Source organism: Aplidium turbinatum, chromosome 2 (assembly GCF_918807975.1).
Source record: "Aplidium turbinatum chromosome 2, kaAplTurb1.1, whole genome shotgun sequence".
NCBI classification, from domain to species: Eukaryota; Metazoa; Chordata; class Ascidiacea; order Aplousobranchia; family Polyclinidae; genus Aplidium; species Aplidium turbinatum.
The window spans coordinates 10,506,842-10,651,020 of record NC_137473.1 but is presented as its reverse complement, the minus strand read 5'-3'; the positions used below and the strand labels follow the sequence as shown (position 1 = coordinate 10,651,020).

At 37.2% G+C, this 144,179-nt stretch overlaps 8 protein-coding genes across 12 annotated transcripts; 7 read left to right on the top strand and 1 right to left on the bottom strand.

Annotated features, from left to right (window-relative positions):
- Nucleotides 1-1,160: 1,160 nt before the first annotated feature.
- Nucleotides 1,161-4,613, top strand: LOC145787225 (homologous-pairing protein 2 homolog). The gene has a single exon (XM_082598949.1). It carries the CDS (start codon nt 1,291-1,293, stop codon nt 1,915-1,917), a length of 627 nt encoding a protein of 208 aa, XP_082455075.1. The 5' UTR covers nt 1,161-1,290; the 3' UTR covers nt 1,918-4,613.
- A 9-nt stretch (nt 4,614-4,622) lies between these two features.
- On the top strand, nt 4,623-13,843 carry LOC145787205 (thymidylate kinase-like). Of its 3 annotated transcripts, XR_014291378.1 has the most exons (5): nt 4,623-4,776; nt 5,792-5,991; nt 6,761-6,949; nt 9,704-9,932; nt 13,425-13,843. XR_014291378.1 is itself a non-coding variant. In XM_082598931.1 (4 exons), exons 1-4 carry the CDS (start codon nt 4,650-4,652, stop codon nt 9,830-9,832), a joined length of 645 nt encoding a protein of 214 aa, XP_082455057.1. In that variant the 5' UTR covers nt 4,623-4,649; the 3' UTR covers nt 9,833-13,840. The 3 variants fall into 3 exon arrangements, 2 of the variants coding, with proteins under 2 accessions (XP_082455057.1, XP_082455067.1); XM_082598931.1 differs by having other exon boundaries at nt 9,704-13,840; XM_082598941.1 differs by lacking the exons at nt 9,704-9,932; nt 13,425-13,843 and adding an exon at nt 8,698-8,796.
- A 2,025-nt stretch (nt 13,844-15,868) lies between these two features.
- LOC145764778 (stress-associated endoplasmic reticulum protein 2-like) lies at nt 15,869-18,584 on the bottom strand. Its single transcript, XM_082576452.1, has 3 exons — nt 18,349-18,584; nt 17,631-17,703; nt 15,869-17,091 (listed from the first exon to the last, which is right to left on the bottom strand). Exons 1-3 carry the CDS (start codon nt 18,430-18,432, stop codon nt 17,051-17,053), a joined length of 198 nt encoding a protein of 65 aa, XP_082432578.1. The 5' UTR covers nt 18,433-18,584; the 3' UTR covers nt 15,869-17,050.
- An 8,274-nt stretch (nt 18,585-26,858) lies between these two features.
- Nucleotides 26,859-41,894, top strand: LOC145764940 (cysteine protease ATG4A-like). Its single transcript, XM_082576647.1, has 10 exons — nt 26,859-27,314; nt 31,300-31,467; nt 34,331-34,454; nt 35,287-35,429; nt 35,721-35,898; nt 36,516-36,595; nt 37,134-37,351; nt 38,276-38,410; nt 39,410-39,562; nt 40,083-41,894. Exons 2-10 carry the CDS (start codon nt 31,404-31,406, stop codon nt 40,323-40,325), a joined length of 1,338 nt encoding a protein of 445 aa, XP_082432773.1. The 5' UTR covers nt 26,859-27,314; nt 31,300-31,403; the 3' UTR covers nt 40,326-41,894.
- Nucleotides 41,895-51,333: 9,439 nt separating this feature from the next.
- On the top strand, nt 51,334-83,318 carry LOC145765125 (rho family-interacting cell polarization regulator 2-like). Of its 3 annotated transcripts, none has more exons than XM_082576879.1 (26): nt 51,334-51,519; nt 52,513-52,573; nt 59,815-60,071; nt 61,280-61,436; nt 61,945-62,082; nt 62,905-63,063; nt 63,345-63,420; nt 63,898-63,921; nt 64,590-64,692; nt 65,126-65,220; nt 70,675-70,738; nt 71,190-71,359; nt 72,620-72,706; nt 73,396-73,457; nt 74,353-74,526; nt 75,928-76,072; nt 76,421-76,552; nt 76,898-77,053; nt 77,503-77,576; nt 78,042-78,150; nt 78,669-78,795; nt 79,418-79,579; nt 80,300-80,458; nt 81,382-81,581; nt 82,371-82,548; nt 82,986-83,318. In XM_082576879.1, exons 3-26 carry the CDS (start codon nt 59,831-59,833, stop codon nt 83,093-83,095), a joined length of 3,102 nt encoding a protein of 1,033 aa, XP_082433005.1. In that variant the 5' UTR covers nt 51,334-51,519; nt 52,513-52,573; nt 59,815-59,830; the 3' UTR covers nt 83,096-83,318. The 3 variants fall into 3 exon arrangements, with proteins under 3 accessions (XP_082433005.1, XP_082433003.1, XP_082433004.1); XM_082576877.1 differs by having other exon boundaries at nt 76,895-77,053; XM_082576878.1 differs by lacking the exon at nt 52,513-52,573 and having other exon boundaries at nt 76,895-77,053.
- On the top strand, nt 53,513-54,667 carry LOC145788317 (uncharacterized). Its single transcript, XM_082600096.1, has one exon. The coding sequence runs from the start codon at nt 53,513-53,515 to the stop codon at nt 54,665-54,667; it is 1,155 nt and encodes a 384-aa protein (XP_082456222.1).
- Nucleotides 83,319-87,329: 4,011 nt separating the features above from the next.
- LOC145765524 (uncharacterized) lies at nt 87,330-88,666 on the top strand. Its single transcript, XM_082577357.1, has one exon. It carries the CDS (start codon nt 87,363-87,365, stop codon nt 88,005-88,007), a length of 645 nt encoding a protein of 214 aa, XP_082433483.1. The 5' UTR covers nt 87,330-87,362; the 3' UTR covers nt 88,008-88,666.
- Nucleotides 88,667-120,749: 32,083 nt separating this feature from the next.
- LOC145765549 (uncharacterized) lies at nt 120,750-134,105 on the top strand. Its single transcript, XM_082577385.1, has 14 exons — nt 120,750-120,856; nt 122,124-122,288; nt 122,626-122,820; nt 123,664-123,852; nt 124,814-124,966; nt 125,840-126,010; nt 126,608-126,793; nt 127,740-127,904; nt 129,272-129,421; nt 129,966-130,133; nt 130,406-130,579; nt 131,507-131,653; nt 132,803-132,967; nt 133,919-134,105. The coding sequence occupies exons 1-14, from the start codon at nt 120,784-120,786 to the stop codon at nt 133,924-133,926; spliced, it is 2,109 nt and encodes a 702-aa protein (XP_082433511.1). The 5' UTR covers nt 120,750-120,783; the 3' UTR covers nt 133,927-134,105.
- Nucleotides 134,106-144,179: the final 10,074 nt, after the last annotated feature.

The window sequence follows — 144,179 nt, the reverse complement described above, 5'->3', positions numbered from 1 at the left end:
AAGTCAATTTATTTTGTTTTAACAGCGCCATATGTTTCTGCGTTGTCGCTGAAGTCAAAGTTCGGTGGGACACTATTTGGTTGTGCACTTTTTATATGTGTATGTTTAATGAATACTGATTGGCTTTTTCTTGGCTGTTTCAGCTATTTTATACTGGCTTTTTCAGCTATTTTCTTCTGGCTTTTTTTAGGCTTTTTTTGTGACTAGGTCTGGCTTTTTTTGGTGAAGACAGGTTGGCAACCTTGCCAAGCGGTAATAACAAACAAAACAGAGCTGAGCTGAGCTCTGTTTCAGGGCAAGTGTTGTGAGGAATTAGCTCTTTTGTAAATTGTTCTTTTTAATTTTTGCTACGGTCAGTGGCGTAGCCAAAGGGGGGAGGTTGGGGGTTACAACCCCCCCCTTTGGCACGCATGTGACGTCACAATATTGAGAATGATGCTTTCAGTCTAAAAAAAATTGCCTACTTTTTAACAAAATTGCATTAAAAAAGCGAGTTTTGCCAATACCAAACATCACAGCCAGGAACTAGCAACAAGAAAACATAGAGACTTAGCTTTATTACCGAAAGAAACATGATCTTATCCTTTTGCTATGCCACCGGACAGCACCATTTTACAGGAATATTTGTACCCACATTTTTGTTAAAAATGCTCTCAGAATGCACTAAATTCAAAGTAAATTTTCTGGGGGAGGCCCCCCAGACCCCCGCCGCTGGCTGGTCAGAACCCCCTTTCCAAATTCCTGGCTACGCTACAGTATACTGCATTATCATTTTTATGCACAGTTCTTTTGTTTAGTTTTGAATTGTTTGCTTTTATTGTTTCTGACTAGTTAATAATTTGGGTTGGTTCATTGAGCTGTTTGTCATTTTTAATTTTGTATATTGTATGTTTTTTGTGTTGTTACTATTGCACTACTTTTTTAGGTTTCTTTGTATTTTTTTTTAATTTGTGTAAACGACAGGATTTAACCTGAGTATCGCCACAACAAAAAATTCTCATTTCTTTAATGTTTATTAAACATCAGTCTATCTTCATTTTAAATGTAATTTAAGTTGCGCTTGCAGTATTGATTTTTTCTATTTTATGTTGGAGATGTGAAGAGGAAGACTTTGCTTTTGACATAGACAGGGCACACTCTCAACATGGGGAATAGGGATGAATTGGTAACTTTTATTATAATCAAAATGGGATGATGATGATTTTATCAATAAATTATGATATCATACCGGTATAGACTACCCTTGGATAGTTTAGAGATAACTTGTATAAATTAACATTGTGTTGTAATATGGTAAACGATATTGAATCTGCTGTGTTTGATTATATGAAATCACAAAACAGGCCATACAGTGCTTTGGATATATTTAATAACCTTCACAAAAAGTATGGGAAAACAGCTATTGTCAAAGCTCTTGAAGTTTTAAGTGAACAAAAGAAATTGTTGGAAAAGAGTTACGGAAAATCAAAAATATATGTTGTTGATCAATCACAATTTTCTGAAGTTGACAATAATATTTTGCAAGGATTGGATGAGAAAATCTCCTCATTTACAAATGAATTAAAAGATTCAGAAGGAAAGCTTTCAACTTCATTGACACAACTAAAATCTTTAAATTCATCATTAACAACAAAAGATGCCATATCGTTACTCAAAACTCTCAAATCGGAAACAAGTGAACTGCAAAATCGCGTTGACGACTTAAAAAAGCAAGCACCTATTGTCAATCCACTGCAAAAGAAAAAAGTTTTTGAACAACGCAAACTTAATGTTACTCATTGGAAAAAGAGAAAGCGAATGACTACAGATTTAATGAATGCTGTGTTGGAAGGTTATCCAAAAAGTAAAAAGCAATTTTTAGATGATGTTGGCTTAGAAACGGATGAAGCTTGTTCAGTGACAATTCCACAAGTGTAAGACATTGTAGTGTTATTTAATCTGTCTGACATTGTAGCAAACTCATGCATGCATCAACTAGGAAGTTTTTAACAGTTTTAATAGCTAAAAACTTAATTGCTGATTTACAGGGATCATGACATTCAATCACTGCTTACTTGATGTGAGAGAATTGACAGCAGCTGACCTGTCACAGGGACATCTTATTGCGAGACTATTTGATGCAAGATTTTTTTACCACTTTTGAATTCCCATTACAGTTTATTTAGATGGAAACTTGTTGTGACAAAAAAATTATAGATTTTTTATCAACAAGGCGATACAAGCCACCAACAAACACAAAAACAGAATGTATTGATGATGTGACTTATTGTGTGACGTGTAGGTTAGCTTGTGTTTTTTGTTTCAAATATATGTAATGTCACAGCAAATGTCTAGTGATATGCAACCTGTTGTTTTATTCACTAAGTTTGTTTGGTTGTAGGCTACTTTTGATCAGCATGTTGGAAGAGTTGAGACATTTTCTGTTGATGTTTTTTCATGCATTGATGTGACAAACTTCCATTAAGATCAAAAATTGTAATTATAGCTAACTGTAAAATTTACATGCTGATTCTTCTCAGTCCAGAAGGTGTTTACCAGTGCCTCCTGCACCGTACTTACTGTATCATGCGGCATATGATATGTATGTATTGTATCTGTATGTATATTATATATATATATTTATTTGGTCTGCTACTATTCAGAGAAACCAATTTGAATTTTGAAGAAGCTATTTCGGAGAAAGCTTTTTCAGAGATTTGTAAAATCTCATAGAGGTTAATCGCAGCAAATTATAGTTTCCTCATTAAAATGTGAATTTTTGCAGAGTAGTGTTTATGCTTACAAACTTGAAAAGTTTGGATAAAAACTTCGACGGAGGGCACATGCCAATTTTATCTGATCAACTATTTAATTTAATAGTTGTCAGAATGCGGAAAAAAACAATATTGTGGAAATAAAATATATACTTAACAAAACCAACCAAAAGGAAAAAATAGCAAAACCGTAATGGTTAAGACACGCATGTAAACTGTATACATATATAGTAAAGATCTGATTCCAAATTGCCCATCCAAAATTGTTATGCATGAATCATCATTATATACCTAGGTGACACATAAGTGGCAAATCTGGCAATTGTTTTCTTAAAACATAATACCGTATACAGGCCTCGAAACAACTTTTTTTTTCCGGCAGCCAAACGTGTCCGACTGAAGCAAGCTGTTCGGCGGCCAATCACAAGCACATGGCGGCCATCGGAACTTCGACACGCATCAACGTACAGTCTTCAAAATTAGCACATTTTTACTTTGGCAGAAATGTTGCCGAGGCCAAACGACAAAAGTTGAAATTGCCTCGGCAATTGCTGTAAACGTTTATTACGAAACAATTGTACTAAAACATGTAAAACGAGAAGCAAAAAATATACTAGAGTAGTCCATCACTACCGCACTGTTTGATTTGTTGTGATGTAATAATACCAAAAGTAGCAATAAAGCGAGCAACAAGATACGCACGTCACACGTAATTCACCTTAAATAAATCACGGGAAGAAAAGTAAGTTAATTTTAGGTTGATTCAACGTTCGAGTCAGCACAAATCGATTTAATTTTTCGGCGTGTTATATTGCGTAACAACAATGCCCAATAAGATATTTACGTTCGTTTTACATTAATTTGACATCTAACAACGTTGAATGATCCATTCACGCATTGCCGACGCTAATTTTGAAGACTGAATATATCGCATCAATAAAGTATATTGTGATGTCAGTTGCATCCTGCTTATGTCAGACATCACCGACTCACCGTCCTGCTGGGTCAATCAATAATAACAATTCAAGCATAGACAGTGTGTATTGTGATTTATTGGGTGCTTTGGTTGCTTTCTAATCCTTTGTGATTATAAGTGGCAAAGTACTTTATTCACAAGGCCGTTTGCGTAATTTTTTTTCGGAACTTCATGGCGGACAAATGCGGCCGACGGAAGGGCGAGACCCGGCGGACAAAATGTTGGTTTTTATAGGTTAATCGCGGCGATGACCGCCTTCAGTTTCGAGGCCTGCATATATATATATTTGAAATGCTATCACATATCAATATGTTTTGCATAGTGCACAGTTCATTTTGCTGCTTATTTTTTGTCATTTGTTGCAAAACTTTATTTCATTATTGCTTAAGTTATTTGATACATTTTTTTCTATCGTCTAAAGCCTTTGCTTTATCTTCAAATGGCATACAGACTTATATACCGTACTTCACAAGGTTGTAACACATAAAAACCCACATTAGTTTATTTTGAAGTGAATGAAACAATGAATGTTGAAACTTCTCAATATTCTATTCTGGATTTTTAAGAATGTGTCTATATTAAAATGTAAACATTTGCATATGCAATGTAAAATCTAACATGTTCAACTACTAACGTAGAGTGTGGTCTCATTCTAATGAAAAGGCAATGAACAAGTCTGCAATGTGCACATAAAATCGTTTTTGTTTCCCTGTAATGGTTAAATCTTTCCAGAACAACCTAGATTACCAGACTGGCAAGAAAAATTCCTAAAAAAGTATGATTATTTCAAGTTATGCAATTAGAAAAGAAGTGTTGAAAATTATCTGTCGCTACCCAGTTTTGATTCAGATCTCTTATTAATGAATTTTGTTTCCTTTGGCAATAGACAAAATTTAGTAACTTTAGAATTGGTTTAAAATATGTCAAGTCGTGGTGCACTTATAGTTGTGGAAGGAATTGATCGAAGTGGCAAGTCAACACAATGCCAGAAACTTGTCAATTCATTGAAGGGATTAGGCCATAAAGTAAAACTCATGAAATTCCCAGGTAACTTGCATCTATGCATTTTTCTTAATCCAAAACCGTTTGCACAATATTTGAGGATTACATCTGTTTTAAAACTGTTTGTGGCATGTTGTAACATTATTTTTTCATAGTCGTATCAAGTCATATACCTGGCTACCGGAGGGAAGATTTTAATAAAGTGGATTGTTTTTGTTTGTTTGTCGTATCCGGGCTTACACCTGGTGGTTGAAGATTTAGTTTAAGTGGACGGGAAGGCAAGGAAACCAATCTCCATGTCCACCTTCGGGCATGCTTTTAAGTGTCCTGCCAAAGACACAGCTGCATGCTCATGAGCGGTGTCGAACCGGCGCCCTTTCGATTGCCGTTCCAGCGCTCTCACCACTTGGCTTGGCTTAATTAAGTGGATAATATGGTCGAAGCCAGTGTTCTTGTTTACATGCGACTTGCTGACAGAGAGAAACCTTTTATTTTGTTTGCTGCGAAATAGTATACGGTACAAATATATTCAACAACAGACAGGAAGCATATACCATCTCTTTTCTGCAGAAGGTTTCGAACCGTTGCTCCTTTGACTGTTGGCCATGTAGTTGGTTGTGTTTTATTAATAAGTGCTTGTAGCACAGGATACCTATCTGATTAGACATACTTGGGCTTCTTTTATGGCATATATGCATTTTGCCCCTATAGCTCAGTTGGATCAACACGGAAAGAGCAAGCAATCCTGATCAAAGCACTTCCATGAGAGCTCTCCATTCAGTGGCACATAGTTGGTGGAATAATTTGCAGGCATCACCTTTCAACAATAAACAGAAACTTCACTCTGCTAACCTTGATGACCATGTGTTTGGTAGCGTTTCAAATCCTCTACAAATATGCGAAACTGTCAGGAATATGCTTTCAAAGATACTATGTCGGACTATAAAAATACCACAACCAATCAAACCCATAACCTTTTATGCCATAGGCCTATGCTCAATTATGTTGCTAACTGTAGGTATGAACAGTCAAAGAAACATCCATATTTCTCATTTCTCAGATCGCACAACCGAAACTGGTAAAATGATCAACAGCTACTTGCAGTGCAGCAAAGATTTAAATGATCATGCTGTTCACTTGCTGTTTTCTTGCAACCGTTGGGAACAGTCCGATAAAATGCTTGATAACTTAAATAATGGAATTACTCTGATTGTTGACAGATATGCATACTCTGGAGTTGCATTTACTGGTGCCAAAAAGGTGAGTTGTGTTTGCTATAAGAAAATGTTCTCGATCAGCAGTGTGTTACATTGTTGTTATTATTGTAACATTCATTGTGTTATTTTGTATGGTTGGTTTTGAATCTCTATCCTCGTACTGGGAGAGCCTCTGATAGATTATTCCTGGAAGTTTTGCATACTCTTATACTTACAGAGACTTGATCCACTGACGCCAGCCCTGGTGCCAGGATTAACAGAATGAAGGTTCCGGTTGTCAAAGTGTTGTTGTCTGAGAATTATTCCATCCATTAAGTGCCACTGAATGGAAAGCAGTCCTTGGAGTGCGTTGCTCAAGCGCACACTTTGAGAGCCGGACCAGCACCGCTTGATCTTGGGGTCTGCTACTATTCGGTGAGTCCGATTCGGTGAGTTCCTAACCTCTATCCCTTAACCCTAACCCCAAACCCTAAAACAGCAATGATAATTAGGCTACGGTACCCAATAATTTAAAAAAAAATTAAAAAAATCCCCCTTTAAGGGATCGGACTCACCGAAACGGGCCATTCCGTGATCTTGAGGTTTTATTGCGTAGAAAGTGAGGCGCTTAACCAACTAAGCTATCAGGGTAGACTAAATTGTTAATTGAAGTAATGGCTGGCGAAATAACTGATCTTATGACAGGATATATTTGGATGAGGTTAATTTTTGCGTTTGCAGTTATACATTTAGATTATAAACTTCTTACATTTTCTAAATTTGCTTCAGTTTGAAGTGTGAAAAGAAAAATCATTAACACAGCTTTGGTCCAGGGATTTTCGCTGAACTGGTGCAAACAACCAGACAGAGGATTGCCTAATCCAGATGTAGTACTCTTTTTAAACTTGAGTGTCACTGACGCTGGGAAGCGTGGCGGTTATGGAGAAGAACGTTACGAAAAAGTTGAATTTCAAAAACGTGTTCAGGAGAATTTTATGAAATTAAAGTCTAAAGAATGGAAGGTAATTTAATCGGATCCACATCTTTTAGGCGCCGGTCAAATAGGCGCGCACACTGTGGCGTCTGGATATTTAGGTGCGGAGCACTGTGGCGCAGGGTTGATCTCTAAGTGGTCAAAACTGATTTTGACCACTAAGCGGTTTTAACCGGTGAACACTAGGTTTAAACCGGTCAAAACCCAGAAAAATATTTTTATGTAGTGAATGGTCGGCTACCTGGGCTATTTAGGAAATATAAAAGCAGTTGTGAGTTGTGACCATTTTAATATGCAGGCCTCGAAATAGGGACAGTAGATTACCGGGACGCGCAACTCTGTTTGTTCCGCCAACATTAGAAGGGTAAATTGCCAATTTATCTTGGATTTATCTTGGATATTTATCTTGGATTTTTCTCTTGTTTCAGCGCCGCCAAAAACAAGACATCAAACAGCGATAAGACTTAAGACTACTACCTTAATTACATGTCGTGCTACGTCTTATGTGCTACGCAACGGGAGGGCAAATGTTGCGCAAATTTTATGGCAAAATTGATGGCAAATGTTTTTCATAAAAAAAAAAATTGTTGGAATAAATTCTTATACTTCAGTTGGCTGTGCAAATGGTTCATCGTTCTACCAAGCATTTTTTGGTTCATCAGAAACTTATTTTTAGAATTTGAATTTTCTCAATAATTAAAATAACCAACTGATTGAAATTTGAAAAATAAACAGAGAAATTGAATATTTTTTGTTCCAAATTCAGCATTTAGGTTATTGTTGATCAAAACTAAATATAGTTGAACATCATTACTAAACATGGAGGGTAATATTTTTAATTCAATTGAAAAGTAACTTGATTCATACACTAAAGGGGTTTTGACCAGTAATAGGTGGTCAAAACTGCCTGGTTTAACCAGGTTTTAACCGGTTTTAACTGGGCGGTTAAAAACCGATCAACCCTGCTGTGGCGTCCGTTCATTTAGGTGCTATTCCTAATAAAATCTGCAGATTGTATCAGCTCAGCTTTGGCAAAACCTAATCGGGGTTTTGACAGAAAACTAAGTTACTCTTCACTCAAGCCTACCACCTGCTTGTATAATGGCTATGGTATCTTTTTACTGATGTTTAGTGTAGTTATTATTTGACTTATATAACTAAAAGTGAACTCTGTCATGTTCGGAAACTTGAATAATTTATGGATAACGCTTTCGCCGACGCAAACTTGGACTAACAACAAATAAATGCCGAACACGCGCATTAAAAAAACAATATGTTTTTCTGTTCAATATAACATTTTGTGTGAAAACTGAAAAGCATTGCCCTACCTGCCAAGCTGATACAATCTGCAGACTTTACAAGGAATAGCACCTAAAATATCCTAACGCCACAGTGTGCGGGCCTATTTGACTTATTTGACCAAAAGACTTGCTCCCTTTGTTTTAGACTGGAAAATTGAAAAAGTTTTATATGTAAGCTTTATATTTAGTTTGTTGTTGATCTTATTGTTTTAATAAAAAAAAATTATAACGGAGTCAACCACGACTGCTTAATCACCATATTTGATCTCTTTTATAAGAATTTGTTCCATGAAGTTGATGCAAAAGTATGTTACAAGATACAACCAAAGAATGGGTTCTGAGCGTGGAAAGTTTGTCCCTCTGCTCCTCCACCAATTTTCCCAGAAGGTCTACAACACTGCACCATTAGATCCTTCGGTCACAGTAAAAATAACGTGTCCCATTGATGCAAATCATTGCTGTTGTCCCATTGTAGGTTGCTGTCCTTAACTGCAACAAGTCGATTATTTTTCCGAGGCTGCTTTACTGACAATAACGTTTTGTCCTGAAAACTGTCCAACATATTAGACTTTGCTACCATGCTTTTTCAGCCAGTTTCATCAAGCATGGGAAAAAATATCTTCAAGATAAGTGATCTATTTTTTTTTTTTACTTTGAGTACCAACAAACATACTTTCCGTCACAAATCAGCTATGCGTGTAAGTTAAAAGATCCCACGTCCAGTATAAGCTACGTTGTATCACCTGCGTTGTGCTCGCTTGATCAACCAAGCGTGCAAGACCAAGTGTCCCATTGTAAGATCGTCCCAATGATGGAGGTTCTCCATACAGGGGTTCTTAACCAGAGAAGTTGCTTGTTTTACTATCTTTACCCTGCATTGCGGGAAAGCGGACTTGAGCGCTATGCATCGGTGTACGCCTTCCGACGTACACCTGACCCACGCTGCAGCCGACTGCAATGTCTGTTTCCGGTTGTCTACTCTACTTATGACGTAAATTTGGTACTACCCATTACTCGAAATCGATCACTGGAGAGGCAATTATTGTCAAGTTTCTTGCCCAGAGAAACAACAGCAAGTGCGGGTGGCTGGAGTCGAATATGCAGGCTCTCGACTGCGAGCCCAACGTGCTAACCACTCGGCCACTGCTGCCACCCCTAAAGGGTGCGAAGACTGTTCCAAGGACGTGTGTGGATGCTAAATCGTTAGGATTAGATAATAATAAAATGACGTGAGAAATCACGCTTGTTTTTTACTTGGCTTTTATCCAATATTCTGAATTTTAGGTGACAATTAATTTTTGGCCATTCTAGGAGGGATGTGAGAACTAGTTGGTAATTTTAAGGTGCTGGTGCCACCAAGGAAAAAGGTTAAGAACCACCGGTTTATTGCAATGTGTGGTATATCTGACGGTGCACGCTGGTCCTATTATAGATAACCACGGCTTCATCATACTTTGACAAAAATCTATGTATTTTCACAGATGATTGATGCCAGTCAGTCTATGGAAGATGTACACAACCAAATGCTTAGTATTGCTAAAGACGTCATCAATAATATCGGATACGAGCCCATCGGGAAGCTATGGATGGATTCCAATAAAGTGGATTGATCAATTACTTTGTATTTCAATAGTTTCGTCATCATCTAAAGTCGGTTTGTCCCTACTAGTGGGGTGGCCGATTTTTTCCTTGCAGCGATTGCCTTCACTCCTATTCTAGTCCAGTCGTTGAAGGGTTTTACCTTGACTTAATTGGTGTAAAGCTGAAATTTTGCACATTGGTTCTGTTCATTATGTACAATGACCAAAAAAAAATCCCCGTCAAAATTTTTTGGTGAAAAAAAGTTATCCGCTATTTTCGAAATTCCGCCATTTTTTTCAAAATGGCGGATATACAATTACTGAATTATTCAATTTTTATGAAATTATAGTTAGTGTTGGTGCTCATTTAAAAGTAAATTTTATACTGCAATTATTTCACACTGGCAAAGTTTTGGTCCACCGTGATTGCCGGAGGAAGTTTACGGATACACGGAAAAAGAGTTCAGAAAAAGTGCCTGCAAAGAAATTACCGTCTGTGACAAGGAAATTCAAGCTTCTGGAGCCTCCAGTAGGCTATACTGCGTCAAAAAGGTGCTGATAGGATTAATGCTGCTAGTACTAATAGAGGGGACAATACTGTTGCGACAGCTGGTCGAAAAGTACACATAGACTGTCGTAAACGTTATACCAACCCAATCGATATACACTGCAGCTTAAGACGAACAGAGAGGAAAGTGGGTCCTGCCTCACGGGGAAACAAAGTGTTCGAATTTTTGATGGCAATTTCCACAGTAAGACTCATTGTTTGTTTTGTGGGACTGGAGTTCTCACGGACAGACCTGGCTTTAGTTTTGTTAAAACAGATGTTTTTGCAAGGACTATATTAGAGTGTTGTGAGAGACGTTCTGACAATTGGTCATGCGCCATGAAAGGTCGTATTGAATATTACGGTAGCGATTTGCATGCTGCAGACTGTTTATACCATCATTCTTGTAGTGTTAATTTTATATGTGGATTTAACGTACCCTTGCAATGCGGCAGAGTACCTGAGGCAAAACGTCTAAAATCTGGGCGACCTAAGGATGAGGAACAGGACCAGGCATTTCTAAAGATGTGTTCCCATCTTGAACGGAATGATGAAGAACAGTTAACGATATCAGACCTCAGATCTAAAATGAAGGAGTTTTTAGCAAATGATGATTGCCTTCCTTAAGGATCAAAATATCTGAAGACCCAATTATAGAAACAGTGTGGTGAATCTATTTATATAGCTGAAGGTCAGGGCCTTCATTGCATTGTCACTATGAGAGAGAAGACATCCGAAATCCTCCGATCTCATTACCTAAAAACAAGACATGAGGATGATGAAAAGTCACAAAAGAGAGAAATAGTTAAAACTGCGGCAAGGCTCATCAATAATGGTGTTCCAACTGTTAATGATCACTATCCAAGCACAGACGCACTCCTAAATAATAATAATAATCGTGTTTCATTTGCGCCCAAGGCGATACATAACATACAATGACACTGCGATCACAGATGTGATAGCCTACAACAGACGACAGGAGGCAGCGAAGTGACATATAGGCTTAGTCTTCGAGTCAGCTTCTCTCCTTATTTTGGGTTGCCATTAAGTGTCTGTGTCTAGACACAGTCGCGTGCTCTGGAGCGGTGTCGAACCCACATCCTTTCGAACGTCGCGCAGACGTTCTCACCACTTCGCTACGCAACCGACACTCAATCTCGGTCCTGAAGACGCAGAATACATCACTGGCTGGTTATGTACCTTTTTCTCAGGATCAAACCCTGAGGAATATTGTGAATGGTGTTGTGGCCGAGAATGACGTTAATGTAGGCATAAACAAACGAAAAATGATCGACTTGATCAGTAAAACACTTCGGGGTAGTCAAAAGGCTGCAAAGTGATCAATGTCCCAGGGGATGCTGATGTTCCGATTGTGAAGGCTACTGTTGTTAATGTAATGTCATACTCGACAACGTTGATTGAAGAAGACACAGATCTGTTGGTCCTGCTTCTTCATTATGCGCAACAAGCAAACAAAGATCTATATTTCCGTTCCGACAAGGAAAATGCTGACAAAGTGTATCAAATAAACGAACTGAAAATGGTGATGGGTGAAGAATTATGTTCCCAATTACTTTTTCTACATGCCTACACTGGATGTGACACAGCATCAAGAATCTTTGGTGTTGATAAGCAATTTGTCTTTCACAAGCTGGTAAAGGGTGCTGCTACTCTGAAAGACTGTGCCAATTACTTCCTTCTTCCAAAGCAGACAGCAGCATCCATTGTGAACAAAGATTGTCAAGCAATGGTTGTGATTTTTGGGGGCACGCGGACGGATTCCCTCTCGTCATTGCTACAGATTACTAATAAAAAAGTAGTCTCTTCCCAATCATTTGTGACGCCTACCAGAACGCCCAGAACGCCTACCACCTACTGAGTCATCGACAAAATTTCACTGTCTAAGGGTTTACTACCAAATAATGGTCTGGCTAGGACAGGAGGTGATATGGAAACTTACGGGTGGGGTTGGAAACTGGAAGGCAGTCAGTTTGTGACAACAGAGTCGGACATGGATGCTGACCCAGATTCCCTCTTATAGAACCTACAGCAACTGTACAACTGGCTGTAGCACTGCCAGGTGGAGCTGTAGGCAGAATAATCTACCCTGTACCGCATCATGTGGACAGTGCAACTTGATGCCTGTAACAATACGTACAATCAGTCATTACTGGATGAAGATGATGACCAGGACTAATTGATGGAGGTTTTTACGTAATTTAACGTGGAAAGTAACCGCTCACACATCATTGGCCAGTTGTTCAATTTTAAGTTATCTGTTATTTTTTCTTGCCTTCAACCGCACTACAGTATATAACCTTGTGAAGTTTTATTTTGAATGTTATTCGCTCTGAGGATGCGCGTTCTCATGGTGCGCGAAACGTCAGTAAAGCAATAAACCATCCTGTTTGTTGTAGCTTTTACTTTCAATTTCATCAGATGAACGTTGCAACTAGTACTAGAAGCGATAATTGTCCTAATGAACACCCAAACTTTTCAGTATTCAACTGAATGTAAATAACTTAATAAGTGGTCTGCCATTCCTGTACAGCCAATGTTTCACGTTATTGGTTTTGTTTCATATAAGTCTTTCCATTAAACTAATGAGTTAATTTCATTTTCAATTGTTTTAATGAATTCTTTACCACCTTAAGCTTAGGGATAGACGCCAGAATTAAAGCTCTAGCATGAATATTAAGTGAATTATTGTCATTACACTGTTTTGTCGGCCATCTTGAAAATGACAACTTTCCGGTGCTCTGATTCTCCTAGATTTTTAATATATTATTCTTGATGATAGCCTAAATAGGCCTACTAGAAAAAACCTTTTGGAAAACCTTTTGTAGAAAATTTTTTTTGTTTTTAAATTTTTGTTTGAAAAGTTTGTTTATCCGCCAGTTTGAGAAAAAAATTGGCGGATTTTCAAAAAAAGCGGATAACTTTTTTTCACCAAAAGATTTTCACGGGGATTTTTTTTTGGTCAATGTACATAATCAACAGAAGCAATGTGCAAAGTTTCAGCTTTACACCAATTAAGTCAAGGTTCGACCCTTTTTTTCGCTTCAACGACTGGACTATTCCCCATCTCGTTCTGTCCATCGCATGCATCGTCTTCCTTTAGTCCGAGTTTTTCTGCCTATTCTTCACTTGTTCTTTTTGGACGTCCCTGTTTCCTCTTCCTATCCATCTTCCAAAGTCAGTGCCTTTCGAACGGGGAAGAAAACTTCCTCCCTCCTTAGTAGGGGAAGGTGGAGCAAATCGGACATAACTTCAAAGTGCTCTATTTGAGCAAACAAATCAGATATCCTGGACCTATTACGTTTTTTTGAATTAAGATGTCACTTAACAACAACTGCCCAGTGTATGAAACTTGCAGTGGCCGAGTGGTTAGCGCGTTGGGCTCGCAGTCGTGAGCCTGCATGTTCGACTCCAGCCACCCGCACTTGCTGTTGTTTCTCTGGGCAAGAAACTTTACGATAATTGCCTCTGGCTCTACCCAGTAAGGGAACGTTCAAATATTACGTAACGCTTTTTTTTCCGAATTTTTGACCCCCCCCTCCCCCATGTAACGCTTTTTTCAATCCCCCCCTCCCCCATGTAACGCTTTTTCACTACGAATTCAGCACAAAAAACTACCATTCCGTACTCGACAGCGTTACGTAACGTTTTGCTTGAACCCCCTCCCCCCCGATGTGACGCTGACGTAACGCTTTGCATAACCCCCCCTCCCCCTCGAAGGCGTTACGTAATATTTGAACGTTCCCTAATCGAATTCGAGTAATGGGTAGTACCAAATTTAAGTCATAAGTAGAGTAGACAACCGGAAACAGACATTGCCGTCGGCTGCAGCGTGGGTCAGGTGTATGTCGGAAGGCGTACACCGATGCATAGCGCTCAAGTCCGCTTTCCCGCAATGTAGGATAAAGATAAACAAACAAACTTAATGTGTTTTTCTTTTAAATTTATTTACAAAAAAGTGGTTTTTATTCTAGATGTCCGTTTTGCTCTTGGCATGGGGCAAAACGGACACAGTATATTATGACTGCTTTACCCAGAAGTTTGTTCTGTTAATTATTTGTCAAGATCAAGCGATTTCTTGCAAACTTGTTAGAATACCTATGAATAAAAACAGTCAGGTTTGGTGATCAATAAAGTTATTTTAATGAAACTTTTCGTTGCCATAAAGCCAACTTCTTCAGTAGTCTTATTTAAACAGAATGAAACTAACTGTTTGTCAAACAGTGTTTAACAAATGCATCTTTGCTATTTCAGGTCTCCAAAACAAACTAGCTGTTTGAAAACAATTTTCAAGCCAAACAAACTACTAATTCTTTTAGGCTGTGTTGCAAGTGATATCCATTCCATATGTCCGTTTTGCCCCAACGAAGCTACCGTGCATAAAGGGATCTATAATTACCGGTATAAGAAAAACTAAAATATGTAGAAAGCTTCTTTTTGGAAAATAGTGATCCAATGTTCAAAACTAAAAGAGAAGCAGAAATTTTCAAAAAACATCTAAATATCATCACATTTCAGCAGAAGTTTTTTATAACAAAGGTACTGAGAAAGCTATTTCGACCTCTTTGCCACCGAGGATGGTACAAAAGTTTCAATTTTTTTATGTGTGTGGAATATTCATTCAAGTAGTTTTAGAAGAGCGAGAAAAAAAATTGTGATATGTGTTTATATGTCCGTTTTGCCCCGCCTTCCCCTACAGGTCCATAAACTTTTATGATGCTAATTTGATTATGGCAAGTGTAATAGCCTATATAGTATCAATGTTATACTACTGGTGCTTATAAACATAACTATATTTTGTAAGCAAATTTTTAGCCGATTTCGCGTGCTTGTGAGGAAATTAAAAATTAAGTTGTGGAAGCACTGCCTACAGGTCCATACCAGCTTACCCCGTTTGCCCTCGCAAGTTGTCATATGTGTGAAACTGCCATGCTTTGTAACGTGAACACCCTGTACTATCTTTGCCTAGACTTGTGTAGATTTTATCGTGATATTTCTTTATACCGTAGTGAAACTATTCACGTTGTTTATCGCGATTAAGTAAGAATCATCCCTGTTTATAGATTATGTTTACAAGTTAGTTTTGAGTTTTTTTGGTGCTGCAACGAAAGATCTTTTTGATAGGCGTATCTGGGCTGGAAAACTGCAACTTTGTCCGGTGCCACCTGTTTTGTTTTTTTCCAATTTTTCGACTTGTATTTGAAAAACAAATAAAGGTTCTTTAATGATATGAATTTAAGGGTGCTTGAAATAGATCTTGATGCCGTAGCAATAAGAATGTGAACACGGGTTACATGCAAAGAGTGAAAGTCTTCACCATCTTTGCATTTTACACTGCAAACAACCTTCGGTGGTTATGTTGACAACGCTGTATTTCCACACTATCTGTTTATCCTGCACAATTTTCCCCTTCACCTGTTAGACCGGTACTCTTGTAACTAAGACATTGCGCTACATTTTTCCTCTGCTGCTTTGATTATCAAAGACAAAACCACACAATATTACGAAAAGAAGTTAATTTTGAACACCAATGAACCAGCAGGACATCGGAAGAAGCAAAAAGGAATTCAGCTTCCAATAACACACCACCCAATACTTTAATCAACATTTTTGCAGCTTATGTCATGTCTATTTAACGAAAAAACAGTCGCAATTGGAATAGAATGTACATAGTTGAAAAGCCGTTGCATTTCAGAAAACACCTAGCGAAATCGGTCGGGTCGATGTTTAAACAACATATGGCTATTGCACCAGCCATCGACCAAACAATGACCAATTTAAAAACCTCCGCGCAAACTTTTACAGAAAGTATAACCAAAAATGGTTCCGATTGTTCAATATAAAGATAAGTCAAATCAAAATCGGTAGCCTCTATTGGAGATGTCAAAAATTAACTCCACTTTAATATACTGAGGCTGCAAACAACAATAGCAAAGGAGAAGACTACTTTTAGGTCAACTACTACCCAGGTCACAAAATAATTAAAAAAAAAAGATTTAATTTGGCAAAATCACCGTTTTCGAAACCTTTGTACAGAAACATGGTTCTTTGACTGGTCAATGGCCATCAAGCTACACAATTTTGCATTTACTCAAAACTCTCAAATTGTGACATGAGTAATTATTAAATTACAAAAGAGCATTGAAAACACATCGAGTAATTTCTCTAAATGTGGACGTTTGCAGCCGTAATCTTGTGTTTTCTGTGGCCTTTAACTTGACACACACAGCTAGGGAGACCATTCCCTTACATATATGCGAAACAAATTGATTGAACAGAACATTTCAGTACAAATGCAAAAATACAAGTAACGCACGATGGGCTTGATGCTGGCGGCTGCTGAAAACCTGTCAAAGAGAGATAAGGACCAAGCGAAAGCAACCACAGTTTATAAAACGACGTCTACATTGGCCGTTTAAAGTTATTCTAAACAAGTTATAAAGCAAATAGTGGCAGAGTTTTTACAAAATTGGCCAAAATTAAAAATTCAGGTTTGTAATATATCATACCAATTACATTACCCTGAAATATGCCCAGTCACAAGGAATAAACTTTAAAATAACCTTTATTCAGAAATTCACTATTTTTCTGTTGATTTTGAATGTCAACAAAACAATAGTACAATTAGTTGGCATGAAAGAAGACTTATGTACAAACAAAAGAAGCAGTGGTAACCATCGTATTCATCCAAATATTCGGACATGTTGAATAATCTCAAACAATGCTGTAAAAATAATATTATGTTACCAGAATCGCCTCAGCACTCTATGAACTCTGCACAACATGATTTAAAAGCAACAAGATTTATTTTAAAAACTAGCATATATCACATCTACCTTAAATAGCAATGCATTAGCATGTAATGTATTTTTTTGAATAAAGATGAAGTGGCTGTTCAAATCATATGCCTATTCAACAGCATTGACAGGCACCATAAGTGATTTGAACAGGTCCCAAATAAGATGACTTTAAAGCTAAAGTGAACACTTAGACATATGTGAAAACTACTGTCGTACATAAACATTGCATATGCCTTGATTATTTAAATCCATAGAACAAACTAAAGCACCAATCTCTACATCAATAACAAACATTTTATTTTTCGTCATTAATGCGTCTGTAAAAGATACTACTAGCTACAATTTAGTTGAAATACCAACACATTAATGAACTGGAAAAGGTGGCAAAACCTTGAAAGGTTTAAGTCTTTAAGACGTCATATATACCTGAATAGTAGTTTAAATAATAACTAAGAGTAATCACCTGATCCTAATACAACAAAAAGAAATAATGCCAACAACCATGGACCGACAGGGGAGCTTTCCTCTTTGGGATTCTGTAACAACAGATATAATATGTACTAAATCACACAGAACTATATATTTTTGCATGCACAACACTGTGTCTACAACTCTACATACCTACCAACAACTCCCTTATTGGTTGGTTTTGAATCTTTATCCCGGGACTGACAGAGCCTCGATAGATTTATTCCTGGTAGTTTCGCACACTTGTAGAGACTTTTGACACAGGGTTGGTGAAGTTTCCGATTGTTAAAATGTTGTTGCTGAAGAATTATTCTATCCATTAGGTGCCGCTTAGAGCAGTCCTTAGAATGCTGCTTGATCTTGAAGCTTCTTCCTTTACGAAGTCACGCATTGCATGCTAACCAACTGAGCTATCGGGGCGGACTAGGGCTACATTGTTAAGTACAATAGCTTTCTTTAATGAATATTAAAATATATTTAGACAATTTAATATAGTTATAAACCACCTAAAAACATTGACAACCTGTTAGTGTTTAAGTACAGTTCAGTTTATTTTTGTTGGCGAAAAAGAAAAGAACAAAAATATACAAAAACACAATAAACACAAATAATTCGCACAAGGATGGCAGCGAAAGATTTTAAATTACTGTAAAGTACTACACATGATCAATTGATCATGCATGCAATTCAATAAACATAACTCTTTTACTTACCAGACTTTTTGCCACACTTCCTCGTTTGGTTATGTTCTTGCTATGAGCATCATTAGCAAGGCGCATTCGTTGTTTCGGTGCCATGTTAAATTTTGTGATTAAGTCAACACTCTGATAATGCACTGTTAAACCCAGTAGTTCAATGACTGTGTTCTGTTACAAGTAAAAAATATATATGTAAGCTATGCAATATCACTTGGTACAAAACTTATCACTTCTTGAAAAAACAAGAAAAAATATCTAAAAACAAAAAAATAGACTGTCGAAAACATCAAAGTATGAATATTAATTATATCCTTTTCAAAATCATAACAAAGCAGAACTTCACAATAGGTTAATAAAAACACAGATAATTCAAAAGGACACACAATGCTCAAATTTCCTCAGCCAAAGTTTGAAGAGAAAAATAAGTTTTGCAGAATAAAATCCATGAAAAGTATTTCTATCTCCAGACAAATTTTATATTATATATCATACATCACTCATTATAATTTTATTTTTCGTCATTAACGCGTCTGGGACGAAAAAGATACTAACTACAAAAATCGATATAGACCTACCAGCACGTTAATGAACGGGAAAAGGTGGCAAAACCTTGAAAGGTTTAAAACGTGCCTGATTGAAAAATTATGTAGTAGGCTATATATCAGTACCGTAGTTAGCACGGCCACAAAATCCAAACAAAAACGGGTCTGCTACTATTCGGTGAGTCCGATTCGGTGAGTTCCTAACTCCTAACCCTAACCTCTAACCCTAAAATGTCAATGATAATTAGGCTACGGTACCCGATAATTTCAAAAAATCACCGAATAGGGAATCGGACTCACCAAAACGGGCCATTCCGAACAAACATCTTTCAAATTAGTATGGTTCTTTGTGCCAAAACTGGATTGCGGACTTTTGGTCAAATAATATTTTTTTATAAATTACTAACTATTAGTGCAATAGATTGAGCCTCGCCTTTAGCAGCATAATCAGTGCTTACATGACAAATGTAGATAGAAACAATCTGTTTTAGCCTGATGCTGCAAGTTCATTGTGGTAGTAATGATTTACACAAGCTTTCGGAGCACAGTTCCTTAGTTATGTGCTGACTAGGAAACTGTGTTCCAAACAAGGTTGCCAGATCTTTTCAAAATTTCCAGCCCAAAAGCAATTTTAAACTAGCCCAGTATTGTTGCTTGTACAAACTAGCCCAAAATTAGAAGAATTCGTTCACAAAATCAGTCCAAATTGACGAAACACAATCAATCATCAAAGATCTTATTTGTTACGGCACACTGTAAAAAAACACATACCTAAACAGTAAGGCACAGTCCTAAATGATGAATAATAATGCAAGACACAATAAGGATTTAAAATTAATTAAATCAAGAAACAACAAAAACATTGCCCACAAAAAACAATGATAAAGGGAACATTGAAACTATTTTTTCATTCTGTTTACTTCTGCCTAATTGCTTGTACCACTAAATGATTGTTCAACAAATTAGTTGCTGAAATATTATGTTGTTTGATGCTACCTTCGAGTCTTCGACCTTCATATCAAATATATACTGTAAAAGTACACATAAATGCAATGATTTACACTCAAACTTACACATTAAATTGTAACACTTTGGAAATCACATCAGCAGTTCAAAAACAGTGTCTGCATTAGTTTCTACATCACTAGTGTTAGCTTGGGAGGCGCTTTCAACAGTGTACATATCCGAGGTAAACAAAGAATACATGGCTTGTATTGGTTGAAATCGGTTGCAACAAACACCAGAACGAGCCATGTAACCCCGAATACGTAGTATGTTATTCAGAAGTTGCTGTTGCATTCGATTTCTTTATTTATTTTTAACAATGTTCATTACTGAAAAAGCTCGTTCCACTGCTGCATTGCTGAAGGGTAATGAAAGCAGGGAGAGAACAAATTGTGCAAGTTCAACAAAGTCGTTTTCTCCAGGTGCATCCTGGTGATTTAACACTTCAGAAAATTTAACAGAAAAAAGTTCACCTAAAATTTATTCTGATTTATTCACTGTAAAGCGAAATTTATAGAATTTCAGTGAAAACTGTTCTGATTTTTTGCTATTTTCTGCTTAATATTGCTCCAAAAACAAGCCTGAAAACCCGCAGTAAAAAACAAAAACAAGCCCAAAAACCCACAACTGCTCAATTTTTCCTGCAACTCTTCAACCAAATTAGCCCAATTCCGCGGACCTGGCAACCTTGGTTCCAAAAGCTAATGCAAACTGCTACGGTACTACCACAGCAAACTCGCAGCATCAGGCTAAAACAGGTCGTTTGTGTCTACATTTGTGAAGTTAAGTATTAGTGGGCAGACTGCGGCAATCAAAAAAAAAAATTGATAAAATGAATATATAAATATTTTTAAACAAAATCCATTTGATTTCAAGTTTAACATAACTTCTTTGGTGAAGCATGTCGCTTTTTAGTGTAAAATAAGGAAAATTCTTTTTAACCTCTCCTCAAAAGAGTTCTTTTTAACCTCTCCTTAATTGTTAAAGGAAAGCCCAATCAAACAAGCTAAGATGGGTCATATAAATTTCACTAGGTACGGTAGGCTACATTTTCTAAATGTGTTGCTTGACAGGTTTTCTCATAGGCATGACTTAAACTAAAGAACATCTACGGTAAGTTTCTTCATGAAGTGGATCAAGAAAAAGCTTTTTCGCCTGAGAATGCTGGCAAAGTGATGCACCATATAAACTATAGCCTAATAGGATAAACAAATTGAAAAAATAAAATGAAGCCACAGGATTGAAAAGAAAAATGGCTATCAAAAGTACTCTACTGCCTGCAGAACATGAAACTAATGTAATAAAGGCAAATATTTATGAATTAGATTTCTCAACTTTGCCAATGCTAGAAACCTTCTGAATACGTGAAACATTCACCACTAATAAACCTTTGTTGCTCGTACTTTACGTGTCACCCGCGGGCGCCACGTCTACAAATTGAAAAAATTCGACCAGAATTGAACAAATGCGTCATTTGCGCAATGCCATATCTCGCTACAGCGAAAGTTTAAGAAAGTAATGCTTCAGCAAAATCAGCTAATGCTAATGCTTCAACAAAAAATATTGTAAAAATGGGGTCTGCAATTTAACGTGTTGGAGAACAACTACACGCCCAGTCAAGCGGGTTCAAGAGAGAAGCCCAATTACGGATCCAAACAATGCGATTCCTAGAAATTCAATGTTTAAAGAAAATGGACTTTGCCATACAGTTTCTTTGAACAAAAAATATTGTATTTATGGTTTCAGTTCAGTTTCAATTTGTTTTTACTTCTGACCATCACAACGAAAAACGATATATGACAAACATAGCAGAGATCTAGAAAAAGGTAGAAGCGACAAAACACGGACGTTATATCGTGCATTATTCCAAAGCAGGACAATCAGTTTAAAATATTGCACGGTCACAACACCTTATTAAATTTTTTGTAAATTTACAAGAAAAACGAAAAAGAAAAGGGCAAGTGAAATTTTTTTAATAATTTACATGAGTAGGAATAAAAAAAACAAGACAAAAAAACAGTTGTTGTGTTAATCGAACTTGATGCGTTATCAAAAGTGCTGATGGTTTTGAGGGGAACACTTTTGATGTGTTAGCTCATCATAAAGAGCAAGGTAAGCAAAAGAAAACCCCTGAAAGAAATTCTACCACGGGCAAAAACCATTTCAGAACGCAACGCACCAGACCTTGCAAGACTAGCCTATATAAACAGTTCGTTAAACACTTTTTTAAGTTACGGTGTGGTATTATTTTTATTATAAGTTATGTGTATAAGGAATGTTAAGAATGTGTATAGTCCTGTTGCTCAACACAACAAACAGTGTACCAGCCTCATTTTTTTAATCAAAAATCGATTTCGCTTTTAAAGCATCTTCAGTTTGATATTGTCAAGAGAAAAATAATAATAAAAAATTCTTCAAAGGTTAAAAGTTTAGATATTATGACGTAACAATGCATGTTGCGCCACCATGGAAACAATGAAACAAATTATATGATCTATTACTACGTAATTACTAATGAAGAAAACGTAACAAGTAAAATTAAATAGCATGAAAACCAAAAGAGTCTACAAGTTTTATCAAATGAAGTAAAAGATAATTAATAAGTTTCTACACTGTCGATTCGATAATCAAGAAATTGACAAAATTAATGGATGTTCTAAAACAATTACGCAGGCAAATAACAATAAAACAATTAACTAATCAATGAAATCAAAAGTAATGACTGTCTATGCATAGTGATATTATTGAGATTTTGCTAAAAAACTTAACCAGAGCAATTGCATGAAGTGCACAGCAAACAAATGTGCTATAGTAGGCCCACAAGTGTTTTTCATTTAAATTTAGGCAAAAACATTTTTTGAACATTTATTTATGAAAAAAAAAAAAATGTTTTTGCCTAAATTTAAATGAAAAACACTTGTGGGCCTACTATAGCACATTTGTTTGCTGTGCACTTCATGCAATTGCTCTGGTTAAGTTTTTTAGCAAAATCTCAATAATATCACTATGCATAGACAGTCATTACTTTTGATTTCATTGATTAGTTAATTGTTTTATTGTTATTTGCCTGCGTAATTGTTTTAGAACATCCATTAATTTTGTCAATTTCTTGATTATCGAATCGACAGTGTAGAAACTTATTAATTATCTTTTACTTCATTTGATAAAACTTGTAGACTCTTTTGGTTTTCATGCTATTTAATTTTACTTGTTACGTTTTCTTCATTAGTAATTACGTAGTAATAGATCATATAATTTGTTTCATTGTTTCCATGGTGGCGCAACATGCATTGTTACGTCATAATATCTAAACTTTTAACCTTTGAAGAATTTTTTATTATTATTTTTCTCTTGACAATATCAAACTGAAGATGCTTTAAAAGCGAAATCGATTTTTGATTAAAAAAATGAGGCTGGTACACTGTTTGTTGTGTTGAGCAACAGGACTATAGACTAAAGATAAGAGACAGTCAACCGCTTCAAGTGGACAGTTTGCTGGGTGGTTCACTAAAAACAGATAAGTTTTATTAGTCAATGTTAAGAATGTGGTTATCTTTATATTTAAGTATAAGAATGGTTTTATTGAGATTTTATATGTTATTTGGCTGTCTAATGTTTTTCTGTATGTCTAATGGATATTCTAACTAATTTGACTATCTGACTCCATTAACTATTTTCACACAATTATCAGCTCTGCAATTATTACTCGAATTATAATGTTAAGTTATCAGAAGGTGTGATTGTAGGTCTATAACACAAATTGAATTTAAACATTACAGAATAGTGAAACTACAGGAGAGTGAAACATTAATCACGAATTATTATATTTCAGCAGTCGTCCAAATTGTTACGTAAATCTACACAATCAATTTAATGTTTTCTCAGCAAAGCTGGTCTGACTGTGTTCAAAAGGCGAATGTAAACAGTTTTATTTTCTGTTCTCTTTTTTCTATTTAAAGTAAGTTAGCTTAGATGGTAAAATACAAAATCTTTGGAAGATGACATGCGGGTTAAAATGGTTCACTTGTTAGAAAGGAAAACTTATATGACGCAATAATGGATCGCTACAACGATAGCCTACTTAGATTCTTGTTCATCAAAAAAATACATATGTTCAGTGGTTACGCGCCCGCCTTAAGATCAAGCGGCCCTGATTCGGCACTCGGGGTGTGCGCTTAATTGAGCAGCGCATTTCAAGACTGTTCTCCATTCAGCAGCAGCACTTAGGCTAGTGGATGAAATAACTTCCCTGGCAACAGCGCCTCAACACTTGAAAACTTTACACTGTCAATCCCAAACTGCCAGGAATAACCTATTAAAGTCTTTACCATCAGTCCAAGGATAAAGATTCAAAACTAAACCAATCTCGAAGAAAATCGAACAAAGAAATTTTTCTCATTGATGCATAAACTATAAAATAAGGTTATTTATGCATACAACAGTTCGACAGATCTAAAATGTTAAAACATTAAAAATAATCAATCAATCAATCAATCAATGTTTTATTTGTCAGGAACATAGGTACATGTTTGAAATATGCAATATACACAGTACAAAAGTTACACAAGTTCCCATACCGACAGGGAGACAACAAGACGACCATACGGTCTACTAGTCAATTGCCATCCTACGGAAATTACGATTTTGCCATTTAAAATAAGCTTACAAGAGAAAAATAATAATTGAAACGTTCCCGCGCTTCAACAACAGCATACGCACAAAAAAAAAAACATATTGATGATAACGTAGGCCAAAACACAAAATTCCATGAAGCAAGCAGAGAATAATAAAGTTTCCGAAGCAACTGACAAGTTGGTTTCCATAACATATCACTTACGATGCACTGTAGCTTTGTAAAATTAACGTTTTGATCTCTTTTTTGAAACAATGAAATGATAAGTTTTTTAGCCTACTTGGAACCTCTGACCAGAGCATTGGTCCCAATACCTGCATGGACTTCTTGTCAAATTCTGTGTTTGATCTGTTTATAAAATAATTGTTGCCTGTTTGACATCTTGTGTTATGCTGATGAATAGATGAAGCATTTGTAAATAAATCACAATACGTACGTAGACGGATACTCATTCATATGAACTTTGTACATATGTTTTTTTATTTCAATGTTATGTATGTCTTTTAGTTTCAAGATGTTCATTTTGAAAAATAAAAAATTAGTGTGAGCATAGTAATTTTGTTTCGTAATTATTCTTATAACCTTTTTTTGTAATTTTATTAATGGATCCAGTGCACTGTCACAGGCCTTTCCCCAGCTTGAAATACAATATTGCAAATGACAGTAAATCAAAGCGTGATACACATCTTTTAAAGTGTCTGTGTTGACATAATTTCTGAGTTTAAGCAACGCCCATGAACCTTTTGCTACTTTTCCGCAAATTCTATCTATGATATTTCCATGTTAATTTGTTATCTATGTAAACGCCAAGGTATTTTATTTGATCTTTTTGTTGAATGCTTGTGTTACCAATGTTAATGTTAAAATTTTTTATGTGTTTTTTATTTGTTATTAGCATGTATTCAGTTTTTGAGAAATTTAATGATAATCTATTAAGCTTCAACCAGTTGTAAACTTTTTGCATTTCGGCATTCACATTGTTCTGCAAATTTATTTCACATTTGTCGCTCATTGTAAGATTGGTGTCGTCAGCATATAGTTTAACATTCATGTTTGTTGAATTTGGTAAGTCATTTATATAGAGTAAGAAAAGAAGGGGTCCCAATGTCGATCCTTGGGGCACACCGCAGGTAACCTGTCTTGAGTTTGAAGAGCTTCCATTGACGACCGTGTGCTGTAGACGATTGCTGATATAGCTTTTTAACAATTGTAATGGAAGGCCCTGAAAACCGTATGTTTGCAGTTTCTGTATGAGAATAGTGTGATCAACTGTGTCGAAGGCTTTAGCTAAATCAAGAAATACAGAGCAAGTTGTATCTTTATTATCTAGGTTAGTTAAGATGTTATCACAAACGTTTGACACAGCTAACGAAGTGGAATATTGTGGTCTAAATCCATACTGATGTGGTGTGATCAGGTCTTTTTTTGTTAGATAATTGTACATTTGTTCATACAGGCATTTTTCGAATATTTTGGTGAAGGGGGACAATAGTGATATGGGCCTATAGTTGGAACAATTTTTCCTGGAGCCACTTTTGAAGATTGGGGTAACTTGAGCGACCTTTAGTACATCAGGATATACACCTTTATCGATACACTCATTGAATAAGTTGGTGAGGAAAGGGGCGATTATTGGTGAGGATAGTTTGACAAATCTTATAGGTATTCCATCATGTCCTGTACTTTTAGAGACAGAAAGATTATTAAGATGTTTTAATACTTCTTCTTGATTGACAGGTTTTAGGAAAAAGGAGAATGGGACACTTTGCAATTTCAATAATGAGCCAGGAGACGGTAGAGGGATTTTAGATGCCATAGAAGGACCAATTTCTGTGAAATAATCATTCAAACAGTTACTTAATTGTGCAGGGTCAGATATTTTTTCATTGTCAGTGCTAATTATTTCTTCTGGTATGTGAGCTGTGTGCTTATGTTTGTACTTGATGATGTCATTTATGGTTTTCCATATTTTTCCAGTGTTGTGCTTGCTTTGCGTAATAAGAAAACTGTAATGCATTTTTTTTGCTTGTTCTTTGGTATGAGTAAGTAGGCTACATTTCTGTACTGTTTGTATGTTGCTTGTGCAGAAGTGTTTGTTGGGTCTTTTATTTTTAAGTGATATAGTCTGTTTTTAGTTTTGATGGAGTTCAAAATTCCTTTTGTTAGCCATGGTTTGGTCTTGAGTTTTCTTTCTCTTCGAGACAACAATCGTAAAGGTGCATGCTTGTTTAAAGTGTCATTAAAAGTGTCGATGAAATGATTAAATTTGCTATGAACTGAATCATTCCTTTCTGTGTATTGGTTGGTCAAGCTTTTTTCCAGATCACAAACGAATTCATCAGCAACAAAGTTTTTCATGTTCCTTACTTTTTGTGTATATTTTTCTTGTTTTGGTTTTACAGAGTTTATCACAACTACAATAGGAAAGTGGTCAGAAACATCGTGAATAAGAACATGGCATTGAATTTTATTTGATTGGTCGTTGCTGTATACATGATCGATTAAAGTTGAACTTGTGGAAGTTACACGGGTTGGGGATTGTACTAATTGATTGCAGCCTAATGAGAGAAACGCATCACAGTAATTTTTTACAGCAGAATTTTTTGTCTTTGCTAACATATCAATATTAAAATCACCACAAATGTAATATTGTTTTTTGAAATTATTTAACGAATCAATGCACTCACAGAATTTGGTTTGAAACTCAATTAACTTATTTTTGGGATGCCTGTATACTACACCAACTGTGCACTGTCTATTGTTTGATAAAGTAATATCCACCCAGAGATCTTCACATTCCTGTAAGTTTAGACTTAAATTATTAATTTGATTATACTTTATTGAACTGCTTACGTATAGCCCGACACCACCTGCTTGTATTTTAGCATCAGTTTGTTTGTTATTAAAGTGGACAAAATTATAGCCTTGCAAGCTAACAAAATGCAATCGATTTTCATTCAGCCAGGTTTCTGACACAGCAATAAGGTCCGGTGCTTCTTGCATTTCGACAAGCAGTGATTCTAATTTTTCAAAGTTGCCAACTAGGCTTCTCATGTTTACATGTAAAATCGATAGCTGGTTCCTATTAATATTGTTAGTTAAAGAGAAGGAGTTTTTTGAATAAAAATTTTTACAATCCGCAGACATTGCCACAAACAAAGTATGACCAACAGATGAATACAAAACCAATAACGCAGGACACGAAAGATTACAAAATGACTTTGCAACAAAACAGATTAAAAGCAAAATCACCAACACCTGCATTTATAACTTGTAGTCAAGATAATCAAAGAATTCACTTATGTGTGACGAAATAGGACGGTGACCAACAAGCACCGAAAAAGAACAAATAACAAGTCTGGTTTAAGTGGTGTAAGAAACACTTTAGAAAATAAACAAAACACTATTATTGCGTTATGAAATATTTAATTTAGCAAGGATTTTGGAAATTGACTAAGTAATAATTTTAATTTGAAACTAAGAACTAAATTAAATTACGGTACTTTAGTTGATGAGAGGTAACTCAGGGCAAAATTCCGTCAAACAGTGATATAGAATCAAATGAATTGTGTTAAAATGACCTGATTAAAATATGCAGCTTAAAAAGAGAATTAAGACTGGCGAGGATAATGGATATACTTACGTAGACGTAGCCTAAGTTAGTCGGTTTATGATATCGATCAATGTCGGAATACGAATTGTAAAATACAATACAAGAAAAAAAAAAAATACGAGTTCGGAAGGTGAAGATTTCAAAAATATTATTATTACGTCACAAAGGATGAAACTTAGGGGAAAAATATTAGTCAGTCTTGACCTAGCTGAATCTGATTACTGTACTTCAAAATTGTGTAGAACTACAAATTAATAGAATAACAAACTAAAATTAAACAAAAAATGAAGTGGTAGCGTACAATAAACTGTCCAGATTTGATCTTTTTTTCTTCTGAAATTTGATTTGTTTCCAATAAATTAACCTTTTTGGTGTTGATGGTTGAGCTTGTGCTGAAATTGGTCTTGGTTGGGTTGAAGGTTATTTTATTAGTAACGGTTGGGTGAAAAATAATGGCTGGGTTTAGAAAATGTAAGAAAGTCAAAAATGAGTCCTTTTAACTTACTTTGTCTTCTAAACTTGAGGATTTTATTGGCAGCTGTGATTATCTTCGTAAATGCAAAAAAACAAACAAACAATGACTGCTGACTTGTTAGCTAGCCTAACTGAAGGTCTTTTCAAGTTTAATTATCTCTGCAACTTCCTGGTTGATTTTGATAGTTTTGGTGTTGATATGACTACAATCAAATTTTCTTCTTGGTTTTTCTAGAATTAGCTTTTCTCCAGGCCTTAATTATTTTTATGAGTCCATTTTTTGATTTGGGCCTGGAGAGAAAAATGTTTGCTGCTTGCTTTGAAAAGCGCGGGAACTTTTTTGTGTAGAACTACCAAAAATAAGAGTCGTCCAAAACCAGAACTCTCTGGGGCTCCCCATGCTATTCTTTTTTAATACCCTACTTTACTATTACTTTTTTGATTTGTACTTCCAAAGCAATGGTTAGTTATGCATTAAATAAATTAGCCAATCTGTGCACTTTTTATGTCAGCTGAAAGCTTGCATTTAGTCGTTATGGGTAACCTAACTGTTGCTGAACGGGTTGAACCAGTTGAACCATACAATCTAGTCAAAACTAGCATGAAATAATATTCGTCGTAACTTGGTTAGCAAATTAATCAACGCGAGTTAAATTTAAAATATTTCACCTCCTACAGAAATGAATTTACGTGCATTGTTTGTGTGAAATTTTTAAACCTTTTTGAATTGTAAAAATAGTTTTACTAAAAAAGAATTTGTCAAAATAATGAAGTTTTTAAAACCTTGAAGGCTTTATCACAGGGCCGGATTAAGGTTTTATGGGGCCCTGGGCTGAGCTGAAAGTGGGGGCCCTTATCAAGTGACATTTTTCGCTAAAAATTAATGGTGGAGTGGGGCTACGACACGGGCCCAGTTGCATGTATCGGTGGCACCGAGTCCCAAACAGCGGACCAGTGGCGTAGCCAGAGAAAAATTTTGGAGGGGCGAAATATTTGATGAATTGAAAAGAGAACAACAAAGTGTTTGATTTAAAGCCATCGCCACTTGATGTGCAGTGGCGTATCCTGGTGGGTTGAAGCAATAAAACTGGTAGGGGAGTTAGAGCGTGCCGAAGGCACGCGTATTCTAGGGGGGTCCGGGGGCATGCCCCCCCGGAAAAATTTTGAAAAATTACACTCAAATAATGGATTATAGCGCTTTCTGAAAACACTTTTAGGGTAATATTTGTATGAAATTTATTAGCAGATAAACAGCTATTAACTTATTAGATAGCTCTTACACACGAACTGGCAAAAACTGCGGCTAAATTAGAGAACACCAAAAATTTAGCTACACAAAAACTCAATAACTACACAAAAACCCAACAGAGTAAGCCATTCTGAAATTGCTTCCACAAATTAGTTCAAAGAATCGTAAATCGCGTAAATTTTGGGAGATTTACGATTTGCAAAATTTATTGGTGTCTTTCTGTACTGTGTCTAAAACAAGTCCTTGGGGGTGTTAAAAGCCAGATGTCTTGGAAAACGATATAAATTTCTACAAACTTTATTATATTTTCAACAAAGGGCTCAACTTCGGAATCCAAACTTGGAAAATTTGGGGGGGGGCATGGCCTCTTTCGCCCCCTGGCTACGCCTATGCAGCGGATCACCTTCTTGTTTGCCCTCGACTTGCCACCCGGTGCAGTAGGTGGGACCTGTCGGTGTATAACTCCGTTGCGGAAGAATGTGTCAATCTGTGGTGTATCAACAAACTTTAGAAGGCTCGATAGAAGAAGAACTGCATCATATCTAACTGTAACTGACCATCTTGTATCAGATAATGTCTTCAAAACAGGCAAACCATCTAGGAATTTTGGATGGACTTGCCAACGATGAGTAGACGAGACGAGCCATGAATAAAGGCTTTGCAACAATTCAAAAAGCTCAGCGGCAGAACGGCATGTTTCTACAGGACATTTAGGCTACCGATTAAACTAAGTGAATGTGCTGTGCAAGGGACATAATGAGCTACACTACATTTCTCGCGCAGAAGAGCTTGAAGACCGTTATACTTGCCACTCAAATTGGCAGCATTATCATAACTTTGACCCGTAATCCGTACCATTTTCGGATATGAAAGTATCAAATAAATATGTTTTTTGTTAAAAAAACGAAGAAAAATTGAATAACTGGGGCTGGGCAGGGGTGCTGCAGCACCGCAGCACATATGGGTGAGCCGCCCTTGCTTGTTTGAGATACGAATTAAAGCAGTAATCTCCAGCTGTGCAACTAAAAAAATTAGTAGATTTTTTTCTTTGAGGTGGGGGCCCCCAAAAGTGGGGGCCATGGGCTTCAGCCCAGTCCGCCCCCCCCTTAATCCGGCACTGCTTTATCATCTCTGCTATGGTCACTTTCAAGCTTTTTGTGTAAATGTTTGTGTGGTGTTGTTCGAACTTTGATCGGTGGCTCTGCTTTGATCATAAAAAATAAAATCTATTTATGAATCTCACACACGTGATCAAGATCCAATTGATGCGTGTCCGTGACGTTATTCTCAGCTGATCTTACAACTCAACTCAACACACAAGGGAAGGACGCTTTGTTTTGTTGGATTTCGAGTTCGACTGCTGGTTTTCCAATTCTAAACATATTTTTTATCGGAAATTAATAGTTTAACATAAATGTATCAAATTCTTGTTGTTTTTTGATAATTGCAGACCTTGTCGCAAATATTTAGTGATCTTGCTCTGAATTGATTTGGAAATGTAAAGAAAACAAATTTGGTTACTTTGAGCTATCGCCTTGAACATCTCACCAACCAATGGCTTTTGCCTTCGGATACATTAATGTTTCAACAACTGGCTTGGAAGGATTATCGAATACATGTGAGTATTTGTAAATTTGTTATTTTTACCAAGTCAAAAAAGTAAGTTGGGTTACTTTGAAGTTGTTTTTGTGACAGAATTCTGTTGACTTACCGTACCCTACCTTAGTTTCCTCAAATAAATTGCTGTTATAAATGTTCAACACAAAAGATAAGTAATTAAACTGCAATTTCTAAAGTTTTTAATCCAATAAGATGTGGAATGCTTTGTAGGCTGGTACCGGTACCATATTTACATGGAAGAGGCTATATTTACATCACAGTGTTGCCAGATAAAGAATTTTGCTTCAGTTTCAGAAAATATTAGAGTTAGTCAGCAAAAAAACTCCTGATTTGGAAATTTTTATAAATTTTGGTCAGAGAACTAAACTCTCATCTTAACCTTAACCTTGGCAACACTTGCTACAAAGCAATATATACCTTTAGATTGCAACCAGTGGCGAATATTGCTACTTCATGTTTGAAAGAGTAATTGCTAGTAGGTATGGTTTATAACCTTGATCTTGTATAATTTTAAATCCTGTATAGCTCACTATTTTTGTCATTTTTGTTTTTGTTGTTCATATATACAGTCGCGCTCAAAAGTTTAAGACCACTTGTCAAAATTTAGAATTTTTACAATATGTTAGAAAAATTATTCCAAATGCTATGTCACATATCATTTTATGGTGTAACTATACTCTTATATAACAGATGCTTCTGTGCAAACCGTTATAAGTGAGTTGTTTCTTGTGGAAACAAAAAAAATTAACTTTTTTAAATATTTGTTGCCGAAAAATACGGCAAAAAAAAGGAGCTTATCAGCTGTTGAAAGGTCGAAAAATTGTGCTGTTGCTCAAAGAAGGGTACTCAAAAAGAAAAAAATGTGAGAGTTAAAATGTTGCACAGTTGAATCATCAGTAAATATATAATTTATAGTAGCTTAGTACTTTCTAGTCCCTTCCACTTTTCAGCTGTTCAATCGAGGTAAGATTTTGTAAATGTACATTTTTTAGGCTTCATGGAAGGTAAATGCAATATTTTTGGCTGCTTTATAGGTTTTAGGTCAAATTTATTGCTAATACGACATTGTATGTTTGAAATAGCCTACTTGCATTTGTGTCTATATAATCCACAACAATCTTTGTACAATCTAGTCTTTTGGTGTAACCAATGGGTGAGTGCACTCTCATCTTCCTCATCATCTGTTGGGGTGGTAACCCTGGGTCTACCAGCCCTTTTCAACTTTACTAAACTTTCAAATTTTATAAATCAGATGATTGTCTGATGGATTGCTGTCTTGCTGAAATTTACATTTTCAGATATAGTTTTTTCTGAGTACCCTCCTTTGTGCAATATCACAATTTTTTGACCTTTTAACAGCTGATAAGCCCCTTTTCTACCGTATTTTTCAGCAAAAAATTAATATTTAAAAAAGTTAATTTTTTTTTGTTTCCACAAGAAACAGCTCACTTATAGCAGTTTACACAGAAGCATCTGTAACATAATAGTATGGTTACACCATAAACGATATGTGACATAGCATTTGGGATAATTTTTCTAGCATATTGTAAAAATTCTAAATTTTGACAAGTGGTCTTAAACTTTTGAGCGCGACTGTATATATGCTTGGCTATTTGACCGGCTCCGGTCTTTTAATCTAAAACACTATTTGACCGGTCACATGACGTATTCTTTTTTCTCTTTCAAAGCAAAAGACGAGAGAAGAAAAAAGTGCCTATATAACTTCTAAATTCAATTGTTTTATTCAACTGAGTCGGTGGCGCATGCGTTCTTTCTCGGGCTGGTGTTCCTGAGGGAGTGAGTTCGATACTACCCGGAATTTTTAGCTAAATTTTGACCCGAAGTGACTCAATCGTTAGGATGCTGCATTTTTGTGGTCAATTTTTAATTCGAGTAGCTTTTTTATGTCTTTTCAAATATAAGTAATAAAGTTAGAGTATTTTTATTTTTGTTTTTTTAGCAGGCAATTCCGCTGACTCAGTTGAATAAAACAATTGAATTTAGAAGTTATATAGGCAATAGCGGCGCGTGCGATGTTTTTCGGGCTGGTATCCCCAAGGGTATGAGTTTGATACTAACCAGAAGCGTTTCATTTTAAACTAAAATTGCCTGCTAAAGAACACTGCCTAAAAGTTAACTGAACATTGATGAAACCATTTTTTTTTAAAGAAGTACCGGTATTGTAACTTTTTACAGCCACCAAACTGAACGCATTGAGATGTTGTTTTTTTTTCAATTCGAGAGCTGGGATCGTAAAATAATCATGTAAAGTTATGTGTTTGGGTGTTCACTTTTTTGCCAAGCTGCAAACTAAGTATGATGCTTGCTCAACTTTGAACTCCAAAAATAGTTACTGATAGTGATATATGTCACTGGCTGTAATAATATATTTCTATATATACTTTAATACCATGATTTAGTAAGTTTGTTTTGGACTTTTTGAATTTTGTCAACATCAGTTTTTAAAACAGAGCTCCATATTTTCACAAAATTTTCAAGCTTTAATTGAAAGTGTTTTCAAGGAGAATAGAAATTACTACAGTATTGATGTAAAAAATTACCGGTAAGTGTAAAAAGTCTCAAATGGCATGAACAGAAGAAATGTAGGCTATGTCATGCACATTTATGTAAGCTTCAGCCGTAGGCTACACTTGAAATTATCAATTATGTAATGCCACTTACATAGCCTAATTGATTTTTTTATATAGTATTGATATAAAAGAATTTATTTATTGTTTTTTTGTATTTGATATAGATATTACATTGTAGATTATGCAATTGTAATTTTCTCTATAATTAAACATAATTGATCATTGTGAACTAAACCTGTGAAGTCCATAATCCTTTTCATGCATTTGCAGCATGCATGACATATGAAAATGTAGTATCACAAGAAGAGCTTTGGACAAAACGTGAAACAGTGTGTGTATTGGGAAGAAAGTTCATTTTGCCACAACAAAGAAAAAAGTTTTTAAAGTTTGTAAAGTATGTTTAAGTTCTACCATGCATTTTACTAGCCAATAATAGCATCTGTGTTTTATATGCTTTGACCTCAGTACAGTTAACTTGGACAAAATCAACCCTAACAACAACAGAGACGCATGGCAAAATAAATGCAAAAACTAGCTAGCAGGGACAAACGCCATGTCTCATCTACCGAAGATGGGACAAACGGATGATGATTTGTTTGGAACTTTCTGACAGTTTATCCCACTGACATTGAGACCTTTAGCATATTTGTTAAATAAGAGGTATCACATCTATACTTATAGGCCAGTGGTTCCCAACCTTTTTTCGAAGCAACCCTAAGTAAAGTTTGTAAACAATTAAGTTTAAAAATTTTGCAATGTAAGGATAACCTGATATCTTACTTTGAAGCATCCAGAAAAAAATATGCTGGCAACATTACATGCTGATAGCATTTTAGGTTGGCCAAAAGCAACATGAAGTAAGAATGAAGTAGGTACCGGTACTTGCAAAGTGAGAACAATTGATCAAGCTTCACTTGTAGGATTTTGTTTTATTACAATACAAACAGCTACTTTATACTAATTATAAATATACTAAACATTTTTCTTGTTTAAAGAAAAAAAAAAAAAAAACCCAGAAAATTTTTCTGGCAACCCAAATTTGGGTCATAACTGATAGATTAAGGGTCCACAACCATGTCTTTTAGGTGCAGACAGTTGGGTGCCTACCAAATAGGTGCGCTCTCTGTGGCGTCAGGATATTTAGATGTGGTGCACTGTGGCGCCTGGTTATTTAAATGCTATTGAAAATAAATGTTAAACTAAAAACTAAATTTTGCTTTAACTAGATCCAAATTTTGGTTTACCTATCGAAAAGGATTCAGTGCCATAGGAGGCACAGGACCTACTTCTGACACTGGGTGGGGATGCATGCTAAGATGCGGGCAGATGATGCTAGCACAAGCTTTGTCTGTGCTAACTCTCAATGATGGTATGTTTGCTAGGAATTACGCAATACACATATATTAGATATGTCACCAAGACAACTAAATTACTTGGTTCAGTTGGTTCAACAAATTTTCAGATAATTTTTTTGCCTCATAATTTGGCTTTTAAAGTGGTTTTATTTGTGTTTTATTCAATAATGTTAGTTAATTTTTTTTTTGCAGTTAGATCTACAAAATCCGTGTATAGATTGCTAAGCAAACGAGGACCTATGTCTTGTCCAAGATCTCATGCAAAAACATAACCTGTTAAATTAATTTTAAAGTTTGTATTTCAGAGTGGGATGGGGAGAACAGCGGTGGGACACAGTCCTTAGCTTACAGAAGAATCCTTAAGCAGTTGTCTGATCAACGAAGCAGCTGTTACTCCATTCATCAAATAGCTCAAACGGGTGTTCGTGAAGGGAAAGCTGTTGGGCAATGGTTTGGCCCAAACACAGTGGCTCAAGTTCTCAAGTAAGTCTAGTTTAGAAATTCTCTATTTTTACGTCATATGGTAGTAAGCTTTAAAGTCGGTTGAATGTTGTAGCGTGCAAACTGATATTGAATGCAGGCTATATTATAAAGGTTATCTGAAATTGTTTGCAATTAGCAGGACAAAAAAATGAGTTTCATCCATTTACATGTATTGTTTCCTCCATGTAGTTAGATAAGCTCATAGATGTTTAGTCAAGTCTAAACAGTATTGGATCTAAAAAAAATTACAAGGAAAATTTCAACCTCAATGGCATAAGAGAAAGTTTTCTTAGAATTTACGGGATTTAAGGATTTTTTACTATGAAATTCCTTCTCTTAGGTTACAAAGTCTAGATATTATTGATCAGACCAATTCTTAACACTTTTTTAACTTTTGGGATCTGCAATAGTTAGGATAAGATTAGGATTAAGAAGAACATGAACACTGATCGCGTGTAGAGGAATCTTTATCTTCGGACTGAGAAAGCTTCTTCATTGAAATATTTGTTATCTTTTCGAGTGCAGCACGCATAGTATGTCTGTGCTCTGAGTAGAAGGAAAGTGTGCTAAACTCGCTCAGTATTGTGATATACAATTCTATGTAAGATCTTTTTCAGGAAATTGTTGCAATTTGACAAAGAAAATGTCATGGCACTTCATGTGGCAATGGACAACACTGTGTGCGTGGACGATATAGGTAACTTGTGTTTGAGATATGAAGCACTGTAAGTGTTTCTATTTTCGTTGGCAACTGAATAGGCTAGCAATTTTCTTGATTTTATATATATTTTTTTAATCCAATTCCCCAAGTAGTACTACTGGTACGTAATACGCATTCATGACGTCAGTTTTCGATTGGCAATCACTCTTTATTTATCTTGATATCACATCGTCTGAAATGTATCACTTGGAGATCCACCCACGCCAAAACACACACATTGAATCGAAACTGGTGTGGAAAAGAAGCTAATTTCAGTGTTTATCTTCAAGCATGTGATGAAGTGTCGAAGAAAGAGCCAGGTGCTTACGCTAGGTTTCGAACCGAGGGCCTTTCGATCGCGTACGAAAGCTCTTAGTTCGACGCCTGTTGTGAGCATGCGTTTGTTTCTTTGGCGAAACCGGGTGGCCACGAAGATCAACTTCTTTGTTTTCCTTTTCACTAAGTCTGATTGTAAAACTGCATCCACTTGATTACGACAGAAAAAAAAACAACACTGATTTTACTTTCGATTTAGAAAAGCTTTGTTTGTCGCAATCAAAGTCTACTGAAGAAGCAGAACCACCGCTTCATTCGGCAGACAACACTCACAGTTCGAACAGGCAGTATTCAAGTTCATCAATCAATCCCTCTACACATGAAAGAATCGAACACTTTTGGAAACCGCTGTTTTTAATCATACCTCTTCGTTTGGGACTTTCTAATATAAATCCTGTTTATTTTGATCACTTAAAGGTAATTAGATAACTTAGCAATTGTTATAACGTATGGTTTATAACTTTAAAAGCATGCATTTGTGTTATTGCTAAGTGATTACAACTGGCGAAAAGATGGACTCAGGGCAACGGGTTACTCGTGACGTCAGTCGTTTCGAGATTGATTCTCCTAGTTAGGTCTATGCTACTTTAAATATACAAAGATTTACTTCATGATATTCACTGAATGATTTAGTTCAAAGCAGCTCTGGATATTGTCCAAGAGCTGACCACTCAAATTGGTGTCTAAATTGTTGGGTGTACCAACCTTTAAAAGCGTTCGTTGAGCTAATTATCTGTATACATTTATTGAGTTCCATTAAGGATAGGGGATCTCCTGACTAAGAAGCAGCAGGCCAGTGATTCTCCATCAAGTATCAATTCAGTATTTTTTTATTATTAAAACTGCATGGAGAATCAGCAGAGCCCTATTTATGGCATATATTTCGCTCTAGTGCCTAAAAAGCAAACATACAAAAATAATCATCTGTATTCAAGTATCATTTAGCTCGAAGTTAATTGGTGGATCGGTAATCAGCGGATTACGTTTGATGCACAGGGGAAAAATGTTTGCAAATCAATCTGTTTAATCGGCCGATTAGTGCAATCAATGGCCCACTTTTGATGTATCAGAAAAATCAATGTAGATGTCGTGAAAAGTATTTCTCAGTAAGAGTGTAACAGATTGAGCTTTGCTTTTAACAGCATGATTGTAACTTAAATTCCGCAATCTCTACACTCGTGGAATAAGTTAGTAAGAGTTGTTCCAAGGCTGGGACACATCAACAGTGAATCATTAATCGATTTTGAAAATCGGTCAAGATCATTAATGCACAATGTAGTAACAAATGTGTCTTGATTGATTTTTATGCGTCATAGTAAAATATTTTTAATGGCATTGCAGGAAATTTTTCAATGGGAAGAATCCGTGGGAATAATTGGGGGAAAACCCAACCATGCTTACTATTTTCTTGGATGCAGTGACAAGTCATTGATCTTCCTAGACCCTCACACTACCCAGCCGTGCGTTCAGTTTCCTGTATGATCTTGCATTTTTTCGATTACTTTGTTCTTGTTTCAAATTTAAGAAATAAGTCTAAATTTTCTACATCTTCAATGCATATTCCAGAGAGCAAAATCCGTCATTTTTACATTGATTCAACGCCTGCAAACGTTGAGTCAATGTAAAAATAAGGAATTCTGCTATCTAAGATATAATGGATTATGTATTACTGTATTCCTGTCGATGATTATGAAGTTTTTCTTTCGTAGCTGTAATGTACTTACATGGGGACGGTTATGCGTTCCTAGTTCGACACTTGGCTTGCTTGGATGTAGAAAAAACATCAATCACTTCTACCCAGAGTGCAATACTGTAATTTTAGTAGACAACTCGACGTACTTGCTGTAGAAAATAAATGGTAGGTTTGTTTTTCTATACCTCTGTTATCTACGCAGACATGCGTTGTTCCCAACGCTTTACAAGGTAGACAATTTTATTGCATCTTTGTAGAAGCGGGGCCGGATGCAAAATTTGAAAAGGTCCCATTAAAAAATCCCCTTCGATGTTTGTTTGGTAATTACGCAAGAAAAAAAAGCATAACAGTAGTGGGAATCAAACCCACGTCAATGTAATGACTACCACCGCTCTAACCCTCTGCGCCAAGTCAGGCAGTGGCAATCCGACGAGTTGATTTAGCTATTATTTGCCTTTTTCCTTTGTTGCTCAAAGGGGATTTTTTAATGGTACCTTTTAGAAAGTTGCGGGCCGGATTGGCCTACATTGTTATTGTAAATCCATTCAACCCTAAGTCTCAAGCAAGTGATATGTTGTAGGTTATATTGGACTTTTGATATAACCCTAAGCAGGATCGAACTCACGTCTTCTGGCTTCTAGGCGAGGACTCTATACCCTAGACCACTAAGGTCGTGAGAATTAACCATTAATTAACCATTAACCATTAATTAACCTCTTCAATTCTACACCTTAGACTTTTTACCGATTTGTACGTAGAATATGACAAGATATTTTTATTAGGATTTGGAATCTGGTAAAAAGTTTGATGATATGACCTACCACTGTGACTGCCCAAGTAGAATGCAAATGTCTCAACTCGATCCTTCACTGGCGCTTGGCTTCATGTGCTTAACGAAGTCTCACTTTGATAACTTCTGCAGCAAAGTGAAATCGGTAAGAGGGAGAAAAATAACTTCACAAAAATAACTTTATTTGCCAACCAGATTCTATAATAGTACACAACAAGCTTACATCACAATAGCATACAATTTACAAACAGAGAAACGCTTAAGTACGCTCAGTGTTGACCAATTCACTTTGAAGCCAGGAGCAGCAAAAGGACCATTTGATCATCCAGTCAGCTGCTCTCAGATGTAGTGGTGCTTCTGCAAAACACAGATTTTAAATCTCAACGGATTGATAGTGTGGGCAAACAAAACCTGTCCTTTTTATATTGATTCTACGTCTGCAGACGTTGAATCAATGTAAAGAGGATAGACTTTGCCGGCTGGGTGTAGAACAAGAGCCATAAATCAGACTACAACGCGTGTGCTTTTTTCGTACAAGTTACTTACTGAACATCGGCTTAATGTCAGTTCAAACCTTGCCAAAATGTCTTATCAATAGTTGGCAAGTTGTAAAGAGTTTACGCACAAAGTTTCCTTATTTTTTCCAATTTCATTATGTTTTTTAGTTCAAAAGGAAAGAGAATTCCTTCCCACTGTTCGAAGTTGTCAGCTCATATCCGTCATGCGGCATGAAAGATTCAAAAATTCTCACTATTCGATCCCACAGGAGACGGAGACAAAAAGGCGTAGATGATGAACTTGACGCTTCAGATGGTGACGTTTGCCTCACTTTGGACTCAGATGAAAGCCTTGAATCCGATGAAGAATTTGAAGTTCTAGAATGCGATAAGCCGGACTTTATTAACTGAAGTTTTCCCATTCTTGCTTAAACAAACTTGTGTGCTGCAAATGTTTTTTTTTTAATTATTGTTTTTTTTTTCTCTATGTACACAGTTTGCAAATCATTTGTTTTGTTTAAATCTCGTGCGACTGATCGGTACTTGATACCAGTTAATTTTGGCATCTATCTCATGTAAAAAAAAGTTCATGAACAAATTCAAATCTAATCAAAAAATAAAGAGCCTAAAATGTAGATACAAAACTCATGTTCTGCAAACGTTTCGAAAACTGAACTGTTCATCTTCAGTACAGACAGTACTATTATTTGGGTTTATTTGTTTTTTGATTAGATTAACCAGGTTTTCCAGCCATTTTGTTCCTAAATTCAAATTTCCATTTTAAAAGCAAGCTGTTTAAAACTTGTAACCTTGTTGAAGCAAAATCTCTTCTATGAGTGATGATGAAAAACTTGCATGTTTTTACTGTCATCTTACTAAGTTTTTGTCATGGCTACCTAAAGATACTGCCTGATTTGTCACATTTTGCAAAAAATTCCAGGTTTTGGTAACTTTGGGCGAATGTTTAAATGAATTTTTCTACTTTTTTAAATTATATTTTTACGCTTTCTTTACTGTTTTCCTCAGATGACACCACAGGTTTTAACATCCTCAGATGTTGAAAAACAAAGACAATTTGATTTCGAAGATTTTAGTCAGACTGTTAATTTTTCAATAACAGTCTGATTGAGCGTTTTTCGACTCATTTTTTCTCATTTGCTACTGCTTCCCCAAGGCAAAAAAAAGATTTTATATCATCAAAAGACAGCAAAAAGTAAAAAAATCTCAAAAAATGTCAGTCAAACACTAGCAGTAGCGGTAATCAAAATCTGCAAAATGTGACAAATCAGGCCGTATCTTATCTATCGTATCAAAGCTTCGCTTTTGCATGATTGTATTGTATAAAGCTTTGAAGTAAACTGTACAGTGTACACGAAATTTGGTTATGAATTTGAGCAATCCCTGAATTTAGTAACGGAGCTCAACAGAATTTTGTTTATAATGACTTCAAGTTTGCCTCCGTACATCGTACTGAAATATGACTACAATTTTATCAAAGGTGTGTGTTTTTGCATAAAATGTGATGTTTATTCAATGTTATCTAATGTGTTTTTAACTATTATAAACGAGAACTAGTCACCTTACGTTCAAATGCCAAAAAGCTGTTGGGAAACCATCGCCTTCTGAGTTTCAATACGTATTATTCTTCCACTGTTGGAAAATTATGTTCAGATTTTATCCAAAATGACAATGAAGTATTGCTGCTGATTTTCACAAAACTACAGTAGAACGATTGCTAGGTTAATGTGTGTGTTTGCGTTTCACTTTCCATAGCTCGGTTTTTCGCTTTTCTTGTTTGCGGTCTCGTTCTTTCATGTATATCGTCACATATGATTTCACTTTGTTCTACAAGATACCTACCCTTCAAATCTTGCAATCTTTATTTCTCCTTTGAAAGAACGTTGTGTTTTCTTTATCCGAGTTGACTTCGTTATCCAGCCATGTTCCATTGTAAACTTAATGAAGAAAGCTTTATTCTTGCGTTGCAGTCAATCAGTGATTCTAAGTGGTCTCTAGGCTACTGATTTTGTTAAGTTAACCTAGAAAAGTTGGCTGGCTACTTTTGTCGCATTCATACCTACGCATGAGGTTGATGATCTGGATTAAGTGGACGGAAAGGCAAGGAAGCCAATCTTCGTGTCCACCTTCAGCCGTACCCTTAAGTGTCCTGCCAAAGGCATAATTACATGGTCTTGAACGGTGTCGAACTGGCAGTAGCGGTACAATTTACCACAAAAAAGTTCTTCTTCATCCGTTCAGTCGTTTACGACTCTCGGTCACTTTATACGTCATCTTTCTCCACATATCTCGATCCCACACAGCCTCCTTCAATTCATGCACTCCCATACCACTGTCATTTACAATTGTGTCAGGCCATCTTGTTTTTGGGCGCCCCCTTCCTCCGCTGACCAAACCAAGCATGATGTCTTTTCCCATTGATTTGCTTCTCATTGTGTGGCCAAAATATGAAAGTTTCTGCCTGACGACTGACGAGTTCCAATTTTGTATGGTTTAGTGAAGCGTAGAGTGGTAATTTCACTGCAAGCCGTTTCAGCAATTAGGGGTCCAAAAGGCTTTGCCCTATTCACGTCATTACTACTTGAGATTTGACCTTCTCTTTGCTCTTCTCCAGTAGCTTGATTGGTGGTCCAGCGTGGAAGATCAACTTGCTGGTACCATTTCGTCTGCACCTAAAAGTAGCCTAACTTTATTGATGGTGTATTTGCAAGGTGGGATGTAGACCTAAACGTCATTGTATTTTGTTGAAATCCCCCAAGGCTACTATCTGGTTCCGCTCCTGGGAACCGGTACCTTTTTGCATAACCGTACAAGACCAAACATTTTAGGGGACACAAAAAGAAATTGCCCAGATATAGCATATGTTGACTGAGCCTAAGAACATTACAATTGCAAATAGGGCCACTAAACACCACAGTATCGCTTAAGAATACAGTAGTACAATCCAGCCACAAGAAACCAATATTGCAGGCTAACAAAGAACCAACCCAGTCTGGTTGTAATTGCAGGGTAAATTGTGATTGCCCTTTCAATAGGCAATGCTTGCAAAAGATCCTGAACTATATTGGTTGTTGAAATGCGACTTAAAACCCGTTTTTACCGTCATAAGATTCCTTCACATGTTGTTCTTAATATATTGCAGAGTTAAAACTATCTAAGAGTTAAGACAGTTTAGGACCTTAAAGACAAGAGTGTTGACCATAAAATATCACGGTCATCCACTGGTATGCTCGTTCTTATAGAGAAAGTGACCGCAATAATTGCAGTCTTTGTGAAAAGGTTCAGCTTCGTTTGTTTTTATTTCTGACCGTCACAACCAGGGCCTCCGAGAGAAGTCAGCACTGGTCGGGAAACAATACGAAAAATGGGCCCCATAATATTTTTTAGCAAATATACAACTAATTTGTATCTTGCGTTGCATGTTCGTGTTAAGCTGAAATTAGCCTACTTTCCTCAGCATGAAAAAAACTTCGTTCAATGTAAAAATTATCAATAATCACTAGATTACACTTGCAGCAAAAATGCCATTGAGGCAAACTATTTTGTCTAGAAAGCTTTGTAAACACACAATAGGCCTACAGGCAACAAAAATAGTTCAACCAAGCATTTAACTCAGGAGTGTCCAAACTTTTTCCCACACGAACCAGATTTGATAAGTGTTCGCGGGCCAACAACCACAATAATTTTTCTGAAAACTGCAAGTTGAATTTATATGATTTTTGTGTGTTTGCAGGCCAAAAATAACACATTGTACAACAACAGGCGCGGGCCATACAAAAACTTTCGTGGGCCGGAGTTGGCCCGCGGGCCGGACTTTGGACATTCCTGATTTAATTCAACCTTTTCTGGACTTTTTGCAATGCAAAATTACGGATCACTGCATCAAATGATAAAATTTTGCGATGTCTGAATTGATGCACATTGCACAACATGTGTAGTTAGGCTTTTCAATCGGTTTTAAGTCATAGGCCTACTGGAGCGCAAACAATTCTTTACAAATTTCAGTAATTGTTAAAACCACATTCTCAAAGCGCAACCGTTGGAGGCAGGCGCGGATCTAGGAGATTTTTTTGGGGGAGCCAGAAAATTTGAAAATGAATTAAAAAGGAAGAAAAAGATAAAACAGATATAAACAATCAGTGGCGTAGGCAGGAATTTGGGGGGTTTTGACGGCGTGTTCGCCAAAGGCGACACTCAGCGGCGGGGGTCTGGGGGGCCTGCCCCAGAAATTTTTGAAAAATTACTTTGAATTTGGTGCATTCTGATAACATTTTCAACAAAAATATGGGTATTCCTGTAAAATGGTGCTGTCTGGTGGCACAGCAAAAGGATAAGATCATGATTTTTTCGGTAGTAAAGCTAAGCATCTATGTTTTCTTGTTGCTAATTCCTGGCTGAGATGTTTGGTATTGGCAAAACTCGCTCTTTTAATGCAGTTTCGCTTAAAATTAGGCAAACTTTGTTTTACAGACATAGAGACTGAAAGCATCATTCTCAATATCGCGACGTCACACGCGTTCCAAAGGGGGGGTTGTAACCCCCAACCACTGTGAACAATGATACTACGACATATACGATATGCTATAAAATAGACATTAAAACAGCCATGTTCATCAATAAATTTTGCTGGAATAAAAATTGCTAAGAATGCAAACTTGCAAAGTAAACTTGAAATCTGGTTTAAAACCATGTATGCACTGCAGTGTCCATGACCAATTGGATATTTGTATGTTTGCAGACATATAGCCTACGGTAATTGATTGAAATTATGATGAAAACTATAAAACAATTCAGGTTTCAGATTGTTTCAACTGACGTCATTTGGCTCAGCGATGGTTTCAGCTGAGCCAGCTCCAACAAGTGTTGCTATTAAAATGTATAATCGAGAGATAATTTCAACCTTAATAATCACAAAAGATAATTCCCCCCCCCCCCGGATAAGTTAAGTCCACTAAGGGACTAATATCAGCTGTTTAGAAGCATATCAAACCATTCAACAATTTCTCACAAAATTTCAGGGGGGACCCGGGTAGAGATGTAAAAAAACGTTTTTTTTTGTTTTTAAAAAAAACGAGCTTGTTTTTTTTGTTTTTTATCGTTTTTTTGTTTTTTATTCGTTTTTTTTGTTTTTTTTACCTATTTTGACATTAAATGTCACAATATGCAGCAATTAGGGTAAACTAATTGCAATAGCGTCTCTTTCAACAAAGAAACAGTCTCATAACTCGTATAACTTACTTTAAATCAGACTATATGTCTGGTATAGGCCTATTTTTTCATTGCAATTTTGTAGATCCCAAGTCTCAACACACGAGCCATAAAGATTTCTCACTGTCTCAAATAGTAGTAACAGTGTCCTATGGTTGGCACATCTCAAGTATTGTCTGTAATTTGGTCCAGCCAGTTGTTAAATGCAGTACCACACTCGTGTACAGTTTCGAAGCCACCTGGGATTTTGGTTAATGGGCATGTTAGGACCGGGTGGTCAGTGTCCTGTTTTTCTACTTAACAAAGGCACTTTTGACCAGCACTCCACACCTTTTCCAGTACAACGCCAAGAGGTTGTTCCAGTTGATGTGCATTTGGTACAAACTTGATGAAAATCACACAAGCGGTTCTCGAGTTATAAGTGAAGTAACCTTAGCCACTAGGTGGCTTCATAGATAAGGAGCAATAGAAAAATGGCAATATCTCAAGAACCGCTCAACATATTTGGATAATTTTTACCTCCACCCCATGTTTTCTGGGGTGGGCTATCTGTTTATGAACATTAAAACAAGTTTTGGCGACTACTTTTTCAGATAAAAAGAAATTAACCTCTTGTCGTTACGCACCAATAAAACCATGATGCGTAACATAAAAAAAAAAAAATTTTTTAATCGGGTAGAGGAAAGATTGATGAAAAGTTTGGCAAAAGCAGTGTAGTGCTAAAGCCCCAACTTTTAGCCCAAATCACATTTAAATGTAGTGAAAGATGGAAACATTTTGATGCTTTTTATTTTCCCTGAAGAGGTTCAATACTCTTTTGTGATGTCATAGTCATGTTTGTTTGCTCTTAATCACACCATTGTGCTGTCATAGACATTTTTAAAAGAAGTATGGTTGCACTTATCCATCCAAATTGAACTACTGTAGTTTTCAGGACTTTGAGACTTTAGCACTTTTCTGTTTTTGCCAAACTTTTGCCAAACTTTTCATCAATCTTTCCTCTACCCAATAAAAAAAAAAAAATTAAAGTTACGCATCATGGTTTTATTGGTGCGTAACGACAAGAGGTCAATTCTCACTCTTTCTTACTCCAGCGTAGTTCCCAAATAAAATAAGTTTTCATCTTTGATGTTTGTTTTGTATCTTTATCGTGCATTGCGGTAGCCTAATATGGGTAAAACTTTATTCTTGTCAGGAAAAGTATTATGAAGCATTTATTCACTATGTGAACACTGAGCAGTGCTGAAAAACTCCACTTTAAAGGGAAATTTTCTTCATTGATGGTTTTAGTTACTAGCAATAGTTAACATGGGTGGTGGGCATTTGAAAGGAACATTTAACCTAAACCTTTTCTGACAAATTCGCTTACTTTTGACAGCTAAAAATATCAGTGATAAGATCTCTTGCATTATGTCACAAACAGGGCCGTAGCCAGACCGCAGAGCAAGGGGGGGGCCAACTTTTCGTTAGGGGGGGCCGAAAAAGTTTGAATGATTTTGGCATTTTAACCTCTTAAACACCGGTATCCACAAAAATTGCAATATGTCAGTTTAGTGTTAAGACCAGCAGCGTAGCCAGGAATTTTGAAAGGAGAGGTTTTGACGACCGGCGGGCGAAGCCCGCCGGCGTGTTCGCCTAAGACGACACCCAGCGACGGGGGGTCTGGGGGGCCTCCCCCAGAAAATTTTGAAAAATTACTTTGAATTTGGTGCATTCTGAGAGCATTTTCAACAAAAATGTGGGTATGAATATTCCTGTAAAATGGTGCTGTCAGGTGGCATAGCAAAAGAATAAGATCATGTTTTTTTCAGCATTTTTCGGAAATAAATATAAGTCGCTATGTTTTCTTGTTGCTAATTCCTGGCTGAGATGTTTGAATGTTAGGTATTGGCACAACTCGCTCTTTTAATGCAGTTTTGTTTAAAATTAGGCAAATTTTTTTAGACTGAAAGCATCATGCTCAAGCATAAAGAGACTGAAAGCATCATTCTCAATATCGTGACGTCACACGCGTGCCAAAGGGTGGGGGGTTGTAACCCCCCCCCTTTGGCTACGCCACTGGTTAAGACCAGCACTGGTCTCTTATCACGGCAACCATATTACAATGACCAACATAACAAAGCAATTGTTAACTTGTTGTATAAATAGCGGTACTTGTTACGAGCAAAAACTTTAACTGGCTCGAAGAAGCTAGTGCCGAGGATTTTGATATATATGATTACATTCCGCCTATACAACCGTGAGTTAGTCTATTGCAATTGCAGTCGTGGATGTTTGGATGCAAGCCGTCTCACAACAAACAAGTCTAAATCGATAGATTTCGATACAGAATGTTCAAAGGCCATAAGCACTAAGTTTGCCTGTCTTGGTTGTAACATGCTCCGTCTAGTGGGAGCGTCAACCCTTCTTAACACTGAGAATCCACACTCACAAACGGCAGTGCTAGATTCAAATGTAGCAATATCTGCTGCAAGGTTGAACACTTCACAGATCAGAAAACTAGAAACAAAATTTATTTACACTGATTGGATTGAAGAAAAAAAATAAACACTGCTTAACTGCACAAATTTGGTTTATCACTGCACAGATTGGTTATCACTGACCCTTAGAATTAAGTATGGTAAGTAATGGGTATGAATTAAGTATGGTAAGTATTTAAGAATGGTAAGAATTAAGTATAGCCTAATTTGTACCGGTTTGTAGGCCTGCTGGAAATCCATTCCCTCTTTGTTAGGTTATCATTCTTTCCCAAAACATTTTTATTTTACACAGTTTCTGACAATTTTTTTACCAACCTAACACGTGTTGGCCTTGGTTGAATTGAACATGTTGAGGTTGCCAAAGGAGGAGTTAGGGGGGGGGCGAAATTGTTCAATCAAAATAGCTGTTAACTAAGCAAAACAATTGTAGTTAATTGGGCCAGTTGGAGCTGTGCAACAGGAAAATGGGCAAAATCATTATAATTGCAGCTGTTGCTCAAGAATGTTGGGATTTTGCCAGGGGGGGCGAGGCCCCCCCTGGCCCCCGGCTGGCTACGGGCCTGGTCACAAATGATCTGCAGGAAGCATCAATGACAAAGTGTCTAAGACCTTACAACACACGAAAAGAATACTTCTGTTTCAACATTTATAAAGCATATACAATTTATACATCGTTGTTAAGTTATCAGTTAAAAAACATGTTTAAACAAGCTATTGGCAATAGCTTGCATTAGTAAATTACCACAAACAAGGTAATGTGTGTTCTGAATACTGCCATCTTGTTTTTGCCAAAATTTCGTCAATCCATTGAGTGTGTACAAGAATAACCAGTAGGCCTACCGGTATACTAGCATCGTAGGCTACCTTCCATAAAGGGCACTTCCATAAAAGAAATTAACTCATCTACATTATGTCATGTATCAAATTGCATTAATTAAATGTTTGTCAGGTCTACTGCCACAAACATGACTGAGAATGAAAAAGAAAGTGAAACAACGTAGGCTATAGGGCTATGCAAAAAACATATGCTGCTGCCAAGCACACACACTTTTGAATTTCAGCACACCAATAAAACCAATTTTACTAGTTCAATGTTTTTCAAGAGCACTATAATGAAACTAAGCTGCAAATTGCAAAAAATTTGCAACTTTTCCAGAAAAATATGAAAAAAAAACAAAAAAAACAAAAAAAACGCGTGTTTTTTTGGCCCAAGTTTTTTTTGCATTTACAACTCTAGGCCCGGGCCCCTTGGCCCCCCCATAGATCCGCGCCTGGTTGGAGGTAGCTACCGGAACACAAAAAAAATCATAACAAAACTATTTGGAAAAACCTTTCGAAAGTTGCAATCAATGATTCGTTGTGTAGAGATTACGGGGTGGTTCGTTCTGGTTTGCAGCTGAAGTTTGCTGTGTGGCTTTCTGTCAAAAGTACCAACTCATCCAAAATGTCATTGTTGTAGCCTACAAATGGTTTAAATTTGTCCACATGCCTGCAACTGCACAACAGACATACGGTGAAATTTTCATGGAACTTCAAACTCATCGACGATATGTTTGAGTTTGTTGTTACATTTGTCAATTCCAACAACTATCGAGTCCCCTTTGCAACGTAGCCTACGGTAGAATACATTTCCTTCGAATGATTCAGCTAGTTAAGTGGAGTTATAGAAGCGTTCTGTCCTCAGGAAAAGAAAATCATTTTCTTTTAAATTTATAACTGCCACTGCAACTTTAGCTTGCGAATAGTAGCCTACTCTTCTCAGCTTTCTCTTACTTAGATTACATCTTCCTTTAATTTCATTAAATTCATCAGTGAATCTTGTTTAGGACCGTAATCCACATAATGCAAAGCATTCACAAATTTAAAACTGCTAGTTGTAGGCTACTTCAGCATTGACTCAGTTTCCGATCAAGCTCTTGTTGGTTCCAACTTGATGCATTTGAAACGTCTTTAGAGCTTCAATTTCAAAAGGGTAATGTAAAGCATTGGGTTTGACTGCACCACGCCTTGATTACCCTCTCGAAGTCAATTTTCTTTGCAAGATGATAGGACATTTTTCTTTATATTTTTGAGAATTTTTTCTCTGACTTGGCTTTAAAGATGCCACAAGCTTACAGATAATCAATTACTCCAAAAATGATAAGACATTTGAACAACGCTGTCTGTAGGCAACATTATGAATTCCAACTAGATTTAGCCTAAGCAACAACATCCATAATCAAAAAACTCAAATAAAGAAAAAAACTCACTACCTTCCAAAATCACATCATGAGAAGCATGACCATTGACCAACAAAAGGCTACTTGACCACACAAAAACAGAAGATCTTTTAACTATGACAAAATTACATCCAATTGCAGCAATAATAAAATCAAAAGTTTTAAAACTGTTCGGCCACACTAAAAGATCACAATTCGGAATCAGCAAAGTTTGCACAGAAAGAAAAAGAAAACGTGGCAGACAACCAAAACGATGGCAAGACAGCATCCAATCATGGACCGGACTCAACTTGGCGACACTGGGCGAGCTGGCTCAAAATCGCCACTCTAGGAAGCAAATAACTCATGTTGATGCGCAATCTGCTGCAGGCGGAGATGATGACTGATGATGATGATCATCCATAAACAAAAAATATACAGGATTTACTTTCTTTAATCGTGCTTGGACTGATACCTTTAACTTTCCCAGATAACTTATGTTGGATACAACATCCTATGCCTGGCCAACGCAAATTTTGAAGTTAAAGTTCAGTTGTCAAGCAAAACTAGTTCCCGCTTAGCTAAAACAGCATCAGTTTTCAAGTTGAAACTATCAATACAATCGAAACCGTTCAGTGATACAGAAATCATTTCAGCTTCAGATTTTACGTCTTGAAGCTGTTCAACATCGCCTACCTTAACACGAAAAGGATTTGTTCTTGATGAGAAGCATCGAGAGTGACATTTACAATGATTGAGAAATACTTATTGGAACTACGTACTTCATTTAAGAATTTGTTGATTATTTAGTTGGTACATTTTTACTTTAGTAGCCTACTAAAAATGGGCCCCCCTCAAAAGTGCAAAAACAAAAAAGCTACTCGTTTTTCCTTTACAATGTTTTGCTAGGGGGAAAACTGGCCCGACTTCCCCCCTTTCGGAGCCACTGGTCACAACGAAAAATAAGCTTATTATATGCCAAACATAGCAGAGGTCTACAAGAGAAGTAGAAGGTGGCCAGACTGAAAGTCGATTGTAGCCACCTTCTGAAACAGCGTTTTAAATTGGTGAGTAAATGCGTCATTGGACTAAATTTAAACTGAAATACTTAAAAACGAATAAACTTTGGAGCAGAATAGTTGGAACGCCAAGTTAATCTGATAAAAAAATACACAGTCCAAAATGTAGATACGCCTTAAACGCTTTGAAAACTGTAATTCTACGGTACCTGTCTTTATGTCCAGTGTTACAAACGCAGAAACGCTAACTGCATTCATAGCACTGAAGACAGTAGTGAGTAGGCCTATAGATTTCGATAGGTTTGCTAAACATAAGTTTAATGTTTAGATTTTGGGTTCTTCATTTTTTGATAGAATTTACTTTGTTTTTTTTCAGGATCCATTGGTGGTGCAGTACATTTTGTTTCTCTATGGCGTCACAAATGTTGTTAGGCCTATTTCAGGTAGTTTTTTAGTTTAGTTTTTAGAGAGACGTCTTAGTTGAGGCTGATGCGGCACCCCCTGGTCTTCTTCGTATGAACCTTTATCTTCTTCGCCTTCAAGGATCAAGGGGCTTTAATCACTTTTGAGCAGCGCCGGCGACTCATGTTTGAGCAGCCACTGAATTGATTCGTCATCCAGTTTCTCAGACCAAGCACACCATTTGAAGTAGAAGAACAGTCACGTCCAAGCGGTCTCTCCTGTAAGTAGCATATTAAAATGCGAAACGAAGATTGTCGACACCAGATTTCGACCTGGAACGTTCAAGAAACTGATATTTTACAACGCGGCTGTTCCACTGTCGACAACTAACGTTGTCACACCATCCTTGAATTAAATACAAAGGGCATCACATCCGCTGGCGGGAGCTCTTGTAATATTATTTTCTGCAGACAGTACAAAGGTTTTAATATCCAATACTTTTTTAAGTATTACCGATTTGTTGTTTAGCATGATTTTCAGAAGCTTCTGATGATCCCAATCAGGGTAAAACAGCCTGTTTAGGTTTTTAATAAACTGTAGCCAATTGTCTTTGATATAATTTACTCCATGCTTGGAGCACTCCGAGCATTTTTGTAGTAGCCTATTAACAGTAGGCCTATTTATTTATTTTTGCCTAAACTCTTACGAATTTCTGTAGCATTTCAATAATTTTCTTAAGAATGTCGGCTACGAAGTCAAACTACCAATCTTAACAATCACGACTGGTCAGTTGGCATCGGAAACGCAAGAATTTACTAAGACAATGTGAACAACTTCTCACAGCAGATTACACGAAAAAATATGATTCTGTGAGAGCTTCAGCTGTTATTGCTTTCTTGAAAATAGTTTTGCTTTTTAGGTGAATCTGTTCATCGCTGATTGAGAGGAAAAGATGATTTTTTTAAATTGAGATTTAGCCACATTTATTTGCTTTACGATCATCCAAGCGAATATCTGGTCTATGTTAGTTTTTGACGTAGCAATTAGATTAACCGAAAATTCACTGTAACCAATAACCGAAAATTAGCATAGATTAACCGAAAATTGGCCTGCTGTACCAATTGAAGCTTTTCCAAATTTGTATCTACTGTATTCGTAGAATGTCGACTAAAACGAAAAAGTGAGTTTTAAAGAGCACCACATGAGCCATGTTATTTATTGGAAAGTGTTTCAAAAGCGTCAAACAGGGTTTAAAAACGAGAACATTTTCTAGAGACAGCTAACACACCGAACTTAACCCAATTTGAAAGTGCCAAAAGCGAAAATAATGTAAAGTAAGTCAGCTGCGTACTCCTTAAAAGCAAATGAAAGTGCGTAATTAGAACAATAAGTGCAGACAGAGCCTCTATAAAATAACCTATCTAAGTCTCATTAATACATTGATGAAATTTTATCAAATGATTGACCCAAAATTTATTGCCGTCGTCTTGCCACAGTTCATTATATCAATCGTTTTCTCTTGACCATCTTTTCAATTGATCGAAAGCAGCTTACAGATATCAAACTGAAGCAAGAAAACTAAATACGAATTGCAGCTTGTCCCAAATTACCTTTTTTATTTGGCTTCTGGGAATTTTAAATCAGCACTGGAGTGCAATGATTACAATTTGGGGTGTCAGAGCTTATCTTCAGTTAATCTTTTTGCCTTTTTTGTTCTTGCGAAGTTTCTCAGACACCTCTTGCGAAACAAAAGTTGGTTCAGCCTTCACTTTGCTGAGTTTGTTGCGTTCTGCACTTTGAGCTTGAAGCAATATACTGGAAATGCTGATTTAGGGATCAGTTTACTGAGGATTGACAGAAATAAACCTTCCAGACAAATCAGGTCTTTGATATATAGATTCAACATCTACAACCGGTAACTTTGAATCGATGTATGAAAGGCCAACGAAACTTGCTGATTGGGAATGAGTTTAGATAAGTGAAGAACTGTAGCCTGACGTGGTGAGATTTGAGAATCATGCAACAGAAGCTCTAAACAAGAACGTCTAGAGTTTTCAAGCTAGAGGAAGGTTGTGAGATTTCCTCTAGTAAGCTTAGCCGATTTTTTGGTTGCAAGTTGCCCAGAGAAGCAAGTGTTTTGCGCGGTGCAAAACAAGAAGGAAAGTGCAGTCTGAAATACAAATTTGAGCTTTCAATTTTAAATCAACTCAACCAAACTGGAGACAGACGACCCAGAAAACAAGAAGGAGACGCCGTCTCTAAAAAGAAAACGAATGCATTCCGAAGAGGAATACCAAACGGAATACAACCCAGACGAAAATGGCAACAATACTACTACAGTCATATTGAAATTGAACCAGCCGGGAGAGCAAAAAAAAACATTAAAAATGTACTCGCCGATACTGATCGACCGATGTCTGCAATATCTAATAGGCGAATACAAATCCTGCTCAGCAAGACAAGATGGAGGACTTCAGATAAATGCAAACCCAAGCCAGATAGAGGTTATCCTCAAAACCAAGACACTGACAGATGGAAACACCATCAACATTCCGATCACCGCCTACGCCAAAAGACCACCTGGAGCAAGTGGAGTAATATATAATGTTCCTCTCGGCATGGAGGATGGAGATATTCTTGCGGCGCTGAAGGATGCGAACATAAGGTCGGTTAAAAGGTTTAATAAAAGAAATTCTGACTCGTCTGAACTAATTGCATCTACCACTGTATTATTAATCTTCAATAGCAAATCACTACCAGACTCAATAAAAATAGGTTACCAACGTTTTAGAGTCTCGCAATACATTCCAAAACCCTTAAGATGTTACAACTGCAATCGATTTGGACACATAGCAAAATTGTGCAGATCTAAAACCAAATGTCTCCGATGCGGTGAACAACACAGGCATGATGAATGCCCAAGTATAGCAGTAAAATGCTCAAATTGTGGTGGAAATCACGTCGCTATTTCTAAAAACTGCCCCAAGTACTTGAAAGAAAAAGCCATTCAGAAAATGAAAACTACTAAGAACCTAACATACGCTGAAGCCTGCAAGCAGCAAAGAACTGTAAATACAGAAATGCCAAGTTATGATCTGGACTTCCCTCCTCTTGTAGCAAGCACAACTCAAACAAACCAATTGAATAAAAATCTATCCTCTAACCAAACTAATGACGGTATAAATATAACTCCAGTCACAATGGAAAAACCCGGACCCTCTAAACCAACCAATGTAGGAGACGAGGGCGGCCACTTTATAAATAACCCAATCTTATTTCTTGCCTTTTTAGCAGAAGTGATTACCAAGACAACGTACGCTCAAAGCCAAAATAAAGAAATTGACATTTTTCAAATTATCGCCGATGCAGCAGGTTCTAGAATGGGATTTCTAACAAACTCGGACATGTTAAAATCACTAATAATTTAATGTTTCTCAAAGTGTGGCAGTGGAACTGTCGGTCAATTTATAGGAAAATCCCGGAATTGAATCAACTAATAGCAAGCTCACAAACCCCACCGGATATCATTTGCTTACAAGAAACACACCTAACTCCTAAATACTCCCCTAATATTATTGGATATCATCTCTACAGAAAAGACAGACCTGCTTACTTGGGAAAAGGAGGTGGTGTCGGAATCTGCATTAAAAGAAATATCTCCTTTACAGAGCTACCCATCCCGGATGCAGACCCACGGCTGGAAATTATTGCAATTAAAATCGAACACCTAACTGTATGCAGTATATATAACCCACCCACCAACGCATTTGCAGGTGACCAAATAAACTGTATTTTCAATAACCATAATAAATTATTAATTTGCGGTGATTTCAATGCCCACCATGTCATGTGGGGGTGCAACAACAATAATAATAGAGGGTATGCTCTACTTGAACAAATTGAAAATCATGATGCAGTAATCCTCAACACCACTGTTCCCACCCACATGTCTTTAAATAAGCCGGAAATCCGATGGAACACTCTAGACCTCACTATTGTTTCTACTTCCCTTGGGCACAAATGCATCACCGATGTCACCAATGAATTTTTGGGTAGTGACCACTGCATAGTCGCTACTACAGTCAATGTTTCTTCCCCAGATAATGCAGAGTTTGTACCATCATGGGCATTTCAAAGAGCTGATTGGGCAAAGTATTCCAAATTATGCCATGAAAATCTAAATTCTTCTGTTGTCTCAAATGATATAAATACATTTAACCAAAACCTCTCCGAAACTATCCAACTCTGCGCGTCTATAGCAATTCCTAAAACCAAACCATTCAAATTAAATGGCGTTCCATGGTGGAATGACGATTGTAAACGAGCAGTAAGGAACAAAAAAATAGCACTACAACGTCTTCATCGTACCAGACACCCAACAGACATCCAAGCCTTTAAACGCCTACGAGCAATTGCCAGAAAAACCATCATCCAAGCAAAAAAAGAAAGCTGGAACAGTTTCTGCTGTTCCCTCGATAGTAAAACAAAGCTTGACAAAGTGTGGAAAATTATTAAAAAATTTTCAGGCATAAAGGAAACCAAAAGAATTCCCACTCTTGCCACTAAAGCAGAAAATGATACCAACAAAGCCAACATCCTTGCAGATCAATTTCTCTCAGTTAGCAGCTCAACCAACTATTCAAAAACATTCCGTGAAAATTCCAGTCTTTCAATTTCGAACAATCTACAATCAAAACTGGCAACCCATTTCTACAATAAATCTTACAATTCACCCCTGCAAATGAACGAGTTGAAGACAGTCCTAAAAGGTAATAAAAACACTGCCGCAGGAGTGGACGGCATTTATTATCAAATGTTATGTCATCTACCCCCTTGCAGTTTGAATATCCTCCTCGACTTCTTTAACTACGTCTGGTCAACAGGTACACTGCCACTCAAATGGAAACATTCAATCATCATCCCAATTCATAAGCCAAACAAACCAACGGGTATACCCTCCTCCTACAGACCAATTTCTTTAACCAGCACCCTTTGCAAAACTATGGAGAAAATAGTAACTAATCGCCTCAGATGGTATCTAGAACAAAACAATCTACTTCATCTTCAACAGTCTGGATTCAGAAAAAGACGTCGAACGACAGATCATATTATCAGACTCCACGACACCATCCAAAAATCCTTATCTTGCGGTGAATCAGTACAAACAGTATTTCTAGACCTTGAGAAAGCTTATGATATGGTCTATCACGACGCAGTCCTCCTAAAACTATATGACTTAGGGATTAAAGGAGCCATGCTATCTTGGATCAAATCTTTCCTGTCAAATCGTACCTTTCAAGTCAAGGTTGTCAAAGCTTTATCTACCACAAGAAAACTAGAAAACGGAATTCCTCAAGGCAGCGTTATTAGTCCATTACTATTCAACGTAGCGATCAACGATTTACCAAACTTAATTACCTCTTCTACAGCACTTTTTGCAGATGACTTCTGTTTTTGGAAAACAGGTGAAGACATCTCAACTCTGTCTAATATAATCAAATCTGACTTTTCAAAAACCAAAGACTGGTGTGATAAATGGGGCTTCAAGATCTCCGCAAACAAATCAGCGGTTGTGCTGTTTACAAACAAACGTAAATATGATCCGTGTACACTCGAAATAAAAAAATCGTTAATCCCCATCAAAAAAGACTACAAATACCTTGGAATCACTTTTCAGTCAAATGGAAAGTATAGCATCCATGCTAAACATGTTGCAGAAAAATCCAAATCAAGACTAAATGTTCTTCGTGTACTGAAGGGCACAAACTGGGGAGCAGGAAAATCAGCAATGCTTGGCATCTACAGAGCCATAATACGATCGGTTATTGAATATGGTATGGAAGCATATTTTGCCACAAACAAAACCACACTCCAACCAATTCTGACATTACAAAATGAAGCTCTAAGAATATGCTCCAGAGCAATGAAAAGTACCCCAATTTCAAACCTACAACACTACTGCAATGAATTACCCTTGTCACTTAGATACGAGCAACTTTGTCTAAACTACAAAGCCCACATTCTGACATTTTTACGCCACCCAGCACATGACATCCTCGAGGAAAGTTTGCCAAGAAATTTGATCAACACAAGTAACTACCAACCATTCCATTCCCTCACCGAGACAATAGACACGAATATTACCGTAAACCTCATCCAAGAACCATCTATCCCACCCTGGGAAGTCTATATACCCACAACTGACTACACCCTTGTAACTGAAACCTCCCAGCTTGACCATCCAAATGCCATCTCTGGAATAGTCGCTGAGCACCTCACAAAAAATTACTCAGAATTTCTCAACATATATACAGACGGATCCAAGACCAACACGAAAACCGGATCTTCCTTTTTTGTAAACCGCCATGGAATAAAACGCTGTTTCACAATTAATAGATCCGCATCTGTGTTCAGTGCCGAACTGTTTGCAATAAAGGCTGCACTTATATGGATAAAAGAGACCAAACAAAGTAAGTCGGTCATCATTAGCGACTGCTTAAGTGCACTACGGACGATTTCAAATCCAACTTGGACAAAACACAGCTTAATCAATGACATACTTCTGCTTCACTCCAGCATTATATCAAATACAACAAAAGTAAAGTTTTTATGGGTTCCTAGTCATGTAGGCATTCCTGGAAACGAAACTGCTGATTTCTTAGCAAAACTTGCTTCAGGAGCCATACCAGCAATACCAACATCAGCCATTACCCCCATCTCCGCAAACACAAAACTCAGCCTAAGCGAAGTCAAAAACCTCACCAAAGATCTAGCTCTGCAAAAATGGAATAATCATTATATAAACAGTACCACAGGCCAACTCTACAAATCTATATATCCTGACACCAAAAGTGCAGGAACAAACAAAGTGCCTGACCATCCAACCGTTTTTAGACTCATCACCGGTCACTGCCGTTTAAACCAACACCTCTTCAAGATCGGATGCCACACTTCTGGACTATGCGACGCATGTATGACCCCTGAGACTGTGAATCATTTTCTATTTCATTGCAGTAAATATGCAACTCAAAGGAAGTGTCTTGAACAAAATCTGAGCAAGCATGGAATAAACATATCGGTGAAAAATTTTGCTGAAAATCGTCCGACTACTACACATCTGCTGGCTTTTATAAACTCCTGCAATAAGCTCATTTGAATTATTGTTTTAATCACTGTAATCATCCACGTTATACTGTAGTGCACCCGTGTCGTGTCTGCTCCCAGCCAGAGATCGATCGCTTTTTACATTGATTCAGCGTCTTCGGACATTGAGTCGGTGTGGAAGGCGATTGATTTGCTGGCTGGGCTTTCCTTATTTTGTTTCAGTTTGTAACACCAAGCGTGCAATTCCAAAGAAGTACCTGACTTTCGTGGGCCTAACCTCCTACAAGAATTTCTTTTCCACTAATGATGTGTTTAAACTACTGTATCGTATTATGTTGTGTTGTGTCGTATTGCACCCTTCACTATGCCCTGTTGTGTTCTAACTGTGCTAAATAGCTATTATAATAATGACTGTCGCTAAAAGACCATAGATGTTGTAAAGCGACATAAAACAAACCATAACAATCAAAAAGCTCTAAACAAAAACAGAAGAAGTGCGGGTTTCAAATGTAGAGGTTTTGCAAGTTTAGACTGAGCTTTATCATTAATGGAACTGGTTATTGTATCAATCAACCCCAGAGTCAGCTTTACGGTAGAATTTGTAGAATATCATATTTACAATTTTCTTAATATTTTGACTAGAACTTTAAGCTATGCTTGCACCACTCTGCTGTGCTGTATAATAATTTACTTTGTCTAATTTCATTTAACAACTAGGTTACTCTAAATTGTTTATGCTAAATTGCATCCCACGCAAGCCTTCTATTTGTTCGTTGGATGACAAATGAGTGCATTTGTTTGCACAGCAGCAGTCGTCTGTAATCAGAGCAGTGGGACAATCTGATAGTGATATGGCTGCTTAAAACATTTTGTTTTGATTCCTAGCCTAATTCTTTGTTTTGGTCGGTCATATTGTTGAATCCACGAAAAACCATATCCATTTATTCGGACTAGAGAGTGTTTAGCAGAGACATGTTTCAAAATTTAGAAGTGGCCGACTTTGTTTCGACATAAAATTCTTTGCATGGGTTTCGTTTTAAATTTGGCACCTTTTTCACAAGCGTGATGACGAGGAATTGATTGCTGATCATATTATCAACGATCGTGCCATTTTTCGTACAGAACATGAAGCAAAAGTAGGTTTACGTGTCTTGCATGTTGAGCCCAAGGACACGCTGCTCTCAAGTTGTCTTTCATTGTAATCTTTCAAAGCATCGCCATTCTTGAGTGATAACGCTTAAACGAAAAAGGAAAGGTTCGAATTAAACTGATTCTGAATAATTTCGTTTTATTTCCAACAGCCCTACTACTGAGGCTCATGTTTACCACGCTAATTTGTGCCACCTGGTTTTGCCTACTCAGTTTCTTTTTATTCCAGGTCAAGCGACAATAATTTTTAAGCGGTATGCTCTCATTGAATGGTGAATCCACTAAAAAGTAAGCAGAGAAATTACCTTTGTTTTTTTCATAGACCTTGTGTAATAGACATGCCTTTACGTGCGGAGGTTTGTTGCAATAAAAACTCTTCAATGTCAACATCACCTCGAAAGAAACGGCTAAGTTTTAAGAAGAGGACTCCTTCAATAAAAGAAAAAAAAGTGGATTCTTTAGACCTGTACAACAGTATTAACATATACGGTGATGAAGAGACAAAGTCGAACGAGCGAATGATAAGAACTGCTACTAGTGATGACAACGACGATGTGTTTGCGACGACTGATGCCACCGGTGAGGTTTTATTGGTAAATGCATTGTATGCTTTAACTTGCAGTCATATTTTAAGGTTGAGATACGCCAATAAGAACTCCTGTATTTTTTTTTTGTCCCTCCGATAACTCGGCTGGTCAACCGTCGACTTTGTGCCCAAAAAAACGCAAGAACAAGAATCGCTGGTTCGGCGCTTGAGCATGCCATGTTACGGAAACTGCTAGATCAAACTTTCAAAGAATCGTTCGCAGCCCGAGAATAACGACTTCCACAATCAAATGTTCAAAACGTTTTATATTCTTTATGAACCACTGTTGTGTCTTTAGCTGTTTTCAGTACATAGTTAACAGATGAAATATTTTATGGATAAAAGTTTCGTTTGAAGCTCAACCTTGGCAGCTTTGGTCTCATCCTTGCAAAATCTGTTAAGTTATTGATATAGATATGTTCAGACGTTGAATCAATGTAAGAAATCAAGATTTTGTGGTTGGATCATGTTGTGTAACACAAAACTACAATTTCCTTGAAGTGAAGATCACAACGCGAAATAAGTGAACGATTAAATTTAAAACATTGTTTTATATGAATTTGCTGTTTAATGTTAATTACGAAGCATCCAACATAGTACTGCATAGTCTTTTCTCAACATTTTTTTAAAAAAAATTCAGAAACTACCTTTCCATAAGATTGCTTGCGTAATGCGTTACACCAGCTCATATTTCACGGTTGTAATGTTTATTTTTAGAACTGACTGTCTCTAATTCTTGTAGCTGTTCGAGCTTTTATTTGCAAAGATGACACGACGAGACGTAACACGACCAATTGATTGTTGACGTTATTTAGCAGTTCATCATATAGCTTATTGAAGCGTTGCCAAATCTTTTTGATTGGTTTCGGCATATTCTCCAGTAACGTGTGACCGCACTGGTGAAAGGATTGGTGAAACAAATGGCTGTTTCTAGCTGATATTTCCTGAGGGCATAGTAAAGATGCTGTAGTTAGTAGCCAATATGGCTTGATCACAACAGACATAGTCTGCAAGGGAACTTTCTATTCGCATTTTTGGCTGCTGTGATGGGATTTAACAATAGAAGTTTAACTAGTTATGATGTAGCCTACCTACCATATACAGTGTTGTTTATCAGTTTAACCATAGGCCTAGCTTCTGTTATAAGAAATCTTTGGGTGCTTATACTTGAACACAATAAAATAACTTTATACTTTTGCAGCGTCATTGAGGTTGTTGCCATGGGAATCAGTGTCTGAGCAAGCTAACAAAAACAAGTCTGTAGGAAAATCAAGAAGCAACAGTGTCAAAAAGTTACGCAGAATATCGTCTGTGAAAGAATATTCTTCGCCTCATTCGACTCTTCTTAATCACCCTTTGTAAGTGGATGTCTTGTATTTCGTAGCCTACTTTGTGCAAGCAGCCTGCTTCCACTTGCACCATGAAAATTTCATTTAGCTTACACAGATGCAGATTTCATTATAAAGTGATGTGCAGTGGTCTTCAGAAGCAATAGCCTACCCGCCATATTTAAAATGAAGACAGAGCTAATCTGATTTTTGTGAGGTTAAAACGCACAAGTTACAAATTGCTTTTTTACGTACCGGTACTTGCATAAAACATCTATTGCAACGCACAATGAATTTTATTCCCAAAAAAACGGGTGTTTTTATACAGTTGGCTTATTTCAAAGAATAAGATTTTTCCTACGTTGCTTATTTTAAACTTTGTTTTAATTTTCTATTTTTAGCGCCGCTCTTGTTAGTCGGCTTAACCACTTTCTGTTGAGAATGATTGAGTAGCAGACAACAAGAGTTGAAGTGTGTCGTCCCAAGTGAATCGTCAACAATTCTTAATATGCTAATTTGATGTTTTAATTACATGCAGACATTCTGCGTCACTATCCCTTTTTTCTGGTCATTCGCTTCAAAATTCAATTGCCAACCCTCCAGGCTCACATTCAACTATATCCCGCACTCTATCTGCACCAACAACACGTAGCACAGAAAGAAAGCTAGCACAAAGGTAAGAAGATTTCATGTTCATTACTTTGATAAACTCGTGACAGTGTTGTATGAAGAAAGTAGGCCGTGCTAGCTTTAGGTTTTAGTTACCTCGGCAAGTTGTTTTGAACAGTATGCAGCCGGTTTAGTGAAATAAGGACGGTTTATATCAAATAAATAACTTTCGCACCGAAAGCGTGTGGCAAACCCACAGCAAGAGAATCAGCTGCCCACTTACATACGCAAATCTTTGTTTTGCTTTGTAATGTGTAGCCTTTACTTGAGATTTCACATTTTTGTTGGGATAGTATTTATCAAGATTAGCAACATTTATATGTTGCAACTGTAATTGACATCTTTGACTGTGTGCTTGAGAAAATCACCAATATTAATTATATCGAGAGCTAGTTGCGTTGACAGGGAGGTCCAATGGGTACTTTTGGATCCGGCCCGGAATATTTTTAGGGATCTTTACCTTTTCAAGGGGCCTGAAAACTTAAAGAAACTAGCGCATATTTTTTTAATATAGTACATTTTTCATAGAAATGTCTTAATTTGGGGCATGAGAATCTCATTGGTTCCGGCCAAAATTATCCTCAAAGGCCTTGTCAAGAGCTATGATATAGTAAAGCTTTCATAAATTGATAAAGTGTGAAACAAACCTTGCATTTTCTTGCAGAGAATGAAGCAATTGGTTACTTGCTATGAAAAGGCAGTTATAGAGAAAGTTTTGGAATTAAAAAGTAGCCTACCATCAAAAAATTCACACTGGGTTATTTCAAAACAGCAATGTTTGAGCATTAAACAAGAACAATATGACACTTTATGAAAACGTTGTTTTTAGTTGGAGAAAACGTTACGACATCTTTGGCCGCAATCCCACAAACTCATCCTGCTCATTTATGTCTTCCACTGTCTCATCCCGCTCTGGTGCAAAAGATGTCAAAGTGCCATCGCCAGATCGTTTCTTTTCAATGTATCACGCGGTGTACAAAGGCGTCAGGTTGGTAACTTAGAACTCTTTGTAGAGATTTCATCTTATTTGCGTTACACATATGTTTTGCAACGTAGACTTAATGCAAAAATTCTCAGCAATTTTTTATTTCCAGTTTAATTTGACCATCGATTGATTAGGATTAAGACGCTTGAACAATGTTGCTAATGTGATTTTTGCAGCTTTGCTTTTTGTCCGCTTAGCTTGATTATGTGATGTTTTGTAGTGCAACGATTTTATGTTTTTATCTCTAATATGAAGATTTCAATTCTTTCAACATGTTTTTGTAGTGAGTTGATCTCAGTGAACACAGCAGAACTAAATGTTTTACAAGTCCGAAAAAAAGAAGCCAGTGTGCTGAATGCGGTAAGTAGCCTATAGATTTTATCACTAGCTTCGAGGTTGGCTCCAAAAATTGTCAATGCCTGAAGACCAAACCTAAATTGATTGATTGAAGAAATGTTTATCCTCGGACAGTGAAAACTTTGAGAGCTTAATCCTGGCAGTTTTGCATACTTGTAGAGTCTTTGAACCACTGACGCAAGCCCGGTCAATGAGATTGACAAAGTGTAGTTTCCGATTGTTGAAGTGTTGTTGTCTGTGAGCTATTCCATCTATTTGGTGCTGCTGAACGGAGAGCTGTCTTTGATATGCGTTGCTCAAGCGCACACCCCGAGAGTCGCTGTTTTAACTTATCAATCAAAGCTAATGCACTATTGTACTGAGCAGATGATTCTCTGTCACGTTGCAAGCGTTCATTTATATACATATAGTTGTTATATAACCTGCAAGTATTAAATGTTTACAAATTTGTCTGTTACAAAAAGTTGTTTTCTCTTTCAGGCACAAGCGTACGATTCAGACAAGGTATGTGCGGTCTGTTAATTTCAAGATAAATTTTCATTGATTAAAGTAAACCAGTAATCGTTCATTTGTGAATTAATATTCTGCAACTGAATTGATATTCTGCAACAAGCGGCACATCTCGTACATGTGTTCTTCGCTTATTTTACTTTCAAACTTAGATTTTAAAATTACAATTTAAGTTTTCTTTTTGTCAACCTAGATAGTGGTTTGCATAGGGCTATTGCTTTGGCTGATCAAATCATTAAAACATATTTCCTTTTCGATTGATCATGCTTGATCAGCTGTGACCTCGCTTATGAACTCCTTCAATTTTGTACTAAAAACAAAAAAGAACCAAATAAAGTAGAGGGAGTTTATATCAGAAGTCACATCTGATCAAGCATGATCAATCGAAAAGGAAATATGTTTTAATGATTTGATCAGCCAAAGTATGGCTTCCCAACGAAAGCAGCAAGACCCATTACACTTAATTTTAATACCCTCTGTCTTTTAGCCTGAAAATGATCCACTTCAGTGTGATTTTCTTCTACCTGTCTGGCCTTATACAATCAGATCATTGCTGAGCTTATAAGTGACCTTCAATTTCAACAATGGAATTCAAATCAACTAAACTAAGTTGTGTTGTTTAATCAATTAGTAATGGATCAATGCAACCAATTCACTTTCAGCTTATCAAGCATTTGGAAAGAGTCATAAAAAAGCTTCAGTTTCATCAAACACAACTCGACGAGGTGTTTGAAGCATACACACTGCAGCAACGCTACATAGAAGGTACAAGCTTCTTTTCCATTTTAAACCAGTTTTGACGCATGTAGTTGTAAGCTCCCGTTTTGTTATAGCCATCTAGTCATACCGTTTACAAGGGGTCCACAAGTACTCTTTGACCCGGGCTGGAAATGATTTTAGGAGTCCGAACCCTTTCCAGAGGGCTCAGATACGACTAGATATAACACTCCACTAACTGCATATAACAGCCCGTTTCGATATTATTATCTAGCAGTAGCTGAGCAATGTTTATTCGATGAAATTATGGTGTATATAACTTTACAACAAGCACGTTGCTTCAATATTTGCTGTCATCTGTTCAGTGTTAATGCAGCCGAAAAAAGAAACAAGCGTTTCTGATCTGGTTTGGGAACTTAGGAATAAGTGAAATACAACGCATCACAAAAATACGCCTTGTTCAAAAAGTTTCTTCTTGCAGGAGCCAAGAAATTGAAGTCAGCGCTGAGTTCATCCAGAGTGAGTCGTCGAGCGGCAATGCTCTTCATCAAGGCTGATATCGCTCGGTGTACTGAGGTGTGCATGATGGTGGTTAACCTGATACTTACATTCTACTAATACTAAACTACTCTTTTTTCTAAAATAGTAGATTAACTTTAGAACTTGCATGTTGCTCGTAAAAGCCACCGGGTACCTGGTATGCAACAAAGCATTTCATAGAATAGCATTGTTGCTGCATAGCTAACGTAAAGCTGGATGAAAGAAAGAATTATTGGAATTTACCAATTTAGCACCCCGCATAACAACGATCTAGCTCAGTGGTTCCCAAAGTGGGCGCCAGCGCCCCCCTGGGGGCGTTTGCGACCATGAAGGGGGCGCTGGCTATAAAGTGGGCGATTGGGGGGCGCTGAAGGTAAATCGGGCAGTTACAAGAAGAGGATTGCAAAGCATTGTTTGTCATGTTTCGCTTCAAAGTAATACAAAAGAAGACGGTGACTATAAGAGCTCTGTGGCAGATATTGTGGCATTTATGCTGGCAACGTCGCTTCGGAGCGCCTTACAAGTTAGTTGAGGTCGTAACGCATGACAATTTGAAGCACTGCGATGGCCGATGACGCAAATCCGATCTTACAATCCGAGAGTATTTTGATCTAGCGTTCGTCTTAATCTATCTTTGAACACTGTCATCAAAGCAGTGAATAAAATTAAAGCGCAAGCTCTAAATACACGCTTATTCAAACGATTGTGCAATGAGAATGATGAAGCTTTTGAGCGCTTAGGCTACTAGTCCACAGCAAAGTACGATGACTTTCCCAGAGAAATGGCGTTGCAGGAGTTTATTCACAGTTTGAAACTATCGTGGAATTTCTTCAGAGTCGTGACACTGGCCTCGCGAATGACGTCCTGGTTGTGAGAAATGATATCGCCTACTTGTCAGACATATTTTAATGAATTGAAATTATACCTTTAGGGTAACGAAATAAGCTCGTTTTGTATCAACGAAATTTAGCTAGACGAGAATTTTTCCAATTCTCAAGCTTGCAACAACTTGATACCAGTGACAAAGGCATACCTGATGTTGATTTAGAGACGTACAACAATCATCTTCAAGAAGTACACAAAGACATGGGAGTTCGATTCCAAGACGTAGTCCAGTTAGAAATCCCTGACAGGGTAATCGACCCATTTTGTGATATTTCCGAACATAAAATTCTTGAGGAGGAACTGATAACATTGCAAAGCGATTTTGCACTCAAACCGAAGTTCAGTATCTCATATCAATCGTTCTAGCTACAGAACCAAATCAAATAGAAATACCCTCACGTGTGGAATCGGGTCAAAGTTTTTATCATTGCCTTTCACAGCTCTTACTTGGTGGAGCGTGTTTTCAGTGCCGTGACAACGTCTTGACATAGTTAGACGATGAGACTTAAGATTGCACCTATCCAAACTTGAACCCGATATCAAGAGGCTGATGGCATTGCACCAATCTCATTAGAGTTGGACTTTAAGTTGTGAAGAATGTAAAATAACTTTGGTTTTACTTTTTTTTGTCGAAGGGGGCGTTTGATACTCTGTTCGTTGTCCTTGGGGGCGCTATTAAAAAAAAGTTTGGGAAACACTGATCTAGCTAAACGTCTTTTTTGTGTTGTACTTAGTCAGGAGACCTGTCAAATGAAATATAATTAGAGTCGGTTCCAGACAGCAAATCGATGTAAAAAACGGTTGATTTGGCGTCTGGATTTCTTGTCTGATCACGGACTCCAGCTTGGCACTACTGTCTTAGATATTTTCTACTGATGATCCGATTGGCAACGCAAAGCCCAAAATGAATTTGTTTGAAAATCAGTTACAATTACACGTTTCAAAATAATTTAGGGCGTGCAAAGACTTGATCTTTTTAACTCTGAATAATGCTTTTTTAATCTTGCTTCAATTTTGTTTCAGTTAGTAAACTGTTGAACGTCGCTTTTTGCTATAGCAACAAAATTCTTATGTGAACCCAAGTTACTTATAATATTATTTTTTTGTTATTTGTTTTAACATTAATGGTAAAAAAAAGGAAAATGCCCGTCTTTGCATGGGAACGTTCCAATTTGTTTATTTTTTCAAGTTATTGCTATCAAATACCGAGTACGTTATGTACTCTTCTAAAAACGTCAGTTTTATTCGATGCAATGCACAGGATGTTACTGGCTAATGAAAGATGCTCATTTCACAACTTTTCAACGCTGCCAGACGTTGTGAAAGAACATCATTGCAACCTGGGTTTGCGCGGGGCTAAACTGTAATCCCAGGTAATAAAACATTTATATCCATTTGACGCATTAAAATATCTTCCTGTAATGTTCCCTTTTTTCTGCTCAAGTTTCATAATTTTAAGTAGGAAAGCAAATTAATAGATAATACGATATTAGAATAACATGTTCTAATTTTTTTTTTGTAAACTTGATGAAAGTAAGGTTTTGCCTTGTCTACAAGTACTGTATGTGCAACACAATAAGCAGTATTTGTGACAAGCTTGAGTTAAAGGTGGAACTTGTACACGTATGTAGCTTGCAAGCTAACAAAATGAGAAGCAGACAACAACAAAACCATAATGCAAAGACAAACTAAATCAAAATTGAATTTTCTATTGCAGTCATTACGAAATGCTAACTTACTCCTTGAAGAAAGGTTCAACGTGTTTAGCCTATAATCCCGTATGACTACTATCTACTATTCCACATTACCATTGCTGGCCGCCATGCTAGGCAAGAATCAACTGCCATTGCTATGGTATTCAATCTCTTAGTCACAATATGCTTTGGATTAGGAACAAAGCAAAATATTGTTGTAAAAACAAATCTTAAGTTTATAGATACTCAAATGACAGATTGACAGGTTACAGCAAAAACGTGTTTTACCGTTTGGTCGCCATGTTCTTTGAATGCCGTGGATGTTAAACGACATACGTGAAACGAATGTGGGGTCAAAAAGGAAATCACATCCTGTTTTACCTCTGAATTTCCGTTGAAGCAGTCAAAATCATAGTTTGCCACAACATGGTCGCTCAATTTCTAGTCAAAAACGTTATCATTATGTAAAAACGTGTATCGCGTAAAAAAATCAGCTCGGCAACTTACTGTAGATTAACGTTGGTTCCTTCATTTAATTAAAAAATTAAACACATTTATCATATACCGTTGACAGTTCCAGCAGCTATTGATATAATGACGCCATGTTTTGTTTGAAAGGTTTATCTCATGGACATCTATGGTTTATCTACATAGATTTGCGATTTTTATCGAAAATATTACAACTCAAGTAAATGACTTCACTATTATTGAAGTAACCTTGCCTGCTTTAACCTTTGGGGGATCATCAGAAGGTTTTGCCTTGGCATTGAGCACTCTTTTGTGGTATTACTGCCATTATTGTAAAATGTTGCAACAATAGCTGGTATGGTTAAATTGTTTTGTAGTCTGAATGACCTTACCCATCCATTAAACGTTGCATTTTTACATTGTTGTAACGTTGCCAGAGTGGGTGTCTGGTTGAAATGTAAATCAGTATCATGTCAGCAATGGCGTTTTAGTTAAAATTAGTCATTTGCTGCAGATATTGCCAATTGCGTACTTTTCGGAAACAAGCCTGTGCATTCCATAGAAGCAGCTATATTTCTTCATTTGCTGAAAGACTTTGCAATAACAACTTCGCCTTTATCGTTGCCTAATCAGTAACAAATCAACGTTTTACATTGATCCAACGTTCGAAAACGATGAAATCAAACACAAATCATCATTTTTGAATTTTAAATCGATTTTAGTTGTTTTTCCTTGATGAGACATCTAAACTAGTGTAGTGAACGGTTCACTAGATGCGACAAAGGAGTCTGTTTGTACAGTTATGTTGTAATCAATTTGATGGCGAGCTTAATTTTTTCGCTGGCAACAAAAAAGGTTTGTAACAAGTTAATAAAATCGGCCAAGTTCGGAAACTTGAAAGGTTTTGTCGCCGTAAACACGACTTCTTTAGCATGTGGAAAAGCACAAGAGAATGAAAACATGAAATTAACCGGTGAAATTAACTATGAGCATTGTGAAAATCATTCAAAATAAGAACATTTCAACAACTGTAAAACTATATAAGATATACTGCAAAATATTTTACTGCAATTGTGAACCTAAAGTGAAATGCTGCTTTTCTGTCATCAAAAAAAAATTGACATTGATATTGATGAAACATTTATTTGCATATTATTTGAATTTGGCAAAAAATTTGAAGGACTTTTTGAGCACAGAATTCTTTGATATTATATTCATTTAAATTTTTCAAGTGTCTTTCCAAGACGTAAGAGTCACCTCCCAAACATGTCTTCTTCTATTCGTCGCAATTTACCAATGAATGATAAATAGGTGACTTGTCATATTTAGCTTCACACCCAGACAACGAATCAGCCTTTTTGTTACATTGACTCAATCAATCTACAGTAGAAACGGTTGATTTTCTATCTGGGAACTTTTCACTGTGTTCATCTTACAAACTTGTAGGCAAGATTAATAAAAGATTTTGAAAGCGAAAACTAAGTTTTGCAGCTTCAATTGAGCGTTAATCTTGTGATGGGCTTCTATCCATAAAAATAAAAATTAATAGCAAAACTCGGCTGCAACAGTCAAGTGTTTAATTAAAATGTGATTTATATTGCATCAACTGCTTTACGAAGTAATTTATTTAGAGGTGCTAAATTTTATACTTTGGTCAGTTAGTTGTAGCACTTTGGCACCAGCACCTGAATTTCAAATTACAATTAGCTGCCTATTGTCTTTATATCTTGAGCTTGCATGTACTTATAATTTTACCTTGAAGTCCACTTTGTGAGCTTGAAATTTGTAATAGCCAGTTATTGCACAGCAAAAGAACTAATTTTTAAATTGGTGCCGGACAATTGGAATGTACATCGGTACTTTACTTGTTACAGTGTCATTCGCATGAACATATTAAGCGTCTAGTCAGTTTTGAAAACTTTCTTTACTTGCTTGCATGGGTGGTAGCTTTGTATAACTTTCACGATAGGCATCGTTTTGTCTTGGCTTCATCTCAAAGCCATGGGGTTGTTTTTACCGATCAATATATTTCACTCCATTTCGTGATACGCCAGATTAAGACTTTCTGCTAAACTTTTTCCTATGTAATAATATGACGCTTCACTTGTTCAAATCAGTAAAATTCAAAGATTTGAATTTAATCACAACAATGTTTTCTTTGTTGAAAAGGAGCGATCTTCCTGGCGTCAGCACTACCAGACTACTCACTAGAGCATTGTGTTTCGCTAACCATACCGGTGTAGCCTCCACACTAGCCATCAAGACTTTTCCAAAAACATGTGTTTCTCGGCAGTCGAGTCGCTGAGTTCCTGCTACACTCGACTGCCGAGAAACACAATGTTTTCTTTGTTATTGTTTAAAACACATTGTATGCTGATACTCTTTACTAGCAGATTTTACTGGAGCGGTCTCTATTAACATTTTACATCTTCTGATTTTACAGACTTTGTGCACACTTGAACAAGAAGTTACCGGATTGTTAGGCCGGTTTCATTTTGAACTGAACGGTAAGCACATTTGACACGTTACTTAAGTGACAAGATTTCTGTGTATTTTTGTCAGTGAAAACTAAACGTACTTTACAAGGTCAGTAAATAAAAAGTTTAGTAATTAAAAAGTTAGCAACTCAATTCACTCAGTAGTTGGTAGTTTTCGATTTGCAGTTGTCGATATCATAATTATCAAAATTGCTTGATAATGATGAGTGGTCGAGATCTCTGACATCATCGGGTGATGCGACGATGCAGATGAACTCAGCCCCATTGGGGAAGCACCCAAGTTAATAAATTCAATTCTTGTTACACTTGGCTACCTGAGAAACATAAAATACTTTAATAGGAAATTATTTTGAGAGCATGTTTGTATTTTATTATTGTGTCATTAAATGCATAGATGTTTAGCTTCATCAGTCAATATTGCTGTCAACGGATTTGAAAGCTGGGTCTTTTTTTCCTTTAGGTCTATTAGGATTCGCACGTTTGCGAGCTGGAGATCAATACGAAGTGGTGGTACGGTATGGTTCGCAAAAATGGAGAATCAAGGGGGCAGTGAAATCGTCAGTGGACCAATCCTGGGATAACCAACGAAGAACAATGCAGCCATTGCTCACGGACTTTATCAACATCAAAGTAAATCGTTTGTTGATTTCAAAACACTTTTGTAGGTTTGATGCCAAGCAACGTAATAACATTCGTTTAAAAATCGACGGTGGGTAGCACAGTGAAACAATGGGTGTAGTGAAGGAAGAGTGTGAAGAATCTCATTTTGTGTAACTTCAACAAATGTAGGCTGGTATAAAGCGACCTTTTGTGTGGCTGTTTTTCTGAAACTGTGTTGGTGTATTTTATTGCACCAAGGGAAAGTACAATTGATTTTGCCAACTTTTCGCTCAAAGCGTGGGCGACATAGCCTACTTCTTAAAACATTTGGCCAATTTCATATCAAGCCATCATTTTAGTTACTTTCGCACTAGAAGAAGAATGTCATCGGCACTTTGTTCTTTATACTTTAATTAAAAATTGACCGAGATTTAAGATCATTCACATCTGAGTTTAATTAAAACTCTGCTCATGATGTCGTGTTGGGAAACGGAAGTTTAAAGCCATAAGAGATCGCATTATCAATGAATGTACTGTAATTGTAACAACAGCTAAGCTGCAAATCACATGCAGTTACTTCACAATATAGATACTAACAACCTGTTTTAGCCTGATGCATTGGGCTAAAACTCGTTAGTGTGTACATTGTGAAGTAAGCAAAGATCATGCTACTACAAGCGAAACTTAATTTATTGCACATTCAGTTAATTCTTCTAAACGAAAAGATTTTGCTCAGAATTGAAGTCAACTTGCTGTAATATCTCCCTCGTAAATGAAAATTTGCTTAAAAGCATGTTGAATCACTGTATTTTAATCTGTACTATAGTTACTAAAAGACACACCAGCGTTGACAGGGGTGGTCTAGAGTTTTTTGGACTCGGGCCCATAAAGATTCTAAGAGAGCGAAACTTTTACAAAGAGCTGGGACATTTGAATAAATCACTGTCTACTTTTATTATAGGGAGTTTGGTTTGTATACAATTCATTTTAAAGTTAACTTCAGCTTTTTAAGGCTAAAAGACATATTTCCTCCGATAAATTTACAAGCATATTTTGTTGAAAGTATTTTTGTCATAGTTTAAAAGGCCTCCTATTTTGTGGGCCGAAGGATTTCGTTGTCTTCAAAGCCAAAGCCCACTTAACTGTCATGAAACCACGTACAAATCTCCTATGTGTCGTAAAGTTAAATACGTTTTTGGAACCAACTGGCTTTTTATCGAAGACTTGAGAGTTTTAGGGCCATTACAAACCATTTTTCTATTTCATTGAACTTTTTTGCTTTACTTCTAGGTGATGGAGGTAAAAATGCTTGGCAAACATTCAACGATCGGAAGCATTTCTTGTGAAACGAAAGATCTATTCAAAGTCGACCCTCAGGTAGTCAATCAGTTGCTTATAGCGTCCGATATGTGTCTGAAGTCGGTTGCCCAAAAATTAGCCTAGATTTGGCTCTTTATAGTTAGAGAATACAATTGTGCACTTGTGCCATAAACACATAAACCTGGCCAACATGCTGTAAACTGAATTTAATATTCTGTGCTTAAAACTGGGCTTAACATATCATGTGAAATCAGCTTCTATGTGTGTTTGTCCCTTTCTGACCCAAATGGGAAAATGCAGTTGTTGTATTGATGGAGGAAATGCTTTGCATTGAACCTCATTGTTGTTTTGCACGAACTGTCCCCACATTACTGTATTATTATTTCAATAGAGGTAGTGACTACTTGTGTATAAGTTATGACTTTTTTTGCAAAAGCTTTAGCAACCCCAACCGGACAAAGTTACAATTTTTCTGATTCATAATTCGCACTTTGGCAACTTTGCGGTTTATATTCGAGCAACATATTTCCATTGCACGTATTTGAACCTGTTAGTTTGGAATCCCTACTGGTTTCTTTATGTAGGCTACCATTGCACTGATAAGGCGTACCGTAGGCTACAATGGCGGCGAAAAAAACAGGAATTTTGAATTAACGTACGTCACGCATAGCGTATTCTATTTAGCTTTTATTTTTTCAATGTCATTATGTGCAAATTTTTTTTCATGAATTCAATTTTTTCAACAGGATTTAATCGTAGATCTTAATGACACTGCCACGCTAAAGTTGAGTCTCAAAGTTCGATGGAGGTAAGAGGACACAGGAATAACATCCCAGTGACCTAAATTTGTTCTTGCTTTTCAAAGATTGTTTTTGGTGTATGAACAAAAACGAATCTTTAGACATATTTTACAATGACATCAATTAATTTTGAGTGCACGTTAATGTTACATAGCATATCGAAGAAGATGAAACGCTATACGTTCTTAATTCTTGCGATTTTTAGGTTTTACGTATTTCATCTTCTCTGGGGTTTATTTCTACTTTAAGTAAGGATTGCAACTATTCACATCACTCTGTCAGCAGAGTCCTCTTCTTTTCTTTTAGCATTTATCATAATATTATGCAACAACTTCCTTGACGATTGCAGCTGATGTTATTGTCATAATGCAACGTTTTAACACATCTATCAAATTTTTATATGAAAGGAACTGTGTCTGCACAGTGTACATTGCCAACACGGATTTACTTTCAATTTGAAACTTTCTTCTTCATTAACGCATTTTTGAAATTGATATTGTCATAGTTCATTGTTCTAGTGCTCCACACTGCTTACAAAATTAATTTTAAATTGCTAATTTTCTTGGAAGCGTATTAGAAATGTAAATCATTGTCAAAATAAGAAGAAGTATGTTCTCAGAAATTAACCAGTGACTTAACTTCAGATTCGTGCCGAGAAAGCACGTAGCTGATTTGCGCTTTCTAAAATTGCTGCAATGCTAAATGTTGTAATTCAAATGCGAAACTTCAGCAAAAAGTGAACCCAATTTACTGTAGTTTAATTTTCTTACTATGTGCATATGGTTTTAATAAGAAAGCGCGTATTATTTTTTATCTGTAAGAGAAGATACCTTCAAACTTTTTGTCCTATCTCAACCACTGCTTAAGTTGCATTATTTAAACAAAATATTCCCGTGTCTTTAGTCCATACGATGGCTATGAATCTCCAACCAACGCCTGTTCCGGCAAAGCTTCCATTCCTGCTATCACAGCTAGGCTGAGAACCAAGTCAGCAGTTACCAGGCCAATCTCAGACCACTATTTTCCAACCAAGAATCGTACGAAAACCTCTTCGAGGCCTTTATCTGTTGTTTATTTGTAAGTATATCTTATAGTTATGTAATAATTAACTCGGGTTCTGAAAATAGCAAAATGTGATGGAAACATGGCTTGTTTCCATTTAACGTGTGCTACAAGGAAATATAATAATCGTGAATGTTTTTCCGTTAGAGTTTCTGTAAAAGCCGAAATGTCAGACTTTTGTACTAAAATTTGCAGACGTCGTTTTTCAACTGAAAGCTTGTCATCCTAAAAAAAACAATTGCATCAACTTCACCAAGTGTCTTTGTAATGTTAAAATATAATAGTTTGTGCTTTAACTCATGAAGTTTACTTTATCACCGAAATACGTACAATGCTGCAAGAGTGGCGATTAGTAGAACACACTTTTTCATGTGCTGCTTACCTTAAGAATCGACAAAACATGCAAAATTTTACAATAAAATTCAACCGTGTTGAAGTTTGCCAGGAAGGTCCCTCCGTAGCTTCAATTTATTGTTCATGTTCAATGCTCAAAATCACTGTTTTCATGCAACAGAAGCAGATGTTCCCAATTATTTTTTATTTCACAGCTTTTCTGAAGGTAACAGGTAGAAGCCAAATCAAAGCAAGTAAGCTGCTTAGCCGTTGCTACTTGCAGTTGAGACCATCTTCATTAAACCTCGCCAATTGTAAAAGCCAGAAACACGTCACATATTGTCATGATGTCAATGCTTTGACAGGAGACATCGGTCACACTCAAATAATGAGCTATTTTTAGAATTTTGTAAGATTTCAAGAAGGGCACAGTTGTTTATGAAAAACGTACTTACGTCAGAATCTATTATTATTTAGATTGTTTCTAACGTTAATGTTACTTTGTTAGCAGTTTTTAAGAACCAGGATTTCAAAGTTTCATTATCTATCAAATTCGAGTTTTTTTTTTGCAATTTGAGTAATTATTTTTAAAATAGCTTGGAACAAAGCTACACATCTAGCAGGTCTCGTTCTTGCAATGATTGTCGTCAAGTAAAAAAAGGCTGATTTCGCTAAGTACAAGAGGTGGTTATTTTTTACAGACGCATTCTTCAGTATTTCTAACCTTAACAATCGATGATGATAATAACAGCATGTACAATTGTACATAGCACCACATCCAGAATGCAAACTGTGCTCCGCTTTGTTCAAATCGTTCGGTGTCAAGGTAGAAATTACAACTATTCTGAAGTAATCGAAAAAATTGTGTCGTCCGCGCACAGCACGAGTGGTGAGAGCCTTGGTCCGGCTGTCCAAAGAGCGCCGGCTCGATACCACTCATGAGCATGCTGCTGTGTCTATGGCGGGACACGTAAAGACATGCCTGAAGGTGGTCTGGCTTCCTTATCTTTCCGTCCACTTAATCTTCAATCACCTGGTGTAAGCCTGGGTACAAAAAAAAAATTTGTTATTTTGTTAATTCAGATCTTCTGTCAACGACAACAACTCAAACAACAAAGGTACTTTAAGAATCTCAGCACCAATTTCGACCGAAGATAACGCATTTGGACATACTTCCATTGGACCTATCGAAGAAAATTCTCACGAAATGACAACAAATGGAGCACATGTAAGCCGATAAAAGATCTTCAAGCAACTGTGAAATATCAAACCAGGCGTGTATAGGTCTAATGTATACTGAAGAGCTTTAGAATGAGTACTTAAATAAATGTATTCTAAACCACCATGCATTTTGTTTCGAGTAGTGTTGGGTATTGATAATAATGAATACAACGTTTAATTACACAACTTTTACGTTGATTGGTTTGTGTTACATTAGTAATGCGGTCTATCAGGTACATTTACAGAGATGGTGCTTTTAGAATTAATGCTATATAAAATAAATTAAACTTTGTAAGCATTGTCTGAAATGTGTTTTAGATAGCAACTTATTCTTACTGTGTACATTTTGTTGCAGAAGTTAGGCACATCTACACCAACTGTCAAGAGTGAAGAAGAGGCATTCATGGCAGCCATCTTGAGAAATGCTCAGCTTGCTACTGCAGCTGACACCCAGGCAGAAGTTTGTAAAATTCTTGAAGAAAAACCGGTGAGACCACGGATTTTTTTATGCCAGGTTTAACCAGCTTTATTCCATCGAAAACGTTCATTGTCTGTTTTCACTGAATCGACCTACAATTTTCTTACAAATCTACTACACGTTTAACCACAGGTATATTTTGGTGCGTTGTTTCAGTATTTCTGACTTGAATGTTTATCTACTAAAGAGGCAAAGTGCAGTAGTTCTTTGTACTTTTGGTATTTTGGTACTAGTTTCTCCTCAACTTTTCGAAATGTAGTGCAACGCAGCATTTTCTATTGTGCTGTCACCATAATCAATGTTTTCCGCACTTGGACACCAGTGAATAAGCCATATTACCTGTCTCTTCAGCAGGCTATCAAGAAAAATTCTTTCTATGAAATGAGTATCAGTCAAAAACTTATGTCGGCGGCCACAGAAGTCAGCCTGCAACTTGATGACTACAGAGGCAGATACGAGGAGTTGTGGCGATTGGAAAGCGTCCTTTTTGAACTTCTAGATAAATTAAAGGTGCGTAAATTACTGATTGCTAAAGTTAAGAAAATATACAAACGATTAAATTTTTTGTAAATTTATTGAAAATAAACAGAAAAATGGCGTTGTCATAACTGTGTTCTTTCGAAAGCCGTTCCGATTTTGACAAGACATAGCCAAGCAAAAGGCTGTAGGCCGCCTTGTAGGCTGCATTGCTTGTGGTTCAAATGTTTCGATTTGAGGATAATTTATTTATAAATAAGATTCACCTATGACTCAGATATTTTCTAGCCAGAGTGTGCAGTAGGCCGATATGGCGTGGATTTATTTATTTTTTACTGCACTTGTTTTGATGACACCGGTAAGAAAATGACGTATGCACGTAAGGAAAATACTTGGCGGTCATTTTTTATAATCATTTTGTTAGGTAATAACGTAGGCTACTAGATTATAAGATTGTAAACACATCAATTATTTTTTATCAGGTGGACGGGGAAGAATACGTTTTAACAGACGGATTTCATGTTTTAAGCAATGACGCACATCGCAATCCTGCCAGGTACGCTACTCTGTTTACGTCAGAAAAATTAATTAATATGTTTGGTTTGTGACGTCAGTCTTCAGAAGCTGAAGCGAAAACGGAAGTGACGCAATTTTTATAACTTTTAAATCAAAATTTTGGTCACTTTTGTGCGTTGATTTTGTCATAAACTAACTTTGATTCTGAATGTCTGACCACTGCAATAAAGCATAGTTTTACTATGAATAAAGTTTTAAAATTAAATGTTGAACTTGTATAGCCCATTACAGCCAATTGGATGTTTTTTACATTGGCCTTTTTTGTCACAGAAAACGCTATAAAACTTGTTACCATAAGGTACTAAAAACGTTGACAAAACATGATTAAACATGTGCTTAATGTAAACAAAGTTACTTGGAGCAGTTGTGAACAGCAGAGCGCTACCAAACTAAAAACACAGCTTACTCTTGTTTGGTATAATAAGACATTGCAATGTTGCTGCAGTTCTCAAATGCTTGAAAATTATGAAAATGGAACGATTCCAACGACAGGGAGCATTACTTGCGATGAAGCTCTCATCCCCCATCTCAACCTCATTCAGTATCTTCTAAAGGTATCTATCTGTTGAGCTTTTTTTCCCAGACAGCAAAATCCATCCTTTTTGCATTGATTCAACGTCTGCAGACTATGATGGATTTTGCTGTCTGGGTATTTCATGAAGTATTTTAACATCAAAATGTTAAAATTAATACCAAAAGTATTGTCCTATCTGGGGAAACGTTTTGTTTAAAATATAATTGCTAAGCGTCAGCTCTTGAGCAGAGATCTAGTTTCCCACCTTTTAAAGCAGTGATAATATCTCGGGCTCTCTGAAACGACTTTTTGATTGAGGTACAATAAATTTTTTTCTGAATAAAATGAAGACATGAGAATTTTGCGTCGAGCAATTTCTCTTTCGAAAAGCTTTTGCGTAAAAAATTACCACAATATTGAGTAGCGTGAATTAATAATTGTTGTTTCAATAAAACACTGCAAAAGTTACAGTGCATTCCAATTTTCTGTGCATTTTATGAATTCCCTTTTTAATTTTTTTGAAACTTTGTGAGATTAATGAGCCATGCCTCTGTTTAGGACATTGGAGCCTACGGGCCATTAAAAGTCCGTCACTTGCTTGCCTTGGACAAGCTACAAAAGCAAGGTGACACTCTGTCAAGGATACTGGACATCGCTGACTCCGGTCAAGAAATTACTTTTGATGGTGAGAATCTTTGATTAGTGATCATAACCTGTTGATTGCAATTAGATTTAACTGAGGTTTGAATTTCATGCTTTTCGTCTGTACCCGTTGAATTAATGTAAAAAATTACTGACTTGCTGTCTAGAAAGAACTTTAAGATTGCACTTATCCATTTTACCCATAGCAAGAATTATAAACGTTACATTTTGTTCCACTTTTAGTGTAAACAAAAAGCTTCTGGCAAAGACTGGTAAATTTTAAAAAGAAGATGGCATTTTTGTAAACGTTAATTATACCATCGTCTATTATACCACAGTCAATGTTTGGACTTGTTTTTACACGTAGGGCTATAAGCCGTCACCGGTAAAGTATTGAGTGTTGTTGCAAATTGTACTATATGAGCATACATCTGTGTCTCATCAATGTGTTATCTGCTTATCAGAAGCGTACTTGGAGGATAGTTACTGCATCTGCATGTCAACTTATGTTCTTACGCACGTGTGAAGTTACGAGTGTACGTTGTTTCGTTCTTTAGTGAGTATGCGTTCTAGTGAGTATCAGTAGGTTACGTTCTCACGCAGCATGTGTGAGTATCAGCATATTTACGATCGATGTTTTGACTGATATTTTTTTTTGGAAACAGATATGCCGGAATTTGACAAAAGACGCACCTTGCTTGAAATGTGGCGTTCCTGTTGTGATGGCAACACGTCGTTTTGCGTCAGCGCCAAAACGCTGAGACTGGAACTGAGGTCTGCGTTTGGGACCGAGGTCAGAAACAGGCATCCCGACGTAGCAGATAAAAGTAAGAAAATTGCGTGATATCTTTTAAGCGTTTAACACGTTTAGAAATTTCTACTTAGCAATCAAACACCAGTTTACATTTTTATGTAAAGAGTTTTCAGTCACGTTTGGTGCGGTTGCAAGCATAACGTGATGCGCTTATCATTGCTGATGGTGTTCATCACCATTTTCGAAGGCATCTTGGAAGTTTACAACACATGTCATCCTCGATTTTGTACCATGCTCATAACGTTGTTTTAGGCTCTGTGGTTATTCTGACATGATTTCTAATTCATTTGCATCAGATGTTTATTTTCTTAGTAAGATACAGTGAGTCATGATGTCACTAGTGACTCGGTTTATAATACGCTTAGATTAATTATCTGTGGTGTAGTTCATGAGCTATTGGATTCAACCGTAGGTGCATTCCGTTGTCTGTAATTCAACCAACGATGCAACTGGAGGTTTTTGTCTTCGGAAACAATCACAGTAGCAGAAATAATCTCTTTGGAAACTTGTTTGATGCAAAAATAATAATTTTGTCTGGAAATACAGTGGTCTACAAGCAATAGGGCCCAGGTTTAACATTTTACTGACCTAGGTTGTTGTTCCCATGTTTCTCCGGGGTACTTGTCTAAAAGAGCCTAAAGCGTAACAATTCCTTGATGCAATTTCAAAGTCCACTCAAATACTTAATTAAAATCAGGCTTGTAGCATTGTTTCAATCAGTTTTCTTTGGCAGTTTTTCCAGAATTGGTCAAGCGAATAGTCGGCCGACCTGACCTCTCTGACGTCGAAGGAGAATCGGTGACCTTGTTCCGCTTGAGTGATTATGTCAATGACGCGGCTGACGGAGAGAGTGAAGATTTCGAAAAACTTGTCGATAAACTGGCATTGGAAAGTAAGTTGAAACGGTGATATTCTTTAATGCTTTTAAAATTTTCTAAAAAAGCTCTTGATTTTAGAGTTCAGGTATAACATTTTCGTATGGCCATTTCTCTGCAAAGTCCAGCTAACAAAAGCTAATTACTTTTTAAATTATTTTTACGTCTGAATTCTTTATAACAGGCAAAATAATAGCTTCTGTCATTTGTGGCACTGAGAGTGACCAACAGAAAGAAAGAGCATTTTAAAATTGCAAATTTTCGTTTAAGGGTTAGATGTACCAACAGTGGTTCACTCACCAATTAAGCAAAGCTGCTGATTAAGAAACTTATTTGGGGTATTCAATTATGGACTCTCCAATTAAGCAGTCTATAAATTAACCACGGTATCGCATATGTCAACAGTGAATAGAAAAATTCGTTTGTGGTTCCAGCTGCTGATTTATTTCTTGAAACAACGCAATTGAAACTTTAAAGATCATCAGTAGCATTTTAAAGTAACAGGTTTTCTTGAAAGGCTCCTTGCCCTTTATAGCTCAACTTCTCTGATTTGGGATTCAGGTGTTGATTTTCAATTTATTTTGAGCACCTACGAAACTATGATGCTGTGTCATGAAATTTTGCTCGTTTTGTTTATGGAACAGCTGTTTTAACCTTTCAAGCCTTATAACTACTCGTGCACAGTCGCGTTAACAGGGTGTCCAGTGAGTATTTTGGACTAGGCCTGGGATGATTTTAGAGGGCTGGAATTTTTTAAATGAGCCTGGGAACTGAAGGAACCACCACGTATTGTGTGGAAAGTGTCTTGACTTGCGGGCCCAAGGATCTCATTTGTACCGGGTCTAAATTATGCTCTCGACGACCCTGCTCAATGTTCATGTTACAATATTCCTGCCATATGGCTACGTCAGCTGTTACAAACTTCGACATTTTTTTTCAGTGTTCATTACGTCGATGTTGTCGAGCGGAATACAGCACCTTGTTTTGGTTGCGATCAAACGCATCAGCTCTTTGCTGGCTCTTCGTACCAGCAATCTTCGCGCTTTGTCACATCTGCTGCTGGATTCTGATCGTGACGTTAGTACTGCAGCCGCAGCTCACTTGCGCCACATGGCGACGGAAGAACTTTTGCGAGAAAAGGTAAAGTTTACTGTGCACTTGTGCAAATACAAATGCAACAAGGCAGCATTAAAAAAATACAAAAATGCTTAGGCTATAGTCCATCTATGCTCTTTTTTTTTCTTATTGTTCAAGTTCAGAATTGTTGTAATTTTTTTTCTTTAATTGTTAACTTTTGGAATTTTTGCACGACCATTTGCATTGAGTGAGTGTTTGTGTTAAAGTGTGGCGACTGTTTCAAAGTCGTTTGATAATTCAAAAAAAAACAAGTTCAGTTTGAAAAAAAAAACACTTCAGTTCATAATTTTCAAACTGATCAACTTGGTGAAATCCGCTAGAAATAGGAAATGTAGCGAAATGAAAATACGAACTTGCTAAACGCATCAAGATGTGTTCCCCTCACAACCATCAGCACTCTTGATAATGCACCATGGCCGATCTTCATAGCAAGTGTCTATTTGTACAAATCTTGAAAATATCAGCCAAAGCTATATGGGCTAATAAAGCTATTGCCTGAGTATATGTTGTTGTCTTCATATTTTTGTTTGTAACTTTTTCTTTGTTTCCCTTTCTACCTAAAATTTTTCTGAAGGTGTTGCAACCGTGCCAAATTTCTTTCAACTTAATAACTTATTTCGGTTACAAGCACGTTTTAACGTTCGCGTTTTGTCGCTTCTACCATTTTCTCAACCTTTGCTATGTTGACGTGTATTGTTTTTGCTGTGATGGTCAGATATAAAAAAGCAACTGAACTGAAATGTACGAGAAACATGCCCCGTACATAACACGAACTGTTCATATTCCTTTCAGGCTATACTCGCGTATGCCGAACTACTGGAGAGCAGCGTGAAGCGTGACAGGCAGTGCGCGTGCATCGCTATAGGCTTTCTCGCGGCGGAAGAATGCATCCCGCAACTTGCTTACGTTTACCACAGCGATGTTGAGCTTGACGTGCGAGAGGCTGCTTCCAATGTTTTGCAATCGCTCGGTAAGGACAAAATAACATTTGAAATGTGACATTGGATTCTTTGTCAACCTCGTGTGATGAGTCCCGATAACTACGTAAAAATCAGAACAAACAGAGTCATACCTTATACGAAAAAAGAATAAATACTGTTTATAAATGGAGTACTGAATTTCAAACGTTTCAGCTGTAGCTTTAGTTTCTGCATAGACATTAGAAAACATTGAAATAAGAAAAAATATTATTGGCACAAACAAAGAAAAAGATAAATGCCATAGAAATTAGTTCATGAATTAATTTAAAACATCACTGCTGTTGATATTTTGTAGAAATATCCCTCTGAGCAAAATACTTTCTTTTTCATTGATTCATCTTCTGCAGACCCTTCGTTGCAACAACAGATTAAGCACCCTTATTCTACAGTTGACATCTTTTTACGCTTCAACTCTATCTTTACGCAGGTGATGAGGGGGAGACTGCTCTTGATCATGCATCTTCCACACTCCTCTCTCAGACTATGACGCAACAAGTAACCCTTAGCAACCATGCTCGGATGGGCACAGCTCTTTAAGTGCAATTTTACTTTTTTACTTCAATGAATTACTGTATATTTTTACATTCTGACTAACTCACGTCTTGTCCTTTCAACTGCGATTGCATCACCACAACTGGTAACAAGCCAGCATAGGGTGAGATACGATTTACAAGTTTTTTTTCATTTTTTAATTTAAGTCGCCATTGCTTTACGTGTTACGCGCTGCACTTTGCAATAATAAAAGGCCAAATAGCTTTGTACAATCTTTGATGCATCTAAGTTAGTTGGTTTTGAAGAAAGCCTTGATAAGTTAATAATCCTGGCAGTTTCGCATACTTGAAGCTTTTGACGCAAGCCCGGTCGCCGAGATTGACAGAGTAAAGTTTCCGATTGTTGAAGTGTCGTTGCCAGAGAATTATTCCATCAATTAGGTGCCACTGAATGGAGAGCAGTCTTTATGATGCGTTTCTAAGCGCCAGGGGCTCTATCCACTTTTAGAATTTGGGGGGGTGATTTATGGACAGTAGGCTAAAATCGTCATAGTCCTTACAACTTCTGGGGGGCTGCGCCCCTCAGACCCCTCATTGCAGCATCAGCTTCTTTCTAATCGAAACATAGGGTTTCCAAGTCGTTTCACAAAGTATGTTTCGGAAAGGGCATTTTTGGGTAAGCAAACTGGTAGTCACTTAACAAGGAACAATTCTGGCACTGCAAATGAAAACTCGAACCAATCATGAACTACGTTTTCCGTGACGTGAAAAAGGACGAAAAGAAGATGATACAAAGAAATTGAAGTCTGGATTTTCTTTCAGCTGTTTGTTTGTTTGTTTATTTGTTTTTCATATTTTTACCCTGCATTGCGAGAAAGCGGACTTGAGCGCTATGCATCGATGTACGCCTTCTGACGTACACCTGACCCACGCTGCAGCCGACGACAATGTCTGTTTCCGGTTGTCTACTCTACTTATGACTTAAATTTGGTACTACCCATTACTCAAAATCGATCACTGGGTAGAGGCAATTATACTTATAGTGAAGTTTCTTTCCCAGAGAAACAACAGCAAGTGCGGGGGGTGGAGTCGAACATGCAGGCTCTCGACTGCGAGCCCAACGCGCTAACCACTCGGCCACTGCTGCCGACTAAGTTGGCAGCTGGTTGGCTTTTTAGGGGTTAGGGTTAGAAAGTAGTCATTTCATTGACGTGGGTTCAATTCTCACAACTGCTATTGCTCTTTTTTCTTCTGTAATTACCAAATAAAGTTCAAAACAAAGATTAACTCTCTGGCTAAGTGCGAGAAAGGTCACAATTGGACGGTAAGCCTCTTATAACATGTTCTGATTGGTTGGCGGTGTCATTCTAGTCATTTGCAGTGGCAGAATTTTGTCTTGTTAAAGTGGCTACCAAGCAAACTAAGTTAAAACACAGTGTAAACGCCTGGCTCGTAGTTCAGGGTTGCCAAACCAAAAAATCATAGTGAAATGAAATATGTATTCATATTGATAAAAAATTCAAAATGTGCTAACAGCGAAAATATATTTTTCAAAATTTGATCAATAAAATATCACAAAACCTTTTCAAAGCCAAATGAGTGGGAGGGTAATTTTGCATTGATCACCCCTCCACTCCAATTAGTGGGGGGGTGATCACCCCCCTCACCCCCCCTTGGATAGAGCTCATGCTAAGCGCACACCCCGACAGTCAAACCAGTGCTGCTTGATTTTGAAGCTTCTTCGTTCATGAAGCCACGCGCTAACCAACTGAAGTATGGAGCAGAAACGTAGGTGCTTCTGCACGCGGATAAGTCGTGCCCAGTCAGTTACGAACATTTGTTAACCAGGCAAGTTTGTGCAGAAGCAAAACATTTTCGTCATTGCATCCAAAAGATCGTGCAAACCATTATCACCACAGCGAGGAGCGAACACGGAGTATCAGGCTAAAACTGGTCACTTATATCTACACTTGTGAAGTCAACAACGATCATGTTGGTAAAAGCGAAACTCAATATATTGCAATTTCATAACAATTGTACATTGTACTGTAGGTACTTTAATCAATGCTTGACAAAAGTTAAAAGTTATGGTAGGCTACATCGGCAAGTAAGTGATTCCCAGTTAACAAAATCCGTCATTTTTACATTGATTCAAGATCTGCATACGTGAAGATGATAAATAAAGTTGGTTGAGTAAATCTACAAACTCAGACAGCAAATCAACCGTCTTTTACATTGATTCGACGTCTGCAGACGTTGAATCTATGTAAAAAAAAACGATTGGTTTGCAGTCTGGAAAGGCATGGTTTTGCCGGAGATAATAGCCAATTTTACTGTATAAGCCTACTGAATATGGCCGGGAATATATAGTATTCATTGGAGGCTATCTCACAGACAATTTCGACATTTTTCTGATGAGATGCCTAACTGGAAGTTTATGAAGGTACTGCTGGTTGATTATTATTTTTCACACTCAGATTGAACTTACAGTTATGTTCGTTCTCAAAAACGAAGCAAACTACCTGGTGTCCTATCATGCGCAAAGTAGAAACAAGAACTTGCGTAAATAATACACCCACTTGATAGTTGCGATATAAATGACATCATAGGCTACGGAATGCAACAGCGTTTTTTTCAAAAAAAACAAAGCTTATTTTGGAGAGTGCAAGATAAGTTATAAAACTAAGTGCTTGACTGACTGATTTTTGAAGACCACTTTTACGGGCTACAGTTCATCAATAAGTTGGATAACGATTAGACACTCACAGTATCCGGGTATTATAAAATAGTGGTTATTGCAGAACCTAAGTAGGATAGGTGCCCGCAGCTTATGATGGCTATAGTTACCTTGTTTTGATCCAAATATCTCTTTTTCTAAGCGATGTGATTTGAATCTGCTTGGTCAGACAATCTTGTTTGTGGAGATCACAAATTATTTAGAAGCTTTATGAGCAATGAGTGTAATTCTATTGAAAAAGATAGATTCTTGTTTTTTTTTTGTATTTAAGATCTTAGACTGTTTCACAATGGTTAACTAAAACCCTGCCATGTAACAGATTCTTAAATATTTCCCAACGATATCCGTTTGTAAAAATGTGAAATTTTACAAAATGACTTGCGAAAGTATTAAATTTCCTTGCTGCCATTGTTTTCCTACAGAAAGGTGTGAAAATGGTGTGAAAACAAAAGATTGATTTGAACGTTACACGATTCCAAACACAGTACCAACACCTTGATTGTATTTCCTTTTTATACAGTAACCCCAAGTTGCAATTAGAAAAAAAAAACAGACACCATCGAGGCCTGGTTTTCCGCTTCGATGGTCTACTTTATTGAATCGCAAACAGTTGAATCTCTAAAATAATAGAAAAGATTCTTTTAATCACAAATTTTGTTTAGTCAAGTTTAAAAAATAAAACCAGTTTTTCCACATCATCTGAAGCCTTAAAAATGCGAAATAAAGTTGCGTCTGATTTTCAAAGTCACGGACTATCGTTGTAAAATATTGGTATAAGGCTTTTGAACAGATATGAAGGGCAGTGTTGAACAGAATTAGCATCGTGAGGTTTGCGGTTTAAATTTGTTATCATTAAAAATAAGGTATGGTAACCTTTTAGAGAAATAATTAATTAAACTACCATTCAACGTTTTATAGGCAGAGAAAACTTTTTCTCAAACCGTAGAAAATTCATCTTTGCTTGTTTCCTTGACAGAGTCAACTCTGATTGATTATATAATTTGGAAACGTAGGCTACTTGCTGTTACAATAAATAGCAACTTTCAAAATTAAATATAGGCTACTTTAAATAAAGAGGTAGCCTCAAGTGCGCTAAAATAATAAACGTATCTCATGCAGTAATATAGAACTTGCAGTATAAAAGAAAAATTTTGAAATAGCAAATCAGTTAGTCCGTAAGGCGTAAGTGTTTGGACAGCAGCTGCATTTTTAGATAGCCGTTATAATATTTATAAACTAATAGCCTACTTTTGTAGTTCAGACTTATGCTTGGTTATAGTCTAAGTGTAGGGTAGGCTAAGCTACGTAAAAATTCTATCCATTACTAAAGCACGCTTTGTTGAGTTGTTACGGAGTGAAACTTTTGTGGTGGGGCAAATAGTTCATCTCTCACTATTTTCTGAAGTAGGCTACTTAAGGTTACTACAGTATCAATAACTTAGCTTGCTTAATATTACACAGTGTGTATTTATTTTTCAGGGTTTTACTTAATATCAAAGCAATGAAATTATTTACTGTTGCAACACTTTTTGTGCCACTTGTCTTGCTGTTAAAATCATCACAAGCTGTCCTGATCATGTTTAATGAAGATCCCGGTACCGGAGAAGTTAGCAACATTAGTAACTGCACTTGTATACTTGGTAGCCCAACTTGCAGCAGCACGCAGTTGCTGGCTAGCTCCTTCTGCACATGCGTTCCCTCTTCCCTTGAGGAAGTTACCGAAGTCGCTGCCAATGCAACAAACGACAATGGCGTTTCTTGGTGGAATACAGAAGCTTTGACGATTTGCTGCCAGTCTTTAACTACAGCGTCCACTAAAACTCTCTTGGACAACCTTGTTGAGTTTTCCCACTCCATCAAATTAACGTTAGATCATTGCGAAGGTGTAACTCCATCAACAGACAATTTTTTTGTAGTGTACGGCCTGCAAGAAGTCACTGTGCAAACAGTTATCGCTTCCAACAATCCTCAACAATACGTGTCAATGACAGAAACAGATATTGCATCTTCAAACAAACGAAGCAGAGAGTACCGGGATTATCACATCGCTTTCATCAGCAAGAGGGTATTAGATGGGGATGCTGAATTAAAATCTTACAGTGTTTGGTCTACCCCAGAAGAGGCGACCAGTTCTTTGCTTCAGAGTGCCATTACAAGAGCTCCACAGTCAATCACTTCCAAACCAGATGAAACTATAATGTTCACGCCTATTTACGTATAAATTACGTCAAATTGCGTAAAACCGACGTACGAAAACATAAGAAGAAAGTGATTAAAAACCGAAAAACAATTGACAAGTTTTCTTCAAGATGAAAGCACCACAAATATATACAGCTGTAACTTGCAAAATATGGCTTTATTTCGAGGTGGTGCAACTTTATTGTACGATTTTTTGTCTCTAAGCAACTATGTCTTGACGGAACACTTTGACATGATTCAAGATGACCACGAAGATTAGCTTCCTTGCGTTTCTGTCCACTCCACACTTACATTTTTCGACCACTGGATATGTCTTTTCACCAAAAAATTAGTGTTGCATGAATATTATTTACTTTTTCTTTGGAGTGAGATTTCTTGTTTTTTTTTTGATCTTTTGCGCTTGTTCTACGTGTAGCCTACTTCATTTCAAGTTTGCATTTGAAAAAGTGGCAATATTTGCAATATTGTATTGACCATTTTATGCTTTCGTCCAAGGTAGGTATGGTACTAACAGCCATATGTAGTATATTTATTTTTATTCTTTATTGATTGCCAGAGATTACAATTTTTCTTCGTATTCATCCGACTTGGGACGGATAACTTAGTTGGACAAAACAAAAAAATTGCGCTTTGTATGTTTTACTTTTTTGAAGAAGCCCTGATACCAAGAAGGTCACTCGTATGAAACGCATTTCGTTTGTTTGCGCTTCATCGTCTTATAAGTCATAACCATATCTACCACTATTCACATAACACTTTAATCTTTCGCTAATATTTCACAGATACATTATACAGTAATGTGTATACTCAGAGCTCTAGTCCAAATACTTTACTAGATGAATAACGCAGGCCCTGCTAAAATGAGAGAATAATCCTAATAAGCAATTAAGCATACAAACTTTTTCGATATTATTAATGTAATGCTTGGTCTCTCAATACGTCATACCTTACGATATAGTTCAACTGATGTAATTCTTTTTACAATTTTAAGCGGTTAGTTGCAAAGACCTAGTCTGATGAGAACCTTATTTTCTCGTTCCTCAAAGCTAAGTAACTTACCGTAGTATAAGACTACCTTACCTAAGAGCTATCTTATTCCACATACATATCTAATAAAAATCAGAAATACAGAGATATTTTTGAAATTTTGTAATATCAAGTTTTTGGTAATTTGGTTGTACTGAAACGTTAATGTGATATATACGATAATTATCGTAATATTTCAAGTTTTTGTATTTCACTGATGACGTAGACGTTGATGTCTCTAAACCTCTGTTTTGGTTTCTCGATGTTACTGAGGATAAAAATTTATACAAGGATCTTCCGTATAGAATGCAGCAGAACGATTAAACAAAAGAATTAAATATTTAAACCAGATACTGAAGAAGTCGTTATCAATGAGTTATACAAGTTTCCGAATCGAGTGGACTTTATTTACTTTAGATTTCAGTTGAGTATTTATTCAGCTATCCCAGCAGCAAACGTCGCCCTTTTGCATATTTGCAATGTTTTTAACGACCCCTGGTAGATGTGAAAGCAACTTTTTCTTGCTGGCATGTTGATCGTGTTTCACCGAAACATGCTAGCAAGCAAATCAGTCCTTCCCTTTCTTAGATTAATTCAGCTTCTACATTCGTTGAATCAATGAACAAACGACTGATCTGCTTGCGGGGAGTATTCACAGCCTTCACCATATGCTGGCCACAATACAACAATCGTTTTGCTGACACCAATCTACGTTACTTCGATGTCTGTTTGCGTTGAGGTGATGAAGATAATGAAGTTCGAATGCTGTTTTGCTTTAAAAAAACAACTTATGAACACAAGTGGGTAAACGTTTTCCACACTACAAGTGAGGCAGGTTTTGTTTGCATTGAAACAACGTTGATTTATGCTCAAGTAACACTGCCGGAATGCTTGAGTGACTTTGCCTGGCTCTTGCTGAGAAGAGGAAAAAATACTTGAATTTTATTTTTCGCTCGAATGGAACAAAAAGTACTTGAAAATATTTCAACAGAACGCGAGTATACTTGAAGAAGCTTAAAAAGCAGCTCAGCCCAAGTTATGGTACTGATTGTCACACGTAGTCTGAAGATCATTGACGGAAATCGTATTTTAAATGCATTTAATGATTTAAATGCATAGCTTATTAGAAAGCATTGCCGAAGAAAAAAATTGAGAATAGATAAGATTGTTACTTGGAAAAGCTGGGTCGACAGCAGAATCACTGCTGATCGTTTTAGCTGAATATAAACTTGGTTTTCAACTGTCGTTCAATTTGAATCAATAAGATGATTCATTAGAAAGGAAGTTTTTTCCTTGATTTTGCTGAACACAAAGAGATTTTGTGGTGAGTACTCAGCCATAGACTGCTTCATACTCAGCCTTGTGCTGATTGCCAGAAAGAACACTCCCTTCTTCGTAATAATAATAATGTAGTCTAATGGTTTTATTTATTTTCGCTCTGCAACAGCTAAGGTCTTTTAGCGACAGGGCTCATTTTTAATTTCATATCAGGTTTACGATGTCACCACATTATTACCCGACTTATTTTCACTGCGTTATGCAAGAAATAACACAGACGGTCCAGTTTTTGAAATCTTTGGTTTGACCTGACCAGGAATCAATCTCAGATTTACCAGCACCAGAGCCTAAGACGAAACCACTCAGCCACTGAGCTGGTGTCTCACCGACTAAATTGATGCTAACCCAATCTGCAAATCAACTCTTTTTTGCATTGATTCAACGTTTGCCTACGTTTGTCGCTGGCGTCCAAGGACGTTGAATCAATGTAAAAATGACGAATTTTGTTGTCTGGGCTGCAATGTACTAACATTTATCGATGAGATGTGAAAGTACATGAAACAAAAACGCTGGTTTGCGAAAAATTGCAATCAGTAAGTCAAGCTGGTAATGGGAGAGGACATGGAATTTAAACAGCAACAGAGCAGAAAAATCATCAGTGGAAAACACCATTCATTTCTTTACTTGAAGGAGATTGGGCAGCAACTGTTTAACCAAGCAGAGTACTTCGGTTTGTCTTTCTTGATTTTCATTCACAATTTTTAAACGGTATTGCTTAAGGTTGGAATAAGGCAATCAAATTTTTCCTCACATAAGCAGTAGATCCATTGCTGTCACAATTAGGCTTTTACGAAAGACCTGTAGCGAAAGACGTGCCTGGTCATGAAGTTTCAACAGTTTGTACAGTACACACTTCAAATTTTTTTTATTGCTTTGATTTGTGCTTACGACAGAGAAAGACCGTGGTTTAATTTACTTTTTGATATCAAATTTGCCCCCATGAGCGTTTTGGTCAGAATTTTGTTTTTTGAGGAGGCTAAACCATCGAGTCTACAAACTTTAAATCAATATCAAAAATTATTTATTTGCTGACTTGCACCGTTTGGTACATTCACAAATGCAAATGTATAACAAACATAGCGTCGTTCATCAAAAGCTGGGAATAAAAATTTTTTTTGCCAAAACTTACTACAGTAATTAGTTCACTTTTATGTTGAAAAACAATTGAGTTGTTTCTAATTTTAAAATTTACTAATTAACTTACTTATCAAGAAAATGAAATACAGTATCTTCTGACAGGTGTCAAACCCACAACAATGCTTGATATGAACGACTCGGTGACATGTCTTGTGATACAAGGAATTTATTTTCACACGAGTCAGTTCAGTGTGAGAATAAATTCCTTTGCATTAACTTACTTAATGCTTTATTGCTGCGTTAATGCAAAATTTTCACTGTTGGTAAAGAATGAGTAGGCCTACATGAGTCAAAAGTACCGTATATCAATTAAGTAGTCTACAACTCAAGGTGAAATACTGTACATCAAGTAACAAAATGAAAAATCCCCATACAGGCAATATAACAAACTAAATCTTTACAATACCATTAATACTATAATAATAGTGCGTTTGGGAGATATCAATAGCCTTTCATTTATATACACATTTGGGCATTTGTGATTACAAGCTACGCTGTTGAAGAAATTTGTGTGTAGCTTGTACAGACATACATACTTCTTTACGAAGGCAGTGAAGCGATACAACGTTGTAGGCTTGCCCATCGCCTGTTTTGAAGCTACAAAAATCAGTTGTTCGTAATCATAACATTTTGCTGTTCATAGCATTGAACCGCCAACAAACCAACGAAACAGATAAAACTATTAGTTACTTCCATGAAATGTTTCTTTTCCAAACTAGATCAATAGTTCAACCAGCACCTGTAGCCTGTAAGTCTAAGCTGTGGCCAAACATATGGTTTAATTTTGACTCGTATGATTTTCGTAGCATATAATTCTCAATTCCATGCATCCTTACTTTGGTGCCAGTGAGGCATTCATAGCATGCAGTCACTTTTAATGCATCAGCTGCATTTTGAACACAAAATATAAAGACGAAGGCGGCATTTTCTACTATGTTTTCCTGAGGGGTCATTTTATTCTTTATGTGTCCCCCCCTGTCGCCTATACCCTTGTTACTCACTCAAACACTTGGAGTCGTTGCATTCATCTTAAAGTTTTGTTTTAATAATTATAAAGTTCGGTTAGTCTCGAAATAGGCTAATTTTGTCACTCAAGAAATTAAATATGGCTGCATTGGTTGAAATTTATGATTATTATCAGCTTGTGGTAGCACACTGTAAAGCGAAGGCCTCTCCATTTCTTGCCCATCCAGTCGATCGTGTGTTTTTGCATACCAGTTTGATATTTAATACTGTATAACTCTACGAAATTAAGTATTCAGTGAATAAATATCGCTGGTTAATATATGTCAACCTAAATTTCAGTGCATTTCATTGTTTGTTTTAGATCTTTGGTTACACTTTGAACTATGACATTAGGTCCTTCAAAGATGCTTTGAAAACATTATCAGAAATGCTGGACGCGAAAGCAGACCGATGGTGTTAAAGGCACTGTTAAGTGTATACTTGCGTTCCTTGCAGAAGCCATGAAGACGAGCTACAAGCTTTACTGCTTAGTTTTTATAATATTGATTGAATCCACGTGCTTTGGCTATGCTGAAAAGTTCATGATTTTATTAAGCGATTCCAGAGTGCAGAACTGCACTTGTCCAAGTTCTTTCGATTGCAACAAGTTTATCACGGATCCCACCGAATGCACAAATTGTTTGCCAAGAGATGTATCGACCTTTGAAAAATTTGCCACTCGAGCAAGTGTTGAAAAGCGAGTGCTTTGGTGGGGGATACCTTATCCAACTTACGTATGTTGCAACAACTTGGCCACACCAACGTCAAAAAATTTATTTGGACAGTTATTAAAATTCACTCTCATTAAAGATCTCACCTTTGTCAACTGTCAGGACTTGAATGATGACGATCAGTTAACTGTGTATGGCCTTGAAAAACTGACTGTTCACACCGGAGGATTGCCATTGCCAGAGGAAGTTAACATTACCAAAAGTGATAACAGTCCTTTGTCTCTAAACTACTTGAATTATCACATTGCCGTGATAAGCCGTAATATTGTTACCGGCTCTTCACCTCTCAAAGCATGGAGTGCTGTGCGCAAGACTAACGAAAAATTTTCAACAAGCAATCCTTTAGTTGCTGCGCTAGAACGAAGCCCGGCCGAGATACTCGCTAAATCTGATAAGACATTTATGATGACGTATTTTTACTTGTGATTGTAAAAAATGTTTTATTTTTCTGTAGATTGACAAAAGATCTAACTTGATCTAATTCTAATATGACTTTCAATATTCTACTGTCTTTTTTTGTGAATTTATTATGTTGGAAGTGGGCGGAGTGGCGTAGCTGACGGTTTTTGCCCCGGTGAAACTCTCATCCCAGCTGATAGGTTCAATTGGGCCTTTTTAGTGCCACATTTCGGAAAAAATAAAGACATAAGTTTTTAAGCCAGTAACTGGTTTACAGTGGCAATTTGGTCACTTGGCACATCGCACCCTTGACACGTCGCAAGGAGTTATGATAAGAATAAAACTTTTAAGACAAAATATAAGAAAAGTGTTGAGACCCAGACCCTTAGCTAAAGCATAACTTTTAAGTTTAGCTAATTGTTTACGAAGTTCTATTTTTCTAGCATTGCTTTTTGGGAAAACAAGGTTTGGTACCACTCCCTTTTTGATCCGCTATGGTTTCAGTTTTTAAATTTAGCATATCTGGAGAGGTACGTTCTTTTGTCGCTTGGTTAGCCACGCCCCAGTTTTGGTACAGCGTTTTTAGTTGCGTTGCCTTCATGACTATATGTTTTATTTTACGATGTTAACTTGACTTGTCTTTTTTTCTTACACTGTTTATGTATTTGAACTACTTTCCGCTCTACTGCTTGAATCAGTTCACTGCGCTACTTAATACATTGGCATCCCAATTTGTTATTTTAAATGTGGCTGCTACTGTATGGTGCTGTAACGAAATGTTTTATATCTGCTGTTACACGCTGGCTGCCAGAACTGTTGAAAGGAGAGAATGATTTGGGCCCGGTAGGCTGCTAATGAGAGGTCAAGGCCTCCATGCAAAATAATTTTAAAGAACACATAGCGCATTAGAGTTCTAAAAGGTATTCGGTATTTTTTTTTTAGTTTTGGCTTTTGGAAATGTTGATTTGACGCTTGTCACCAGCACATGATTTGTATAGACAAGAGAGCAAAAGGCATATTGCTCAAAGTAGGCCTACAAAACATTGAGTTTCTTGGCTCGTGGCAGTCTAAGTTTTCATTCCCACGGAGCAGTAGACTCGATGGTAGTTTCAGTGTTTCGATATTTTGTGTGAAACTAATCTGTTATTATCAACTGTGATTGTTGTGTTGTTATAACTCACCAAAATATAAATAACTTTGATTAACAGAAAGTGAAGCGGTTTGTTGTTTATTGTTCTGCAGGAGCAGCAAAAGTTTTAAAATTTGTAGCCCAATCTTTATACGTTGGGTCATTTTTACTTTTTGGGCTCATAATGTCTTTGATGCCCTGAAGACTTTGCGCAAGAAAGAATGATGGGTGCAAAACGCTTATAGCAGTCTTGGGTACGCTATGCCGCGACCTGGATTAAACAAAGACCTACACGCAAAGGTTTATCTGTCACTTGCCGGGTTGGTTAACAAATTAAGAAGTCAAAACACGAAAGCAATCGTAAAATAAAATATTCTCATAACAACAATAGAGAAAGATTTTTTTTATTGTTTTGGGCAAATGCGTAACACTAGGTACAAACTTAAAGAAAATTTAAAAATCAATTAAAAAGAAAGAAAAAGATTAAACAGATATGAACAATGATACTACGGCATATACGATATGCTTTAAAATAGACATTAAAACAGCTATTTTCATCAATTGTGAATGTTTAAAAAATAAATTTTGCTTGAATAAAAATTGCTGAGCATGCAAAGTAAACTTGAAATCTGGTTTAAAACCCTGTATGCAGTGTCCATGACCAATTGGATATTTTTATGTTTGCAGGCTTATAATTATGGTAATTGATTGAAATTATAATGAAGACTAAAAAAGGTAAAGGTGAATCCCATACTTGAATCCAAGCATCGGGTCATGAGAAGATACTAAGCCTTCGGCACTAACGAGAGTACGGTGGCCAGTTCCTTTCTCTCGGCCGCCTTTAATTCAGCAACTACGCCCACCCAATTTATTACACCCTGGGTAGAGGTGAGCGGTGTTTTGTCAACAGCCAGCATAAGCTGGGAGTCGAACCAGGATTGCATGATTGGAAAAACGAGCGCCTTACCCCCTGCGCCATCCCACCGCCATTACCCCCTGCGCCAAGACATAATGAAGACTAAAAACTATAAAACAGCCATTCAAGGTTTCAGATTGTTTCAACTGACGTCATTTGGTTCAACGTTGGTAGCTGAATCAGCTTCAACAAATATTGCTATTAAAATGTATTTGAAGTTGTATGAAAGAAAACAACGGAGTCTGATCGATGGATAATTTCAACCATAATAATAACAAAAAATATTCCCTACCCCCTCCCCCCCCCCCCCCCCGAGATAAGTTAAGTCCGCCGTGGGAGCTGTTTAGAAGCATATCAAACCATTTGATACGGAAACATACAATTTCAACAATTCCTCACAAAATTTCGGCAGGGCCATTGCCCCCCCGTAAATCCGCGCCTGGCCATGCTACTAGCACCATCAGCATCCTCATCCCTACGTCCATTCTCGCAATCTTCTATAAATCTCGACTTTTTCGTCATGTATGACAAAATAAAATTAGCTTTCCGTTTGCCAACACAAATAAGTGCGAAAACAGTTTGAAACAAAACCCTAATTTTGTGAACACTAAATTTGGACGTTTTTCCTACTTACAAAACATTCAAATTTAGTTCGCATTTTCAACTAAAGTCCCAGACGCCTTCGTCTCTCTACTTAAATGTCGTATACAGTTTTACAGGTCCGTGTGATTCGGCATTGACGTACGGTGCATCGGTATGTCCACCAGACATTTGACCACGAGAGTACGGAGCATCTGCACTTTAGGGAGTTAAAGAAAGGTGCCATCAAAGACCATAGGCCTACTATGGAGTGTTTATTTTGCACTGGTCGAAAATTCTCTTCTGACTCATTTAAAATTTTACGCAAAAGCAAATCCCAATTTGACACCAAAATTCACTGTTATGAAAGGAAGCACTGTTAATCAAACGCTACAACCCAAATTTAAACAAACAATTATTTGCTGGAGGCGCGTCCATTCTCTTCAACATTTCCTTGATGTAGCCTATCACGTTCCCTGTGGTGCAAATTTTTTTGTAGTTATTTATGTAGTCGCCTTTTTCTAATGTAATTTTACCTTCAAGAAGTTGAAATTTATTGCATTTTTATAAATATTTTCAGATTTCTGATGAGGGTTTAGGCCTAAGTTAAACCGAGAACGTTCGACTGTTAAAACTATTTGTAAATATGTAAAATATATTGTTATAATGCCCAGCCCTGTTGTATTGTTGCGTCTTATTCATATCTAACCTGTAAGCAAAAGGTATAAATGGGGAACACACAAAAAATTTATTTTTGGTGGTGGGTTTCGGGGGGCTTGAGCCCCCTTAGCCCCATGCTGGGTGCGCTACATCACAACGGAAAGCTGCGAAGTGACCATGACGGTCTTCGAGTCAAGCAACCACCCTCAGCCAAATCGATGACAAACATTTAATAACATTACACTAAAATATCTACACTTACAACAAAGAGTCAAGACAGAAACAAACTTGCATTCATGATATGTCAAAATTTCAAGTTCCAATATTAGGTGTTGATAGTCAACGATTAAAAGCTTAAAGAGTATAGGTCCACATTAGTAAATTACACTGCATTCAACTTTAATATTCTGCTATTAGATAGTTTTTGTAAAGTTTTTTAAATGAGTCAAAAGATTTCTTTTAATATCTAGTGGGATTGAGTTCCATATTTTTACTCCACTATACTTATCACACTGTACAATACGATTCAAGCTACACAAACATCATATCTTTCAGGTGGTTTCACTATCCGGCCATGACGGGTTGTACACGGTGCTGGCTTATCATTTTCACATGGCACATTGGACTCGTCATTAAATCATCAACAGTAACTTTTTCATCAGCAGCAACGTTTTCATCAGCGCAACGTTTTCATCAGCAGCAATGATTCAAAGGAGGTCACGTCGTTTGTGAGCACTTTGTAGAGATACTTAAAGTGGTGTTTCAAAAAGTCGATTGAGAGACAACGAAAACTTACCTTATGCCATGGAGGAAGTGGCTGGGGTTCATAACGACGCGAGAAAAAGACTGGATGGCTTATCCGCGACGAAGCTCAGCTAGTTGGATGCCTGCAACGACAGGGAGATTGTCTGAAGGTGTAGGTCGCAGGCATCCAGTCACAATACACAAGGCGTCATTTATCATGAAATTCAAAGCAACTGATCATTGATATCACAATCGGCGTTTGGCCAGTAAACCCAAGTGCCAACTAATAATCATAAACGTATGGTTCATTTATAGTTGCTGTGCAACTGATCAGTTTTTGTGGAGACTTTACTTTTTTCCAGCTTTTACTCTATCTTATTTACGATGTAAACACAGTGTCACTCCAAATTATCCACACTGCTTTCAACCTGCTTAAAAAACAACACAATCAATACTGTTCTTAACGTTTTCGCTATAACCCAACCAAATCGAACCTAGAACTACCATCACTATTGAGCCGAAGTTTCAAACCTTGTTGTCACTGATAGTTATAATCCGTGTTTGTTAATAGCTTTGTATCCGCCGCACATTTGCGTTGCTTTCAGTGCTTTATAAAGCAGACAGTGTCAGTGCAGCCGTATAGAGGCGTAGCCGAAGTCATCACCCGATGCTATTGCTCAGTAGTCCGCTCAACTACTACCCCGGCAACAAGACTTCAACGATCGGAAGCTTCACTCTGTCAATCTCGGTGACCGGCTCTGCGTCAAAAGCCTCTACAAGTATGCGAAACTATCAGGAATAACCTTTCAAGGCCTTGTCAGTCCGAGGATAAAGATTTGAAACGAAACCATTATTACCCTAAATCACTCATTCTAATTTTTTGTTCAATGACTAGTAGAAATCAGGTTTAATACCACTTTTAAAAACACTTTGTTATGACCCCTTATCGAAGTCATGCTTATCGATTGAATCAGTCAGAATCAGTTGCTCTTGGGTCTGTTGGTGTAACTGCGTTTACAGAGAAATAAGCTGATTTCTTTCCAAATGTCTCATTTTCTTAATTCTGAAATGTCGTTCCTAAAGAAAATGGAAAAATGCAGAATAATACATGATAAAATACCTAGGTATGTAATCTAAATATTTAGATAAAGACTCAGTGAGATGTGGAGCAGACTTGCTTGTTCTTCTGGCTTGTCCATGTCTCATCAATGAAACGCGCTGTCTTATTAGTCCAGGTTCCTTGAGAGATTACTGTTGATGCAAAGATTCAGCTTTTGTAGTTTAGGCATGTAAGGAAAAGTCTATAACAACGATGACATAAGCAATGCGAATGTTCTTCGCACATAGCCTACCTCATTATCAAAGATTGGAGTCTCTCTTCGTCTTACTGGCAGGCAACTAAAGCGTTTGATGTTCATTGGTTTTGTTATTGTCTACGTTGTAGGCCTACTGTAGGTAAATAGAGACAAGAGGCTTGTTAACAGGGTCACACGATTTTCTCTCAGCGAAGTTGTGGATTTGGTCTGGTAGTTTGATGCTCCAGTTCACCAAGAGCTTTTTTCTTGTCAAAATAAACTGTAGCATACAGCGGTTCAGTGACTGTTAAAACATTGAAGCCAAATAAGTCAAATAAAGTTGCACAAAGTCTAAAACAAAACAGAAAAGAAACATTTATTGGAAGACACCTGTTAAGTAGAATTTTGGCATTGGCTTTAAAGCTTTCTGAGACGTTCCGTTTGGACAGAATGTGCCTCAGGTACTCTTATCTGTGGTTAGACAAACTTATAATTGACTTTCTTGTATCTCAAAGTTTTTATTTGTTGTTTCTTCAAATTTCGTGACATGATAAGATTTGTGTACAGCCAGACGAGCATATGTGTCAAAGCAGGAAATAGACAATTAAAAACTCTTAATTATGTTAATTGATGCTATTTCATGAATGTGGAAGATCCCGCATGCCGATGGCTAGACAACACCACTGTGGCCAAAGCACACAGTATATAACTGGAGTGGCAAGATTGAAAGTTGTTTTATGGATGGAACAAATCAAGTAGAGGACGATTGCAGCTATAATATATTTCAAATGATGAACGAATATTATTTTTATTTAACTTGATTAACTAGCGGTGTTCTAAACACCAAAACAAATTTATGGCCGTTCAATCGCTAAAATGTTTCACTATCTCAATCTGAGAAACTGTTGACAGGATCGCTTTTTGTAGTTTGCATTTATCCTAAGACATGCTCATTCTAAAATCAAAAGTTTAGCAATTATATGCATTCCAGTAACCGATTTTCATTAGCTGGATTGCTAAAAAAAATAAAAAAATAGTTTCTGACAGAGATTGAAGTTTTAAATTTTTTTGTTAAAATGATGCTGTGACTTATCAAATCACCTTCAAGTGATATCAAATCAATTTAAATGAAGCAGTTGCATGTTTTTGAATACATTTTTTTCAAATCTTTCCCTTATATTACTGAGATTGATGTTTTTCAACTTAAGGAAAAGTTGACACTGTGAGAATGCATTATTAAATAATTATTATTTAGGCCTACTTGAGAGGTGGTGAACTAAAACAAGAGTATGCCCTTACAACAAACGTAAATTTTAGCACTATTCTTGTAAATCTTTTCCTAATGCTTGCTTACTACTTTGTTTTGCTAATTTTTCTCAATTGCTTTAACGTTTTACAGCAATTTATACAACAAATAGTTATGATATTTTCAATTTCATTTTCTATTTTCAACCATCAAAGCAAAAACTATACTTACTATAACATAACCGGGGTAGAGGTTATAAAATATAATAAAGCTTGAACTGCAATAAATATTTCCAAAAATTTGTATAGTCTAATTTGTTATCGTTTGAAGCAAAAAAAACAAATTATAAATTTAAGTTTGAAACCTTCTTTGATGATACTTGCAGCTTTTTGTTACTTCATGATTTTTTCAGGTATAGAATACTCGCAGGTAATAGTTTAGAATTGAATTATGGAGAAGCAAATTGATGTGCTGACGATTCTTCTATTAACTGTTTTATTCTGCAATTTCAGCATCGGACAAGGTAAAGTAAGAATAAAAACACAATTTGAATGCAAATACAATTGCTACTCTACGTTGTGTCCAGGGGCGTATCCTCAATGGAGGCAAGGGAAGCATTGCTTCCTCTGTCAAAATTAAAAAAAGAGAAGATGATAATTTTCAGTAAAACGATTTTGTAATTTCTTTACCTGAATACGAATTAAAACAGCTTCTAATAACTCATGTCCCCGTATGATTTCAGATTGGTTTTAAGTTAAAAAAAGTTGGAAGCTTACGGAAGCAGAGATTCGTAACTCATCCTTTGCTCTCGATTTTGAAGCGCAAAGTTTACGCGATTTATGTTTCTAATCTGTGGAAGTAACTTCTGAATTGCTTGCTCTGTTGGGTATTGTACCGGTATGTAATGAGAAAATCTAAGGCGCTGTTAGGGTTATATCGGCCTCTTAAGGAAAGATTTGAGCCTAATGTTAGCTCTACAGTACACTGTTATCCTGGCTGAATAGACTTTGGCGTAACGCAGGATAGGCCTATGTGAGGTCTAGACTAGACTTGAGTGAAATGAATACTGGCTTAAGCTACTACAGCAGTAGGTAGCTGTAGTTGAGTGTAATTTTGAAAAAAAATTTCAGGGAAGCATGTCTCGTACCCCCTAGAATACGCGTGCCTTCGGCACGCTCTAACCCCCACGGGATTTATTACTTCACTTGCTCAACCCACCAGGATACGCCACTGACAGCTTTGAATTAGAGTATCCTTTGCTATACCACAAACAAAACTGAGTAGCGTTAATGTGTTTAATGCTTTTCTATTTTTGTTTATGCAAAAAATGTAGTCATTACACAAATAAAATAAACTTCAAGGGTAGCCTACATTCCCAAACAGAACTATCGTTTGTTGTTATAACGGTGATGGTCAAACTAAAAATTGAACTTCTAATTTTATCTTTTCTTTTTATATGTACAGTAGGCCTATACTGCAGACGGTACTACGACAGTTTATCGAACGACAGTTTATCGAACGACAGTTTATCGAAACGACAGTTTATCGAACGACAATTAATCGAACGACAGTTTATCGAAACGACAGTTTATCGAAACGACAGTTTATCGAAACGACAGTTTATCGATCGACAATTTATCGAACGACACAGGGCCGTAGCCAGACCACAGAGCAAGGGGGGGCCAACTTTTTTTTAGGGGGGGCCTAAAAATGTAAATGGGCAAAATCATTATAATTGAAGCTGTTGCTCTTGAATGTTGAGATTTTTCCAGGGAGGGCAAAATTTTTTTCAGGGGGGCGAGGCCCTCCTGGCCCCCGGCTGGCTACGGGCCTGGAACGACAGTTAATCGAAAACCTAACCCCTAACCTAAAACCTAACCTTAACTCCCAACCCCTAACCCCTACCGTAACCCTACCCCTAACCCTTAACCCCCAACCCCTAACCCCTAACCATTAACCCTAACCCTAACCCTACCCCTAACCCTACCCCTAACCCTACCCCTTAACCCCCAACCCCTTAACCCCCAACCCCTTAACCCCTAACCCCTTAACCCCCTACCCCTAATCCTAACCCTAACCCCTAGCCTCTAGCCTCTAGCCTCTAACCTCTAGCCCCTTCGATGAATTGTCGTTCGATGAACTGTCGTTTCGATAAACTGTCGTTCGATGAACTGTCGTTTCGATGAACTGTCGTTTCGATAAACTGTCGTTTCGATGAACTGTCGTTCGATGAACTGTCTTTCGATAAACTGTCGTTCGATGAACTGTCGTTCGATGAACTGTCGTTCGATAAATTGTCTTTCGATAAATTGTCGCGTCGCGACTGCAGACGTAAATTAGGCTATCTCTGATGAGTACACATACCTTATTCATGTTTTGTCCGTATAGCTTTTTAGCATTAGAAAACACGTCAAACCCGTTGACATTGCTCAGTTTTATATTTTGTTAGCCTACTTTAGAATCAGATGCATTGTTACTTATCTAACAATATTGTTATATTTGTCAACTCAATATGGATTTTCTAAAGGGTCGACTTCTTCCACCGATTGTCCGCCGAGACTATCGCCTCCCATTCCTTTTCCAGGATCACCCGTTTCTTGCAGGTTGGGGTGCATTCCTCCTTGTTCTAATGGAGAAATTTGCTGTCCAGGAGGAATTTCATGCGCATCTTTCTGCTACCGGGATCCATCCGGTATAAACATTATTTGTTAGTGATCACCCTGTTGAAGTTGTGGTAGCCTACAAATGATATACGTAAAGAATTTGTAAAATTATGTTATTGTTACTATGCTTAGAGCGCGTGGGCGAATTATTAAAAACAACGAATAGCTTTTAACCTTGGGCTTCTTTTTTGTTGCAAAATTTTGATGCTCTTAGGTCAAAATACATTTTATTTATCAAAAGAATTAAAAACGAATGAGCTTTGAGTATTTCTGAAGACCTGAACACTATTTTTGAAGCACTGACATTTGGTGAACGAACGATTTTGTAGATTAAAATTTTGCTGTATTGGCATAAGCATCGACTTACTTTTACAGTCTTTTACTGGCTTATTTTTCACAAACCTACTACTCTCATAAAAGAAGGTATTTTTGAATAACGTGAAACCATTCTTGTATCGCATTACCTATAACTAACTTATTTTTATAGTACCGCTTCCAAAAACCTGTCCTATTCCTAGGCTGAGTAGATCAATAACCGCTGCTTGCTCAAAGGGAAGACGTGTTGGATCGAGATGTACACAACGTTGCATGCCGGGGTTTTGGTTGTCCAGAACAATTACATGCAGACCTAATGGGCAGTGGACAAACACTCATCCCCCACTTAAATGCGATAGAAGTACAGTACATAGGCTACTGCTGTGAACTTGATAGTGCAGTAGAGCTGAAGTTACTTGCAACATCATTAAAGCATAGGAGCCGTTAACACGACGACAGTGCATTCTTACGCTGCTTCCAGAAGTCTATTGATATATCTATTCTTTGCAACATATATTACTTGATATACGGTAATCAAGCGAAACGCAAAATAAAATCATTATTATTGTTTATTGGTTATGTTTATTGTTGTTACAAATGCAACATTTAATGGATAAAATTTAGATTTGATTTACAGTAAAGGTATAGTTGCATTTATAACAAGTTGTACTTACGGCAGTAAGATTCTCCTGTTGCAGTAAATATAAGTTGCTTAGCAATGAAACTGTACTAGAAAGTATTTATAAAATTAACTTTAAATCTGGTTAGTTAAGAACAACACACCAAATACTTCTTGAAAAACATCAACTTCTGAAAAAACAAAAACACTGAAATACAATTTTTGAAATAAAACTTTAATCATTATGATACTTCTTCGAATGTCACAGCTTTGCATAGAGTTTGCTTTGTTACACCACAGACAAAACTGAGCAGCGTTAATGGGTTTAACGCTTTTCTCTCTTTGTTCACGCAAAAAATACAGACATGACATAAATACAATAAACTTCAAGGGTACACTCCCAAACAGAACTATTGTCTGTTATTATAATAGTGATAGTCAAACTAAAAATTGAACTTCTGGTTGTAACTTTGCTTATAAACCTATACACTGCAGACGTAAATTAGGCTACTCCTGACGAGTGGACTTTGTTGTGTTGAAAAGCGTTTGAAATTTTATCTTATTTACCGTTTTGTCCGTATAGCTTTTTAGCATGAACAAATTAGAAAACACGTCAAACCCGTTGATGTTGCTCAGTTTTATGTTTAGCCTACTTCAGATGCTTTTGTTACTTGCCTAAAAATATTAACTTGTTGTAATTTGTCAAATCATTATGGATTTTCTAAAGGGTCGATTTGTTTCACAGGTTGTCCCCAGAGACTATCGCCTCTCTTTCCTTTTCCAAGATCACTACTTTCTTGCAAGCGTGGGTGCAATCCCCCTTGTTTGAATGGAGAAATTTGCTGTCCAGGAGCATTTCCATGCGCATCTTTCTGTTACTGGGATCCATCCGGTATAAACATTATTTGTTAGTGATCACCCTGTTGAAATTGTAGTAACCTACAAATGATATACGTAAGAAATTTTTAAAATAGTGTTATTGTTGCTATGTTTAGAGCGCGTAGGCGGACTATTGAAAATAACGAATAGCCTTTAACCTTGGGCTTCTTTTTTGTTGCAAAATTTTGATGCTCTTAGGTCAAAATACATTTTATTTATCAAAAGAGTTAAAAACGAATGAGCTTTGAGTATTTCTGAAGACCTGAACACTATTTTTGAAGCACTGACATTTGGTGAACGAACGATTTTGTAGATTAAAATTTTGCTGTATTGGCATAAGCATCGACTTACTTTTACAGTCTTTTACTGGCTTATTTTTCACAAACCAACTACTCTCATAAGAAGGTATTTTTGAATAACGTAAAATCATTCTTGTATCATATTACCTTTAACTAACTTATTTTTTATAGTACCGCTTCCAAAGACCTGTCCTAGGCTGAGCAGAACAATAATCGCGGCTTGCTCAAAGGGAAGACGTTTTGGATCGAGATGTACACAACGTTGCATGCCGGGGTATTGGTTCTACAGGACATCCAGAACAATTACATGCAAACCTAATAGGCAGTGGACAAACACTGATTCCCGATTTGCTAGATGCGTTCCAATGCCATAGGCTACTTTTGTGAACTTGATAGTAGGCTACAGTAGAGCTGAAGTTACTGTACTTGCAATATCAAGCATAGGGGCCGTTAACACGACGACAGTGCATTCTTACGCTGCTTCCAGCAGTCTGTTGCGATAGATCTATTGTTTGCAACACAATTACTTTATATACAGTAATCAAGCAAAGCGCAAAATTAAATCATTATTATTGTTGTTATTTTTATTGTTGATACAAACGCAGGATATAACGGCTAAAATTTAGATTTGATTTACTTTATATAAACATCAGTGGATGATTTGAAGAACTGAGGTTGAGGATATTGAAGAATACTTAGTCGGATACTTTTGAGCTGACTTTAAAACCCTTGTGCTCTTATTAGCTTTTAGCATATTGTTTATCAATTTTAGATCTTTTAATCTATGAAGACAAGTTGCAACTGTAGCATATAGCCTACCTTGTATATTTGCCTAAGCCGCTTAGGAGCACTTTTGCTTCATCATAAAAATTAGAGATTACAAAGCACGAAAGCTTTAAGCAAACAAAGAAGCTTTCAGTTTTGAGACATTTGGCATCCTGTGGTAATCAACTTCTGTGAAATGAATTCCGCCTGTCTGATCTTTTTTTTAATATAACAGTCTCATGTTGATCTTTACAGTAAAGTACGTATTAAAATACGTTTAATCAGCCCTGCGTCAAAAGCCTTTACGAGTATGGGAAACTACCAGGTATAACCTATCAAGGCCTTGTCAGTTCGAGGATAAAGATTCAAACCCAACCAAACCACATTAATACTCGACTTATCGTCACTGCGTTATGCAAGAAAGAAAACAATCGGTACCGTTTTTAAAGTCTTTGTTATGACCCGACCTGGAATTGATCTCAGGCCTACCAGCATTATAGAGCTGAAAATGATAACTACTCGACCACTGAGCTGGTTTATAATGATCATTGTAGTGTTGTTGAAATGCTGCAAAAATACTTTAAATCTTATATCGAGAGCAGGCCCGGATTTAGGGGGGGGGCAGAGGGGCAGGTGCCCCGGGCTCCCCGACTTTTGAAGGGCCCCCCTACGTGAAAAAATGTGATTTTGTGTTATTTTTTCTTTCTTTCAGCCTTTGAAGTTTCTGTAAAATGCTGTGCAGTGCTGGATTGATGCTACTGTAGACGCAGAGGTAGTTTTTCGCGCCGGAGGCGCGAAAAATTGTTTTGCAGGGGGGCCCCCCATCAGCTAAATCCGGCCCTGATCGAGAGTTTGATTCCTGCCGCGGGCATACGTTGAAGTTATGTTTAGCTTGTCTAGACCTAGTACTTAGCTTGTCAAAAAGAGAAAAAAGTTAACAAATAGTGCCACTTCTAGGTTATTGAAAACAGAAGACCGTTGATCCTGTGCCGTCAGCATCATAATTAACAGTCTTTTTTTTAAAGAACTAACACACCGCAGCTTCAAAGCTAGCTTTACAAACAAACATTACAGCTTTCACAGCCATGAAAGTTTTTCCATTTTAGTTTGATTTGTGTGATCGACTATACTGTTGAGAAAGCATTGTTATTTAAGTCTTGAAATGTTTTAGTTCCAGTTGTTTAGTTTCTGTTACACAAAATCCTTGACGTCTAACTACCTCAAACTGTCATATGCAAACAGATAGCTTTATTTGAATCTCAACATGTAGGCTACTCAGACTTCAACACAAACTAGCAACGTAAACGCCCACATAGCTGCGGCACTAAAACGATTGAACTTAATATTGAAACTCCAGTTAGAATGCAGCAACGCTGTCAAGAAAGCGAATTTAACAGCGGCCAATCAAGAGGCAGTGGCGTAGCAACGCAATATGCCGCCCTTGGATTTTTGTACGAAACGCCGCCCCTAACCCCTCCCGACACCGTCGTAAAATCTGATTAAAATTCCACACAACAGAAGAATTAAAGCGTTTTTTTTTTTAAATTTTATTGAAAGTTCAATATAAAACCACTTCTTACTCAGACAGCTGAACGATTCTTTGTCTCCTTTAATTAGTCTAATCGCTGGCTTGAATGGCCCTTCTTTATTCTGAAACCTTTCGGGCCCCAGTTTGATCATCTCAACTCTCATGTTATGAGTTAATGTTTCTGGCCAAGTAGCCACATCGTTATGACTTATGAGAATAATAGATAGCTTCTGTTTTATCTTTATCTGACAGTGTTTCATTCACAGGCTGACCTTTTTCAATGATCACTTTGTTATTGTTTTGCTCGAGATAGCCTACACTTCTTCCGTCTCAACTTGAGGTAGAGATTTAGCCTACTATGCTAATTTCTTCTTTTTTTTTAGCAGATGCAATTTTTACGATCTTCAAAATGACTCCTTCATTCTTTTTAGTTCCTCTTCTCTAGCTTTCTTTTTCTTTCTAAAAAATCTTCACTTTCTTTTACTTTCGTCATAGGCAAAAATTAACTTAAAAAAATTGCAACTTAAATCTTGTTCTGGAATCTGCAGCACATTAGTTAAAAACAATAACCACAATTGCAAATTTGCTGAGTTAAGCTAAGTGATCTATTTCAGACCTGAAACTTTAAACCTTTCACAAACCTAGCCCATCTTCACACATGAAGATGGAAGAATCCCGTCTATCTACCACAGATAGATGGTAAAGGTGGCAGTTGACTAGATGACCTCACGGTCCATTCCTGTCTCCTCCCGAAAGTGAAATAAACTTAAAACTAATCTGAACTTAACTATCAAAGCTAAATTGACTGAACAATGCTGTAGCTTACAAGTTACAACCGACATTCTATCATTACTTCAACAGCATGAGTATCATTAAACCTTCACAAATACCACATGGTGAGGCACAATCTAAAAAAGTTGCAAATTAGTTTATAGGCATAATTTGTTTAATTTTTTGGCTTCACTTCGATCAGTGTTAACTTAGGTCGTTTAGGTCTGAGTCTCTCCGAGAATAAATTAATGTAACTGTCTTTGTTCGTTTAAACTTTAAAAGGTTATCACATTTTGCCGCCCTCTAGCAACGTACCGCCCCTGGATTTATCCACAAGATCCAATGGGTAGTTACGCCACTGTCAAGAGGTCATGGAAAACGCGTCAGGCAAATGCAAAACACAAGGTACCAACAGGGCAAATTCTCACAAAAATTAAAAGCCTAACAGGCACGTTTCCAATATTACACCCCCCTTTGTCTGAAGAGAAAAGGATACTATCTAAAGATACACAAACAGATAAAACTCATGGAAAGGGGTACACTGCCAAATGCACATGCAATAACGATATCACATTTACTACACATTTTTTTCAACCACTTATGTAAACAGCAAGTTTTAACCTGATAGCACGTTTACTTTTGTGCAAATTTCAACAACAGCTCTCGTTTACTTTATAAGAACGACCCATACAACAAATTTCGTCATTTTTACATTGCTTCAACGTCTGCAGACGTTGAAGCAATGCAAAAATGAGGAATTTTGCTGTCTGGGGATGCACAGCACCAAATCTCCACGTATCACACTATACAATACGATTCAAGTTACACAAACATCATATCTCTCAGGCGGTTTCACTATCCGGGTCGTACCGGGCCATAACGGGTCGTACCGGCCTCGGTCGTACACGGTGTTGGCATATTATTTTCACATGGCACATTGGACTCGTCATTAAATTTATCAACAACAACGCTTTCATCAGCAGCAACGTTTTCATTAGCAGCAGCGCTTTCATCAGCAGCAATTAGTGCAGCAGCAACAATACTTATGAGCCCACATTGAAGCTTTGAACGATTTTGTGCTCTGGCGGCATTGGAGACAATGCCGCCAACAGTGCTCATCTGATCAACCTTGCTTTCTTTGCTAGAGCAAGCGAGTGAGAGCGTTATCTTCCCTACTTTTTGCTAGCCTTTTCGGATTTTTTTTAAAAGTTAGCTGGACAACCAAATTACTAGACAGTTTAGAAAATAGTACGTCAGCTGGATCAGTGGCCTCCCTTGCCCGGAACTACTGATCTAGGCGAGTAGTTAGCTTTTTTTCCCTCCCTAAATTTTTTTTGGAAGCGGCCTTTTCCCTTTTTAAGGGAATCCAGCTGCTTTCCACATAGACAGGTCAGGTGAGAATAGCCAGCTAGCTACAGTGAGTCTCTAGACAGTACGTGACTATAGCTTTTACGGCGTGGTCAGGTTTAGAACAGCGAAACTTTTCTTCAGAAGAAAAGTTTTCAACTGTTAAAGTGGAAATTCGGTAAGGCTGTTTAAGTTTCTACTACTTAATTACTTTGACACAAACATCCAATCTATACTCATGGGCGCATCTCAGGCCAACGAGTTTCAACACCAAAGAACTATGGTAGTGCAAGCTGAAAGCCAGACCTGGCTTGACGTGAGCACCTTCATATATTAAGCTTCTTTATGAAAGGCGGCTTCCTTCCTAAGTATGGGAAGGAGCTACAAGCGGTGCGTGCCAAGAGCCTGCGGCAGTACATTTTCCTCGTGACATTCTCTCCCTCCGAGGATGAAACCAAGTCCTTGCTTATGGAACAGCTAGCGCTAGACCATCAGTCGCCAGTTAAGCAGCCTACACCCATAAGGACGTAACTTATGTGATGAAAGCATGGCAACCCATGCCATCATGCAATGTAATTACTGTACTTTACATCCAGTGCCAGGCGAGTGATCACTGGATTTAATCAACGAATTTGCTTGTCAAGCAAAATGGGATAAAGTCTACCAAATGACCAAAGATAGACATAAGCAGCAGCCCTCCATCTGCAACGAGTTTCGACATGTGTACTTGCAGAACACTCAGCTCGATAACATCCCCGAAAAGGTGCAGATGTTTGGTGAATCGATTTCCATCACCAAGCCTGAGCAGGGACATTTGCCACTCTGCCAGCCATGCAAAGTCCGGGGCAACCTGACATCAAAGTGCCCAACCAAAGACGACAAACCCAGGCCGGTCCACCTCGAGACCGGACGTCCAAGTCGACCAGACAACGGACGCTTGCGAGGAGATCGAAACGCTCACTGGACAGAAGCGCCGAACGCTTCTGCCAAAAGTCGGAAGCCGCTTTCCTTGCGAGGAACCCGCAAACTAAGTTTTGCGTTTCCGCGCTTAAAATGAGAAAAACTTACAAACCAGAGTCGTCGCCCACCAGGCAATAGATCAACTGCTCTGTTTGCCGGTTATCAGGCTTCCACAAGCCTGATTGCAGAGCTGCACGATCAAAGTTCTTGAAAAAACAGGGCAAAGAAGTGGAATAACCCCACCACGAGCGATGATGGCTTTACCATCGTTGGCCGCGGAAGAAAATACAACCCAAAACCTCTAAGGGAAGCAGCTTTTCTTCAGCTGCTGAAAAGTTGGATAACCTCCTTTCCAACGCACTGGAGTGCAAGACATCGATTCCAAACGAGTCCTAGAACAAGCGAAGATCGGTTTCTCAACCAGTATCTCCCTTGGCGACGACTCCAAAAGATCACGACGGATCCCACGCCAGCTCCAAGGATGCGCCGGTCTTAGTTGACAAAGGCCACCTGTCAATTGACTCAGAGTCCGCTTCTTCGAGAGAGCTTCCGCGGCCTGGACTGCCCGGGACGCAACTTTCCAAAAGGTACCATTAAAAAATCCCCTTTGAGCAACAAAAGAAAAAACGCAAATAATAGCTAAATTAAGTCATCCGTTTTCCATTGGCTGACTTGGCGCAGAGGGTTAAGGCGGTGATACAGATAGTCATTTCACCGATGTGGGTTTGATTCCCACCAGTGCTATTGCTCTTTTTTCTTCTGCAATTACCAAACAAACTTCGAAGGAGATTTTTTAATGGTACCTCTTGGAAAGTTGCGTCCGGGACCTCTCCTCACCACCGAAATGTCTTCAGTTTGATGGATGAGCTCACGGACTCAGACGACGGCCCCTTCCTCTACACGGCCTAGTCCACCTCTTAAACCCTAATCTCTTTTTTTTCTATCTTTAATCATGTTTGCAAGTACGAAGAGTTACGATTCGGACGCCGGACTGGGCAACCTCAAGGTTAGCTCAATGAATATCAACGAAATATCCAAAAAATTGCGAGATGTCAAAAAGTTCTTTACATCTCACAGACTATCTGTACTAACCATACAAGAAACACACCGTTAGCTGAGTGGTTACGCGCCCGGCTCAAGATCACGCGGTGCTGGTTCGACTCTCGGGGTGTGCGCTTGAGCAACGCATTTCAGGACTGCTCTCTATTCAGCGGCACATAGTGGATGGAATAATTTCCCGGCAACAACACTTCAACAATCGGAAAAACTTTACTCTGCTTATCTCGGTAACCGGCCCTGCGTCAAGTGCCTCCACAAGTAGCGCAACTACCAAGAATAACCTATCAAGGGTTTGTCAGTGGTCACAGCGGTAAACCATAATCTCTTCGTGGGAAAATTGTAAGATAAGATTCCCGGATCCGTTCGTCTGAATGCAATGACCGAAAAGAAACACTCTTCTTAAACGTCCTTTCAAGAATTTTATTTCTGTAAAATAGCCCACGGCTGTCGAAAATGGGGTGCAACGCGATACACCACTAAAAACTTGTCACTACAATCCAAACTACTTAGATATAAGACGGAAATTTGGTCCAGCTGGCAAGCACTAAGCAAAACAGTTAAATATGCGACCAACTCTCAAGTAACAATTTTACGAATGACGAAAATAATTTTCAATATCTCAAACGCACGTTAGCAGCTATGTGACGTAATGATGATAAGCAATTCAAGCACCTGTTCAAGCCTGGCCAACATCTGTTCAAGTTCGGCCTACACCTGTTCAAGCCTGGTCTACAGCTGTTTCGTAATTAAAGATTCAACGATGATGTAAGCTGCAGCTGCAGCTGCAATGTTTTACAGGTCTTGCAAACGATTCTGCAATCTGCTCATTTTTAGCAATAGTCCATTACGTCAGACGCCAAGATTCAGTAGACCTGAACGGTTTTATATGACGTTTGATACGAAAATTGTCCGTAACAGTCAGTCCGAGGATAAAGATTCAAAACCAACCAACACAGGGCCCCCACCGATCGACTCGAGACAGGTCCAAAATCACACACTACGCCGCCAATGTGTGAGACCGGGCTGGAGGCTTCCAGTTCTACCAAGCCTGCCCCCGTTACCCGTAATATCATCGCCATTGGGCTTTGTTTTGGTCCTGGTCCAAATTGAGACAAAGGCCATTCGCTTGTGTGGTTGTTTAAGGTGGTCGTGACTACGCGAGGGCTACGCACACACTCTTGGCCGGCTCCATGTCCACTGCGGTCCAATAAGATCGGAACGTGCAGATTCAGGGGAACCGGTTGCAACGGGCTGCCGGGTGCTCTGTTCATTGAGGCCCGCCTTACAGGATGCCTTCCCGTCAGACACTGTCTTCTTCCGCCATAAAGAGATTGCCGTTGGGGACTTTTACGGGACACTACACACACTACACCATATTACAAAACCACAAATGGAACCACTAGACATGCTTATATGGTGGGATCAAGGCAAACAAATGTTGAAAAATCGACTAATCGAACTCTCGCGAGATGTCGCCCTCAAGCGAAAAGAAGACTACAATCAGGCCAATAACATGCTCCACACTCTGGGCGCTCACTCGAACCACATTCTGGAAGAGCGCCGACCGGAATTCTTGGAAAAAATCAAAAACTACTACAATTACAAAGCAATCGGATTTCAAATCAGATCCAGAACGAAACCAATAAGCGATGAAGAACCCTCTAAAAACTTCTTCAAAGCAAAAGAACAAAATTGTAAAAGCAGCTCTATTATCGAGATACACGATGCAAACAACATAACTCTCACAAGTCACAAGGGAATCATTCCCTATGGGATGTGGAAGATGACATCAACTCTCAAGAACAGAACAGGAACTTGAACATTCTGGGAAAGGAAGAAATTGACGAAGAAACAGCTGAACAAGCGGAGCAGCTGATAACTCTAAAAGAAGTAAAAACCGCCACCGACTCTCTTAACAAAGATTCTGCACCTGGATCCGATGGTCTCGGCGCATTGTTCTACCAAAAGTGTTGGCACTTCCTGAAACACGACATTTTGGAAAAGCTTACAAATTGCTATTTAAGGAAAAAAACAATGACTCCCTCCATGAGAGAAGCAAAAGTGAAACTAAGCTTTAAAAATGTGAAAAAGAAAAGCTCAAAAATTGGAGACCGATCTCTCTCCTCAACACAGATTACAAGATTTTGAGTAATATCTTCTCCAACAGACTCACACCAATGATCACAACCCTGATTTGTCCAAATCAGAAATGTGGATTGCCAAACCGCCGAATAGAACATGTCACAATGAACATACACGCCGCCCTGGAAGCATCTCAAACACAACAGGGACTTGTACATAATGATAACTGACTTTGAAAAAGCCTTCGATAGAGTAAGCCACTCCTTTCTCTATGGAATCTTGAAGAAACTCGGTGTGAAACCAATAATGATGAATTACCTGTCTTTGGTTTACAACAAAACAAAAAGCAAGATGGAAATAAATGGAGCCTTAACCAAACGAATCAACGTCAAGAAGGTCATTCGACAAGGATGCCCCTTCAGCATGCTCCACTTCATAATCTGTGCTGACGTGCTCACCCGTCGTATAGAGAAAAACCAACTTATCATCGCTTTTCGCTTTTCCAAGCTGACAATCAAAATACAACAATACGCGGACGACACCACATTCATAACAAGGGACATTCCATCTCTTCAAGAAATCAACATAGAACTAGCCTTGTACCAGACCATGTCTGGCCAGAAAGTGAACAGGGGAAAGACCCAGATCGTGGCGTCCAAACCTGATCTGGCCCATCAAGCTCAACAGCTCTTTCCTGAAGCTGCGATTTTGAATCTTTTTTGGTGCTGAAGATATTTCAACTGTTTTTAGCTAATTTGGGGTGGCTGATTTCGAAAATGCACTCAGTTTTTGTCCATCAGGTCTAGTTTTCTAGTTACGGTGATTCCACTGCATGACTGCACTTAGCCTATGCATAATTGCTCATGTGGAATATATTTATGAGTCAAATACATTGTCAAAAGGCACAAATCAATTTCAGCAAGCCAACAAAGAATTTAAAAACGTACATACAAACATAGGATTAATAGGTATGATAGTTTTTTATTCTTCACCTTGCTTAAGTGTCTGCCATAAACTTGCGCTTAAGAGATCTACGAGAGTGACCTGCAAAAGCATCATCGCGTTTAAAGACCAGCAATAGTCAGCTAGCATGGCAGCATCCCATCTCCCTTGATATTTGACTTCCATCTCATTAATGTCTTGATGAAATCGCCCCCTTGCTCGTCACTCAAATCGCCAAGATTATCAGGAAAGTATAGTCTAGATGATTGTGCAGAAAACGAAGTTTGATGCTCATGTTAACATCAATGTCCTGGAGTCTTCTGAGTTCTTCTGAGTTCTTCTGAGTTCTTCTGAGTTCTTCTAAGTTCTTCTGAGTTCTTCTGAGTAAGTTAGACACGAGCTCTTGGTAATTGGATGCCTTTTTATTTGCCAAAAAAATCTTAACAACTTTCACAAAAGCATCCCAGGCACTCAGTTTTTTTTTTCATTCATAGAAGATGGGAAGTTTGGATCATTGATTAATTTTCTGATTTGAGGCCCATCAAATATGCCGGCTTTTAACTTTTCAATTGTTAATCCTAGAAATTTTGTGCAAATATATCTGAAACAATTTCCATCTTTATCGAGTGCTTTTACAAATTGCTTCATTATACCCAACTTTACTACGTAAGTTATCATGAAGATGAAAAACCATTACTGTGCTTGCAACACCATCATTATTATTATATTAATGTGAAGAGGAGGTAACACAATTTTTGATCGTTCCACCAGAGAATGAGCTTACCGTACACATTTTTCTCGCCAGGAAGCATTTCACTTCTCATAGGCCAATGTATCTTTTTTTCAATGCTGATCTCTTGCCCTGCTGTCTCACAAACAGAGAAAACAAGGAAACTTTGCGTATCCACCTTGCATTCCAAGCAGAAATCCAATCATTTTCAAATCAACGCAAAGTCGTTCATATAAGTATGAAATTTTTTCAAAAACAAATTTGATTCATTATACTTTTCTTTGAGAGTTGTTGAATGTCCAAGTGGTACAGATCCATAAACATTTCCATTATGCAGTAAAACACATTTTAGACTTCGTTTACAGCTGTCAATAAAAAGTCGCCAATCTTGAGGATTATATTCTGCTACACCAAACTTTTTAAGAAGACCTTCCACATCGATACAATATACAATATCATTTTCCTGAGAAAAATAGGGCAAAAATTCGACATGGTGTTTCCGATAGAAAGTGATTACAGTACCTGGTTCTAATTTTTTTTTCTTTGAGTCTTGAAGCCAGTAACTCAGAAGGTTCCTTTGATAAATTTAAATCCCTCGCCAAGTCATTGAGTTCTCCCTGAGAAAAAAGTTGACAAGATAAAATAGCAGGAGGAAATTCGATTTCAGCAAGGGTGGAATCGCTGTCAGTGGAAGCTTGCTCGTCTTTGCTGTCAGAAAGTAAATCCAATTGTGGCAACCCTTCAAAATCAGGAACAAGAAGTTTTTCTCTGTGTAGCACTGGCCTGATTGCTGAAGATAGGTTTGGATATTGCAAGGAAGTCCTATTTTTCCTGTTTGTGCCTTTTATGTTTACTGCACAAAAATAGCAGTCGCTATTATGATCTGTTGGTTCACGCTACACCATTGGAATAGCAAACCTTAATCCTTTTCTTCTTTTGTTCGTCCATTTACGTAAATGTTCTTTGCAAGTTTTGCAAACAATGTGGAGAGCCCAAGACTTACATTGATCTCCCAACTTCACTTTAAAGTAAGCAAGATAAGCACGCTTTACAAAATCATCGATTGGTTTTCTGTTAGGCTCTATGGTGTGTAATCACCACAGATGTAGCAGAAAATATGTTTGTTATTGAGACAACGTCTTCTAGTTGTTTTAGCCATAATCGCGCTAGATCCTCCCCTCCCAAAAAAAAGCACCATTATGCTGTCTTGATTTGCACCTACTAGCATTTAACACAGAATACAATTGTCTTGGCATTGTCTGCTTTCATTGTTTATTTGGCCTAGTCTACAAGCTACTCCGCCTACTCCCTGACAGGCACATGGTCAAAATGATCATATGGAACTCATCCACAACAGGAGTTTTACCCTTACCACCGGAAGCGGAAAACCAAGTAGACTGCGGCGACTCAAAAACGGTGTCCCACAGGGATCAGTCTTGGCTCCCCTCCTTTTCAACGTCTATACGCATGACCTACCATCAACAACATCTGACAAATATGCATATGCTGATGACTTGGCATCTTGCACTCTGCGAAAGACTGGCAATCATTACAAACGACGTTGAGCCAAGACATGACGACCACATCTGGATACCTTCATCAATGGAAACTGAAGCTCAGCGAAAGTAAAACTGTGACGGCAGCCTTCCATCTCAACAACAGGGAGGCAAAACGTGACCTGAAATTGACAGTTAACGGCAAAATTCTGCCGCCCTGCCCAGAACCAACATACTTTGGGGTTACACTTGACAGGTCACTCACATACCGTCACCATTTACAGTCACTACGCAAAAAGCTGACATCTCGCGTCGCCCTGCTGAGACGTTTGGCAGGCACAACTTGGGGCGTAGGTGCTGACACCTTGCGCAGCACTGCAACCGAGGCTTTGGTTCACTCCACTGCTGAATACTGCGCCCCTGCCTGGTGCCGCCGCAGTGCCCACACCCGCCTCATCGACAGCCCAATCAACGACGCATTGCGAATTGTGACTGGATGCCTGCGCCCAACTCCAACACAGTATTTACCAATCCTTGCAGGCATCCAACCTACTGAGCTTCGCCGAAAGGGAGCCATTATACACTTGGCTCGCCGGGCGGGGGATCCTAACCACTTGCTCCATGCAAAACTCAACATCCCACCTCAGGAATCTCCCCGGCAACTAAAGTCAAGACACCCGTTTGTGCCAGCTGCTGTTGAATTGCTACAACCATTCAGCGATCATGCCATCAGCGCAGCACACTTCATGGAAGATACTTGGAATGCAGCGTGGTGCGCCACCGACACCAAACTACATGGTTTTATACCCCACCCGGTGGCGCGCCCCCCTGGTATGGACCTGCCTCGGCCGACTTGGGTCAAGCTCAACAGAATCCGAACCGGAGTCGGTCGCTTCCACTCCAACATGCACAAGTGGGGTCTGGCCCCCTCATCGGCCTGCGCGAATGCGGCGCGGAGGAACAAACTGCTGACCATTTCGTTCTCGAATGCCCCATCTACAAGGCACCAAATGGAACGCATGGTATAGCAACGCTAGACGAATGCTACACTCATCTGGCTCTCCACCACCTGCCCTGAAATTTGATCTAGTCTCAAACGAAAGAAAGATTGTTTATTTTAGAATGTAATGCAAGAGTAATAATAATGGTTGTAATCCCACAATGACAGCAATAAAACTATTGTATTTGTGCTACTTTGTAGGGTAATTGCTAAAAAGTCAAAATCACTGTAACTTAAAAAGTTGACCTGATGGAGAAAAACTGGTTGCATTTTCGGAATCAGCGCCCCAAAGTTAGTCTAAATCAGTTCAAAAACTGCCGGCACCAAAAATTGTGTCGGCCAATGTAACGAGTCAGGTAACAAATTATAAGAAGACACCTGTTAAGATGGTACTGCTAATTTGCATTCATCAAATGCTGGCATTTGCACAACAACCTAACCTCTTAGTGTAATTTATTAAGTTAAGAATCGATTTCGCTATAGTAATAGCATCTTCAGCTAGCACATGTAAAAAAAGAAAATTTGAAAAATACGTAAAACGAACAAATAAAGCAAACTCCGATGTTATCAACACGCATAAAAATTATATTTTAAATAGATGGTTACATAATATTAAAATCAAAACCTGCAAGCCTAAATCTTAACTGGTGTTCTCCCACGATTTCCAACAATATACTGGTGCAAAATTCAAGAAATACATTAACCTGATCATTTGTCTAGTAAATTACAACAGTTTAAGAAGGCGAATACAAAGAAAAAACGCAATTTAGTTTCAGTCCATTGCCGTAAGTTTATATCGATAAAGCGTCAATAAAGAATAAGTGTAAATGGGCATCCATCTAGTAAATTACAACAGTTCAACAAGACGAATACAAAGAAAAACGCAATTTAATTTCAGTCCTGTTAAGTAGACTATTGTATTGACTTTGAAACCTTCTGAGACGTCATGTTTGGACAGAATGTGCCTCAGGTACCCCTATCTGAGGTTAGACAAACTTATCTTTGGCTTTCTTGCATCTCACAGTTTTTGTTTGAAAACGTACGACCATGGCCACCTAAAGATACGGCCTGATTTGTTACATTTTGCAGAAATTTCCAGGTTTTTCTAACTTTGAACGAACGTTTAAATAAATTTTTCTAAAAATTAGATTTTTACGCTTTCTTTATTCTTTTCCCCAGATGACACAATAGGTTTTAACATCCTCACATGTTGAAAAACAAAGAAAATTTGATTTCAAGGATTTTAGTCAGACTGTTAATTTTCAATAACAGTCTGATTTTGCGTTTTTCAACTTACTTTTTCTCATTTGCTACTGCTTCCCCAAGGCAACAAAAAAGTTTTATGTCATTAGGAAACCGCAAAAAGTAAAAACATCTCAAAAAATGTCAGTCAAACACTAGCAGTAGCTGTTATCAAAATCTGCAAAATGTGACAAATCAGGCCGCATCTCCAGGTGGCCATGGTACGACTTAGAAAAGTCGTCTATTTAATGGCTCAGATTGACATTTAACATTTATTGTGCCGCAACGGATGTTGTTTCATTTCCTTTGATGCGTCATTTGTTGTTACTTCAAATTTCGTGACATGATAAGATTTGTGTACAACCAGACGAGCATATGTGTCAAAGCAGGAAAAGACAATTAACAACTCCGCCAATAATTACGTTAGTTGATGTTATTACATCTGAATGTGGAAGATCCCGCATGCTGATGGCTAGACAACACTACGTCGGGCCAAAGCACACACTATATAAGTGGAGTGGCAAGATTGAAAGTTGTTTTATGGATGAAACAAATGAAGTAGAGGACGATTGCAGCTTGTAATATATTTCAAATGATGAACGGATATTATTTTTAATTAACTTGATTAACCAGCAGTGTCCTAAACACCATAACAAATTTATGGCCGTTCAATCGCTGAAATGCTTCACAATCTCAATCCGTAAAACTGTTGACAGGATCGCTTTTTGTAGTATGCATTTATCCTAAGACGTGCTCATTTTGAAATAAAAAGTTTAAAAATTATAAGTATTCTAGTAACAGATTTTCATATGCTGGAATGCTAAAAAAAAAATATTCTCTACAGAAATTGAAGTTTTACAAATTTTGGTTAAAATGATCCTGTGACTTATCAAAACACGTTCAAGTGGTATCAAATCAATTCAAATAAAGCAGTAGCATGTTTTTGAATATATTTTTTCAAATCTTTGTCTTACTGAGATTGATACTTTTCAATTTAACAAAAAGTTGACATTGTGAGAATGCATTATTAAATAATTATTGTTTAGCCTAATTGAGAGATGGCTTGTTTAAAAATTTTGTAAGGCAGCTAGGCCTACTACGAAAAAAAGTTTAGAATTTAAAATAAGAGCTTGTCCTTACAACAAACCGTGAATTTTAAAGCCGTTCATGTTAATGTTTTTTTAATGCTTGCCTAAATTGTTTTGCTAATTTTTCTCAATTGCTTTAACGTTTTACAGTAAGTTATGCAACAAATAGTTGTGATATTTTCAATTTCATTTTTTTATTTTCAACCATCAAAGAAAAAAACTATTAGGCTACTTATCATAACATAGCGGGGAGTAGAGGTTAAGAAAAAGGTAAAAGCGACAAAACTTGAAAGTTAAATCGTGCTCGAGACCAAAGTAATTTAATAAATAGAAGAATTTGGAAGGGTTGCAACATCTTGATTTTAGCTTAAGATAATAATACTTATAAAATCACGTTGGCATTATCTGGATTTTTTTACTTTCCAGATTTGAACGTTTAATTGGGAACTTTCTATTTGGTTTCTCTTTTGGTAGCCTACCCTAAAACTGCCGAAAAATTTGCAGCTGCTTTGGGAAACTCCAACCCTAGCTAAAGTTGTAATCAAGCTCTTGTTAATTCAGAATTAGATAAAAACCTCATATTGTCAAAAGTGAAAAAAGCAGCTTGCTTTGTGATAGCAATAAAGCTTGAATTGCAATAAACATTTCCAAGAATTTGCATAGCCTAATTTGTTATCGTTTGAAGCAAAAAGTATATCATAAATGTAAGTTTGAAATCATCCTTGATGATACTTGCAGCTTTTTTTTACTCAAGTTCATAATTTTTTCAGGTATAGAATACTCGCAGGTAATAGTTTAGAATTGGATTATGGAGAAGCAAATTAATTTGCTGACGATTCTTCTATTGACTGTTTTATCCTGCAATTTCAGCAGCGGACAAGGTAAAGTAACAATTGCTACTTTGCGTTGTACCGTAGGGTTGTGACATGTCACTCTTAGCTACAGTGCTACACAATTGTTTTCAATCAGTAGATAAAAAGCGCTTCAACTAATATTGACTATGATTCAGCTCACGCTTTAAAACTCAGCCGGCTAGACCGCTAGAGTAACCACGTAAAACCTCAATTGTAACCAGCAAAATAACAAGTGACATTAAAAATACATTTTTTTACCAAATAAGTTCAAAGTTTGTCAGTTTAGATTTATACTGGGCAAAGATACAACAAAGGGCAAATTGAAAAAGTTTTTGTCCTTGAAGATAGATGTATTTATTAGTTTGGGTCGACGAAAAGTGTGATGCTGTTTATATATCAAAATAAACAAAAATATTTCAATTTTCTGAAAGTCACGCACTTCAAAGTCACGCCTCTTAAACCTTCCTATTACGATTTTGACTTTTACCCATTCTGGAAACCAAGTTTTGTTACTTTCTAAATAGCTCTTTATATCTTTACAGATGAGCTACTGTATATACAGTAAGGTATAGTTGCATGTAGGCCTATAATAAGTTATACAACTATACCTTACTGTAGTAAGATACTCCTGCGTTGTAGTAAATATAAGTTGCTTAGTAACTTAATGAAACTATACTGGAAAGTATGTATAAAATTAACTTTTAATCTAGTTAGTTAAGAATAACTCACAAAATATTTCTTTAGAAACATCAAATTCTGGAGAAGTGAAAACACTGTAAGACATTTTTGAAAAGGAACTTAAATCATTACCACACTTCTTCGAATGTCACAGCTTTGGCATAGAGTTTGCTTTGCTATACCACAGACAAAACTGAGTAGCGTTAATGGGTTTAACGCTTTTCTCTCTTTGTTCACGCAAAAAATACAGACATGACATAAATACAATAAACTTCAAGGGTACACTCCCAAACAGAACTATCATTTGTTTTTAGTAATAGTGATAGTCAAACTAAAAATTGAACTTCTGATTGTAACTTTCCTTTTTATATGTTGACCTACACAACAGACGTGAACTAAGGTATTCCTGATGAGTACACATTGTTGTGTTGAAAACGCTTGAAAGTTCATCTTATTTACGTTTTGTCGGTATAGTTTTTTAGCATGAACAAATTAGAAAACACTCCAAATCCATTGACGTGTTCAGTTTTATGCTTAGCCTTTTTCGCATGCGTTTGTTGCTTATCTAACAACATTAACTTGTTGTATTTGTCAAATCATTATGGGTTTTCTAAAGGGCCAACTTCTTCCACCGGTTGTCCGCTGGTACCATCGATTCCCATTCCTCTTCCAGGATCACCCCCTTCTTGCAGGTTGGAGTGCACTCCTCCTTGTTTGAATGGAGAAATTTGCTGTCCAGGAGGAATTCCATGCGCATATTACTGCTACCGGCGTCCATCCGGTATAAACATTATTTTAGTGATCACCCTGTTGAAATTGTAGTAGCCTACAAATGATATACGTAAGGAATCTGTAAAATAATATTATTGTTGCTATGTCTAGAGTTGCTAGTCACTATAGTTGCTAGTCACTATTTTTGAAGCACCGGCATTTGGTGAATGACTTTGTAGATTAAAATTTGTGCTGTATTGGCATAAGCATCGACTTGCACTTAACCTAGGCCTACAGTCTTTTACTAGCTTATTTTTCACAAACCATTCCTCTCATGAAAAAATATTTTTGAATAATGTAAAATCATTCGTGTATCGTATTATCTTTAACTTACTTATATTTCATAGTACCGCCTCAAAAGACCTGTCCTAGGCTGAGTAGATCAATAATCGCTGCTTGCTCAAACGGAAGACGTGTTGGATCGAGATGTACACAACGTTGCATGCCGGGGTATAGATTGTCCAGGACATCCAGAACAATTACATGCAGACCTAATGGGCAGTGGACAAACACTCATCCCCGACTTGCTAGATGCGTTAGAAGTACAGTACATAGGTTACTTCTGTGAACTTGATAGTGCAGTAGAGCTGAAGGTACATGCAATATCAATAAATAGGAACCGCTAGCACGATGACAGTAGCCTACATTCTTTTGCTTCTTCCAGCAGTCTGTTGCGATATATCTATTCTTTGCAATAAAATCAAATATAGTTATTACTATCTAAACCCTTGACAGCCTGTATCACTTAAAGGAGGATCATCAGAAGGTCCTTATTCAAATAGAATTTTATTCTTTGTAATATATATTACTTTTATACGGTAATCAAACGAAACGCAAAATTAAATCATTATTATTATTGTTATGTTTATTGTTGGTACAAATGCAGGATTTAATGGATAAAATTTAGATTTGATTTACTTTATATAAACATCAGTGGATTATTTGAAGAAGTGAGTTTTAAGATATTGAAGAATACGTAGTCGGATACTTTTGATCTCTTTAAAACCCTTGTCCTCTTATTAGCTTTTAGCATTTTTATCAATTTTAGATCTTTTCATCTATGAAAGCATTTAGCCACTGTAGCATGTAGCCTTCCTCGTATATTTGCGTAAGCCGCTTAGTAGCACTTTTGTTTCGTCATAAAAATTAGAGATTAGGATACAAAGCATGAAAGCTTTAAGTAAACAAATAGGCTTTAAGTTTTGAGACATTTGACATCACGTGGTAAAAGACTTCTGTGAAATGAATTCCGTCTATTTAATCTTTTTTTTTAATATTTCAGTCTCATGTTGATCTTTAAAGTACGAATTAAAATACCTTAAAGAAAACATGAGTTTCAGCTTTGTGACCACACCCGTAATATCTTAACCTTATTATCAATACAGTAACTGTGAGACGTTTATGTCCAACGCTTCCGGATACATTTGTGTCAAAATGCACAAGAGGAAGGATTCCTGGATCCACCTGTAAGATCAGTTGTCCTGAACATTATGAGCTAAAAGGAGCCAACACACTTTCTTGTCGCCCTCATAGGAAATGGAACATTAACCCAGCAAGCATTCAATGTGTGAAAAGTAAGCTTGTCAATTTGCTTGCATTGAAGAGGAAACTTAACTATTGTAAAAGGTCAAGTTTCTCAAGAAGTCTTTTTAAAATATCTTTAGGCTACTAGACTACTTGTCACAAAATGGTAAAATATGTAAATATCAAAGAAACAGCGACGATAAAACTAATTTTCTGTCAAGGAACAAAAAACATTAGCCTACTTATGGTAACATTTAAGAGAGGTGCGTTCATTTTAAATTTTTTTTTTTCGTTCATTTTAAAAGCTTGAGACTCTTACGAAACAAATGCAACAATTTTAAGGGGCTTTCTATTTATATACATTCTATTTGCTGCATGTTTGTGGATAAGAAGAAACAGTTTCGCTTGGTTATCAACAGACTAGTGTAGAAAATACAAAAAGTATTACATTTGGTATTTAAATAGAATCATTCTTTTTAACAAACAATCTAATAACTTTTTCTGTAAAACAGTATAATCATGAAACACTGAATAAGATTACAGTCCTGGATTACAATTAATTTTGTTACACGTTATATATAATTACATATTACAGATTACAGTATAATAGTCAAGTCTTGTGAACTGTAAGCCTATAGGCTTCAAAGCATTACATTCCAGTGCAAGGCATTAAGTCCGCCCCGATAGATCGTTTGGTAAAGCGCCTGACTTTTTGCAAGAAGAAACCGCAACATCAAATAGCGTTGGTTCAGCTTTCGGGTGTGCTCTTGAGCAACGGATTTTAATGACTGCCATCAAGACCATTGTAAGATAGCTTTGCTGCTCTCCATTCAGCGGCACCTAGAAGTAGAATAATCCACAGATATTAAGCCAAAACTTTACTCTGAAAATTTAGCTGACCATGCCTGCGTCAATGACAAAACCTTTGAGGATAAAGGTTCCCTCAATAAGTTGTCATTTGTTAGTTCTAGAATAAATATAACACAATTTTTTCTTTTGCTTTATATGCAGTTGACCCGAGATGTCCACCAAGGAGACTTGCAGCCGTTAGTTGTCCAGTCCAACCAAGTCCTGATACACCTGAATGTCCTGCCAGTTGCACTGGTAACCAAATTTGTTGCCCTATAGGATGCTCCGGATTTAGTTGCACTCCTATTCCGCCGAGTAAGTTGATATATATGGAAAGAAAATATGCAATTGACATTTTTTAAAAGTAACACAATAAAGACAAATAGGAGCATTCAGGCCCTATGACGTCATACTGGAGTTTCAACATAGTTTGTGACCATCAATGCATAACTATGTTGTCTTGAACGGGATTGGAACTTCCAACTTGATTGGGTTTTGGATGTCCTTAACTGGGAATCGAACCTCGTCGAGATTGTACTAGTATGTCTCTCTTAACCACTCACCCATGTCTCAAGACAATGAAGCTATTGTTAACTTTAGTCTTTATTGCATTCAACGCATGGGAAGATACCTGGATTTCGATAATCATTTTAACATAACCAACTTCTGTATGAGCCAGTAAAACTTCGAACCAATCAACCAGTCAGAAGTACAGGTACAATAGCGTTTCAACCAATCAAAAATTGGAGGAGGAACAGAGAAAAACGTAAACAGTTTTGATAGAAAGTAAATTAAGTGAACGTTCCGCCGTAGCCAGCGTGGCATAGAGGGTTAGGGCTAGGGAATGCATTTTGATTGCATTCCCTTGGGCTCGATTTCCACCCCTGTCATAACTCTTTTTTCTATTGTAATTTCCAAACAAAATTCAAAGCACAGATCAACCCTCTGGCTGAGTGCTAGAATGATCACAATTGGACGATAGCCATTTAAACATGTTTAGATTGGTTGACGATGTCATTGGGTCTTATTGAACATTCACATGTTAAAGTGGCTACCCTGGAGTTCCAATTAAATAAGAATATAATTCAAACGTTACCGCTTATTTTTAGCAAATTGTCGCTTAAATAAGCAATTAATAGCTGGTGATTAAGCATCCTTAAAAATGAAGAAATGCTGTTTTGTTGATAGGTTGTCCAGCTGATCAACCACAAGCTGACTGTCGTGGCCTTCCATGCGATTCAGATTCGTGCCCTCGATTTCCGCAAGCTTTTTGCTTTGACAGCGGCTGCGGAGGGTGCACTGGAATATTCACAACAAGCGAAATCGGTGTCATTCCTCGTTTTGCCTGTGATTTAGGAAGTGAGTAATTTTTATTAAACAGTGTCACAATAAACTAGCTGAAAGCTTTTGTTTTCCATCGTCCATCGCTTTGTTGTGGAATTTGGGATAGTGGCATACTTTTCTCGTTGTATCGCGCGAGAGAAGAGGTTCTTGACAAAATATGTTGAGTTCCTGTCAAAATATGTCAGTGAAAGGCGGTTTAATGTATACAGTTGGCTGCAAAAATCAAACTAGTTTTTGTGGTCATTGAATTTAAAAATTGCAATGAATTAGATAATTTCTTACGGTATGAATTTTCTCATTATCCAAAAAGCACCAATATTACTACTAATAAGGATTATTGTTGTTATTATTAATGTACAATTAATTTGCAAAGAACAAAATTTGCAAAGCTTTGAGAAAACGCATAGAAGTAAACTTGATTCAATTATACAATTCAAGTTTGCAGATTCACTAATAACTTTTAATAATCAACTTATTGTATTCCCAAAATGTGAGAAATATAATGGCAATCAACTAAGGACAAAGACAACAAGCTTTCAACACCCCGATGATAATATGATCACTATATAATAATAAGATTCCACCATTCAAGGTGTACCCTTTTATTTCCAGGTAAATGGCCTGACTGCCTAAAAGGGAAAAAATGTCCACCAAGACTTGGATTAAGATGCAGAATAGGCTGTCGCGGATATTCTAACAAACGTTGCGTTTACAATTGCAATTGTAAAATTGTGTACCTTGATAAAACAACAGGAAAAACTATCACCAGGGATCAGTGCCGACGACGTCGCCCCCCAGGCAAGTAACTCATCAAAGAAATTCTAAGTCTTAGTGTATAGTCTGCTCAGTTATGTCTCTATGTGACTGAGCTGACACTGTCTGCTTCGTGAAGCACTGAGAGCAACGTATACTTGCGAATCTGCGATGGATACAGCGTTATACATAAGAACACAATATTATTACTACTACTATTAATGTTATTATTATTAGTGCTATTGTTACTGTGTTATTAGTACTATTGTTGTTAGTAGGCCTACTGTATTTAGCCAAAATTATTATTATTATCTTTATTATTCTAGTCTGAAGGTATAACGTTTGTTTATTTCAACTGGTTAGCTAAAGAGTTTTGTTGAAACACTTACTCGCACCGCTCTTAAAAATTAATCAAGATGGTGGCATTCAGACGTCATAAAGCTGATTCGTTTTTTTTCATTTTGTACTTTTGTTGTTATTTTCTCTCTGCAGTGCAACAGATAAAACACATAAAGCAATTGCAAAAATAAATAAGACTTACCAAGTTCCAAATTAAACTTCTTTGATAAAAAATAAATGGATCTAATTGCGCTGAAGTCACAAAAACATTCTTGAACTACGTTGTATATGACTGCATTGGTTCAAATGTTTGCCTAATTAGTTAGTGCGTTGTGTAACACTTGTGGCTGTCTACTTCTGATAGTCAAGCATTGGACTGGTATACCGTGAGCTTAAGACGTCACCCTTTTCCATCAATGTCAACGATGAATGGCGTAACTCGACAAGCTAGTATGATTAAAACTGACACTAAAGCGCTGCATTTAAAGCAATAAAGAACAATCTAATCACCTATTTTTCCTCTTATTTTAGTCTTAATTTTACTTTACGTCATTTATTGAAATGGCAATAATTTATGATTTTAATGTCAAGGTATAGATCTGGTAAAAACAAACGTCTATGATAACGAATGGATCTTTTAATTTTTGTGTAGTTCCTCCTCCAAAGGTCCATCCTTCCTGCCCTCCTGTTGCAAAACCTTTGCCAGGCTCTTGTCCTAAAACAAATTCGCCACCGCAGTGCCCAAGAAGATGTCCTACGGGCCAGATTTGTTGTGCCAGACGATGTGGAGGAACTGGATGCATTCGAAGAAATATACGTAAGATCATTAACTCCAAATGCATTTGTCATAAAAAAGACACGTAAGACGTTTTCAACTTCCTCTTCACATATTTAATCTACAAAAAATAAATGTTTTTTAATTCTTATATGGAGCTAATAAATTAAACAAACTGAATAGGGCTTTTCAAATCTATCTTATCTTCGTTAAAATAAGACAAACAACCACGCTTAAATTCACAAAGCTTGCAGTTGAACAGAACACTTTCAACCAGGCCTTTTTCGGTTCGGAACTTAGCAAACGAAATAGTTTGCTGGGACACTATTGGATGGGTGAGAGGAGCTCGAACTGTCAAACTTGATAAAAGATTTAACAAGCATGTAAAATTTCCTGACTGAAAATGTTTAAACAGGTTTTCAGTCCAAATAAATGTTCTTATTCATATCATATCATCAACGCTACATTTACCAACACCAATCCATCAACATGTCCGCCACTACAAACATGTTGCCGAACCGCCAATTGGCCAAGTCAAGCAAGCTGTTTTTGACTTATTTTTCCAACATGAAAGCCTTTACTGTTTATGAATGATAATGCTGCATTACTAACAACCAATCACGACATTGTTTGTGCCCGGCTAGCAAAAACTGTCATTTTTACATCGTTTCAACGTCGCCAGACGTTGAAATCGTGTACAAAAGAAAACTTTTGCTGACTAGATAGATGTAGCCCACAGAAATTAGTATGGAATTCGATGCAATATGTAGCCTGCAATTTTTCACATACAAAGATTATTTTTTTCTCTTGTGAGCTAGAAATTGTATTCGAATTTACTCCTCTTTCATTTCATACCTGTTTATATTAGTAGCCTTTTTGTTATTGTGTTCCACCACAGCAGTCCGGCTCTTTCCTCTTGAAAGATGTTTAGCATTACCATTCGGATAAATTTGTCACCACAAATCATGCAGTGGTGCTCATTCATGGTACGCAGCCGAACAAATTTAAAGAACATCTCTCGCTCTGGAGATATCATAACTGAAGCGAAAATTTCACGTTATCAATTTTTCTGCATAAGTGGTTAAAGATTCACATTGTGTAAAGCTACCTGGTTAAAGTTTTATAAGAAGTTTGTCAGACTATTTAAATTTTTTCTTATTTTTATTTGCACCATCCAATAGGTCCATGATTCACAACACAACACGCAAAACAAAACAATAAAAAGAATACAATGACGCAGCAAAGCGAGAATGCTTTTATAAAAAATTGTCTTGGAAGAAACTGCGAATGACACCTTTAGTATATAGGACGCTTTGACAAAAGCATCGTAATTGCAAATGCATTGATGTGACGTTTTTAACTTTGCACATTTTTTTCCAAATTTAAATAAATACCTTTTTGTCTTCCAGCTGTTCCTCCTAATCTTCCTCATCCTCTTTGTCGTACTTTGTCATTACCTCCACCAGGTTCTTGCCCTCCAGAAGCATCAACCAGTTGTCCACCAACATGTCCGCGTCTACAAATATGTTGCCGAACCGCTTGTGGAACCCGATGTGTAGGTAGGTGAATATGAGCAGGAACAGCAGTGATGCTTGAAATGTTTTTGACAAAAACATACAAATAAATTTATTTTATAATAATTTCGAGAATGATACTGAACAGGAACAAGAGTTTTGCATTTTTCGCTAAAAATATTGCTTCCAATTTAAAGAAAAACAATTGTAAGAGCATGTCACAGTCAAAACGCGTAGACTAGCAAAAGTGAATTTTCATTGTCTGCGGATATCCTACAACACAATCGACAGCATGACGTAACAGAAGGCTGTCCAACCATGAAATCTTCTCGGCTTCAGGTCGTTATTTTGTTGTATTCATTGTTGCGTCCGATGGTTAAAGATTTAGTGGATGGGAGGATAGTTGGTAGGAGTTTAACGTATTCTACTGTGTCAAGCAGTAACGTTATTATGCGTGACATATGGCATTGGTAGGACAATTTTCTTTATAAACTCAATTGATTGTAGTCAAGATCCTTCTTGCACTCAGTTCAGTTACAGAAGAAAATATATGATCGAGATGAGTGACTGATTTTTTTTTATCTTCTAGCTATTCCTCCTCCAAACCGGCCTAATCCTCTTTGTCCTGTTGTTCTACCATCAAAACCTGGTTCTTGTCTCCCAGGAGAAGCGCAACCAAAGTGTCCTTCAAGATGTCCACCATTAGAAATATGTTGCCCAACGCAATGTGGTGGTACTCGCTGCATTCGGAGGACATGTAAGAGCTGTGCTTTAACGTTTATTGACAAAAGATTTTAAAAAATGCTATGTCTTCAAGAATATTACCGAATTGAAACATGCTTTTTCACTTCTTATCAACTAGTATTGTTGATTGTTAAAAAAGACACAGTGGTGGTAAGTGTAAGTGGTAAGTGTACTTTAAAGTAAGAAAAGAGCTCCCATTTTCATCTATTACCTACAAGCTACGGATCTAACACAACAAACAGCCGGAAGACTGTTCAACATTTAACTTATTTTCTTATTTTATAGTTAGGCCTACTCCTCCTCCATTCGGTCTCCATCCTTCTTGCCCAGCTGTTTTGCCACCTCGTCCTGGTTCTTGTTCTTCAGGACCACAACCTCAGTGTCCTTTAAGATGTCCACCACCACAAATATGTTGCCGAACGTCATGTGGAGGATCCCAATGTGTCCTGATCAAATTGAGTATGAGTGATTGCTGAGCCTGAATTTTTTAGAAACAAACAATAGTTTTTATTGTTTGTTATTAACTTTTTTATTATTATATTATTAATATTATTATATTATTATTATTATTATATTATTATTATTATTATTATATTATTAATATTATTATATTATTATTATTATTATATTATTATTATATTATTATTATATTATTATTATATTATTATTATTATTATTATATTATTAATATTATTATATTATTATTATTATTATTCTTTATTATTATATTTAACTTCAACTTCTTAACTTTTTATTCTTTATTTGTATATTTTAGTTTTAATTGTTCCCACACTCATAAAGTTTAACTATCTTTTTGATAGGCTACAGTTCCAACATAACAAGTGACAGGATGTTTTGACTGTTCACCCTCGATAAGACAGTGGTTATCACAAATTAAAAATTCAGCGACAACATTTGAAAACTTTTCCTGAATAATGGAGGTTATTTTTATTTTACTGTCGACACGTTTTGGTAACTTATTCTTTCCTGCACAACGCAGGAGAGTCAAATATCTCTTAGTTAGCTTTGCCGGGCAGCTACAGTTTGTGACACGCATAACGTTCCTGCATAACATGCAATGAATGATAACACAATTCTAATCCAAATGATTTGTTTAATCTTTGCTCCAACAAATAAGCAGTAGCACTATTTTTTTTTTAATTGCTTAACTTCACTAAGTTAGTGGGAATTTTACAACACAAAAGTGCATTTTGTTGTGTTTTTTAGGCTACTCAAATAGGCTAGTTCTATAGTGTTTCAGATCTGTTTATATTTTTAAATTTTGCGTGATTCGGTGTTTAGAACAATAAATTTTACCTTTTAATGATTTTAATTTGCATAAATTTTGAATGGGCAGCCATGCATATCTTTTTTTTAATTTTTTAGATCCGCGTTGTCCTCCAATTGGAACACCTTTGCCTGGTTCCTGTCCTAAGCAAGGAAAGAATTCAAAGTGTCCCAAACGATGCCCACCAAGACAAACTTGTTGCCCGGTGGCTTGCGGAGGCCACCGATGTGTCGACACAAGATTAAGTACGAACGCCAGCTGACCTATCTATGAGCCCTTTGTTACGTTAAGCCAATCTTTGCTTTATGTTCACTTTTATTGTGAACTGTTGTTACGTTTATCTAATCCACAAGAGTTTTTACAACTTTTTAAAAATAAGTTTAATTACTTAAACCACAGTGTTTCAAGTGGACAAATCCATAGATTTAAATTTCTTAACGTTCTTGAAGTATTTAAAGTCGAGCAACATTAGGTTATTCAATTCCTTTTAAGTGCTTTTTGCTTTGTTGCTAAAAACAACATTCGCACTTAGAATTTATTAAGACGAGTTTTGACGTTTAGCTGTTGGCACTTTATCGTTATTAATGTTATTCTCATATTATTATCATCAACTGTCTATCGATGTGTTATTAATAAGGCGATTCTTTTGTAACCTAAAAATCTCAAAAAAGTAACTTTAATTTTGCGAAAAAGTAACTATAAAGTAACTTTATTCAACGAACACAAGAAAGCGAAAGAAAACACAGTAATTCAACATAAAAAAGCATCTTGATTAGTTTCAATTTGTACTAAAGTCATAATTACACATTCAAATTACACATATGTAATGTTTTGCATTCCCTGGAAGGAAGTTTCTGTCAATCAAACACTTTAGCTGTTGCAGGGAAAACAATTCGTTATAGTTAACACAATTTGTTTCATTGAAAAAATTACTTTACGAAATTTCAGGAATACACGCGATACGAACAAGCATGGGCTCGTGCAAATCTAAAATCCGTACCATAGTAGAAGATATATTAAAAGTCTTTCCATTACATAGAATGTAAATTCATCTCTCCAGTAGCGATGAAAGATAAATAAATAGAGGAGGTAGGCAAAAAAGTATGCAAAATAAAGTGACCTAACAAATAAAAAGTAACCTAAAAACACAAAAAGTGACTTCTGGTAACTTTATCACTTCTCAAATATTGACCCCACGACCATGAAATTTTGGTTCTACATTTCTTTTGTTAATTGGTACAACCAAAAAAAAGTAAGTTTAGTGACCAAAAATCGCCCTAGTTATTAGTAAATTTTTTTCACCTTGTTGATTCAGTGTTGTTTTTATTTAAACGTTTCTTTTTAGTTTCATTTGTTAAATGCAAATAAAGTGCTTTTTTCTTGATAACACGCAGCTCCTCCTCCACGGCCTATTGATATCTCTTGCCCCATCATTCGAAGATCCCCTACTGAGACTTGTTCACCTCCAGAGCTGCTGCAGCAGTGCCCTTCTACATGTCCACCTGGTCAAATTTGTTGTCGCACACGATGTGGAGGCACCCACTGCATTCCTAGACCAAGTATGAGGGTTAATTGCACGCAGTTAATTTATTTACAATTTAAGATGTAGGCACACAATTGTTGATTATACTTTCTAGCTGAAATTAAAATGCGGTTATGTGTGGCCAAGTCAAACAAGCGTTTTCCCCATGCTTGCAGGGACTTTTCATCCGTCATCCAAAAGAATGAAGAATGAAGATGTTTTGCAGCTTTTTCGTTTCCATTTACTGTAAATCAGATCATCAGATAGACTCATGGATATATGTTGATTACTTACTCTTCTTCTCTTGTATAACCTATTACCATTAGATATGAAGACAGTGAGTGGATGGAATAACTCCACGGCAACAACACTTCAACAATCCGAAACTTCACTCTATTAATCTCTATCTGGCTTTGCGTCAGTGCTTTAAAGCCTCTACAAGTATGCGAAGCTGCCAGAAATAACCTATCAGAGGCTTAGTCAGTCCGAGTATAAAAAATCAAAACCAACCAACTCCCGTCTGTTAGCCACTGCCCGATGTCTTTTTAAATGGAGACCAAGCCATCTTTATGAGTCTTTGCCTAACAACAAAGCAAAATATATGCATCAAAACGATTAACACCTGTAAACAGGCGGTTATGCCTTGATGGGGCAAGTCTGGAGAAGCCCTGACCCAACTGGGTCTCAAATGAAGATTCGATCACTTGAGAGATGTCCTCCCTGACAATATTTCACATCGTGTCGTATCATATCGCTGTTTGCTAGAACGTCCACTTGAGACAGCCAGAAAATCCTTTCCCGCTTGTAAAAATGGCGCGTATAGTATTATACTATATGTATGCATGAACTACTACATTTACTGATATCAACCAATAAGATATTTCTAAACAAAATCCTGCTTGTGAGGTTTCGTTGCACAAAATGATTCACCTAATTTTCTGTTCATTAAATTAGTCTATTGTCTAACCAACATTTGATTTTTCAACAGGACCTTAATCAGCAAAATTAGGACGAAGATTCTCCACCGCAACAAACTACGACGTTGTGCTGCAAAAACGTATATTCTACAACCCAGCAGCTTGCTTTCCATAGCAGTGTTTCTTTATCAAAGTTTATATTGCGCTACTTGTGGTTTAACACTTCAAAACTAAAAAATATAATCAATACACATTCAAACAAAAACCAAGATTTCAAATGTCAGCTTGAGAAGAGAAGATTATTATTATAATTTGTGCTGGCCGAAGAGATTTTATGAATTTACGAATGGTTAGGATACCAATAATTACCGTCAGTAAATACAGTAATTACAACTACAGTGCAATTTTTACCACTCCATTGTTTTGCTCAATATATTTATTCTATACTTAGCAACGCTTTAACGAGCAAAAACTTCACTATCAATCTCGGTAACCGGGCCTGTGTCAGTAGTTCAAAACCTCTACAAGTATGAGCAGGGGCAATTGTCTCCAACTCCTGAACTATTTTATATAAAACTTTCACACTCTGTTGCAGCAACATTTGACAAAGTTTTCCTATTAAATTAGGCTCAAGTACTCTCAGAATGAGTAATTTTAAGATATTTGTTCAAAATTTTCTGGAGGAAGCCCTCCAGACCCCCTGTGGATGCTCCGCTTTCGATGACTTGTTACCAGACTTACTTACATGTGCAAAAAGACGTACTTGCTTCCCCCAAAAAAAATTTTGTGCTGACTTTGCCCCTGAGAAGGGCCGTGTTAACCACTTCCCGTGCCCTCCGACTGGGAGGCACGACTATTTGGGGGCCCACTCATTTTGGTATGTTTAATGATTTTTAAGGGTTTAAAAATAAACAGACATAACTTAGCAACAACACTACATTTAACCAGTGATGTACGCGCATACAAAAAATATTGACGCCGTCAGCGTAAACGCAAACGTTCGAAAAACCATACGCTGTATGCGTCAACGTAACTTGTAAAAAAAGTTGGCGGCGTCAGCGCATACACTAGCGTAAACTAATTTTGTTTGCTAGGTGCTAAACATTCACACGGTATCAGTGCCGGTCTTAGGGTTTTTCGGGCCCTGTGCGGAATATGCTTTTGCGGGCCCCAATGACAATAATCCAATTCAGTGGCGTAGCTAGGTACTTTGAAAGGGGAGGGGCGGCGGTGGCGGCGTGATCGCCAAAGACGACAACCAGCGGCGGGGGGTCTGGGAGGCCTCCCTCAGAAAATTTTGAAAAATTACTTTGAATTTGGGACATTCTGAGAGCATGTTCAACAAAAATTTAGGTATGAATATTACTGTGAAATGGTGCTGTCCGGTGGCATAGCAAAAGGATAAGATCATGCTTTCTTTGGCATTTTTCGGAAATAAAGCTATGTCTCTACAGTATGTTGAGTCTGGATGCAACCTATTTCGTCCCCTGAAATCGTGTAACAAAATTAGATTTCGACTTAATTCGTCCCCTGAAAAGATCGAGAAATTTTGAAATGTTTGCGGCAACTCCGATCAGCGATTTCGGCTATGTCGTTTTTTTTTCTCGATCTTTTCATGGTACGAAATATTCAGGCGACGAAATAGGTTGAATTCGTTGAGTCTCTATGTTTTCTTGTTGCGAATTCCTTTGCTGAATTCACTTGTTGAATTTTTCCTTTGAAAATGACAAAATTACTGCATTTTCTGAGTAAATTGCGGGCCCCCTAATTTGCGGGCCCTGTGCGATCGCACGGTTTGCACATCCCAAAGACCGGCACTGCACGGTATAAACCACTCGAAACAAACAAGTTTTATTTTGAATTTCCACGAAGAAACACAAGCATCTGAAAGTGTTCATTTGACATTTTGCTGTGTTTTGGTTCCAATATGTCGAAAACATTCTTTCAACTGCAGCGCTGGAAGGTATTGGCGTGTTGTAGCGAAAACAGTACATTAAAAAGTATGCGTTGACGCTATGCGCTAAAAAAACGCGAAAACTTTACAGCGTAGCCTCAAGCGCAAACTATCCAAAAAAATGTGGCCGCAAGCGTTAGCGTAAACAAAAAGTCTACGCCGCAAGTATGCGGCGTAGAATTTGCGGCGTATATGTACATCTCTGCATTTAACATTATAAAAACAAAAACAAAAAGCGAATGTTTTCGGCTAGTCATACAGCCCTTTTCAAGCCTATAAGAGCCTCTTATTTTGGGGGCCTGTTTGGGTGCCGACATCCGTCTAGGGGCCCAGGCATATTTAGTTCTTGTAGCGTTTTTGGCTTGTAATTTTACATGCACTGAATTTTGTTAGTTTTTTTAGGGTAACATACAATTTCTAGTCGTAAGACCATAGATGAAAACTCGCGAATTTTCCTTAGTCACAGAAGTCAGAGACTTGTGCAAGGTGCTTGATAGTAGGCTAAGCCTTCAGGCCTGTTAGTATTTTGGAATAATCAGTTTTCATAATATTGAAGTATGCTGAACTATCAGTCGAAACGATAAAGCCTTAGAATCAACATTGTGAAATTTCGACATAAACTCGAGATAAGGATGCAAAATGTATAAAAATGTAGTTTTTCTATCACCTAAATTCTATACCTTCTAATCGAAATATACATATTCTATGCAGTTGAGGCACGAAAAAATGTTTCATTGAGGAAAAAATTAAGAGAAAATAAACAGTGTAAAAGTTAAAGTCCTAAAACTAATAGTTTGGCAAGAGGTATGGACACTATTTTACAACACGACTTCTCTACATTTATTATTATATTTACATTTATTCATTTATTGTATTAGAGGTGTTTTTGCTGACACTAAGCAATGAACATGTTAGGAAGTGAACTTTTCTCGCAAATAGTTGGTTATGATTCAATCCGCTTTTAATTCGTCTAGAATAATTCCGGTATTAGCTGCAAAAGGAACTATTACCCGCTTTGAACGTTTTACACCAGTCTACGCTTGTGTTATTTTAAACAGGAAAGGACTCTCAAGTATCACGTAGATACGAGTAGAGGTGCAACAGCTACAATTTTGCGCACGGCAACCTTGGCACTTGTTCATTCCATCGCAGAGTAGCCTACTGCGTCCCTACAGTGGAGTCGTAATGCTCATGCTCACCTGCTCGACAAACCTATTGCCGACGCCTTGCGTATAATGTCGGGATGCCTAAACCCTGCACCTACTGAGTTTTTACCATTTTTTATTCTGTTATCGCCCCAGCCAAGCTACATCGCAAAGCTGCCACTTTCTTTCTGGCACGCCAGTCACTGGAGCCAACTTCCCGCGCTCCACACTCCACAGCTGCATCACCAGACTGGAGAAAAAGAAACGCCTCAATTAAGAAGCCCCTTCGTTGCTTCTTAGCCTAATCCTTACTGGATCACTAACACCTGGAAAGAGCAGTGGACACACAACACCTCCACACTCCACTCCTTTGTCCTCGACGCTTGACCCATGCCTTCAGGAAAGAAGCTCCGCTGACCTGCCTGGGTACGGCTAAATTGCCTCCATACCGCCGTTGGCCACTTCCGATCCTTGATGCACGTGTAAGGCCTATCAGCATCTACGACATGCAACTGTGGTGCAATATATAAGGATAATACCGCAGACTATATATTTACCACTACCCGACTTTTACTATACCTTGGGCAGTTGGTCTATCAACGCTGGAAGACTCTACCATCAAGTGGCTGTTCGAAGAATACCCATACATTTGACCCCGATGAAGTGTAGGCTAAAAACAAATTCTCCTACGAAAGAACGTTTCAGTTAAACGTTTGAGCATAAAGTTGATATTGTAGAAAGACAAACGCAAAGTTCACTGTGATTTTGATTTTCGATCGGTGTTCCATGGAATACTAATCACACTAATAAATCTTTTACGAAACGCGTGACGATCTTTCACGGAACGCTAGTGTTCCGCGAAACACCGGTTGAAAATTACTCCTGTAGGCCACTCGGCATCATGCTCAAGTAGGCTACATTTTATCTTTGAGAATTTTTTTTATGTTTGGAAAGTAAACAACATATCAATGTGAGATGAATTTATTGAAATGTGGTATAGGTATTAAAATGCATACAAAAATGTTTCTGACCATCTATTCTATGTAGTAGATCAGGCAGGATTTTCTCAGATAAAATATTTCAAGCAAAAAAGCCGATTTCTGGCCAAGACATACAAAGTAACTTAAAATTGAAAAGTAGGTTAGAAATAGTCCACAAATCTAGAGAGTAATCGGTTTTAAATAGAATCATAAATGCCATTGTTTCTTTCTGGCACAAAGGCCATTTTACTCTTCTCAATCATGAAGTTTCATGTTATCGGAAGCGAAACAATAATATTTTTTGGCCTATCCAGGCTTTCTCCTAGTGGTCGAAGATTTCGATTAAGTGGACGTTATCATAAAGCAATATTAAATAAACTATAATTTTTATAAAATAAAACAATATAATTATAATTAGGTGGTGGTAATTGTGTGTAGATCAAGTCAAAACAACCATCAAAGCAGCATGATCGCTTATCCGGACACTGAGCTGACCGACAGGCAATCAAACCCAGGGATACCGGAAACAATGCAAAGAAACTAACCTGTCTGCAGCTGTAACAGGTATAGCGCTTGAGAATCGGAAATCTTGTGTGGTACGGTTCATCTGCGTAAAATAATTTAATGACATGCATGGTGAGAGGCACAAAGACTGGCTTTCTTAACTTCCTGTCCATTTAATCCAAAATTGTTACCGTCAGACATCAGCCTGCACCTCAACTCTATGAACAACAAAAGTTACCACACACGCATTTAGTTGATATGCCAAATAAAATATTGCTCATGGCATGATATTTTTTTATTTCATGTGCGCAAAACTAAAATTGTAACTAAATTGGTTAACTCACCTCATGATTATCCATCAGCTAACATCAGTCTTCTTTTCTTCGATTCAACGTCTAAAGACGAAGTAAAAACAATGTGAATGCTGCGAACTGATCGCAGAACGATGTTAAGATAAACAATACGACAAGCTTTCGGCGTATGGTACCTTTGCTCAAATTTTCTTCCCGCTAAGAAAGGGTGTTACACTATGGCTGTCTATCACGTCTTGCCTAGCAAATATATTGATCAATTTAGACGTTTTCTTCAATTTAGAGAAGAAGCATCACTTTATGAAGATCAAGTAGAGTAAAAAAAAGTTTATTGAAGTTTACAATGTTAGAATTTCTTCATATCATGCGTTTCAATTCAAACAATGTATTACGACCTTGAGTTTAGTTGCAAACAGTAAAATTAATAGAGACAGAAGTAAAAAAAAGACAGGAAAATGTATAGCAGAGGGAGTCTATTCTTGTTTTTTGACTTAAAGGCTAACATGTTTTGTTTTTCTACAACGCAGTTAGAGGTCTTCGAAGGCCATCTAATGGGTCACATATCACGGGCAGTTCAAACATTTCGTACAGCTGGTTACCCAATCAATATTTTCTAAAAAAAAAAGAAATGATAAATAGTGCACAGACATAGAATACTCAGGCGACTTCAAATAATCCACTTGCTTTACATATTCTGTCTACTTTTTAAACATAAAAGTATATAATATAAGTATAAAAAATCTGATGCATCGGCTATTCTTGATTTCGTCTATGGTGACATGCGCAATCCTTTTAAGTAGCACAAATGGTAAGTGGTCTATTGTAGCCTAATCTAAAACACTATCATCCTAGAAATTCAAGCGTAACAATATTTAACAAAACAAAAGCATTTGTTTTCCCAAAATAGCAGCCAAGAAGTCAGTACCTGAAACCTGAGTACCTGAAACCTCCGAACAGCCACACCTGAATCGTTGGCCTGACAGTTGTTGAACATCGTTTTATTTAAGGTCAAAGTTGTTTTCCCATGTGCAATCTTTAACAAATTTGTTGTGTAATTGAAATTGAAGAATTTTGTCGACTGAGTAGTGAGAACAGCAGTGGCATTCGAAGGGTGTTGGTTCGATACCGCTTCAGAGCAAGCAGCTTTGTCTCAGGAAGCACTTAATGGCATGCTAAAATCATTAGAAGCAGCTAACCTTATGTCTACACGTTCCTTGCTTTCACCTCTTGTAGGACGTGTGATTTACCGTGTTCTGCATCTAATGCAATGGACACAAAATTAAAAAATGATTATTGTTATAAAAATGAAATGTCATGCAGCTTTTCGCGATAATAAATAGTAATGGATATTCAGTAAAGTTTTTACAAAGCTTCTTATGTATTTGTATAGCATAAGCATAACTATCAGCTCCTCTTAATTCAAGAAGTAAAAACAGTCATCTTGTATTATTTTAATTTTATTTCAGCTCAGCACACTTGTCCTTCCTTTCCTCCTACTGTGGCCTCATCATGCTCAAGAGGACTAAACATTGGCTCAACTTGTACTTTATCCTGTCGGAGTCCGGAGAAGTATCGCTTCCTAGGCGGAGTGACTGAAGTCAGTTGCTTGCACAACGGACAATGGAATAGAAGAATAGCTAACATCAGATGTGTCAAAAGTATCTTCAACGTGTTGTTTTCTATTTAAACTATGGATTTTAATGAATTACTACCTGACTTAACCACATCAACAGTTTCCACGAGATTTAACAATTTGTTTGTATCAGTAACTGAAACACAACAACTATGATGGTTCAAGAAAAAACTCCACGACGTACTACTTTATGGCTTTGTACTTCTAAGATACAGAAAGGGAGTTTGTACCATCCAAAAAATAAGCTATAATTTTCATATAGCCTAATAATTAATCATTCGCTATCTCCGCTTGCAGCAGATTGCACATCAACATGGGTTACTTGACAGGGTTCCATGTGATTTTATGAGCCGTACTGCTTCCATGCTGGCTCAAGGCAGATTGGAGGAGGGTGATATGTCACCAGAATATTACCCGATTTATCCTTACTGCGTAATGCAAGAAAGAACACAATCGGTACCCTTTTTCTAAAGTCTTTGATATGACCCGACCTGGAATCGAACCCAGGGCTACCAGCACCAGAGCCGAAGGCGATAACCACTGAGCCACGGGTGCTGGTAGTTCATATAGCTCTATTAGCTCTATTGCTCAAGTTCATATAGCCTATAAAGGCTTATTTTAGCTACAAATGCTCAGAGCAAAACCATAAAACAAAGTTGCTGATGGTGCCCTTTAAAATTGCAGTAGTTTGTCTAAAAATATTCGCAGTATTCATTCTTGCTCGTCTCACTTGATGTTAAAGCTTTGGCTTTCAGGGATGATAACTCTTCTACTGCATGTATTTACTACAGTTAGTGACAAACATATTTACTACACCGCGGATAATTAAATGACATGCATCAAATAACGCAATTCAGCACCACTCAACACAAGCGTTGGATTATTATTTAAAAATACTTTTAGAGCCACCTACGTCCATTGAATGTCCTTCCATTGACATTCCATTTGTTGCAAATTGCACTAGAAGCAATAGAGTAGGATCTACTTGCCACTTAAGCTGCCTCCCAAATCACGAATTTGAAGGGAGCAGTGAAGTAATAAGATGTCTATCTAGTGGGAGATGGCGGTCGAGATTAAGAAACTTTCGTTGCAAAAGAGGTATGACAAAATCTGGTCTTCTTGATTTGCTGTCTTTCAATCACGCGACAGTTCATCACTAAGCAGTTACATAAATTGTACTGGACCATAAAGAGTTAAGGCACCATGTTCAGTTTTCTAAGTTGTAAAGTAGGATGAATTTTGAGAATTGTTGAAACTTGCATGTTTGTGATAGAAATTTACATATGTAACAGCGGTGCCATAATAGTTCCATCAGTTGTGACTTGCCTTATGATTAAAAAATGTTTCCAAATTTTTTGTGGTAAAATGGTTTCTTCTTTCCTCTACTTCATTCATTTATTTAAGTTGCCGATCCTGAATGTCCTCCTAGACCGCACAATTGCCCAGCCACACCCCCGTCTCCACCAAAGACTTGTCCAGCTCAGTGTCCGGACCAACGAGCATGCTGCTATGATGGTTGCCATGACTTGATCTGCACGAAATTAGCACCACGTAATTATTATTTTATGCCATGTAATCAGGGGCGTTGACAGGGGGGTCTAGGTGGTACTTTTGGACCCGGGCCCGGAATATTTAAGGGGCCCGGATTTAAAAGATTTGCCGCGACTTCAAACATTATTAAGATCTTAATATAATCAGATCTAAAGGAATTGCAATCAGAGGTTAAAACAGCCCCTTCAGCCGTCATATAGTAAAGTACCGGGCCCCTTCTGGGTACCGGGTCCACTTCAGCTCTGTGGTGCTAATAATAATAATAATAAATATTTGATGTTGTAAGCACCGAGGTGCTTTTTCATCATTCTGATATACATAACGCATTTGCTGTTAATTAGGTTAACAGCTAGTTTCATAACTAATAATTCTAACCATCAATAACATCTGATAACATATATAAACTTTTAGAAGACATATTAGTGGGAGCAGAAAATGAAAAAATACGATCATATGTACATGAAAAATACATACACAATAGTACTATCACTTAATACACAACATCAATAGCCACTTCAGCCACTACATATAGCCACTTCAGCCACCAAACAGTAAAATAAGAATTTAGTTTAGTCTAGTACTGTATAGTGATTTCCCTAACCACGAATAATATTAACCCAAAACACGAATTTCAAAATATACAAGCTAATGTTTGTTTAAACTCAAAAACTGAAATGGCACAGGTAAGAAGATTGCTATCCCTATTTCTGGACTAAAAATTAGACCAAAACCGCTTTTCAGATTGCAGCAATCACCGAGGCCCAAAAACCTTTCCCAAATCAAATTGAAAACTTTCTGACCATCTGCAATAACTTTGCTGTAAATTCTCTTCTTGTGAGCCTAAAATGACCAGTGAAACATCAATGAAATCGGGAAGTAATAATCTAGCGCCATGTGACAAATAAAAGTTCAAAAAAACAATCGCTAAATAGAGATAGTAAGTTTCGCGGTTAGGGAAATTTTAAGTTTGCTCAAGATCTATTAAACAACCATAATTTTGGCATATCAGGTTTGATCTATTCCTCTTAATTTTTTTACTTTGAACGGCATGTGTCATACCCATTTTAAGAGCAACATTTATATTCATAACATTGTTGATGAAAGGGGCCCGAAAATAAATTGGTACCGGGCCCGAGAAATCCTGTCAACGGCCCTGCATGTAATGAATTGTTGTTATTGTGTCGCATAGCCGAGTAGTGAGAGCCCTTGCTGGACGTTTGAAAGGTCGCTGAGCGATACCGCTCAAGAGCATGAGGCTGTGTCTTTGACAGGACACTCGAAGACATTGCCATTGTGTAAACACAAAGATTGGTTTCCTGCCTTCCCTCTTCGTATTTGTAACCAGCAGATCACTGCAACAAATTAAGTTAATTTCTCAGCAACAACACTTCAACAAACGGAAATCTCGGTCACAACAATTTCTATCATCGGCCCTGTGTATAAAAATCTGTACAAGTTTGCAAAACTACACGAAATAACCTGTCAGAGACTTTGTCAGTACGAGAATAAAGATTCAAAACCAAACATTTATGAAATTTGAACTTGGTACTTCAAGCTTGTTCCAGACTTTTCTAAAAATATTCAGTTTTCAAACTTAACGCAGACCTTTTCAAAGCGATTTATTTTCCAAAGCATTCTACCACTTTTCTAATCTGAAAAGGATAAATGTCGAAATAAAAGACGAGATAGTGAAAGAATCAAAAACTGTCTGATGATTTTTTCAAGCTGGGATTGAAGACTTGCAAATGCATGCATGCTCGTTTCCTTTTATCATTCACACCAGGAATACAAGTTCTGGTGTGAATGATAAAGGAAAACAAACATGTGCCATTTTTCGTGCGACGTATTTATATGCTGAAGACAGTTTGTTCGGTGTGGATCTCGTCTATTTGTGAATTTTGCAGTAACTTTGCATGTCTTGGATAGAAATCATCCGCACATTTTTGCATAAACTCATTAGATTCAAGGCTAAGCGAATAATTAAAAAAAGGGAGTTGAGTGGAGATCTTTGGAATTGATTGTTGTTAAAATTCGTAAGAGCATATGAACACGCAAACTACAATGTTGTTTAGTGTTGGCAATGCCATTTTAAAATGTAGCCTATGGTTTTTAAGTCACGTAGCCGTAGCCCAGTCGCTTGGGTACAATTAAACCTCAAAGCAACAGCTTTGAAATTTTTTTATATCTTGGCAGTAGTTTAATAAATAAGAAATTGTTCTATTTGAATAAGACACTAATAGTGCTCTGCAGCAGT

Excerpts from the sequence above, each read along its gene's own strand:
- LOC145787225 (XM_082598949.1), top strand. The coding sequence starts at position 1,291 with ATGGTAAACGATATTGAATCTGCTGTGTTTGATTATATGAAATCACAA.
- LOC145765125 (XM_082576878.1), top strand. The coding sequence starts at position 59,831 with ATGCCTTTACGTGCGGAGGTTTGTTGCAATAAAAACTCTTCAATGTCA. Across the intron at positions 77,577-78,041 it reads GCACATCGCAATCCTGCCAG|TTCTCAAATGCTTGAAAATT; the intron begins GTACGCTACTCT and ends ATGTTGCTGCAG. Across the intron at positions 80,459-81,381 it reads CGATAAACTGGCATTGGAAA|TGTTCATTACGTCGATGTTG; the intron begins GTAAGTTGAAAC and ends ATTTTTTTTCAG.
- LOC145787205 (XM_082598931.1), top strand. The coding sequence starts at position 4,650 with ATGTCAAGTCGTGGTGCACTTATAGTTGTGGAAGGAATTGATCGAAGT. Across the intron at positions 4,777-5,791 it reads AAAACTCATGAAATTCCCAG|ATCGCACAACCGAAACTGGT; the intron begins GTAACTTGCATC and ends CTCATTTCTCAG. Across the intron at positions 6,950-9,703 it reads TAAAGTCTAAAGAATGGAAG|ATGATTGATGCCAGTCAGTC; the intron begins GTAATTTAATCG and ends GTATTTTCACAG.
- LOC145788317 (XM_082600096.1), top strand. The coding sequence starts at position 53,513 with ATGCATTCCGAAGAGGAATACCAAACGGAATACAACCCAGACGAAAAT.
- LOC145765549 (XM_082577385.1), top strand. The coding sequence starts at position 120,784 with ATGGAGAAGCAAATTAATTTGCTGACGATTCTTCTATTGACTGTTTTA. Across the intron at positions 124,967-125,839 it reads TTGCACTCCTATTCCGCCGA|GTTGTCCAGCTGATCAACCA; the intron begins GTAAGTTGATAT and ends TTTTGTTGATAG. Across the intron at positions 129,422-129,965 it reads TTGTGGAACCCGATGTGTAG|CTATTCCTCCTCCAAACCGG; the intron begins GTAGGTGAATAT and ends TTTATCTTCTAG.
- LOC145764940 (XM_082576647.1), top strand. The coding sequence starts at position 31,404 with ATGGCTTTTGCCTTCGGATACATTAATGTTTCAACAACTGGCTTGGAA. Across the intron at positions 35,430-35,720 it reads TGTGCTAACTCTCAATGATG|AGTGGGATGGGGAGAACAGC; the intron begins GTATGTTTGCTA and ends TTTGTATTTCAG. Across the intron at positions 37,352-38,275 it reads TTTATTTTGATCACTTAAAG|GAAATTTTTCAATGGGAAGA; the intron begins GTAATTAGATAA and ends ATGGCATTGCAG.
- LOC145764778 (XM_082576452.1), bottom strand. The coding sequence starts at position 18,432 with ATGGCACCGAAACAACGAATGCGCCTTGCTAATGATGCTCATAGCAAG. Across the intron at positions 17,704-18,348 it reads GAAGTGTGGCAAAAAGTCTG|AATCCCAAAGAGGAAAGCTC; the intron begins GTAAGTAAAAGA and ends CTGTTGTTACAG. Across the intron at positions 17,092-17,630 it reads TTTTGTTGTATTAGGATCAG|CATTGTTTGAGATTATTCAA; the intron begins GTGATTACTCTT and ends TTATTTTTACAG.
- LOC145765524 (XM_082577357.1), top strand. The coding sequence starts at position 87,363 with ATGTTTAATGAAGATCCCGGTACCGGAGAAGTTAGCAACATTAGTAAC.